The sequence below is a fragment of the Hyla sarda genome, chromosome 12, assembly GCF_029499605.1.
Source record: "Hyla sarda isolate aHylSar1 chromosome 12, aHylSar1.hap1, whole genome shotgun sequence".
NCBI lineage: Eukaryota > Metazoa > Chordata > Amphibia > Anura > Hylidae > Hyla > Hyla sarda.
In genome coordinates this window covers 14697674-14839188 of record NC_079200.1, presented here as the reverse complement: position 1 = coordinate 14839188, position 141515 = coordinate 14697674, and the positions used below count along the sequence as shown (strand labels likewise).

The window sequence follows — 141515 nt, the reverse complement described above, 5'->3', positions numbered from 1 at the left end:
GATCCATAAGTTCAAAGGATAGGGGATAAGATGTCTGATCGCGGGGGTCCCGCTGCTGGAAAACCCCCTGCGATCTCAGCTATGTCCCCCCAGACATCTGGTGCATGGAGCGAATGACTGGCGATGCGGGGGAGAGGCTCGTGACATCATGGCCATGTCCCTTAATGTAAGTCTATGGGAGGCGGGAGCATGGCTGTGACGTCACGAGCCTTGGGCACTGTAACCGGTGCTCTAAACGAATGCCAGGTGCAGCAGGGAGATCGCGGGGGTCCTCAGTGGCGGGACTCTCGCGATCAGACATCTTATCCCCTAAAGGGGTACTCTGCTGCCACAGCGTTTGAAACATTTTGTTCCGAATGCTTGGAGTGGGCGGCGAGGTTGTGACGACATGACCACGCCCCTCATGATGTCATGGCCACACACCCTCAATGAAAGTCTATGGGAGGGGCGTGGCAGCTGCCACGCCCCTCCCATAGACTTTCATTGAGGGGGTGTGGCCATGACATTACAAGGGGCGTGGCCGTGACGTCACAACCCTGCCACCCGCACCCAGCATTCTAAATGAACGCCCAGCTTTCTAAATGAACGGCGGGACCCCCGCCATCAGACATCTTATCCCCTATCCTTTGGATAGGGGATTAGATGTCTATGGGCGGAGTACCCTTTTAAATGTTCTATTTGACATATGGAATCGCATGTATGGTTGTGTATTACCTTTGTACGTGTGATATTATTTAGGTATTAACATGTGGGGTAACCCAGTACAGGATGTTGTCCTGTCAGGTAAACATTGTCACTGTTCTGGGCCCAGTGTTCTGGGCCCACTGTTCTGGGCCCACTACTCCAGGGTGAATTGCGTTATGCTATTTTGTGATTTTGTGTATAAGTGTTAAGTGTTATTGTGTCTTTAAGGGAATTCATGCAGAGTAAACCATGTGATCCTGATGCCCAAATGCTTAAGTAGTGTAGGGGGGGGGGGGGAGTTGTTCAGTTAGTTCTAGGAGTTTAGTGTGAGCTGAGGTACAGTGTGGAGAGGAGGTGGGAGAAGTCTGTAATAATCTGGGGAGAAGTCTAAAATCTACAGCCACGCAATTTCCAAGAACCCCATCAGGGGGTACAGTTCCAAGCCTGGTGATAACCTAGAAGCTTCAAGCAGTCTAAAGTCCGCGTGGGTTATCACAAGTCTAAAGCTAAATTGTAAAGTCTGCAGCAACCATAAAACAGTAAAGCAAAAGTAACTACAAGTCCCAGCAAAGCAACAGGCTCTTAAGGGTTACTCTGCATCTCCCCTGCTCTGATCTGTAGTGTAAAGGATAATACCATCATTCCTGTCTCGGTAAAAGATAAGATTCTGCAACCATGGTCATTATTGTCCCCAGTGCTTGGCCCAGGAGAACTGTCAAAACCTTGGAGTGTGGTGGTTAACAGTACCCCGGCATCACAAACGATACATCTCCCCAGTAGTACACCATACATGTAATGATATTGCCGTAACTACAACAGAGGCTCAGGGAGACCATTTTAGTCCAATACTATAGTTGACCATACTCCGTCTCTGCTGACAGCTATCCGTCCCGATCTTGCCATACACATTAATATTACTCACTGGTAAATGCCCATGTGTTCAACGAGGAGAACGTAGAGGTAAGGTCCTCCTAGACAGCTATGATGGTGTCTTTTTTTCTCTGAGATCAAAAGGCTTGGGTAGGAGAAATCCAACATAATCTTTCGGGAACAGTTGAAGGTCACCATTAGAAATGAGCGAACTTACAGTAAATTCGATTTGTCACGAACTTCTCGGCTCGGCAGTTGATGACTTATCCTGCACAAATTAGTTCAGCTTTCCGGTGCTCCGGTGGGCTGGAAAAGGTGGATACAGTCCTAGGAAAGAGTCTCCTAGGACTGTATCCACCTTTTCCAGCCCATGGGAGCACCTGAAAGCTGAACTAATTTATGCAGGAAAAGTCATCAACTGCCGAGCCGAGAAGTTCGTGACGAATCGAATTTACTGTAAGTTCGCTCATCTTTAGTCACCATACACTTTAGACCGGGGCTTCTCCAAAATTCTGACAACTCACCAGCCTATCCATGTTGATGCTGGGGCCTCACCAACAAACACATACTACCACACAGCTCCAAGTTGAAAATGGGGCGAGGCAATTTTTGGGATAAAGGGCACAAACTTTATCAGTCTAAGACTGTTCTGATACTTTATGTTTATTTCCTCCAACTTTCTTTCCAGACATTGTATTATTATAATAATTTTCAATTCCCCTACATAAAATGATTTGCCCGTAATGAGTGGCACACCCTTGGAAGGATTTTGGCCCCTTGGCCTCGTGCTCACCATCTGGACTATCTGCTTCTTTTAATCAGCATTTCAGCCAATTTATCAGCCTTAAAATTGAAAACACATCCCAAGCGATAACCACATGTCTCTTGTGATCATCTTTTACTGTACGTTCTCATGAGAAATCAGGGGCAACTACAGTGGTCTGGGCCCCTAGGCGAAAATAGACAGTGGTCCCTCAAGTTACCATAATAATTGGTTCCAGGACGACCAATGTAAGTTGAAACCGTTGTATCTTGAGACCATCGTTCTATGGAAAACTAATAATTGGTTCTGAAGCCTCAAAACATCGTCCCAAAAAGATAAGAAGAAAAAACAGAAGATTATAGAAAAATAACCAGAAAACTAATACAAAGAAATCAAGTAATTTAATTAAAGGGGTACTCCGCCCCTATACATCTTATCCCCTATCCAAAGGTTAGGGGATAAGATGTCTGATTGCGGGGGTCCCACCGCTGTACCTGGCATTCATTTAGAGCGTTGGCTGCACCGCCGGAGAGTCCTGACGTCACGGCCACGGCCCGCTCATGATGTCATGGCCACGCCCCTTAATGCAAGGCTATGGGAGGGGGCGTGACAACGTCACGCCCCCTCCCTTAGACTTGCATTGGGGGGGCATGGCCGTGAAGTCACGAGCAGGGTGCCATAACGTCACAGTCATCTGGCACGGAGCGAAGTTGGCCGCAGCCGAGATCGCGGGGGTTCCCAGCGGTGGGTCCCCCACAATCAGACATCTTATCTGATGTCTAGGGGCGGAGTACCCCTTTAAAGTCATAAATAGAAGCTAGAAGCTACAAGTGACTTTATAGATGGATGAGAGGAGCCTTTACAGTCCGCACAGTGTCCTGGAAAAATCCAGTAGATTGTATTGTAGAGAAAAGCTACCAGACCGCCAGCCTGAGCATGCACTTTAATAATACACAGGTTTAACCGGTAAAAGGCCAAGCCTCATTGGCCAGATCTTCCAGCCATTCAAATGAGCCACGGATCCAGTCCGCTTCTGACATTGTACATTGAACATGGTTTCAAGTTACGATGGTTCGGAGAAAGACCATTGTGTGCTGAAAATATGGCAGTCTGAGGGATCAGTGTACAAGGGCTCCTTAGCAACCACCATCTGAGTTCAGACAATGTCATTGATGATTTTTAGAAGACCCTTAATTGAATGCATCAGCAAACTTCTTTTCGCTATACGCTCTTAAAGGGATTATCCACCATAACGTGATTTTAGTACGTACCTAGCAGACAGTAATGGACATGCTTAGGAAGGATCTTGGGGTTAAATGGCGTGAGATTACCATAATGCTGAGGCTATCTTTTTGTGAACTGGCTACTTCCTGTTGGAGTTCGTTCCCCTAAACCACAAATCCCAACATTTCTTGTTTGTAAGTGTGAGGCCACTTTTCTCCCTCCCATACATCAGCCACCCCACCCAGTGAAACACACCTGTGGTCCCTTCAATGCAACAGACCAGTGTTTTCTAATCCAAGGTGCCACCAGCTGTCGCAGATAAAAGAATAATAATAAAAACGAAAATAAAACACAGGAGGTGCGCCCCTAGTGAGGACCGTTTTGCAATGATAAGAATTAACGTAAAGATGGGTTCTTACCCCTTGGTGTTGCGCTCAGAGCACAACACCTACAGTAGCGTCTGTGTATGGAAGATCAAGGGAAACCGCTGCCACGAGGAACAAGCCCGGTATGACGCTCGTCAGTCCGGTAAGTAGCAATAGAGATAATACGTGGATAGGTTCCTCTCAAGAAGGCGCTGGTACCCGGGGATAAAGATGAAGTTCTTTATTGGCAACGCGTTTCGATCCCGAACCGGGATCTTCGTCAGGCAGATAAAAGAATGATCTTCCTACCACCCAGCGATCGCTCCACCCATTGAAGCAAAGACAGGCTCCCTCTGATCACCTGACTAGTGGTGTAATGTCTCGGGCCACACTGCAACCTGGGAAAAGCTGAGATGACATTTTGTATGCTGTTAAAAATAAACATTGGGGCAAAAATCACAGAACTACGAGACCAACATGAAACACAGGTACAGACAATTTATTAAGAACTACACTAACTTTACTGCCCCTGTAGCAAAGCCAAAAATAAAAAAATCCCGGGAATACCCCCTTTAAGGTGGTCATATAAAGTGGGGCAAAAAAGTATTTAAAATGGAAAGAAAATAGTGCTCAGCTCACCACCCAATGCTCACCACCCAACGTTGTAGAAGGACTCCGGCTGGAGCACGGACTGTGCGGGCCGCTTCCCGTATGCAGCAGATGAATAGAGAAGGAGGTCCAGCTCTCAGATAATTCGCTGTTAAAACATAGATTTTACTAACATTTTAAAAACATGGAAAAACAAAATACCTATTAGTACGTTAAAAACAACACGCCGACGCGTTTCGAGCTTTTAGTCATGGCAAAGTAACATTATCCAGTGATGGTTTATATACACTCATAGGTAAGTAACAGACGGACACGTGTATACCCGCGAGGTGTCGGGCAGCAGGTTCCGCGTGTGACGACAAATCCGGTAACTCCTAGTTGCAACACATACAAAACCTTGTGTGGATATTAGTGTTGCAACTAGGTAGACAGGGCTGCAGTAGCCCATAGCAACATTTCATTAAAGGGGTACTCCGGTGGAAAACTTAAATTTTTTTTAAATCATCTGGTGCCAGAAAGTTAAACAGATTTGTAAATTAGACAACTTGCTCTATAAATTCACTAGCGCTGGATGGGTTTGGATCTGACCTGTGGCTGGATTGCTGAAATGCTAATAGATGTGCTCCCCTGTTGATACACACCAATATATAGTATATATAACAAAAGTATTATTAAATTGGCAAGCGCTGTATCAGACGAAGCAAGCCGACAGTCTTCCGAAACGCGTCGATAGGTTTGTGGACCACAGAGGATACCGTAGTGACGTCACTCAGATCCAAATCACTTCTACCTTAACCATCCAATAGCGGGCGTGCAGGTAGGTAGAGGCGCCACCGGCCGGGGCGCATTCCCACTGCCGCCAAACGCTCCTTCCAACAAACCGGATTACCAACAACAACTCCCGGAAAGGATTACTATCCAACACCTCCTAGCAAACCCCGGAGCACCCTCATCGATCATTGCGCAGCTGACGCCTGCCGGAGACATACCAGGTACACTACTCAGTGCTATAACAGTAAGCAGACATTCATGAGAGTATCTATATGCTATACGGACATCCATCAGCCTGCAAGATTATTTGCATCGGAACTAGGTAGTAACACCATTATATTGCCTATGTTACAGATCTGAACTGTAGAAAAGGATCTATATAATACGCACACTCAACCTCTGGAGCACCCTCAGGGAGAGCCCACGCAGATACACAGTACAAAGCACTCTCCACTAGTGTTGAGCGGCATAGGCCATATTCGAATTCGCGAATATTCGCGAATATATGGACGAATATTCGTCATATATTCGCGAATATTCGCATATTCGTTATATTCTCGTTTTATTTTTCGCATATGCGAAAATACGCATATGCGAAAATTAACATATGTGAAAATTAGCATACACAAAATTAGCATGTGCAAACATTCGCATATGCGAATTTTCGCACGCCAGTCTCACACAGTAGTATTAGAGCCTTCTTTACACCACACAAGCTGGAAGCAGAGAGGGATGATCACTGTGATGTGTACTGTGAAGAAAAAAAAAAAAAAAAAAAACACGAATATTCGTAATTACGAATATATAGCGCTATATTCGCGAAATTCGCGAATTCGCGAATATGCGATATTCGCGAATAATATTCGAATTGCGAATATTCGCGAGCAACACTACTCTCCACTACAACATCCATACGGAGCTGTGATACAGTAGTACAGCTCCCTACCAGGTACTAATAGGAGAAATATTACCAAAATCAATAATAGTTTCTTGTACTAGATACAGATTGATTAACCCATTCTACACCGCAGGAACATCACTCCTTCAGCCTACTATACCAGCCGTTCGGGCATCTGAATTTGCATATTTCTACTAAATACTGCATGTACCATCGCGATTGATCCTCAACAGGTACATCACGCAATATTGACACAGCCCAATCCTATTGATACACATACCAGTTCAAACATTTAAGCTATTTTGTCTCCATTTTAGCCATCTTGAGAACTTTCCCTCATACCGCCCACAGTTCCATCTGTATCACCAGGACCTCTCTCCCCTCCTACTGCGTATACAGGTCAGTTTCAACTATATAGCCATATTTGTAATGTGTCTGATACAGCGCTTGCCAATTTAATAACAGATTTGTAAATGAATTCTATTTAAAAAAATAAGGTTTTTTTTTCCTGGATAACCCCTTTAAACAGATTTGTAAATTACTTCTATTAAAAAATCTTAATCCTTCCAGTACTTATTAGCTGCTGAATACTACAGAGGAAATGATTTTCTTTTTGGAACACAGAGCTCTCTGCTGACATCATGACCACAGTGCTCTCTGCTGACATCTCTGTCCATTTTAGGAACTGTCCAGAGAAGGAGAAAATCCCCATAGCAAACATATGCTGCTCTGGACAGTTCCTAAAATGGACAGAGGTGTCAGCAGAGAGCACTGTGCTCGTGATGTCAGCAGAGAGCTCTGTGTTCCAAAAAGAAAAGAATTTCCTCTGTAGTATTCAGCAGCTAATAAGTATTGGAAGGGTTAAGATTTTTTTAATAGAAGTCATTTACAAATCTGTTTAACTTTCTGGCACCAGTTGATTTTAAAAAGAAAAAAGTTTTCCAACGGAGTACCCCTTTAACCCCTTAAGGACGCAGGACGTAAATGTACGTCCTGGTGAGGTGGTACTTAACGCACCAGGACGTACATTTACGTCCTGTGCATAACCGCGGGCATCGGAGCGATGCCCGTGTCATGCGCGGCTGATCCCGGCTGCTGATCGCAGCCAGGGACCCGCCGGCAATGGCCGACGCCCGCGATCTCGCGGGCGTCCGCCATTAACCCCTCAGGTGCCGGGATCAATACAGATTCCGGCATCTGCGGCAGTTCGCGATTTAAATGAACGATCGGATCGTCCGCAGCGCTGCTGCGGGGATCCGATCATTCAGAACGCCGGACGGAGGTCCCCTCTCCTTCCTCCGTGCGGCTCCCGGCGTCTCCTGCTCTGGTCTGTGATCGAGCAGACCAGAGCAGAAGATCACCGATAATACTGATCTGTTCTATGTCCTATACATAGAACAGATCAGTATTAGCAATCATGGTATTGCTATGAATAGTCCCCTATGGGGACTATTCAAGTGTAAAAAAAAATGTAAAAGTAAAAGTAAAAAAAAAGTGAAAAATCCCCTCCCCCAATAAAAAAGTTAAACATCCGTTTTTTCCTATTTTACCCCCAAAAAGCGTAAAAAACATTTTTTATAGACATATTTGGTATCGCCGTGTGCGTAAATGTCCGATCTATTAAAATAAAATGTTAATGATCCCGTACGGTGAACGGTGTGAACGAAAAAAAAAAAAGTCAAAAATTCCTACTTTTTTAATACATTTTATTAAAAAAAAATTATAAAAAAAGTATTAAAAGTTTTTTATATGCAAATGTGGTATCAAAAAAAATTACAGATCATGGCGCAAAAAATGAGCCCCCATACCGCCACTTATACGGAAAAATAAAAAAGTTAGAGGTCATCAAAATAAAGGGATTATAAACATACTAATTTGGTTAAAAAGTTTGTGATTTTTTTTAAGCGCAACAATAATATAAAAGTATATAATAATGGGTATCATTTTAATCGTATTGACCCTCAGAATAAAGAACACATGTCATTTTTACCATAAATTGTACGGCGTGAAAACAAAACCTTCCAAAATTAGCAAAATTGCGTTTTTCGTTTTAATTTCCCCACAAAAATAGTGTTTTTTGGTTGCGCCATATATTTTATGATATAATGAGTGATGTCATTACAAAGGACAACTGGTCTCGCAAAAAACAAGCCCTCATACTAGTCTGTGGATGAAAATATAAAAGAGTTATGATTTTTAGAAGGCGAGGAGGAAAAAATGAAAACGTAAAAATTAAATTGTCTGAGTCCTTAAGGCCAAAATGGGCTGAGTCCTTAAGGGGTTAAATCAAGGCAAGGCCAGTTAAGAAAGCAATGAGTCCAAACAACTCGTGCACACATCTACGCACTGGGGGTGGACATGCGTACGAACACAATATGAGCGAAGGTAGGTTAGCGAATGGATATAAATAATCAGCGTCCGCACTGTTTGGCAATGGCTGCGCATCATGCGCAGCCATTGCCAAACAGTGCGGACGCTGATTATCTGTATCGCATTGTACACACAGCACATAATATCATTTTTTCACACCTATTAACTTTGGTTGTCTCCTGCACGTCAGCATACAAACCAAATGCAGAAACACGTAAGGCGGCCAAACGGAAAAAAAAAGTGTTGAACGATATATTACATCAATAGATTATTAGCAAGAAAAATTCCAATAATTAAGCGCATGATACTGCCAGAATAACATGTGCGGAATACATCATAGAAAATATTTCTATAATATATAAATTAATGAAACCATATGCAAATAGTAAAGGTAAAGAACATGAAAAATAACTGGCGCAAGCCCACGGATCATCTCAGTGGCGCACATAGATTGTACCAAAGGGCTTGTTGGCTACAGGCCCAGAATAAACCAACTGTATGTGGAGAATTTACTATTACAGTAATTTTGGTAACAATGTAGACCAAACAAAATAGAAAAAAATAGTATTCAAAAAAGGGGGAAAAAAAGGAGGGGGGGGGGATACAAAAAGTAATGAATATGAATGGATGATTATTGACAAATAACAAATCACCGAGGATGGGTTTTAGAAGTAACCCAATCGAATAGATATACAATAGGTCAAGCGGTAGGTTTTCGCCCCAATATTTATTTTTATCATCATACAAAATGACTGTTGTCTCAGATTTTTCCCAGGTTGCAATATGGCCGAGACCTGACTCACTAGTCAGCTGATGACACGGAGCCTGTCTGCTTCAATGGGTGGAGGGATCAATCTGCAACTAATGCAACAGCTGTAGGCACCCTGATTGAAAACCACTGGTCTTTTGTGGCTGATGTATGAGAGGGAGGATAATGGCATTGTGGGATTTGTAGTAAAAAAAAACAAAAGTAAAACAGGAAATACCAGTTCACAAAAAGCTAGCCACAGTCTTATGGTAATCTCACAGCATAGCCATTTACCGCCAAGACAAGCGCAGATCCTTCCTAAGCATGTCTATTACTGTCTGCCAGGTACGTACTAAAATCACCTTATGGGGGAGAACCCCTTTAATCCCTGTAATTTGTGTATAGGATGCATCACCCGAGTGTACATCCCTGATGTGTTTGGTAAGTTCAGAAGTGGGTCTGGTACTAGAGATGAGCGAACTTACAGTAAATTCGATTCGTCACGAACTTCTCGGCTCGGCAGTTGATGGCTTTATCCTGCATAAATTAGTTCAGCCTTCAGGTGCTCCGGTGGGCTGGAAAAGGTGGATACAGTGCTAGGAAAGAGTCTCCTAGGACTGTATCCACCTTTTCCAGCCCACGGGAGCACCAGAAAGCTGAACTAATTTATGCAGGAAAAGTCATCAACTGCCGAGCCGAGAAATTCGTGAAGAATCGAATTTACTGTTAGTTCGCTCATCTCTATATGGTACCTATAGCAGCTGCAGATGGTGTAATGCCTCTCATATGTTCGGAGTTTCAGTATTCTTGTGGTGCACAATTATTGCAGGTGGCAGATATATAACATGGTTAGCGTTGCAATTAATGAGTCCTTTGATCGAATAGATATGTTTAGTGATAGTAGATTTAGCGTTTTTAGTATTTGTAATAAATTTGCAGGCGGACCATCGTGACTGGTTACATTTATACCATCTGACTGGTTACATTTATACCATCTGACTGGTTACATTTATACCATCGTGACTGGTTACATTTATACCATCGTGACTGGTTACATTTATACCATCGTGACTGGTTACATTTATACCATCGTGACTGGTTACATTTATACCATCGTGACTGGTTACATTTATACCATCGTGACTGGTTACATTTATACCATCGTGACTGGTTACATTTATACCATCGTGACTGGTTACATTTATACCATCGTGACTGGTTACATTTATACCATCGTGACTGGTTACATTTATACCATCGTGACTGGTTACATTTATACCATCGTGACTGGTTACATTTATACCATCGTGACTGGTTACATTTATACCATCGTGACTGGTTACATTTATACCATCGTGACTGGTTACATTTATACCATCTGACTGGTTACATTTATACCATCGTGACTGGTTACATTTATACCATCGTGACTGGTTACATTTATACCATCGTGACTGGTTACATTTATACCATCTGACTGCTTACATTTATACCATCGTGACTGCTTACATTTATAACATCCAGTAGTGGATAGCCAAGTGTTTTTATCTGTTGTCTCATGGTACTCGCTAGGTGATAATTGATCCCGAAGAGATCTACCTCGTCTGGCCACCTACCTATCTCCGGTTTGTAAAATCCAAGCAGTAGTCAAGTCCTGATGTAGAACAGGCAGATGTCTCTTTATGATCTTGCGTATATGGTGTTGAGAAGGTTATTTTTGCCTGAGACTGTTCGGAGAATTGTTCCTGGTTTTTGGAAGTGTTGCGTAAACGCTGGGCTCTGGTTTTACCATCAGCCATGGCTTCATCTCTCTGCAGTACCGTAGGTTGGTAACCACGGGCTTGTAGGCGTTTGCTGATATCACGCACAGTTTTCTCGTATGTTTCCATAGATGAGGATGCTCTTTTTCCCCTCACATATTCCTCTATAGGTAAATTCCTCACCGTGTGACATGGGTGGCAGCTTTTCTCACGGAGGATTGTGTTGCCTGAGGTTGGCTTAAAGGGGTTCTCCGCCCCTAGACATCTTATCCCCTATCCAAAGGATAGGTGATAAGATGTCAGATCGCGGGTGTCCTGCCGCTGGGGACCCCCGGGATCCCACCTGTTGCGACTTCCGGAAACGCTGGAGGCTTCAGCTCCCGACCACGGTGAGGTGAGATCGTGACGTCACGACTCCGCCCCCGTGTGACGTCACACCCCGCCCCTCAATGCAAGTCTATGGGAGGGGGCGTGACGTCTGCCACGCCCCCTCCCATAGACTTGCATTGAGGGGGCGGGGCGTGATGTCACACGGGGGGCGGAGTCGTGACGTCGCGATCTCCCGTCACCGTGGTCGTGAGGCGTTAGGATGAGAGCCTCCATCGCTGCCGGAAGCTGCAACAGGTGGGTGCTGCAGCCGAGATCCCGGGAGTCCCCAGCGGCGGGACCCCCGCGATCTGACATCTTATCACCTATCCTTTGGAGAGGGGATAAGATGTCTAGGAGCGGAGTACCCCTTTAAGGTGCATGCTAGTGTGCATGACATTGTTCTCGCAGTCTCCAGTTAAAGTAACATCTAGAAAATTGATGGTGTTATTTTCCAAATTGCAAATAAACTTCAAATTAAAATCATTGTGATTCAGGTATTCAAAAAACAAAACTGCTTGTTCTTGTGTCCCCGTCCATACCAGGAGGATGTCGTCAATATAACGGCCGTACCACCGTACCTCCTCCCAGTGCGATAAATAGAGGTTAGCCAGCGATGGGGAAAACTTGGCACCCATTGGGCATCCAACCTTCTGAAGAAAAAAATTTGCCATTAAAAGAAAATAAATTATGTGTTAAGACAAAAATCTGAATATCAGGTGTGTATTGTATGAAATCAGATGAGCAGTTGCTGCATTTTGTCATGTGGTATTTAATGGCTTCAATGGCTTTATTGTGGGGTATACATGTATAGAGAGCAGCCACGTCACAAGACATCCACGTATTTCCATTTTTCCAAGGCGTAGACTCTACAGCCTGTAATAGGGTCTTGGTACCCTGTATATAACCCATGGTCCTGGTGACAAGAGGCTGCGGGAGATGGTTCAACCAGGCACCTATTTTCTCCAGGACAGAATCAATGCCTGCCACTATAGGGTGGAGGGGTCGTGGAAAATAATTTTTGTAAGTTTTTGGAAAACCATTAAAAAATTGCACACGTAGGTGAATGGGGTAAAAGATACTCTTTTTATTTCTGGTTAATGATTCCAAGTGCAACACCTTCTTGTAAAAGGAGATCTTATTCATGAATGACCTGTTTCATGGGGTTGGCAGGGAGGGGTTGGTAAGTGTACATGTCATTAAAGGGGTACTCTGCCCCTAGACATCTTATACCCTATCCAAAGGATAGGGGATAAGATGTCAGATTGCCGCGGTCCCGCAGCTGGGGAGCCCCGGGATCGCCGCTGCGGCACACCGCTATCATTGCTGCACAGAGCGAGTTCGCTCTGCACGTAATGACGGGCGATACAGGTGCCGGAGCATCGTTACGACACAAGTCTATTGGAGGGGAGGTGGTGGTCATCACGCCCTCTGCCATAGACTTGCATTAAGGGGACGGGTCGTGATGTCACGAGGGGCAGAGCCATAACGTCATAACGCCATAACAGCGGCGATCCCGGGGGTCCCCAGCAGCGGGACCCCGGCGATCTGACCCCGGCGATCTGACATCTTATCCCCTATCCTTTGAATAGGGGATAAGATGTCTAGGGGCTGAGTACCCCTTTAAGTTGTTCCATAATCAGATTTTCATATAGTTTTGCTGTCAAGTACAGTGATCCCCGGACCTACGATGGCCCCGACATACGATAATTTCAACATACGATGGCCTCTCAGACGCCATCGCATGTTGAAGGCAGCATTAACATACAATGCTTTTGTATGTCGGGGCTATTGCATAAACGGCTATCCGGCAGTGTAGACTGCTTCAGATGCTGGTGGATAGCCGTTTAAGGTGCCCCGTGTTGTCCGGTGATGATCACCGTCAACCTGTCCCCAGCACTCCGGATCGTTCTCTACAGGATTCCCTGCATCGTGGTCGCTCTCCTTTGTCGTCATCACATCGCCGCACACGCCGTCCGGTCATCCAATAGGAGCGGCATGCGCAGCGAGGTGATGATGGCGATGAAGAGCGACGATCCCAGGCAGCAGAGACGGTCCAGAGTGGCGGGGACACCCCGGGGACGTGGCGACAGTGATGGAGAGCGACATCCAGGGCAACGGTCACGTTCCGAAGCTGCGGGGACAGGTGAGTATAACTTCCTATACTTATCATTGCACGGATCCGTCAACATATGATGGTTTCAACTAACGATGGTTCATTTGGAACGAATTACCATTGTATGTTGAGGGACCACTGTACAACCACTGTCCCCCCCTTTGTCCGCTTGTCTTATGGCTATATGTGTATTTTTGGATAGATCTTTGAATGCCTGCCGTTGGGCTCTGTTCAGATTGTGCATTATAGTTGCGTCATTGTCGGTTAGTTCTTTTAGGTCATGTTCCACCCTGAGTTGAAATACATCCATTGAATCACACCTGGAGCTAATGGGATAGAATGACGGATTGGTTGTGGAAAACGTATCCACAGTGTTATCACGTTCCTCATATCTTTCGTCTATCATCAGGTCTTTTCGTTTACCATTGGGTGAGTACAGTCGTCTGATCCTGAATGGATGAGTATAGTGGGAGACAATTTACGCCTCTTCTATATATTACATTGGGTTCCTTCTAAAATCCATCCTAGGTGATTTGTCACCATTCATATTCATTACTTTTTGTATCCCCCCCCCTCCTTTTTTTCCCCCTTTTTTGAATACTATTTTTTTCTATTTTGTTTGCTCTACATTGTTACCAAAATTACTGTAATAGTAAATTCTCCACATACAGTTGGTTTATTCTGGGCCGGTAGCCACCAAGCCCTTTGGTACAATCTATGTGCGCCAATGAGATGACCCGTGGGCTTGTGCCAGTTATTTTTGATGTTCTTTACCTTTACTATTTGCATATGGTTTAATTAATTTATATATTATAGAAATCATTTTTCTGATGTATTCCGCACATGTTATTCTGGCAGTATCATGCGCTTAAACGGGTACTCCGGCCCCAAGACCTCTTATCCCCTATCCAAAGGATAGGGGATAAGATGTCTGATCGCGGGGGGTCCCACCGCTGGGGACCCCCACAATCTAGTATGCAGCACCAACCTGTAAGTACTGCCGGAAGCGCTGGAGGTTCCGACCACGGGGACGGATTATCGTGACGTCACGACTCCATCCCCGTGTGACGTCACACCCCACCCCCTCAATGCAAGTTTTTTGGAGTTTTTCAATTCACCCTAGTGTGGCTCCTGAGCAACACCATAGCTCAGGTGTGCTGCGTGTCGTGTGCTCTGAGGAGAGGCCTAGCTCTAATCTAATCAACTGGTCATCCTGCAAGGATTACTCGCAAGGGGGAAGTTCATGCCCCTGCAGAAATGGCTTCAGTACCTTGACAGGACCCTAGCTACCAGGACTCAATCTTCTGTCTCACAAGTCAGTATTAATCTGTTTGGTGTAAGCACCACAAGTCCCAGCAAGGCAACAGGGCTCCCAAGGGGTTAGGCTACACTCTCTCACCTAAAGCCAGCCATATGTGCAATATCATCGGCACCCATCTCAGTATAGACAGTTATCTGTAACCTGACGTCAGTGTGTTCATTTACTCACCGTGTCTGGCCCAGGAGAAGCTGTCTCCATCCTCGGACCATGTGTAGGGTAACGGTGCCCTGGCGTCACGAAGTGATCAAGTATTTACACTAACACGCCGTGGACACCAGAAATTCATGTCCTTAGTCACTTTTCTTCAGCAAGGTGTTTGTGGACTTTCTTGTGCATCATCTTTAGAAGAGGCTTTCTTCTGCGGTGACAGCCATGTAAACCAATTTGCTGCAGTGTGCGGTGTATGGTCGTGAGTTGTAGTGTTGTAGGCGCGCTGGCTGGGGTAGTGCATTGGTCCAAGGGACAGTGCAAGGGTGTAGAAAAGGAACTAAACTCCAAGTCCCTTCTGTCCTTGGTAGAAAAACTAAAATGTGGGGCAAATCTTAATTTTACTTATGCCCCCTCCCCCCCCCTCCTTCCACCGACCTTTCAGGTTCTTGGTTGAAATAAGGATAAGTAAAAGTCTACTTCCATGCACTGTGTGGCGGTGGCTCTGAACGCGCCTTTTTTTTTTCATTAACAAACGTTACCGTATTTTTCGCCGTATAAGACGCACTTTTTCTTCCCCAAAACTGGGGGGGGGAAAGTTGGTGCGTCTTATACGGCGAATACACACCTATCGGGTCGGTCCCTGCGGCCATCAACGGCCGGGACCCGCGGCTAATACAGGACATCACCGATCACCGTGATGCCCTGTATTAACCCTTCAGACGCAGCGATCAAAGCTGGCCGCCGCGTCTGAAGCTAAAGTCGGGCTGTTCGGGACCGCCGCGGTGAAATCGCGGCGTCCCGAACAGCTGACAGGACACCGGGAGGGACCTTACCTGCCTCCTCGGTGTCTACTCTGTGCTGGGATCCCCTGCATGGCTGGCGCTCTCCTTCGACGTCAACACGTCGTCGCGCACGCCGTCCCGTCATCCAATAGGAGCGGCGTGGGTAGCGACGTGATGACGGCGACGGAGAGCGCGGATCCCGGGGAAGAAGTTGTCTGGAGCGACGGTGACACCCCGGGTACGCGGCCACAGCAATGGAGGGCGACATCCAGGGCTGCGGTGACGAGCGGTGACGGTCCAGAGCGGCGGGGACACGTGAGTATTACCTCCTATGCAGTGGTCTTCAACCTGCGGACCTCCAGATGTTGCAAAACTACAACTCCCAGCATGCCCGGACAGCCAACGGCTGTCCGGGCATGCTGGGAGTTGTAGTTTGGCAACATCTGGAGGTCCGCAGTTTGAAGATCACTGTTGGGTTCAGAATCTTTTTTTTGCACCTTTAAAATTGGGTGCGTCTTATATGCCGGTGCGTGCTATAGGGCGAAAAATACGGGTAAGTAAAAGTCTACTTCCATGCACTGTGTGGCGGTGGCTCTGAACGCGCCTTTTTTTCATTAACAAACGTTACTCCTCTGCACATTCGGGTTCTCGCTACCCGAAATAAATTGATCCAAAAAGTCATTAAAGGGGGATCAAGCGCTAGCATCGCAGGGTTAAAAGATTATTTGCAGAAAGCACTTCACTCTCAGATTTATTTAACCGCAGAGATTAGGCGACATATTATATTGCAAACATATTGCGTTTCTTTATCGCCCATTATCATGTGTGTACAGATATGACGGTGTTATTGCAGCGAAGGAGAAATCCCTTCTATCCTATAAAAACCATCAATCAGAGACACAAGTAACGTTACACCCGACCAGAATGGGACCCAGGGGGGGGGACACTATCTCTCCCGGCATCTGGTTTTGTCCTTAGCAGAAAATCCTCGGACTAGATAATAAAATAAAAAAGTTTTGAACTTTGAAGTGGGATTTATCAGAAGGACATCGTGCGGCAGGTGGATTGGGTTTCAAGAGATGCATTAGGACTAAACCCAGGACTGTCCAAACCTAACATTACTCTTCCAAGGTCAATGGCATATAGGGTGACTGAAACATCTATAGACATAAAGGGGTACTCCGGTGGAAAACTTTTAGTTTTAAATCAACTGGTGCCAGAAAGTTAAACAGATTTGTAAATGACTTCTATTAAAAAAATCTTAATCCTTTCAGTACTTATGAGCTTCTGAAGTTAAGGTTGTTCATTTCTGTCTAAGTGCTCTCTGATGACACCTGTCTCGGGAACCGCCCAGTTTAGAAGCAAATTCCCATAGCAAACCTCTTCTTAACTGGGCGGTTCCCGAGACACGTATCATCAGAGATTACTTAGACAGAAAAGAACAACCTAAACTTCAGAAGCTCATAAGTACTGAAAGGATTAAGATTTTTTAATAGAAGTAATTTACAAATCTGTTTAACTTTCTGGAGCCAGTTGATATATATAAAAAAAAAAAGTTTTTTCCTGGATAACCCCTTTAAACAGATTTGTAAATTACTTCTATTAAAAAATATTAATCCTTCCAGTACTTATTAGCTGCTGAATACTACAGAGGAAATTATTTTCTTTTTGGAACACAGAGCTCTCTGCTGACATCACGAGCACAGTGCTCTCTGCTGACATCGCTGTCCATTTTAGGAACTGTCCAGAGCAGAATATGTTTTGCTTTGGGGATTTTCTCCTACTCTGGACAGTTCTTAAAATGGACAGAGATGTCAGCAGAGAGCACTGTGTTCGTGATGTCAGCAGAGAGCTCTGTGTTTAAAAAAGAAAAATAATTTCCTCTGTAGTATTCAGCAGCTAATAAGTACTGGAAGGATTAAGATTTGCATTGAGGGGGCGTGGTGTGACATCACAAAGGGCATGGCCGTGATGTCACGACCCCCACAGACTGCACCCAGCGTTCGGAAAAAAAATGTTCCGAGCGCTGGGGCAGTGGAGTACCTCCACTGCCCCAGCGCTCTGAACATTTTTGTTCCGAACGCTGGGTGCAGGCTGTGGGGGTCGTGACATCACGGCCATGCCCCTTGTGATGTCACACCCCCTCAATGCAAGTCTATGTAAGGGGGCGTGGCAGCTGCAATAAATAGATAGATGGCAAAACGAATCTTCCCACAGCACAAAAAAATGGTAAAAAAATCCAAGGGTTTTTCCATGGCAAAAAAAACAGCGTCTCACAGCAAGCTACGTTTCGGCTCACCCAGTCGTTTTTCAAGCAAAGTGAACAGGAGGTTTTTAAATTGATAATGGATCCTGCATGTCACCCAGTCAGAAGCTATATACCCAGCAGAGGTGAGTGGAATGAGAGTGTTAGGGTCCTATGCAAGTGAGACCACCTCCACGTGGTGGCTGGGGGACATGTTTTACATCGGTTGTCCCGATCAGCTGCAATCACCTCTAATCGCAGCATCTAAGAGGTTAATGCTGGGCATCATCGTGATCGGCGATGTCCCGCATTAGACAAGGGTCCCAGCAGCTGAAGGCACCGGGACCACCCCCGCTATGATGTGGACACAGCTTCTGAGCCCACAAGGCAGTGTCAGTCATTGACAACCCCACCCACTGGACACCTAAGCATAGACAGATCATAGGTTTCAATCAATAAGCGACAAGTTATACTGAATTTATTTCCATAAAGATATATATATATATATATGTATATATATATATATATATATATATATATATATTTGCTTAGCTCCTCCTGCTCTATAACATGTTACCTGCAGATTGTACTGCATTGTATATATCATCTGCTCAGCTCCTCCTGCTCTATAACATGTTACCTGCAGATTGTACTGTATTGTATATATCATCTGCTCAGCTCCTCATGCTCTATAACATGATACCTGCAGATTATACTGTATTGTACATATCATCTGCTCAGCTCCTCATGCTCTATAACATGATACCTGCAGATTGTACTGTATTGTATATATTATCTGCTCAGCTCCTCCTGCTCTATAACATGATACCTCCAGATTGTACTGTATTGTATATATCATCTGCTCAGCTCCTCCTGCTCTATAACCTGATACCTGCAGATTATACTGTATTGTATATATCCTCTGCTCAGCTCCTCCTGCTCTATAACATGATACCTGCAGATTGCACTGTATTGTATATATTATCTGCTCAGCTCCTCCTGCTCTATAACATGATACCTCCAGATTGTGCTGTATTGTATATATCATCTGCTCAGCTCCTCCTGCTCTATAACATGATACCTGCAGATTGTACTGTATTGTATATATTATCTGCTCAGCTCCTCCTGCTCTATAACATGATACCTGCAGATTGTACTGTATTGTATATATCATCTGCTCAGCTCCTCCTGCTCTATAACATGATACCTGCAGATTGTACTGTATTGTATATATCATCTGCTCAGCTCCTCCTGCTCTATAACATGATACCTCCAGATTGTACTGTATTGTATATATCATCTGCTCAGCTCCTCCTGCTCTATAACCTGATACCTGCAGATTATACTGTATTGTATATATCCTCTGCTCAGCTCCTCCTGCTCTATAACATGATACCTGCAGATTGTACTGTATTGTATATATCATCTGCTCAGCTCCTTCTTCTGTAAAACCGGATGAATATTTTATGGTTACAGATTTAACATCTATACTCTTTTTTTTTTGTTTTGTTTTTTTAATGTTGATGACCTGTTCTTAGGAGGAGCCTTAAAATGAAACCTTGGCACCCTCTGCCAATCTGCTTTGGAAGAACTATATGCACTCTGGCCTCTTTTTTGTCTAAATGGGTCTGCACTTCTATTTGACTTACCTTTATCATGGACAGTGCATTGTAGTTCTGTGTATTGTACTGCATATTCATCCTGCCTGTATTATGTATCATCAGGGTTGTCCCCGGTGGCTGCCCCCTCACATTATTTGATAGATTTTAAAGTATAAATACAATGTTGCTGATGTGACACTTTTAAAACTCCCAACAACTCGGTAGCCCACTGCGAAAGTGAGCAAATACAGATTTGCTAAAAGTCCTATGCAAGTTTTAGATGTTTGATTAGCCACCACAGCAACATTGTAGTTACACCTTAAAGGGGTACTCCGCTGCTCAGCGTTTAGAACAAGCTGTTCCAGAAGCTGGAGCCGGCGCAGGGAGCTCGTGACGTCATAGCCCGCCCCCTCATGATGTTATGCCCCACCCCCTCAATGCAAGTTTATGGGAGGGGGCGTGGCGGCTGTCACGCCCCCTCCCGTAGATTTGCATTGAGGGGGTGGGGCATGACATCATGAGGGGCGGGGCTATGACGTCACAAGCTTCCGGCGCCGGCTCTAGCCACTACGCCCCCCTCCCATAGGCTTGCATTGCATTGCTGGGCGTGACTTCATGAGGGGGTGGCGCTATGACGTCATGAGTTCCCAGTGCCGGCTCCAGCGTTCTGAACTGTTTGTTCCAAACACTGAGCTGCGGAGTACCCCTTCAAGGTTGGCTTCACATGTAGTTGTAAACCCCTGGGATTATTGTTGTGTATTATCCTGCAATAACATGAAATGTCCAGTAGATGTCAGAGTGCACAAGTAAATAAACTGATCAGCGACTAAAAAAGGTGGAGTTTTGTGGACATGTGCTCATGGCCGTCATGGATTTTTCAGTTCAAGCGGAGCCAGCAGAGAGAGATGACACAGAGGCTAATGTTCCAAACACTGAGCTGCGGAGTACCCCTTCAAGGTTGGCTTCACATGTAGTTGTAAACCCCTGGGATTATTGTTGTGTATTATCCTGCAATAACATGAAATGTCCAGTAGATGTCAGAGTGCACAAGTAAATAAACTGATCAGCGACTAAAAAAGGTGGAGTTTTGTGGACATGTGCTCATGGCCGTCATGGATTTTTCAGTTCAAGCGGAGCCAGCAGAGAGAGATGACACAGAGGCTAATTTCAACCAGGGGCCCTGGTTCAAAGAGTGCTGCAGCAGCAGGAATCTGCTAGCAGGTTGAAAAATATCTAGTGTTGGTAGCAGGAAAGCCTCTGTGGGCAGTGAAGAGAACATAAAGCTGGTCTGACTGGTAAAGGGTAAGCCCGAAACCCTTCTTCCCTGTTCCAAAAAAGGGTACCCTATGTTTTAATCTACTCAAAGTAACACCGTGTAACAGGACTATCTATTCAATGTGCACCAACTGAAGGTAACCAACGACTGCTAGAGTCCAAAACGCTAAATTAATTTGTATATCTTTTCAATACAGTAGACAACAGGAGGCAGATTCTACATGGTTTTCATGTTTCGGGAATCTTCATAAATATAACTCTTTGTGAACACGATTGCAGGAGTACGATATGCTGCACTATCCCATGCTATCATTTTGTAAGTATGTTAATAAATAAATGTAAATAAATGATTACGACTATTTTGCAAACTGCATATTTTATTAATAAAAAAAAAACTAGTAATAAAAGAGAAGCTTTACACAGCTTTTCAAAAACATTTTAAAAAAAAAAACAACATAAAACAGTGAATTGTCTCGGGGTGAAACATAAAAAAGGATTATTTTGGCATTTTATTCAGCGGAACAGTTAAAAAAAAAATATGAGATGAATATTCGTTTGTACATAAAAAAATACAAAGAAATTTACAGAACGCCTGCAGGATAGGAGTTTATTTTTAATTCACCTTTATCTTCCTCAGGATATAGGAACCTTATGGAAAAGTAGTAAAAAAAAATATTATTACAAAACCAATTACAAAATACATTTTCCATATACAAAGATGTCTGAGCTTTATTATAATGGTAATGATTTTGGGATTGTCAATCCATTGAATAGTCTTCTGATAATCCACCATGACGTCATCGAATAGTCTGAGGATGCATTATCTCCGTTCCAGTATCCTTCCCATTGGCCCTTATTTATCAATGAATCGTGTTTTTTATTTATTTTTATTTATTTATTAATTAATTTATTTTTATTTATTTTTTGTTTCATTTTCAGATTTTCTCTCAAATTCTTGAACGTGTTTTTCAGAGGTCCAGAACTTTCGGCACAATGAACATGCAAGATGAAGAGATTTCTCTATTTTATAGGTGAAAGATCACAGGGGGAGAAAAAAAAATGCCCAAACAGGGCGGAAAAATTCTTCTAATAAACATCTCGGAATGTGGAAAAGTCAAGCCGCCCACATTTCCGATAAATCACTGAAAGTGACGACTTTCTAAAAAAAAAAAAAAAAAAAAAAAAAAAAGGAAAATCTGGCGCATGTTTGGCGCACAACGTTAATAAATAGAGTGAAATGTATTTCCCCATAATATTTTTTTTTTCCACTACAATTTATACAGAACTCCGATAGCAAACGAGGGCCGTGATGTCGACAGATGTGAAAAGACTGATAAATGTATCTGAAAGGGAGGAAAAAAGTCAATGGCAGAATAGTATAATCGAAGTTTGGAGATCAAAAACCAAAAAGAGCAGGAATGGAGTATTGAATCCTAATGTATCTTGTATTGTATCTCTTGTTGAAAGGATGAGATAAGAAAGTTCGCAGAGCGGGATGGAACCGGACTATTCCGAGCTTGGAGACGCTGTGGAGTCCAAGTCATCTGCGTCTTGATCGTTTGGAGACACCGGTTGGCCGCCTTTGACGCGTTTCCACTTCATTCTTCGGTTTTGGAACCAAACTTTAACCTGAAAAATGAAAATAAATATCTCAGCCCAAAAAAGTGTTATGCAACGTGGAAATTAACTCTGTAACCAACTCTTAGTTTGACAAGTGTAAAATATGTTTTCCCTTAAAGGGGTACTCCCGTTGAAAACGTATTATTGTTATTATGTTTTTTTAAATCAACTGGTGCCACAAAGTTAAACAAATTTGTAAATGACTTCTATTAAAAAATCTTAATCCTTCCAGTACTTTTTAGGGGCTGTATACTAAAGAGAAATCCAAAAAAGAAATGCATGTCCTCTGATGTCCTGACCACAGTGCTCTCTGCTGACCTCTGCTGTCCATTTTAGGAACTGTCCAGAGCAGCATATGTTTGCTATGGGGATTTTCTCCTGCTCTGGAAAGTTCCTAAAATGGACAGCAGAGGTCAGCAGAGAGCACTGTGGTCATGACATCAGAGGAAATGCATTTCTTTTTGGGATTTCTCTTTATTATACAGACCCTAAAAAGTACTGGAAGGATTAAGATTTTTTTTAATAGAAGGGATTTACAAATCTTTCTGGCACCAGTTGATTAAAAAAAAAAAAATGAAGTTTTCCACGGGAGTACCCCTTTAAAGGGGTACTCTGGTGGAAAACAAATGTTTTCAAATCAACTGGTCCCAGAAAGTTACACAGATTTGTAAACTACTTCTATTAAAAAATCTTAACCCTTCCAGTACTTATGACAAAGTGGAACGTCCAGCACTCGATGTCCGTTGCAATAATGTTTATTGGCATAAAAACAGATACATGAACAGGACAGAGCGTAAGCTCTGTCCTGTTCATGTATCTGTTTTTATGCCAATAAACATTATTGCAACGGACATCGAGTGCTGGACGTTCCACTTTGTCTGCTGTATTGGACGGTTGCGCTTCCGCCAGTCCGTGCACACCTGTGTCCAGTGGGAGGTGAGAGCTGTCTACTTACCGGCCTTCCAGTACTTATCAGCTGCTGTATGCTCCAGAGGAAGTTGTGTAGTTCTTTCCAGTCTCACTACAATGTTCTCAGTCTCACTATAGCGCTGACACCTCTGTCCATTTCAGGGACTGCTCTGCATAGTTCTGGACAACTCTCCTGCTCTGCACAGTTCCTGACGTGGACAGAGGTGTCAGCAGAGAGCACTGTGGTCCGACTGGAAATAACTACACAACTTCCTCTGGAGCACACAGCAGCTGATAAGTACTGGAAGGGTTAAGATTTTTAAAAAGAAGTCATTTACAATTCTGTATAGCTTTCTGTCATCAGTTGATTTGCAAAAAATGTTGGGTACCGGAGTACCCCTTTACATCAAGCGGAGCCCAGCATCTGGCCAGGTTGGTGCTAAGTGACACCAACTCTGGGTATTATTAAAGGAGTAGTCCAGTGGTGAACAACTTATCCCCTATCCTAAGGATAGGGGATAAGTTGCAGATCCCGGGTGGTCCGACCACTGGGGCCCCCCGCGATCTCCTGTATGGGGCACCGATAGCCCGCGGGAAGGGGGCGTGTCGACCACCGCACGAAGCGGCGGCTGACACGCCCTCTCAATACAACTCTATGGCAGAGCCGGAGCGCTGCCTTCGGCAATCTCCGGCTCTGCCATAGTGATGTATTGAGGGGGCGTGTCGGCCGCCGCTTCGCGTGGTGGTCAACACCCGCTATCTGGCCAGAGAGCCTGGCACCCATTCAGAGAGATTGCAGGGGGCCCCAGCGGTCTCAAACTTATCCCCTATCCTTAGGATAGGGGATAAGTTTTTCACCACTAGACTACTTCTTTAAAGGAGTTGCCCCATTGTGCCTTTTGTAAAATGCTTCTCCAATCTTGTTTTCCTCCCCCCCAAAAAAAATACATTCTGGAGGACCAGTGGGCTGTTCCTCTATTGGGGAAATGTGGAAGTTAACTAACAGTCCATAATGTTGCATGCCGCAAAATGTATTCCCCTGAGTTACATAGTTACAAGATTACCGTATAGCTACAAATCATTTACTAAGAAAGGGAATGGGTCTATGGTAACAATCCCGGGGTCTAAGGAAATTAGGATATGAATGTCTGAAAGACCTGGTGGTCTAGGACAGTGGAAGAGTTCATGTACGCAAATTTGATCATCTAGGGCAGCTTCTGGTTTATGGCAGCGAAAAAGTTAAAGGCGTCACGCCCCGCCCCCTCAATGCAAGTCTATGGGAGGGGGGCGTGACGGATGTCATGCCCCCTCCCATAGACTTGCATTGAGGGGGCGGGCGTGACATCATGAGGGGGCAGGGCTATGACGTCACGAGCTCCCAGTTTGTTCCAAACGCTGAGCGGCGGAGTACTTCTTTTAGAAGTTGGCGGCTAAAGGTTCCCTTTACCTAAATTCACAGTTATTTTCTTTATACTTTAACTCTTAAAACTCTGAAATAGCGGAAAATATACAAATGTGTTTCCAGGAATATATTATTACGTGGCCCAAGCTTATAATTTATATTAATATTTGCTTTATTTTTCCTAGTTGACATTTTTCGCAGATACCTTAATAAAAAACAATTCCCACTACGTTTCTAATGTGCTACCGCGATACCAGATATACTCCTACATCCGTCACGCCCCCTCCCGTAGACTTGCATTGAGGGGGCGGGGCGTGATGTCATGAGGGGGCAGGGCTATGAAGTCACGAGCTCCCATCTCTGTCAATGGTCCAAGGAATTAGGAAAGGCAATGGGAACTGTTCCTGTGGGAGCTGTGCAACAGCACAGCTCCCACAGGAACAGTTCCCATTGCCTTCCCTAATTCCTTGGACCATTGACGGATCGGGCCAAGTGGGAATTTAATGGTTTAGGCTGAAGAGCTCAGACCAGAACAGAGAGTGTCTGCCAAGTGTAGCTCTTACTCTGGCTGTCGCTGTAGAAATATATATATATATATATATATATATATATATATATATCATTTCAATGTTTACTACGTAACACTTCCTCTCCAGTGGCCACTGCTCTAGAGAATGGGTTGTCCATTTGGGACCCTATGATTTAAAGGAGTACTTCACTGCCCCAGCATTCGTTACATTTTGTTTCGAACGCTGGGGTGCGTGCTGCAGAGGTCGTGATGTCACAGCCACGCCCCTCATGATGTCACGCTACGCCCCCTCAGTGCAAGTCTATGGGAGGGGGCGTGGCAGCCTGCACCCAGCATTCGAACAAAATGTTCCAAACGCTGGGTCAGTGGAGTACCCCTTTAAGTCTTACCGTTTTAGTGTTTGATCAGCTCATATTCCACCAGAAATTGCAGCCCATTGCCCCAACTGGATGTTCACTCCACATACGGCCCCCACTGATCTCGATACTAAATTCGGGGACCAATCATATTCCATAAAACATGGACTATATGAAGGTTGAGTGTTGCACCATGTTCCCCAACTAATAATGCTCCAGACTGGACCTACTTGTCTTTCAGTGAGGTCGAGGTTCACAGCTATTTCGTATCTTCGAAGCCGGGTCAAGTAATTGTGATGCGCAAATTCTGCTTCCAGCTCCCTCAGCTGCTCTTTGGTGAAGGCTGTTCGTTCTTTTCTGGCTTTGCTGTTTGTTTCTGGTTTGGTGACCGGCTCTCCATTTTCTGTGCAAGAAAAAAAGAAAAGACGCGTGAGAAAGCTATGCGGTAGACTGGTTAAGTCCGCACTACGGTTTGGAGCGACCATATGAATTACATCGTAAACCATCAAAAAAATCAGTGAGTCACTGGCTTAAAGGGGTTCTCCGCCCCTTTCCTTTGGATAGGGGAAAATATGTTTGATTGCGGGGGTCCCTCCGCTGGGGACCCCCGCGATCTACCTGCTGCACTCGGCGTTCGTTTAGAGCGTTGGGTGCAGCACCGGAGACTCGTGATCACGCCCCCTCAATGCAAGTCTATGACTGTGATGTCACGAACCTCCGACCCGCATTGCCCGTCATCCGGCACGGAGCGAAGTTCGCTCCGTGCATTGGATGTCTGGGGTGCCGCAGCCGAGATCGCTGGGGACCCCCGCAATCAGACATCTTATCTAAAGGATAGGGGATAAGATGTCTAGGGGTGGAGTATCCCTTTATATCTGGAGCACGAGGGTCTTTGAAACAGTTAAGTCATTTTGGAAGCATGAAAAACCTATAAAACATCTATGGTGGTAACAGAGTACACAAAACTGACTGTAGACTGAGAATGAGGTTGGCCCAAAAACTTTCGTAAAGAGGTCAGATGGGGTAAAAATTAAAATAAAATTTCTGTGGGTTTCTGATGAACCCAATTCTTGGTCCCCCATCTCAACACACAGGAAACACTCATGACCCTCCTCACCCTGTGACTTTGTGGGCGCTTCCTTGAATCGAGATGGAACCAGGAAATGGAGATCAGCAAAACATCCTGTTGAAAAACCCCTCATAGAAGCTTCTAGGAAGGAAGTACAGCGGTCCCTCAAGTTACAATATTAATTGGTTCCAGGACGACCAATGTATGGTGAAATCATTGTATGTTGAAATCATTGTATGTTGAGACCACAACTCTATGGAAACCTGGTAATTGGTTCAGAAGCCCCAAAATGTCATCCAAAAATAGGAAAAAGTGAGGATTAAAGAATAAGTAGATAATTAATATAGATAAAGCAAATCCTTACATATAAAAGTTATAAAGATCTGCTGGAAGCTGTAATCACTGTCTATGTAGAGGACAGGAGCTTCTTCGGGGTCCTGTACAGTACACAGTGTCCTAAAAAAGTTACATGGAGCCGCCCTCACCTGGTGTCCAAAGGAGCAGCTAACCCTGGCACAGGTAAAGAGTACAGAACATGTAATACCTCCCTGTACTGTAGGAGGCGCTACCAGACATCAGTCAGTGCATACACTTCAGTAATATAGGTAAAGAGTACAGAACATGTAATACCTCCCTGTACTGTAGGGGGCACTACCAGACACCAGTCAGTGCATACACTTCAGTAATATAGGTAAAGAGTACAGAACATATAATACCTCCCTGTACTGTAGGGGGCGCTACCAGACACCAGTCAGTGCATACACTTCAGTAATGAAGGTAAAGAGTGCAGAACATGTAATACCTCCCTGTACTGTAGGGGGCGCTACCAGACACCAGTCAGTGCATACACTTATGTAATACAGGTAAAGCGCACAGAACATGTACTACCTGTCGTAGCCTCCGTAATCAGCTACTTATCCCGATCAGCTAATTTAAAGGGGCACTCGCTACTCAGTGCTTGGAACAAACTGTTCCGAATGCTGGAGGCGGGAGCTCGTGACATCATAGCCAGGCCCCCTCATGATGTCACGCCCTGCCCCCTCAATTCCAGTCTATGGGAGGGGGTGTGACGGCTGTCACCCCCCCCCCTCCCATAGACTCCCATAGAGGGTGCAGGGCGTGACATCATGAGGGGGCCGGGCTATGATGTCACAAGCTCCCGGCTCCAGCATTCGTAACAGTATGTTCCAAATGCTGAGCAGCGGAGTACCCCTTTAACTTTGGCTGGAGTTCTCCTTTAAAGGGGTACTCCGGGGAACTAAACCCATAGCCCATCCTTTCCCTCTCCCCAACCTATGTATTTGTCTAAATATCATTCATTAGCTATATAGGGCAGTTTCCCTCTTTCAGCTGTCACATGCAGGGAGTGAGAGAAAGACGTCACATTCAGATCCTGCTTGTCTTTGTGTAAACCCCTCAATGAGACCTAGCCACCACCCTCCTGGAAGACAAACACCACATGATTTCTGGCGTCATAGCCACACTTCCCCCTCCCTTTTCCTGTGGGAGGACCTTGAGGCAAAGAAGCCCAGTGAATATTCTCAGTCTCCTCAGCACATAACACCGCTCTTTGCCTGCTGTAGATCTTATCACTGACTGCTGCCATTCAGAGCATAGCATGATTTATTGCTGGGGGGGGAAGGATAGTTTAAAAGACATGTAGTGTGTGCTGCTGACTGAACACAGATAGTGAAAGCAATTGGCAGAGAGCACTGTGGTCAGACTGAAAATAACTACTCAACTTCCTCTGGAAGCTGATAAGTACTGGAAGGATTAAGATTTTTTATTAGAAGTCATTTACAAATTTGTATAACTTTCTGGCACCAGTTTATTTGAAAAACATTGTTTTCCACCAGAGTACCCCTTTAAGGCTTCTCCATCACATGCCATGAAGCCATAAGGGCGAGCTGAGACATAAAAGAGCGCTCTTAGCAGGTACGTCAGCTTCACTAGACCCAGAGCAGCCCCCACATAAAACAGATGACATTGAGGGTTCGCAGGTTTAAAGTAACTACTCAGACAGCCGCCCAGACGTTGGCCGCATGATATCATTACTGCATTACTATCCTCGGAGCTCCTTGACATACTGCAGCCATCCTAATGGAATATTCTGTCTCATCTGGTGGTTTTTTTCTTCTTCTTTAAGACATTGTTATAACTGCGGGACTCTTTCCACTGTGTTTTCCTCATGCTCCACATGAAAAGACTCACACATTGGATCACAAATGGCGCAGCGACTGTCTGGATCCTGCACACTAAGGCAGAGATCACACCTCCAGCTGCTTCTTGCTGCTCGTAAAAAACCCTGTGATAGTCGTGAACCAGTAACTGCACCTTCTGTAGAGGTGGAAAGAAAAATATCACTTTGAAGTGTGCAAAAAAAACAAAGATCAACACAACGTTGTGGCCAAAGTACAGTTCAAGCTAATGGACGTTATAAGCATCAACCTATACGGTTCTTTATGGTGCCATAAAGAACAGACTTTCCCATTTTCTCCTGCTCTGTTCATATATAATTTCAGGCATTAAAGACAGTTACTCTATCTATCTATCTATCTCATATCTATCTATCTATCTCATATCTATCTATCTATCTATCTATCTTATATCTATCTATCTATCTATCTATCTCATATCCATCTATCTATCTCACATCTATCTATCTATTTATCTATCTAATTTCTATCTATCTCATATCTATCTATCTATCTATCTCATATCTATCTATCTTATATCTATCTCATATCTATCTCTCTATCTCATATCTATCTATCTCATATCTACCTATCTATAAGCAGGAGAATACAGCAGCACACTGTTAGCACAAAAATACAAATAAAGCATGAAATGCTATATATGTATAATGCAAAGAATGAAAAAGTGAGGTACTTAGCTCACAATTTGGCGGCCAAATAGTTTGGACCATCCCACCACGGTAAGGAGACCTCATTGGGACGGACCCTACACTGTGAATATGCCTCTGTGCAATCAGTTAAACAGGCATTGCAAGGTCTGAGACATCCGCACCTTATACAGTACCTAATAGAGGTGGGTGGGGTGCAGGAGGCCACATGGAGGTAGCCACTCCCCCATATGTGTAACACAAACAAGAATAAGTTGGCCAGCACTACTGATACCGAAACTATTGCATGGACCTGGCATACAGGTGCGCGCTGCTAGGCTGAATATACATACCAAATTGTGAGCTAAATACCTCACTTTTTCATTTTTTGCATTATAACTATATAGCATTTCATGTTTTATCTGTATCTTTGTGCTAGCAGTGGGCTGCTGTATTCTCCTGTTTATGTATATTCAGCCTAGCAGCGCGCACCTGTATGCCCGATCCATGCAGTAGTTTCGGTATCAGTAGTGCTGGCCAACTTATCCTTGTTTATCTATCTATCTATCTCATATCTATCCATCTATGTATCTTATCTCTATCTGTTTGTCTGGCCAACAGGAGTCAATATACAGTCGATGTAGACTGATCATTGCAATATATAAGAATCTACAGGTATATTCCATAGTTATTATGGAATATAGGCACACGCACACAATATTCTTTTTTTCTTTCATTTTTATTGGCATTTTATACTATGAATGCAAATATGAAATTAAATAAAAACATGAAAGCAAAAAAGAATATTGAGTGTGTGTCTATATTCCCTAATAACTATGGAATATACCGGTAGATTCTTGTATATTGCAATGGTCAGTCCACATCTACTGTATACAGACGGTCTCACTAATTTTATGTGTGGTGTACATATAATGCTATGATACGGTCAGATCACAGACTGTACAGATCTAGAAGATCACGGAAGTATCAACGTCAGTTCTACTAAAACATAACATTTATTTGCTATGTCTTAAAATACACAATCCTCTGGCACAAACGTGTGTCTAAGAAACAAACGAAAAACAACACAAATCAACTCAGGTCAATAGATGCAGAAATAATAACGAAGTGCCGAGAAAATAAGGCAAAAAAAGGCCCAAACAAAACCTGTGAACAATATACAGTAATTCCTGCCATGAAACATCAGTTAATGTCCCAACGTGTTTCCCCTCTTCTATGCAGCTGCCAGAAAGAATGGTGACCGAGTATTATCTAGTACATATTTAGACCAGGCAATTTAGTTGTTTTTGGTATTTTGTTCATATTTTTCACAGCCCTACCATATCAATGCCTGTTTAATCCTGTTACTTCTGGTCCCCTGATGAACCCAAATATTGCGAGTTACCATAAAAGGGGGAAACATGTTGGGACATAAATTGATATTTCTCATTCATAGCAGGAATTTTGGTATATTGTTCTCAGGTGATGTCTGTTTGTTGGTTTGTATGTTTCTAAGATTGCACACATTTGTGCTGGAGGATATTGGATTTTAAAAGGGGTACTCCGGTGAAAAACTTTTTTTTATCTTTTTTAAACCAACTGGTGCCAAAATATATTTGTAAATTACTTCTATTAAAAAATATTAATCCTTCCAGTACTTATTCGCTGCTGAATACTACAGCTGAAATTATTTTCTTTTTGGATTTCTTTTCTGTCTGTCCACAGTGCTCTCTTCTGACTCCTCTGTCCGTGTCAGGAACTGTCCAGAGCAGGAGAAAATCCCCATAGCAAACATTTGCTGGTCTGGACAGTTCCTAAAATGGACAGATGTGTCAGCAGAGAGCACTTTGGACAGACAGAAAAGAAATCCAAAAAAGAAAATAATTTCCTCTGTAGTATACAGCCGCTAATAAGTACTGGAAGGATTAAGATTTTTTTTAAGAGAAGTAATTTACAAATCTGTTTAGAGTAGGAGCAAATCCCTATAGAAAACCTCTCCTGCTCTGGACAGTTCCTGACATGGACAAAGGTGTCAGCAGAGAGCACTGTGGTCAGACAGAAAGGAAATTCAAAAAATTCAAAAATTTTTAATAGAAGTAATTTACAAATCTGTTTAAAGGGGTACTCCGGCGGAAAACCTTTTTTTTTTAAATCAACTGGTGCCAGAAGGTTAAACAGATTTGTAAATCACTTCTATTAAAAAATCTTAATCCTTCCAGTACTTATTAGCTGCCTGTTACGTCGAGCGCTCCGGGTCCCCGCTCCTCCCCGGAGCGCTCCCTACACTCTCGCTACTGCAGCGCTCCGGTCAGATCCACTGACCCGGTGCGCTGCGATTCCGCCTCCAGCCGGGATGCGATTCGCGATGCGGGTGGCGCCCGCTCGCGATGCGCACCCCGGCTCCCGTACCTGACTCGCTCTCCGTCGGTCCTGTCCCGGCGCGCGCGGCCCCGCTCCCTAGGGCGCGCGCGCGCCGGGTCTCTGCGATTTAAAGGGCCACTGCGCCGCTGATTGGCGCAAGTGGTTCTAATTAGTGTGTTCACCTGTGCACTCCCTATGTATACCTCACTTCCCCTGCACTTCCTCGCCGGATCTTGTTGCCATTGTGCCAGTGAAAGCGTTTCCTTGTGTGTTCCTAGCCTGTGTTCCAGACCTCCTGCCGTTGCCCCTGACTACGATCCTTGCTGCCTGCCCCGACCTTCTGCTACGTCCGACCTTGCTTCTGTCTACTCCCTTGTACCGCGCCTATCTTCAGCAGTCAGAGAGGTTGAGCCGTTGCTAGTGGATACGACCTGGTCACTACCGCCGCAGCAAGACCATCCCGCTTTGCGGCGGGCTCTGGTGAATACCAGTAGTGACTTAGAACCGGTCCACTAGCACGGTCCACGCCAATCCCTCTCTGGCACAGAGGATCCACCTCCTGCCAGCCGGCATCGTGACAGTAGATCCGGCCATGGATCCCGCTGAAGTTCCTCTGCCAGTTGTCGCCGACCTCACCACGGTGGTCGCCCAGCAGTCACAACAGATAGCGCAACAAGGCCACCAGCTGTCTCAACTGACCGTGATGCTACAGCAGCTACTACCACAGCTTCAGCAATCATCTCCTCCGCCAGCTCCTGCACCTCCTCCGCAGCGAGTGGCCGCTTCAGGCCTACGACTATCCTTGCCGGATAAATTTGATGGGGACTCTAAATTTTGCCGTGGCTTTCTTTCTCAATGTTCCCTGCACTTGGAGATGATGTCGGACCAGTTTCCTACTGAAAGGTCTAAGGTGGCTTTCGTAGTCAGCCTTCTGTCTGGAAAAGCTGTCATGGGCCACACCGCTCTGGGACCGCAATGACCCCGTCACTGCCTCTGTACACTCCTTCTTCTCGGAAATTCGAAGTGTCTTTGAGGAACCTGCCCGAGCCTCTTCTGCTGAGACTGCCCTGTTGAACCTGGTCCAGGGTAATTCTTCCGTTGGCGAGTACGCCGTACAATTCCGTACTCTTGCTTCAGAACTATCCTGGAATAATGAGGCCCTCTGCGCGACCTTTAAAAAAGGCCTATCCAGCAACATTAAAGATGTTCTGGCCGCACGAGAAATCCCTGCTAACCTACATGAACTCATTCATCTAGCCACTCGCATTGACATGCGTTTTTCCGAAAGGCGTCAGGAGCTCCGCCAGGATATGGACTTTGTTCGCACGAGGCGTTTTTTCTCCCCGGCTCCTCTCTCCTCTGGTCCCCTGCAATCCGTTCCTGTGCCTTCCGCCGTGGAGGCTATGCAGGTCGACCGGTCTCGCCTGACACCTCAAGAGAGGACACGACGCCGCATGGAGAATCTCTGCCTGTACTGTGCCGGTACCGAACACTTCCTGAAGGATTGTCCTATCCGTCCTCCCCGCCTGGAAAGACGTACGCTGACTCCGCACAAAGGTGAGACAGTCCTTGATGTCAACTCTGCTTCTCCACGTCTTACTGTGCCTGTGCGGATATCTGCCTCTACCTTCTCCTTCTCTACTATGGCCTTCTTGGATTCCGGATCTGCAGGAAATTTAATTTTGGCCTCTCTCATCAACAGGTTCAACATCCCGGTGACCAGTCTCGCCAGACCCCTCTACATCAATTGTGTTAACAATGAAAGATTGGACTGTACCGTACGTTACCGCACGGAGCCCCTTCTAATGTGCATCGGACCTCATCACGAAATAATTGAGTTTTTGGTCCTCCCCAATTGTACTTCCGAAATTCTCCTTGGACTACCCTGGCTTCAACACCATTCCCCAACCCTGGATTGGTCCACTGGGGAGATCAAGAGTTGGGGTACCTCTTGTTTCAAGGACTGCCCAGTACTCCTTGCCGTGACCCTGTGGTTTCCCCTGTAACCGGTCTCCCTAAGGCCTATATGGACTTTGCGGATGTATTTTGCAAAAAACAAGCTGAGACTCTACCTCCTCACAGGCCTTATGACTGTCCTATTGACCTCCTCCCGGGCACTACTCCACCCCTGGGCAGAATTTATCCTCTCTCCGCCCCAGAAACTCTTGCTATGTCTGAGTACATCCAGGAAAATTTAAAAAAGGGCTTTATCCGCAAATCCTCCTCTCCTGCCGGAGCCGGATTTTTCTTTGTGTCCAAAAAAGATGGCTCCCTACGTCCTTGCATTGACTACCGCGGTCTTAATAAAATCACGGTAAAGAACCGCTACCCTCTACCTCTAATCTCTGAACTCTTTGATCGCCTCCAAGGTGCCCACATCTTTACCAAACTGGACTTAAGAGGTGCTTATAATCTCATCCGCATCAGAGAGGGGGATGAATGGAAAACGGCATTTAACACTAGAGATGGACACTTTGAGTATCTGGTCATGCCCTTTGGCCTGTGCAACGCCCCTGCCGTCTTCCAAGACTTTGTTAATGAAATTTTTCGTGATCTCTTATATTCCTGTGTTGTTGTGTATCTGGACGATATCCTGATTTTTTCTGCCAACCTAGAAGAACACCGCCAGCATGTCCGCATGGTTCTTCAGAGACTTCGTGACAATCAACTTTATGCCAAGATGGAGAAATGTCTATTTGAATGTCAATCTCTTCCTTTCCTAGGATACTTGGTCTCTGGTCAGGGACTACGAATGGATCCAGACAAACTCTCTGCCGTCTTAGATTGGCCACGCCCCTCCGGACTCCGTGCTATCCAACGTTTTTTGGGGTTCGCCAATTATTACAGACAATTTATTCCACATTTTTCCACCATTGTGGCTCCTATCGTGGCTTTAACCAAAAAGAATGCCAATCCTAAGTCATGGCCTCCTCAAGCGGAAGACGCCTTTAAACAGCTCAAGTCTGCCTTTTCTTCTGCTCCCGTGCTCTCCAGACCTGACCCATCTAAACCCTTCCTATTGGAGGTAGATGCCTCCTCAGTAGGAGCGGGAGCGGTCCTTCTACAAAAAAATTCTTCCGGGCATGCTGTTACTTGTGGTTTTTTTTCTAGGACCTTCTCTCCGGCGGAGAGGAACTACTCCATCGGGGATCGAGAGCTACTAGCCATTAAATTAGCACTTGAGGAATGGAGACATCTGCTGGAGGGATCAAAATTTCCAGTTATTATTTACACCGATCACAAGAATCTCTCCTATCTCCAGTCTGCCCAACGGCTGAATCCTCGCCAGGCCAGGTGGTCTCTGTTCTTTGCCCGATTTAATTTTGAAATTCACTTTCGGCCTGCCGATAAGAACATTAGGGCCGATGCTCTCTCTCGTTCCTCGGATGCCTCGGAAGTAGAGCTCTCTCCGCAACACATCATTCCTCCTGACTGCCTGATCTCCACTTCTCCAGCCTCCATCAGGCAAACTCCTCCAGGGAAGACCTTCGTCACTCCACGCCAACGCCTCGGAATCCTCAAATGGGGTCACTCCTCCCATCTCGCAGGCCATGCGGGCATTAAGAAATCCGTGCAACTCATCTCTCGTTTCTATTGGTGGCCGACTCTGGAGACGGATGTTGTTGATTTTGTGCGGGCCTGCACTGTCTGTGCCCGGGATAAGACTCCTCGCCAGAAGCCCGCTGGTCCTCTTCATCCTCTGCCTGTCCCCGAACAGCCTTGGTCTCTGATTGGTATGGACTTTATTACAGACTTACCCCCATCCCGTGGCAACACTGTTGTTTGGGTGGTCGTTGATCGATTCTCCAAGATGGCACATTTCATCCCTCTTCCTGGTCTTCCTTCTGCGCCTCAGTTGGCAAAACAATTTTTTGTACACATTTTTCGTCTTCACGGGTTGCCCACGCAGATCGTCTCGGATAGAGGCGTCCAATTCGTGTCAAAATTCTGGAGGGCTCTCTGTAAACAACTCAAGATTAAATTAAACTTTTCTTCTGCTTATCATCCTCAATCCAATGGGCAAGTAGAAAGAATTAACCAGGTCCTGGGTGATTATTTACGGCATTTTGTTTCCTCCCGCCAGGATGACTGGGCAGATCTTCTACCATGGGCCGAATTCTCGTATAACTTCAGAGTTTCTGAATCTTCTTCCAAATCCCCATTTTTCGTGGTGTACGGCCGTCACCCTCTTCCCCCCCTCCCTACTCCCTTGCCCTCTGGTTTGCCCGCTGTGGATGAAATAACTCGTGATCTTTCCACCATATGGAAAGAGACCCAAAATTCTCTCTTACAGGCTTCATCACGCATGAAGAAGTTTGCTGATAAGAAAAGAAGAGCTCCCCCCATTTTTTCTCCAGGAGACAAGGTATGGCTCTCCGCTAAATATGTCCGCTTCCGTGTTCCTAGCTACAAATTGGGACCACGCTATCTTGGTCCTTTCAAAATTTTGTGCCAGATTAATCCTGTCTCTTACAAACTTCTTCTTCCTCCTTCTCTTCGTATTCCTAATGCCTTTCACGTTTCTCTTCTTAAACCACTCATCATCAACCGTTTCTCTCCCAAACTTGTTTCTCCCACTCCTGTTTCCGGCTCTTCGGACATCTTCTCAGTAAAGGAGATACTGGCCTTCAAGAAGGTCAGAGGGAAAACTTTTTTTTTGGTCGATTGGGAGGGCTGTGGTCCTGAAGAGAGATCCTGGGAACCTGAGGACAATATCCTAGACAAAAGTCTGCTCCTCAGGTTCTCAGGCTCTAAGAAGAGGGGGAGACCCAAGGGGGGGGGTACTGTTACGCCGAGCTCTCCGGGTCCCCGCTCCTCCCCGGAGCGCTCGCTACACTCTCGCTACTGCAGCGCTCCGGTCAGATCCACTGACCCGGTGCGCTGCGATTCCGCCTCCAGCCGGGATGCGATTCGCGATGCGGGTGGCGCCCGCTCGCGATGCGCACCCCGGCTCCCGTACCTGACTCGCTCTCCGTCGGTCCTGTCCCGGCGCGCGCGGCCCCGCTCCCTAGGGCGCGCGCGCGCCGGGTCTCTGCGATTTAAAGGGCCACTGCGCCGCTGATTGGCGCAAGTGGTTCTAATTAGTGTGTTCACCTGTGCACTCCCTATGTATACCTCACTTCCCCTGCACTCCCTCGCCGGATCTTGTTGCCATTGTGCCAGTGAAAGCGTTTCCTTGTGTGTTCCTAGCCTGTGTTCCAGACCTCCTGCCGTTGCCCCTGACTACGATCCTTGCTGCCTGCCCCGACCTTCTGCTACGTCCGACCTTGCTTCTGTCTACTCCCTTGTACCGCGCCTATCTTCAGCAGTCAGGGAGGTTGAGCCGTTGCTAGTGGATACGACCTGGTCACTACCGCCGCAGCAAGACCATCCCGCTTTGCGGCGGGCTCTGGTGAATACCAGTAGTGACTTAGAACCGGTCCACTAGCACGGTCCACGCCAATCCCTCTCTGGCACAGAGGATCCACCTCCTGCCAGCCGGCATCGTGACACTGCCGAATACTACATAGGAAATTATTTTCTTTTTTGGAGCACAGTGCTCTCTGCTGACATCTATGTCCATTTTAGGAACTGTCCAGAGCAGCATATGTTTGCTATGGGGATTTTCTCCCACTCTGGACAGTTCTTAAAATGGACAGAGATGTCAGCAGAGAGCACTGTGCTCGTGATGTCAGCAGAGAGCTCTGTGTTCCAAAAAGAAAAGAATTTCCTCTGTAGTATTCAGCAGCTAATAAGTAATGGAAGGATTAAGATTTTTTTTAATAGAAGTAATTTACAAATCTGTTTAACTTTCTGGCACCAGTTGATTTAAAAAAAAAAAAAAAAAAAAAAAGTTTTCCACCGGAGTACCCCTTTAACTTTCTGGCACAAAAAAAAACAACAACAACATTTTTTTTTCCAGTAGTGGAGTACCCCTTTAAAGGCTTCCTAAAAGTCTATGAGGCCACTCTAACTAATAAAGTACATGAACCACACACCTCACGTAGTGCCTCCAATGCTTCGGTTTCTGAGACTGAGAAGTTCATTCTGAATTAATTTCACAAAATAGATTTTTTTATTTTTTTAAATATTTTTATTATTGTATTTTTTTTATTTTATTTTATTTTTTAACCACTCAGCTCAGTTAATATAAAACAGTATGTGGTATATTTGATACTTTAGCGTTGGCACACGCTGCCTAAAATGCGAGCAGATTTTGCCCCTCTTTTTTGGCACCTGTATCAAGTTAGTACCTTGGCTCGCAACGATTCTGACTCTTTACGCACAGCATCTTAATGTAGAACACATGTCCGTGCGACTCGAGATGTTGAGTATATCATTAGCGGCGGAGGAGATGCCAACAATCTGATATGTCATGCTAGACCCTTCAGGAGGATAAGCCGGGTGGTTCTCTCCGAAGGTGTCAGATTCTAGTAGGTAGCCGGCTTCTCCCTCCGCGGTGACCCGCCGCAGATCACAGGGCGAGGAGCAGACAGAACGAAAAAAAAAAAAACGACTTTAATATAATCATAAGTAAAACACCATGAAAAGTAATAACTCAATCCGTGTTATATAAGCTTAAATAATATTCATTTTGGATATTTCTAAAAAAAATAAAAAATTACAGCTGGAAAATCCCCCCAAAATTTTCAAGTTTTAAATTAAATTCCACTTTCTATTGAGTCGGGTGAAAACAATGGGGGGAGATTTATCAAAATCCGTCCAGAGGAAAAGTTGCCCAGTTGCCCATAGCAACCAATCAGATCGCTGCTTTCATTTTTCAGAGGCCTTTTCCAAAGTGAAAGTAGCGATCTGATTGGTTGCTATGGGCAACTAAGCAACTTTTCCTCTGCACAGGTTTTGATAAATATCCCCCTTTGGGGGAGATTTATCAAAACCTGTGCAGAGGAAAAGTTGCCCATAGCAACCAATCAGATTTCTTCTTTCATTTTCAACAAGGCCGCTGCAAAATGAAAGAAGCGATCTGATTGGTTGCTATGGGCAACTCAGCAATTTTTTCCTTTGCACAGGTTTTAATAAATCTCCCCCTATATCTGATAGGGGGTTAATATATCAAGGGGGGGGGAGGGCGGTGATGTGGTAAAATCGCATCATTTCCAGTGTCGCCGATCAGCTTTTTCGGCAAGTTTTGGCGCAAGCACACACGCCCATTCCCACTGTGCAATTGATGGCAGAGCCATTCTGCTCATCATGCTTTTCCGGAAAGTTCTTCTATTGCCCCCCAGGTGCTGAGTGCACTGGGGGCTGGGGCAAGTATATAGTATTAGGGGTTACTTTACCCTCAAGTGTTATCCCCAACCTTAAAGGGGTACTCCATGACTAGACATCTTATCCCCTATCCAAAGTTAGGGGATAAGATGTCTGATAGCAGGGGTCACACCACTGGGGACTACCACGATCTCGGCTGCGGCACCCCAGACATCGGGTGCACAGAGCAAACTTCGCTGCGTGCCGGATGACTGGTGATGCAGGCTGGAGACTCGTGATGTCACGGCCACACCCCCTCAATGCAATGCCCCCTTCCATAGACTTGCATTGAGGGGGTGTGGCTGTGACGTCCCTCCGGTGCTGCACCCGATGCTCTAAACGAATGTGGGGGGGGGGGGGGCAGCAGGGAGATCCCCTGGAGACTTGGGACTGGGGACCCCGCGATCAGACATCTTATCCCCCCCACCCAAGTGCGTTTTGAACTAAGGGACAAGAGCAGGGGGGCAGGAAAAGCATGATGAGAAGAATGGCTTTGCCTACGATTGCTTACGCCTGTATTTCAGGAGTATAATAATATTATGGCACACAGTTCCTGGATTCTGGAGAAGGGTCCTTGATCCAGGGATTTATTCTGATCGCCATATTTAGAGCCAGGAAGAAATGTTTCCGTTCGAAGAATTTCTGCAAGCAAAGTCCATTCAAATTACAGGAGTTGAGCAGAGAAAAAAATCCTGCATGTCCTAATTTGTTCTCAGTTCAACTCGAAAACCTATTGGAACCCTTCAAAGTCACTGGGACCCGGCAGTGTCCATTGTGCTCTGACCCATTCAGGGTCAGTTCGGCTCCAAACAGACCCTGAACGAGTTAGAGCAAAATCGACACCGCTTGGTCCCATTGACTTTGAATAAGGGTCCATTGGATTTCCGTCTGAAATAATACACACATACATAAACCACATGCACATACATACAGCACATACACATACATACAGTACATATATACATACAGTGCATACACACATACATACAGTATATACATATATACATACAGACATACATACACATATACACACATACAATACATACACACATACATAGAGTACATACACAAATACATACAGTGCATATATACACACATACAGTACATACACATACATACACACATGCATACATACAAATATACATACACACTTACTCACATACATACAGTACATACACACATATACATACAGTACATACATACACACACACATACATACAGTACATACACACATACATACAGTACATACATACATACACACATCCAGTACATACACACATACATACATACATACATACAGTACATACACACATACATACAGTACATACACACATCCAGTACATACACACATACATACAGTACATACACACATACATACAGTACATACACATACATACATACAAATATACATACACACTTACATACATACAGTACATACACACATATACATACATACACACATACATACAGTACATACATACACACATCCAGTACATACACACATACATACATACAGTACATACATACAGTACATACACACATACATACAGTACATACACACATACATACAGTACATACACATATACATACATACAGTACATAAATACATACACACATGCATACATACATACATACATATATACATGCATACATACATATATATACATGCATACTGTACATATATATATATATATAGACATACAGTACATACACATATACATACATACATACATATATACATACATACTGTACATACATACAATACATATACATAAACACGCATACATACAGTACATACACACACATACAATACATATACATAAACACGCATACATACAGTACATACACATATACATACATACAGTACATACATACACACATGCATGCATACATACATACATATATACATACATACATACATACACACATACATACATACATATATATACATACATATAATACATATACATAAACACACATACATACAGTACATACACACACATACAATACATATACATAAACATACATACAGTACATACACACACATACAATACATATACATAAACACGCATACATACAGTACATACACACGTACACACATAGTGAGTTCTGACTATATAGATGTACATATATGTTACATACATCAGATCTATTATGGTCAGTGACATCACAGGCTGCCTTTGTAGTTGTGGAATGGTGAGAAAGACCCTTCAGAATAAAGTGTCATTTCCTGCATATAGATGGAGCCCGGATTGTCTTTCCTAAACTATGTTCCTACTTGTGGTTATGTAACAAATGCAGGAAAGCTTAAATCATTTCCCGCATATAATGATATCAGGGATGTTTATTATGAACAAGAAAGAACGTTCAGGATTTACAAGCATTGTGTCCTATTTACTGCAGAGAAAGAGTATGAATAATACGGGGACAGGATTCACATACAGCGCCTTCTCCCGGCCCATTTGTAAAAGAGCATTAGATCCTTGTTCTTGCTTTATCACCGTCATACACGTATCATTGTGTTATACTAGCCCCAGCACAGGGAGGTGTAACCTTACCCTGTCCGCTCTGTATCACAGGCACCATAATGTTATACGAGGGCTCCAATCTGAGGAGTTAATGTGTCTTTAATGATCCGATTAGGGTTAAAAGGTGCAACCAAACCTAATAAAGTCGCCTTCTCCTGCAGTATATAGAACGCCAGTATGAGAGCGGAAGAGCAGTTCAGCTGGTGCCCCGGTATGTTTCTCGGTGAACTATGACTTTCTATAGCTCTTTTGTTAATTTTATATTCCCTTTTTAGATGCTAATCCTGTAAAGGTTTAAAGGGGTACTCCGCCCATAGAATCCAAAGAATAGGGGATAAGATGTCTGTTCGCGGGGGACCTCGGCTGCAGCACCCTAGACATCCAGTGCACGGAGCCAACTTCGCTCCATGCCACGTGACTGGCGATGCGGGGCAGAGGCTTGTGACGTCACGGTCATGCCCCCTCGATGCAAGTCTATGGGAGAGGGGCGTGATGGCCATCCCGCCCCATCCCATAGACTTACATTGAGGGGGGCGTGGCGTGACATCTTGAGCATGGCGTGGCCGTGACCTCACGAGCCTCTGGCGATGCTCTAAGTGAACGCGGGGTGCAGCAGGGAGATCCTTTGGATAGGGGATAAGATGTCTAAGGGTGGAGTACCCCTTTAAGAGTCTAAATTAGAGAATTAAAGTAGTTAATAAAAATGTATCCCCTATGCACGGGATACGGGTTAAGTGTCTGACCTCCAAAATGGGTAATTTTCCTATAAGCTGAGCACTCTGGCCCATATTTTCCGAGACTAGTCTTGGTCAGCCTACTCGGTCAATCACCGGCTGAGATGTGGCATCACTATAGCTAGTGATTGGCTGAGCGTGCCGTCACTGCCAAGACTATTACATCTCGGAATATGGGGGGCGATGCTTAGCAGAAAGAGCCCCCCGACTATTATTACCCAGATACTGACTGACAACAAGGGGTACCGAGAAGAGCCGGTACTGTCAGGCCCAAAGCATCAAAAATGACATTCTGGGTCTGGAACAGCTGCAGGCTGTTGTTATAAGTGTATATAGGACTCAAATTCATGGACTTTTCCATCCTGGTAACACTAGGCTGCAGCTGCTTGTATTATATCTGTGCGATTATTTTAAAATCACAGGTACTGAGAAGAGCCAGGTACTGTCATGGCCCAGAGCCTTGAAAAAAATGTTCTGTGTCTGGGACAGCTGCGGGCTGATGTTATTTCAGTGCAAAGGGCTAAAATGCATGGATCTGCCCACTCTGGTATTATTAGGCTGCAGCTGCTTGGGCTGTCTCTGGCTCATTTAAAAAAAATCAAATCCGTGAGATTGTCCAATTATTTTAAGAATAAATAAATAAATAATTTAGAAAAAAGAATGGGACCCCCTTACTTTTTCATAACCAAAAGCTTGCATATTTCTAAGTCTTTGTATGACATCAATCACATGATAACATTTGCCTTAAAGGGGTACTCCGCCCCTAGACATCTTATTCTCTATAAGTGGCCGCAAAAGTCACGAGCCTCCGGAGCTGCACACAATGATGTAAGCGAATGCCAGGTGCAGCAGGGAGATTGCGGGGGTCCACGGCGGCGGAACCCGCGCGATCTCCCTGCTGCACCCTGGTTTGTTTAGAGTGTCGGGTGCAGCGCTAGGGGCTCATGACTTTGTGGCCACGCCCATCTCGTGACTTCATGGCCACGCCCCCTCAATGCAAGTCTATGGGAGGGGGCGTGACATCCGTCACGCCCCCCTCCCATAGACTTGCATTGAGGGGACGTGGCCGTGACGTCACTTGTGGGCGTGAACGTGACGTCACAAACCTCCGCCCCACATCGCCAGTCATCCGGCATGGAGCGAAGTTTGCTCCGTGCACCGGATGTCTGGGGTGCCGCAGCCGAGATCGCCGGGGTCCCCAGCTGCAGGACCCCCCGCGATCAGACATCTTATTATATTATTAAGATGTCTAGGATAGGAGTACCCCTTTAACTACTGTATTGCTTTTTACAGTAAATCACTCATGTAGTGACATACTCAGGTCTGAAAGTTAAAAAAAATGCTCTTTATGAAAAGCAACAAATTATTCCAAATTATTTTGTGGCCTTGGCTCACTGCGGATCCAGAGCAGGGCTGATGGAAACAGATAAATGAAGCGTTACTTGCAATATGGGTCTTTCCTGCCAAAACTACTATGTAAAAAAAACATAAAAGCATGTGTAAATGGAAGATGTTTTCTAAGTAAGTGAGTTCCAGTTATTTATGTTTTGTTGACATTTTAAAAGATGAAACTGGCAATGAACCATTTAGGATCGGGGCCATAAAATGCAGACAATTCATCCACAATAAATTACATTCAATTTGTTTGCCTAACTCTGGTAGTGTGCAGCGCCGGTAGCTAAAAATGAGGAGACAGATGTGCTGGTTTTCTGCAGCACCGCATATTATTTCCATACGCTATACTAAGTCAAATTAGAATATGGACAAACTAATACTTTCTGTTTTTAATATATAAATATGGTTGGCAGTATAGTTCCCCCACATTAGGTTGTAGTTCCCCCACATTAGGTTGGCAGTATAGTTCCCCCACATTAGGTTGTAGTTCCCCCACATTAGGTTGGCAGTATAGTTCCCCCACATTAGGTTGTAGTTCCCCCACATTAGGTTGGCAGCATAGTTCCCCCACATTAGGTTGTAGTTCCCCCACATTAGGTTGGCAGTATAGTTCCTCCACATTAGGTTGGTAGTATAGTTCCCCCACATTAGATTGTCAGCATAGTTCCCCCACATTAGGTTGTCAGCATAGTTCCCCCACATTAGGTTGGCAGTATAGTTCCCCATATTAGGTTGGCAGTATAGTTCCCCCTCATTAGGTTGTAGTTCCCCACATTAGGAAGGCAATATAGTTCCCCCACATTAGGTTGGCAGTACAGTTCCTCCACATTAGGTTGGCAGTATAGTTCCCCCACATTAGGTTGGCAGTATAGTTCCCCCACATTAGATTGTCAGCATAGTTCCCCAACATTAGGTTGTCAGCATAGTTCCCCCACATTAGGTTGGCAGTATAGTTCCCCATATTAGGTTGGCAGTATAGTTCCCCCTCATTAGGTTGTAGTTCCCCACATTAGGAAGGCAATATAGTTCCCCCACATTAGGTTGTAGTTCCCCCACATTAGGTTGGCAGTATACGGTAGTTCCCCCACATTAGGTTGGCAGCATAGTTCCCCCACATTAGGTTGTAGTTCCCCCACATTGGGCAGGCAATATAGTTCCCCCACATTAGGTTGGCAGTATAGTTCCCCCACATTAGGTTGTAGTTCCCCCACATTGGGCAGGCAATATAGTTCCCCCACATTAAGTTGTAGTTCCCCCACATTAGGTAGGCAGTGGCCCCCCACAGACATACAGCCTTCAGTGTATGGCTGGAGGCTGTATGCCTGTGTACTGCCTCACCTCAGAGCTCCGACCACCGCTCCTCCGGTCAGGGGTCATGATCTACAGCTATGGCCTATAGGCCATAGCAGTGGGTCCCGGGCCTGGAGGAGCTCCATTCTGCCATTTCTATGGGCGTACACATGGGACGTCAGTGACGTCCCTGCGTGTGCTGTCTCCCGGCGGCCTTTGCGTTTTTAAAGTTAACGCGGGGCCGCAGAAAGGTAACTGGGACATCCTTGTGTCCCGAAAAGATCTTTCTGGACACAGGGATGTCCCGAATGTGACAGGGGAAATTAATCTCTCCTGGAACGCCCCGGGGTATGGATAATTCATGCCCCGGGCGTCCCGGCCGACTGCAGCACCCGGCTTATAAGATGACCCCCGACTTTTGAGAAAATTTTACTGGGTTTAAAAGTCGTCTTATATGCCGGAAAATACGGTATATATATATATAAATATATATATATATATATATATATATATATAGTGGGAGATTAGCTCTGTAGAAACCATTCAATTGCAGCAAAATAGCAGTCAGAGACAGGGACATGGAACGTAACGTTAAAAAAGGCTTCTCCTGTTTTTATGTAACAAAGCAAATACAACCTTTAAAGGGGTACTCCGTACTCCGTAGAATCTTAACCCTTCCAGTACTTAGCTGCTGCGTGCTCCAGAGGAGGTTGTGTAGCTCTTTTATGTCTGACCACAGTGCTCTCTACTGACACCTCTGTCCGTGTCAGGAACTGTCTAGAGCAGGAGAAAATCCCCATAGCAAACCTCTCCTGCTCTGGACAGTTCCTGACATGGACAGAGGTGTCAGCTGAGAGCACTGTGTTAAGACTGGAAATAACACAGACCTGTAGAACATACAGCAGCTGATAAGTACTGGAAGGATTAAGATTTTTTAATAGAAGTCATTTTCAAATCTGTATATCTTTCTACCAACAGTTGATTAGAATTTTTTTCCCCTCCGGAGTACCCCTTTTAACTTCAGGAACAAATAAATACAAAAATAAATCCCTTTCTATATCGGTGGCTTACTACCAGCCCCCCAACACAACCGTCACCAAAATGTATATATACACACTGTATATATCCCCGTTAAAGGCCCCATTACTGAGCCTGTCTTTCATTCCATAAAAATCCAAGCCCAATAACAGGGCATACCAAATTCCCTAGCAAACTAAGTCTCACCTACATTTCCCATATTTCACCAAGCTTTTCCCTTAGATGAGATATGTGCTTCCTGAAACCTGGTATCCACGAGCAACAGGTACCTTGGGGAAAGATAGTGGGGTATCTTAAAGGGGTACTCCAGTGGAAAACTATTTATTTCAAATTAACTGGTGCCAGAAAGTTAAACAGATTTGGAAATTACTTCTATTAAAAAAAATGTTAATCCTTCCAGTACTTATCAGCTGCTGTTTGCTCCACAGGAAGTTGTTTTCTTTTTGAATTTCTTTTCAGTCTGACCACAGTTCTCTCTGCTAACATCACTGTCCATGTCAGGAACTTTTTTTTTTTTTTTTTTAAACCAACTGGTGCCAGTATTTGTAAATTACTTCAATTAAAAAATATTAATCCTTCCGGTACTTATTCGCTGCTGAATACTACAGATGAAATTATTTTCTTTTGGGATTTATTTTCTGTCTGTCCACAGTGCTCTCTTCTGACCCCTCTGTCCGTGTCAGGAACTGTCCAGAGCAGGAGACAATCCCCATAGCAAACATTTGTGGACAGTTCCTAAAATGGATAGATGTGTCAGCAGAGAGCACTGTGGACAGACAGAAAATAAATCCAAAAAAGAAAAGAATTTCCTCTGTAGTATACTGCCGCTAATAAGTACTGGAAGGATTAAGATTTTTTAAGAGAAGTAATTAACAAATCTGTTTAGAGCAGGAGCAAATCCCCATAGCAAACCTCTCCTGCTCTGGACAGTTCCTGACATAGACAGAGGTGTCAGCAGAGAGCACTGTGGTCAGACAGAAAATACATTTTTTAATAGAAGTAATTTTAAAATCTGTTTAACTTTCTGGAACTAATTGATGTTCTTTAGATTTGTTAAAAAAAAAAAAGTTGATAAAAAACTGATTTAGAGAGATTTAAAGGGGTACTTTAAATCTCTCTAAATCTTTTTTTTTATCAACTTTTTTTGAACAAATCTAAAGAACATTAAGAAAGCACAAACATAGCCTTTCCAAGTAAAAAAAAAATAAAATAATTTGAAATGAATGGGCATTTAGAGACAATCAGAGGCAAGTTGGAGGAATCCCAGTGAAGCAATAAGGGCAAGGCCCAGGATAAATAGGCATTAATGGATACTATAATCAACTATACCATTCATGAGTAAGTAAATACGTAGATATACTGCAAAGAAGAACATTTGAAAACATGAAAAATAAACTAAAGGGACAACTTAGGGCACTCAACTACAGCAGAGTGGAGCCAGATGGGGATTGGCAAGAGGTAAGTTTGCAGAATGCAGCAAAAAGAAAATATGTATCCGGGACTACCGTACCACCGACCCCAGGAGTGGGATCAACAACGAGCTAAATGTGCTCAAATGAAATACATTGAGATGTATAGTGCTGCCCTACCCTTAAAGTCCAAGCGTAAAACTCCAGTAGCAGAAATGAATTGGCGGCACTCACCAGATGTTCATTTTTTCTTCTTTATTGAGTAAATACTTACATATCATCAAGGGGTGGGGGGGGGGGGGGGGGGGTGGTGACACAGCAAGAAGGCTAAAGCAGCCATTTCACACTGTCTAGTGCTTCATCGGCCTGGAGGCTACAGCAAACATTTTGCATTGTCTAGTGCTCCATTGGGCCTGAAGGCACTAGATACTAACAAAGAGGCTACAGAAGGCGTTTCACACTGTTTAGTGCTTCATCGGGCCTGGAGGCTACAGCAGCTGTTTCGCACTGTCTAGTGCCCAATGAAGCTCTAGACTGTGCAAACGGCTACTGTAACCTCCTACTGTAGCCTTGCTGTATACCCCTGTATGTCACCTAGAACCCCCCCCCCCCCCCCCCAAAGATATGTGAGCATTTACTCAATAAAGAAGAGAACATGAAGATCTGGAAAGTGCCGTCATTCATTTCTACCATTGGAGTGTTATGTTTGCAGAATGTAGACAAGATCCAGGGGGGGCCAGAATTTAACAAGTCAGCCATGTGTCCCAGACACTCTACAAGAGCGTTTTGTAAACCTGCAGATCTGAGAACCTTATTTAGCCAACCCTCAAAAGATGGAGGTGACAACTGAAGCTGCTTCAGATGGACAAGGGTCTTAGCTGTAGGTAGCAAGTGAGTGGCTAAGCTGGATTTGCTAGGTTCAAATGACGTAGATGGGGGAGCTAGGACTATCATGTCTTGTGTGAAGGAGACATCATCTCGAAATGCTTGCTCTATATGAGCACAGTAAGGGTGCATTTACACCACGTTTTTGCAATACAGTTCAGTTCAGGTTTTTGATTAAAAACTAATTCCTCAAAACCGGACTAAACTGTATCAAAACGTGTGTACAAATTTTAACCCATATATATGGTTAACAACCATATACGATTTGAAAAATGTCCAGTTGCATCCGTTTAAAAAAAATAAGTTTTTAACTTTTCACTCCATTATGAATAAAGTTTAATTTGTTTGATTGAAATTCGTAGAAAAAAAAAACTGTGCAGAGTAAACAACCGTATGGTGCAAACCGGATGGAACCGTACGCACATACGGTTTTGTACGGTTCCCATTGCCTCCCATGTTAATTAAAAAAACGTATACGGTTTAATACGGTTTTTCCCCCGGACCAAAAACCATGGTAGGCTATGGTTTTGAGTATGGGAAAAAAAACTGACAAAACTGTACAGGATGCAAAACGGACACAACCTGATGCATCGTTTATCATACGGTTTTCAATGGAGAGTCAATGCATATGGTGTTCAATGGAGAGTCAATGCATACGGTTTTCAATGGAGAGTCAATGCATACGGTTTTCAATATGGAGAGTCAATGCATATGGTTTTCAATATGGTTCCGTGCGGTTTTTACATTGAAAACCTATATGGGAACTGTATTGCAAAAATGTGGTGTGAATGCACCCTAAAATACAATTCTTGGGCAGGACCATCAGCTATGCAGGAGCAAGCTACCATGATCCCGACATCACCAGGAAAGCTTATGAGCGTGTAAAAACTCAAGGGTCTGGTACCACCTGGTTCATAATAGTAGTCTTGAAGACGCACAACCCAACATCTACAACCCAATGTCTACAACCCAAAATGTCTACAACCCAACGTCTACAACCCAACATCTACAACCCAACATCTACAACCCAATATCTACAACCCAACGTCTACAACCCAATGTCTACAACCCAACCTCTATAACCCAACGTCTACAATCCAACATCTACAACCCAACATCTACAACCCAATGTCTACAACCAAACGTCTACAACCCAACATCTACAACCCAACATCTACAACCCAATGTCTACAACCCAACGTCTACAACCCAACATCTACAACCCAACATCTACAACCCAACCTCTATAACCCAACGTCTACAATCCAACATCTACAACCCAACATCTACAACCCAATATCTACAACCCAACGTCTACAACCCAATGTCTACAACCCAACGTCTACAGATCTCTAGAGAAGGTCTGAGGATGGTTACAACTTCTTCATCAGAATTGGATATATATAGCTCTTTCTCCCAAGAACATACAAACAATGGCCTACTAGGATCTTGTTGTTTAGTAAATGATACCTATACCTTCCATAGATGTATGGCTATATTGTATAATATATAAGAAAAAGTTTATGTCTGATAATTAAAATAGGAAACTCTGACAATGACCCGTGCGTGTGATAAGTCCTCTTTGAGAAGGAATTGTTCCTTTAACTGCCTCTTTATAGCCCATATGGCAAGTGAGCACCTCATAAAATGGGGGGATGGGGTCAGAGGTTTTCAGCTCTATACAGTTCCCTCTCACATGTTTCGGTGGCAGGATTTGCACATAGTCTGCAATTAGTCGCTTGTGCTTTCATGGGCCGTGGAGAGATTACACATGGCCTGTACGGCAATAAAACCCTGTGGGAGAGACTTGATCTTCAAGTGAACCAGACTTTTACCTAATGCAAATGGAGCATAGGGAATGATTTCCTAAAAAAAAAAAAAAGGGGGGCTGACAACAGATAACCTTCAATGTAGTCACTGTATGGAGATAGATACTGTTTGGGGGTAGATACTGTATGTGGTGGATACTGTGTGGAGGTGGATACTGTATGTGGTGGATACTGTGTGGAGTTGGATACTGTATGTGTTGGATACTGTGTGGAGGTGGATACTGTATGTGGTGGATACTGTGTGGAGTTGGATACTGTATGTGTTGGATACTGTGTGGAGGTGGATACTGTATGTGGTGGATACTGTATGTGGTGGATACTGTGTGGAGGTGGATACTGTATGTGGTGGATACTGTGTGGAGTTGGATACTGTATGTGTTGGATACTGTGTGGAGGTGGATACTGTATGTGGTGGATACTGTATGTGGTGGATACTGTATGTGTTGGATACTGTGTGGAGGTGGATACTGTATGTGGTGGATACTGTGTGGAGTTGGATACTGTATGTGTTGGATACTGTGTGGAGGTGGATACTGTATGTGGTGGATACTGTATGTGGTGGATACTGTATGTGGTGGATACTGTATGTGGTGGATACTGTGTGGAGTTGGATACTGTATGTGTTGGATACTGTGTGGATGTGGATACTGTGTGGTGGTGGATACTGTATGTGTTGGATACTGTGTGGAGGTGGATACTGTATGTGGTGGATACTGTATGTGGTGGATACTGTATGTGGTGGATACTGTATGTGGTGGATACTGTATGTGGTGGATACTGTGTGGTGGTGGAACATTTCACAGGGTAAGACTACTTTCATGTTATCATATGGCAGTGTGACGGTTGTCAGGGGAGCCGGGGAGAATAGCGGGAGAACAATTACTGCAAGAGCCGTCCCGCTATTCCCGTAAAAAAAATTACTGGTCTGGCGGCCCCTGTGGTTGCCCGTTGCTCCCCGTCACGAGAATGGCTGTTAAAGTGACAAAAAAAAAAGACTTTGAAGGACACTCTCGACGGGGAGGAACGGCAGTGTGAAATGGGCCTAAATTATCTTCACAAGGCTGAAATGGAGGGAGGAAGGAAGGAAGGAAAATAGGGATGAAAGAAAGGAATGAAAGGAGGGATGGAGGAAGGAAGAAGGAGCAGGAAGTGGAAGGAAGAGAACAAAATAATGGGGAAAAGGGAATAGATGGAGGCAAGGAAGAAAAAGTGGGAAAAAACAAGGAAGAGTGGATGAAGGGAAAAGAAGAAAGAAAATGTGGGAGGAAATACAAAAGAAGGAAGAAAGGGAGAGAAGAAGGATGAGAAAGAAAATGAAGGGGGGGGGGGAGAAAGAAGAGTAGGAGGGGAAGTAAAAGAAGGAAGGGAGAAAAGGAGGAGGAAGTGGCGCCCTAACTTAAATTGCTCTTACTAGAGGAAATAGAAGAACAGGAAGAGATAGAAACACAGAGTAAAATTGAGTCTTTTAGATTTGGTGTTTAGACTTAGATCGAGAAATTTTTAAGAAGAATACAGATTCAATGTTTTTCTTTAGTCCGGATTTATGAAACACTCAGTGGTTCACAGTGTAAAGTGATAACACCTTTCCCTTAATAAGATCCTCATAAGTAATATTAAGTAAAGATTTAAGGTTCTATACACACTAATCGTAATACAGTATATTGTTAGTTTGTGATATCTATAGATGGCAGAGCGAGACACTAATGTGAATGTTTAATGTGTAGAAGGGGCACTTTCATGTCTTTGCTGTAACATATGGAATAATCAATGGAGACGATGGGGGTATGAGGCAACACCTTCCAACAATGCGCATGACTAAGAAATGGGGTGGAGCCCCAGAAACGTGACACAATAAATGTGTGAACAACACCGTGCCTCCAGCGCATGAACACGTCTCTAGCACCAGGCGCAGGCACAATTTTGTCTTGCAGTTACCGCACATCAGTTGTAACATCGAAGGACTTCAATAAACCATGGTTACACTAAAAGCAGATGGACTTGGTTAGTACTTTAATGTGTGTAACATAAATGATGCTGTTTTTTTAATGCATTAATGAAGATAAAAGAAATGCTTGCATAAAACCTGGCGCACTGGGTCATTACTCAAAAATTTAGATAAGAAGAAAGAACATGAATGGGAAAGGTAAAGAAGGGAAGAAGGAGAAAGAAGTAAGATCATGAGAAAAGGAGGGAAAGAAAGGAAAGAGGAGAAAAGACTGGAAAGATGGAAAAGAGGAGAAAAGAAGGAGGGAAATATAAGAAAGAGGAGAAAGGAATGAAGGGCACGAGAAAGGGAGGGAAATAAAGGAAAGTTGAGAAAAGAAGGGAAAGGTCTAAAAGAGGAGAAAAGAAGGAGGGAAAGATAAGAAAGAGGAGAAAAGAAGGAAGAGCATTACCAAGAAAGGGAAAGAGGAGAAAAAGGAGAAAAAAATGAAGGGCACAAGAAATGGAGGGGAAAAAAAGGAAAGAAATGAGGGAAAGATGGGAAAGAGGAAAAAAGAAGGAAAAACATGAGGAACAGAGGGAAAGACGGTAAAGAAGAGAAAATAATGAATGCCATGAGAAAGGGAGGGTAAGAAAGGAAAGAAGAGAAAAGGAGGGAAAGATGGGAAAGAGGAGAAAAGAAGGGCATGAGGAAGAAAGGGAATGAGGAGGAAGAGGAGAAAAGAAGGAAGATCCTGAGGAAGGGAGTAAAACATGAGAAAGAGGAGAAAAGAATGAAGAACATGAGGAAGGGAGGGAAATACATAAAAGAAGAGAAACGGAGGGAGAGATGGGAAAGAGGAAAAAGTAATGAAGAACATGAAGAAGGGAGGAAAAAAGGGAATGAGGAGAAAAGAAGGAAGATCCTGAGGAAGGGAGGAAAAGATGAGAAAGAGGAGAAAGGAACGAAGAGCCTCAGGAAGCGAGGGAAAGAAAGAAAAGAGCAGAAAAATGGGAGGGAAAGACGAGAAAGAGGAGAAAAGGAGGAAGAGCATTAGGAAGAAAAGGAAAGAAGAGAAAAGAAGGAAGAGCATGAGGAAGGGAGGAAAAGAAGGAAGGGAGCGAAAGAAAACAGAAGTGTTGGAGGAAAAAGGGAAAGAAGGAAGAAATTGAAAAATAGGAAATTACACACAAATGGTATGTAAATAAAAAACTTATAAATACAGTATCCGTATATCAGCACATCCATGTTTATGTTACATTTTTATCTAGAAATTATTTCTTTATTTTTGCAGGTTGGTAGATAAAACAGCACTTCATGGATTTGTCATAGAACAGGTTGAAGCAGGTGTCTTAGTTTATAGGTTGTACGGTCCCGCTCAAAAATGTCCAACGTTTGATATCTTTAGCTTTAATACTTTCACTCTGAGTTATTCCCTATAGGCTAAGAAAGAGAAAGGGAATATTTTGGCTGTTGACCTAGACTGGCAGACAGCCAATAGGAATGGAAACCTAAAACGCAGGTGTCATAGGTGATTCCTGGATTGTGGGCAAGCTTTTCAGAAAAACGAAAAAAGTTTAATGGACCATCATACAACGCGCTTCACAGCACAAACGCTGCTTCATCAGGCGATGCCTGATGAAGCAGCGTTTGTACTGTGAAACGCGTTGTATGATGGTCCATTAAACTTTTTTCGTTTAGCACTTGTAAACTCTGCCTCCTTTTCCTTGAATCTCACCCACTTCTCATCCATTCTGGGGCACTCTTTCCCTGTTTCTAGATGATTCCTGACCTCAGCTTCCCTGCCGCTACTCCACGATCCCTGGGGGGGGGGTGGAATGTCAGTGGCGCTGATATAGATAGCTAAACTGAGATTTTCTTTTTATGACTAAAGATCAAGTGAAGTTATGTTGGATTTAGTAATACATTAAATGACATTTGGCAGAGGACGGGCATTAGGAGACAACCGGCAACGCTATACAAAATGGAGGATGAAGAACCATAAATCCGGGTCTTATCCGCGCACAGTTTCCATTTCCTAGGCTTTCATTGACATCCCTCCGAGTCCATCTAAATGGAAGCTAAAAAGTTTCTTTATGCATTGAACACGTTTCCTAAAATTCCTCTGGAGCTTTGAGTGGAAAAAAATAAAAAAAAATTCAAGTTTTTGGAAAACAATCAGATCCGTAAAATTCAATCTTTCATTTTAATAACTGCTGTATAAATTCCTCTACACGCGGCATCAGATGTGCGGCAGGGATTAAATGGGCCGTGTCGAACAAGGGAATAACGTTAAAATCCTTTGTGGCTACGGGATCTTTCCACTAGACTTAAATACATGATCTCAATTCAATGTTAATAAAATACTTTTTGACTGGAAGGAGAACAATATAAAAAAAAAAAAAAAGGTATTTGAGTAAAAGTAATATTTGGTGAGAGTGAAATGGGAGCAAAAAATCTGCCCAGATTGTCCTAATGCCCAGATAATCTGATTTTTTTTGTCCAGATAATTTAAATCCTGCCCAGATAATCTTACTCCTTTTGCCCAAATAATTTAACTCCTTCTGCCCAGATATCTGACTTTTGGACCTTTTGGATTATCCCTGGATAATTTTTGGATTACTTTTGGATTATCCCTGGATAATTTAACACCATTTTCCCAGGTAATCTGATATTTGCCCAGATAATTTAACTTCTTCTGCCCAGATAATCTTACTCTCATTGTCCAGATACTTTAACTCCTTCTGCAGAGATTTCTGACTTTCGTCCAGAGAATCTGACATTTTGTGCCCAGATACCTTTTGTTCAGATAATCTGACTCCCCTTGCCTGGATAATTTAACTCCTTCTGCACAGATGATCTAACTCCTCTTGCCCAGGTAATTTAACCACTTTCCTATATCTACCCATACCCTTTCCCTTCACCTCCTCGGTTGAACTTGATGGACATGTCTTTTTTTAAGCACACTATTTAACTCCTTCTGCCCAGATATTCTGACTTTGCTTAGATCATTTGACTCCTGTAGCCCAGATAAGTTAACTCTTTTTGCCCACAATGGCCCTCATTTACTAAGAAAATTGGGTTGTAAGTCTATCTTGCTTTCTTACCCGACTGCTTTTTTCCCCTGGTATTTATTATTATGTCGCATCCTGTTTGTCGCACGTGGGTTTTGTAGGTTTTGGTTTCCAACTCCTCTGAGCTGTCGGGAAAAAATCCACAACAATTCAACAAATTCGGGTTGGAAACCTTAATAAATACGTGGGAAAGCTCAGAAATGTCGGGTAACGCCCCTTTTTCGGGTTTGGGAGAATCCACATCGGGTCCGTCGGGAAAAAATGTCGCATCGTGTCGCAGACTGGCGCACGATGCGACAAAAAAAAACGACAAAAGAGGTCGGGTTTAGAATAGTAAATGAGGGCCAAAATCTTCCTTTTGCCCAGGTAATCTGACTCTACTTGCCTAGATAATTTAACCCCTCCCCTTCATCCACCCATATCCTTTCCCTTTTCCTCCTTGGTTGATGGACATGGGTCTTCTTTTTTTTTTTTTACTGTCCTGACTAAGTAACTATGTAACTTCTGCCCAGATAATCGTACTCCTCTTGCCCAGATAATTTAACTCCTTCTGTTAATCAAATAATCCCTGATAATCTAATTTATTTTGCCCAGATAATTTAACACGGTCTACCCAGGTCCTCTGATTTTTGGCCAGAAAATCTGATTCATCTTGCCCAGGTAATTAACTCCTTCTGCCCAGGCAATCTGGCTCCTGATCTCATTTTTTTAAATTAAATTTGTTTTCATATTTCACACTAGTCTTGCACACTAGATAGAGGCATAGGTGACAATGGATAAAATACAATTTTTTTTTAGGTATTAGGCCAGTGTCTTACAGTGCACAATAACAACAGAGCACCTATGTCCCCTGCTATTCTACGCGAGTCATGTTTACATCACCAACTTTGCTGGAGGTGGCTGTGAGCTTTAAAGGAGTACTCCTCCCCTGGACATCTTATCCCCTATCAAAGGATAGGGGATAAAATGTCTGATAGCGGGGGTCCCGCGGCTGGGACCCCCGCAATCTCTGTGCAGCCCCCGGGGTTCGTTTAGAATGCTGGGTGCGGGTGGCAGGGTTGTGACATCACGGCCACGCCCCCTCCCATAAACTTTCATTGAGGGGGTGTGTCATGACATCACGAGGGGTGTGGTCGCGACCTCACAACCTCGCCGCCCGCTCCAAGCATTGTTCCGAACGCTGGGGCAGCAGAGTACCCCCTTAAAGGAGTACTCCGCCCCTAGACATCTTATCCCCTATCCAAAGTATAGGGCATAAGATGTCAGATCGCAGGGGTCCCGCCACTGGGGCCCCCCGGGATCTCGGTGGCAGCACCCACCTGTTGCGGCTTCCGGCAGCGCTGGAGGCTCTTATCCTAATGCCACCCGACCACGGTGACGTGAGATCGTGTTGTCACGACTCCGCCCCCATGTGACGTCACTTGCCCCTCAATGCAAGTCTATGGGAGGGGGCGTGACTTGCATTGAGGGGTGGGGCATGATGTCACACGGGGCGGAGTAATGACGTCACGACCTCACGTCACATGGTTGGGAGGCATTAGGATGAGAGCCTCCAGCACTGCCGGAAGCCGCAACAGGAGGGTGCTGCAGCCGAGATCCCGGGGGGCCCCAGCGGCGGGACCCCCACGATCTGACATCTTATCCCCTATACTTTGGATAGGGGATAAGATGTCTAGGGGCAGAGTACCCCTTTAAAGGGTTTATCCAGGATTGAAAAAACACAGATTGTATGTTCCAGAAACAGATTGAATTGTTACATAGAACGGGTAGATGAAGGGTGGGGTTAAATCACCTGGGCAAGAGACGTCAGATTATCTGGGCAGAGGGAGTTAAATTATCTGGGCAAATCCAGGTGTGTAAACCTTGTGACCTCATCCCCGAGAAGACCGGAGGCTGGAATCACTAAGGGAAGGCCTCAGTAAAGGGTATGAATACTTATGTAACTGCAAGATTTTAGTTTTTAGTTTTCAATAAATTAGCAAATATTTCTAACAACCGGTTTTCACTTTGTCATTTTGGGGACTGAGGGCAGAATGATGGGGCAACAAAACAAAATGTAAAAAAGTGAAAGGGTCTGAAAACTTTTTGAATGCATTATATTTGGACTTTTACGTAAATGTCCCTGATAATAATGAGGATATAATTTGTGACATACAGCTGCTTGTCACCCGAGATATATTTTTTAACCTCACTGGCCTCTGGTGCCTTAAAGTCAGGACTGTGACATCATCTGTCTAGAATGAGGACTCCATCTGCAGGGAGCAGCGTGACCACTTTGTTAACTTCAGGTTGCACACATTTGTAGAGGGATTTCCTCCGACTTAAAGTAAATATGTTTAGGATATAAATCAGCAGGATGGAAGAGGTGGCATTCAGTAATGTTTCTGGAAATATGGTAAAAGGCAAATCACAGGCAAACGAGTGGACTCCAAAGGAGCGTTTTTGCTTAAAGGGAACATGTCCCATTACAATGTAGTCTAATCTGCAGGTATCATGTTATAGAGCAAGAGGAGCTGAGCAGATGATATATACAATACAGTACAGTCTGCAGGTAACATGTTATAGAGCAGGAGGAGCTGATCAGATGATATATATAATACAGTACAATCTGCAGGTAACATGTTATAGAGCAGGAGGAGCTGAGCAGATGATATATACAATACAGTACAATCTGCAGGTATCATGTTATAGAGCAGGAGGAGCTGAGCAGATGATATATACAATACAGTACAATCTGCAGATAACATGTTATAGAGTAGGAGGAGCTGAGCAGATGATGTATACAATACAGTACAATCTGCAGGTATCATGTTATAGAGCAAGAGGAGCTGAGCAGATGATATATACAATACAGTATAATCTGCAGGTATCATGTTATAGAGCCGGAGGAGCTGAGCAGACGATATATGCAATACAGTACAATCTGCAGGTATCATATCATAGAGCAGGAGGAGCTGAGCAGATGATATATACAATATAGTACAATCTGCCGGTATTATGTTATAGAGCAGGGAAGAGCTGAGCAGACGATATATGCAATACAGTACAATCTGCAGGTATCATATCATAGAGCAGGAGGAGCTGAGCAGATGATATATACAATACAGTACAATCTGCAGGTATCATGTTATAGAGCAGGAGGAGCTGAGCAGATGATATATACAATACAGTACAGTCTGCAGGTAACATGTTATAGAGCAGGAGGAGCTGAGCCGATGATATATACAATACAGTACAGTCTGCAGGTAACATGTTATAGAGCAGGAGGAGCTGAGCCGATGATATATACAATACAGTACAATCTGCAGGTATCAGGTTATAGAGCAGGAGGAGCAGAACAGATGATATATACAATACAGTACAATCTGCAGGTATCATGTTATAGAGCAGGAGGAGCTGAGCAGATGATATATACAATACAGTACAATCTGCAGGTATCATGTTATAGAGCAGGAGGAGCTGAGCAGATGATATATACAATACAGTACAATCTGCAGGTATCATGTTATAGAGCAGGAGGAGCTGGGCAGATATATATATATATATATATATATATATATATATACAATACAGTACAATCTGCAGGTATCATGTTATAGAGCAGGAGGAGCTGAGCAGATGATATATACAATACAGTACAATCTGCAGGTATCATGTTATAGAGCAGGAGGAGCTGGGCATATATATATATATATATATATATTTATATATATATATATATATAACACAGTACAATCTGCAGGTATCATGTTATAGAGCAGGAGGAGCTGAGCAAATGATATATACAATACAGTACAATCTGCAGGTAACATGTTATAGAGCAGGAGGAGCTGAGCAGATGATATATACAATACAGTACAATCTGCAGGTAACATGTTATAGAGCAGGAGGAGCTGAGCAGATGATATATACAATACAGTACAATCTGCAGGTATCATGTTATGGAGCAGAAGGAGCTGAGCAGATGATATATACAATACAGTACAATCTGCTGGTAACATAGTATAGAGCAGGAGGAGCTGAGCAGATGATATATACAATACAGTACAATCTGCTGGTAACATATTATAGAGCAGGAGGAGCTGAGCAGATGATATATAGGATTGTAGCAAAAAGTATATATGATTATTATTATTATTATTTAGGTAAGTCACTGCTTATTCTGGACTTAGAAGTTTAGTGGGCGGTACTACTCAGTGATTGACAGCTATATGTACACTCAAACAGGAAAGGCTGTTAGGCACTATATGGGACCTCCCACTTGACTCCTTAATCTTATAACATAATAGCTATAGATTATACTGTAGTGTATATATAATCTGCTTGTCTAACACCGCCTCATGAATACTGAGGTGCCGCTCTGCAGTGATGTCCCTCCAGGCCTCCAGAGGACCATATTACAGGGACCTTAATCTTCTATATAAAAACATACCATGGGGGAGATTTATCAAACGCTGTCCAGAGGAAAAGTTGCTGACTTGCCCATAGCAACCAATCAGATTCCTGCTTTCATTTTTCAGAGGACTTTTCAAAAATGAAAGAAAGAATCTGATTGGTTGCTATGGGCAACTGTTTGATAAATCTCCCCTACTGACTGTATATTTTAAACAAACCAAACTTGCAGTACTCCAGCTATAGGGGGTGCGCCAAACTAGACACAGACAAACCTCTATTATACTGTAGGGGGCGCTCCAGACTACACAGCCAGACAACTGCTATAGGGGATGCGCCAAACTAGACACAGACAAACCTCTATTATACTGTAGGGGGCGCTCCAGACTACACAGCCAGACAACTGCTATAGGGGGTGCGCCAAACTAGACACAGACAAACCACTATTATACTGTAGGGGGCGCTCCAGACTACACAGCCAGACAACTGCTATAGGGGGTGCGCCAGACTAGACACAGACAAACCTCTATTATACTGTAGGGGGCGCTCCAGACTACACAGCCAGACAACTGCTATAGGGGGTGCGCCAGACTAGACACAGACAAACCACAATAATACTGTAGGGGGCGCTCCAGACTACACAGCCAGACAACTGCTATAGGGGGTGCGCCAGACTAGACGCAGACAAACCTCTATTATACTGTAGGGGGCGCTCCAGACTACACAGCCAGACAACTGCTATAGGGGGTGCGCCAGACTAGACGCAGACAAACCTCTATTATACTGTAGGGGGCGCTCCAGACTACACAGACAGACAACTGCTATAGGGGGTGCGCCACACTAGAAACAAACAAACCACTATTATACTGTAGGGGGCGCTCCAGACTACACAGCCAGACAACTGCTATAGGGGGTGCGCCAGACTAGACACAGACAAACCACTATTATACTGTAGGGGGCGCTCCAGACTACACAGCCAGACAACTGCTATAGGGGGTGCGCCAGACTAGACGCAGACAAACCTCTATTATACTGTAGGGGGCGCTCCAGACTACACAGACAGACAACTGCTATAGGGGGTGCGCCACACTAGAAACAAACAAACCACTATTATACTGTAGGGGGCGCTCCAGACTACACAGCCAGACAACTGCTATAGGGGGTGCGCCACACTAGAAACAAACAAACCACTATTATACTGTAGGGGGCGCTCCAGACTACACAGCCAGACAACTGCTATAGGGGGTGCGCCAAACTAGACACAGACAAACCTCTATTATACTGTAGGGGGCGCTCCAGACTACACAGCCAGACAACTGCTATAGGGGGTGCGCCAGACTAGACACAGACAAACCTCTATTATACTGTAGGGGGCGCTCCAGACTACACAGCCAGACAACTGCTATAGGGGGTGCGCCAGACTAGACACAGACAAACCACAATAATACTGTAGGGGGCGCTCCAGACTACACAGCCAGACAACTGTTATAGGGGGTGCGCCAGACTAGACGCAGACAAACCTCTATTATACTGTAGGGGGCGCTCCAGACTACACAGCCAGACAACTGCTATAGGGGGTGCGCCAGACTAGACGCAGACAAACCTCTATTATACTGTAGGGGGCGCTCCAGACTACACAGACAGACAACTGCTATAGGGGGTGCGCCACACTAGAAACAAACAAACCACTATTATACTGTAGGGGGCGCTCCAGACTACACAGCCAGACAACTGCTATAGGGGGTGCGCCAAACTAGACACAGACAAACCACTATTATACTGTAGGGGGCGCTCCAGACTACACAGCCAGACAACTGCTATAGGGGATGCGCCAAACTAGACACAGACAAACCTCTATTATACTGTAGGGGGCGCTCCAGACTACACAGCCAGACAACTGCTATAGGGGGTGCGCCAGACTAGACACAGACAAACCACAATAATACTGTAGGGGGCGCTCCAGACTACACAGCCAGACAACTGCTATAGGGGGTGCGCCAGACTAGACGCAGACAAACCTCTATTATACTGTAGGGGGCGCTCCAGACTACACAGCCAGACAACTGCTATAGGGGGTGCGCCAGACTAGACGCAGACAAACCTCTATTATACTGTAGGGGGCGCTCCAGACTACACAGACAGACAACTGCTATAGGGGGTGCGCCACACTAGAAACAAACAAACCACTATTATACTGTAGGGGGCGCTCCAGACTACACAGCCAGACAACTGCTATAGGGGGTGCGCCACACTAGAAACAAACAAACCACTATTATACTGTAGGGGGCGCTCCAGACTACACAGCCAGACAACTGCTATAGGGGGTGCGCCAAACTAGACACAGACAAACCTCTATTATACTGTAGGGGGCGCTCCAGACTACACAGCCAGACAACTGCTATAGGGGATGCGCCAAACTAGACACAGACAAACCACTATTATACTGTAGGGGGCGCTCCAGACTACACAGCCAGACAACTGCTATAGGGGGTGCGCCAGACTAGACACAGACAAACCTCTATTATACTGTAGGGGGCGCTCCATACTACACAGCCAGACAACTGCTATAGGGGGTGCGCCAGACTAGACACAGACAAACCACAATAATATTGTAGGGGGCGCTCCAGACTACACAGCCAGACAACTGTTATAGGGGGTGCGCCAGACTAGACGCAGACAAACCTCTATTATACTGTAGGGGGCGCTCCAGACTACACAGCCAGACAACTGCTATAGGGGGTGCGCCAGACTAGACGCAGACAAACCTCTATTATACTGTAGGGGGCGCTCCAGACTACACAGCCAGACAACTGCTATAGGGGGTGCGCCAAACTAGACACAGACAAACCACTATTATACTGTAGGGGGCGCTCCAGACTACACAGCCAGACAACTGCTATAGGGGATGCGCCAAACTAGACACAGACAAACCTCTATTATACTGTAGGGGGCGCTCCAGACTACACAGCCAGACAACTGCTATAGGGGGTGCGCCAAACTAGACACAGACAAACCTCTATTATACTGTAGGGGGCGCTCCAGACTACACAGCCAGACAACTGCTATAGGGGGTGCGCCAGACTAGACACAGACAAACCTCTATTATACTGTAGGGGGCGCTCCAGACTACACAGCCAGACAACTGCTATAGGGGGTGCGCCAAACTAGACACAGACAAACCTCTATTATACTGTAGGGGGCGCTCCAGACTACACAGCCAGACAACTGCTATAGGGGGTGCGCCAAACTAGACACAGACAAACCACTATTATACTGTAGGGGGCGCTCCAAATTACATATGCAGACTGTTGTTATAGGATTTTCTCCAGACTACATTGCCATTTTAGTTCCGCAGGTGGGAAGGGTCGGTCCGCACTTTATTTTACTAGACTTTTGTGGCCTGAGTTTGGGTAAAATCTAAGAGTTCTACTAGGAAAACGTCTCCAACAAGTCACAAATGTGCATTCTGGGCTTCAGACGGATGAAAATTTCATGAGCCAAGATAATATTTACTATCCAGCGTTTGTCATAATTTACACTATGACTATTGCATTACAGAGATGATGGGCGGAAGACCCCGTCCTGGTCGGAGCTCACATACATCTGATATCACTATTAGCCGTGGGTTACAGCCGTAATGCAGAACATGTGCGGTGACTGTGGTCGGGGACTCGTCCAGCCGTATTTGTGTGGTGCCGCGGTTTAGGACGTAAGGCGGTTTATTCTATTAGGAAATTATATCTCTCCACAGTGCAAGGAAATTGTTGGAATTAATAAAATCTTGTATGGTTAATAGACCAATAAAACAGAGGGAAATAATAACAATATGTGTCGGGAGTAGATCTGCCAGGAGCCTGATGTCACCGCTTGGGCCATTTTCAAGAGGTTAAATTGCCACAGATGGCCACGATCTATACCTTAACCTGCCAACTGACTACTTTGGATATGGGTGCTTGCCCATTGGCCATGATTAGAATAAGGGGCATATAGTTCTACTGGAACAATATGTGAAGGGCGGGTGTAGTGGGTTATTAAACTTTTTGGTTGAAACTATCCATACTTAGATCTTATTTGTGCACTCAATTTTTGGTTTGGAGGAGGTTCCTAAACAGATGACAGGGCAAAACTGTGGGGGTTGCTGGCAGGGCAATTAGATACAGAACTAGGGTAGAATCTATTCAATGGGTGAAGGAAGACTCTGCATAGGAAATATATGTATACAGGAAAAACTTTTTGAAGTCAATCATGACTTAAAGGGGTATTCCGCCCCTAGACATCTTATCCCCTATCCAAAGGATAGGTGATAAGATGTCTGATTGCGGGGGTCCCGCTGCTGGGGGCCCCCGCAATCTCCCATCTTCACTTGGTGTTAGTTTAGAGCGTCGGGTGCAGCGCCGGAGGCTCATGACATCACGGCCACGCCCCGCTCTTGACATCACGTCCACGCCCCTCAATGCAAGTCTATGGGAGGGGGCGTGACTTGCATTGAGGGGGCGAGGCCATGACATCACAAGCCGCCTCCCCGCATCGCCGTTCATCCGGCATGGAGCGAAGTTTGCTCCGTGCACCGGATATCTGAGGTGCCGCAGCTGAGATTGCGGGGGTCCCGAGCTGCAGGACCCCCTTTGGATAGGGGATAAGATGTCTAGGGGCGGAGTACCCCTTTAAGCTTAAAACAAATACATGAAAAAAAAGGTACATAGGACTCTCAAAGATGGGAAACTTCCTGTCATGTGATTAGGTAGTGACTCTCTAACTGTCTTGTGATTGGACAGGGTCTAAGCATAGGAGGACTTACTGCATTCATTGTTATATTTGGTGTGAATATATCCAACCCGATGCATCTGGTCAAAAGTGTGTATAAGTATTCACCCCCTTGGATTTTTCTATTTTGTCATGGTATAACCACAGATTCAAATATATTTAAGTGCGGTTTTATGAAATGGTCCAACACAAAATAGTTTATCGTTTGAGGGATATTTCATGATTTTTTTAAAATTATTTATAAAGACAAAGTTTTTAAGAAACTGCACGGTAAATTACGTAAATGAAACAAAATACCAAAGTCCAGAATTGCTGTTTTATGGTGATTTTATATAACAGAAAAAAATGAATAGAAAGTAACTAAAAAGTCCCATCAAATGAGAGATGACAGCAGCAAAAAAAAAATGACCCTGTATATACAGTGTATACGGGAAAAAAAGTGTTATAGGGGTTAAAACATTTTTATCAGTTTAACTAGCTGAGTACCCAGCGCTGCCCATTTTTCCTACCTTATCCTTGTGGGGGAGGTAAAGCATCAAAGGCAGAAGCTTTTGCCCTCATATCCGTCCCTAAATCCTGACCCCATATCCCCTCCTCATATCTCGACCCCATATCCCATCCGTTGTTGTTGACATATAAGTAACACGTGACCAAGTTTCATGTTAATATCTTTAGCGGTTTGGAAGTGATGCTGGAACATACACACATACATATAAACACATACACACACATACATATATACATACATACACACACATATACATATAAACACATACACACACACGTTGAATTTTATATATATATATATATATATATAGATATATATAAATAAATAGATTAGTTTAATATTTAGCATTTTTTTTAAAGAAGAAATCCCATCTAGCAATTTTTTTTTCTATAATGCCCGGACTGCCTGCAAATAAAACAATAAAGAGGACTCACCTGCCGTTGCTCCCTCTGTGTTCCGGTATCTCGCTCCTCTCCTCCGGCTCCGTCAGCTCGTCACAATGCCTGTCAGCAAATCGCCGGCAGCAGCAATGTCCCACCTTGGCCGACGATAGGCTGAGGGGCAGTGGAATGCAATGAATCGGGATCTAAGGCATCACACTGCTGCTCAGGTGGGATGTGGCTGCTGCTGGCGATTTGCTGACAGGCATTGTGATGCGCTGACGGCGGGGGAGAAGCGGAGGGAGATATCGGGACAGCGGTGGAGCGGCGGCAGGTGAGTCCTCTTTATTGTTTTATTTGCAGGCAGCCCGGGAATTATGAGAAAAAAAATTGCTACATGAGATTTCTTCTTTAACATTTCAATGAATATCTTAAAGGGGTATTCCAGGAATTTTTTTTTTATGTGACTATGCTACAGGGGCTGTAAAGTTAGTGTAGTTCATAATATAGTGTCTGTACCTTATGTGAGGTAGCAGGAGGGCTGACCTTTCCTTCCATGCCAGCTCCTGCGCTGAGAATGATAAAGCCTGGCAGGATGAAGCTTTATCAATTGAGCGCAGAGTGCACAGATCAATGTGATTCTATGGAACCACACTGATCTGTATGAGGAATCAAATGATTCCTCCTAAAAGTCCCCTAAGGAAAGTAAAAGTGTAAAAAAAAAAAAAGTTTACAACACACACAACCCCTTCCTTATATATAAACATAATAAAAATAAACATATGTGGTATCGCCGCGTGCATAAATGTCCAAACTATAAAAATATATCATTAATTAAACCGTATGGTCAATGGCGTACGTGTAAAAAAATAAAAAAATCCAAAATAGCGTATTTTTGGTCCCTTTTTTATACCATAAAAAAATGAATAAAAAGCAATCAAAAAGTCTGATCAAAACAAAAATGGTACCGATAGAAAACTTCAACTCACGGTGCAAAATATGAGCCCCCATAGCGCCCCATACGCAAAAAAATAAAAAAGTTATAGGGGTCAGAAGATGACAATTTTAAACATATATATTTTCCTGCATGTAGTTGTGATTTTTTCCAAAAGTGCGACAAAATCAAACCTATATAAGTAGGGTATAATTCTAACCGTATGGACCTACAGAATAACGAGGTGTCATATAGTCTTATACAGCGAGTATATCCCAAACTCTATATTATAACTGTAAAAGTTGGGGGTCGTCTTATACGCCGGAAAATACGGTAAATCATTTAAGTTTCCAATACTTAACATACTTTTTTTTTTTTTTATCCATTCTTTAATTTTCTAGATAACGCTTTACAGTACTAAAAGCTATATATATATATATATGTATATATATATATATATATATATATATATATATATGTATATATATATATATATATTATTTTATTTTTTTTATTATTTTTTTTTTTTTTCATTTTTATTAATTTTTTTTAAATAAAGTAGCTTCACATAAAATATCCATTCCCCATATGGCATAGTGAGGGCGCACACAAGGCTCTAGTGTCCCCAGACCAGGCCATCTATAGGATACGTCAGCCAATAAGATGGTAGATAATGATGGTAATATTAAGGCCTCAGACACTTGGCTTGTATTAGTTTTTTTTTATGACTTTACGCCGTCTGTTATGAAGATTTTTCAGACAGTTTTTGTCGCACAGTTTTAGTGTCGTTGGCTGGCGGGTTCCCCGGTTGGGAAATGAGCAGAGTGCAAACAGTTGGAACTGCGTCAGGAGCGTCTGCCAACTTTATAATGTGCTCGATGTCCTCCGCCAGGTTAAACCAGGGAGTTTAAATAAGGGTAATATTAATATAGCATCAGTATGTCATTCTTCCTTAAATAAAACACGGAATTGCCTTGAATAAAAATATTCAAAATCCATAAGGAAATTCACCATCAAAAATAGTTATACGGCGGTTTTCCACTTTTGGGAGAAGGTTGAGGTCAACTTTGACCCATATTTATTGTGAAGGTAGGAGGCAGTCAGGAGTATTCCCATTATATAGAAGTTTATAAGTTATCCCCTATCTGGTAGATCCGTGGGGGTCTGACCATTGGACCCCCACAATTGTCAGAATGAAGTAAAAATACAGCCCTCAACCTCACGCATGTGCGGCCCTGTTGCACAAATGTACTCCTCGCCATGGCACACATTCGCTTCAAGGGGTGGGAAGGGGTTAATAACCATGTATAGGAAACGGGGTCTGCAGCACTATATAGAGAACATCCTTAAAGGGGTACTTCGGTGGAAAACATTAATTTTATTTTTTTCTTGTTATCAACTGGTGCCAGAAAGTTAAACAGATTTGTAAATTACTTCTATTAAAAAATATTAATCCTTTCAGTACTTTTTAGGGGCTGTATACTACAGAGGAAATGCTTTTCTTTTTGGATTTCTCTTCTGCCACAACCACAGTGCTCTCTGCTGACCTCTGCTGTCCATTTTAGGAACTGTCCAGAGTAGAAGATGTTTGCTATGGGGATTTTCTCCTGCTGTGGACAGTTCCAAAAATGGACAGCAGAGGTCAGCAGAGAGCACTGTTCTCGTGACAGAAGAGAAATCTGAAAAGAAAAGCATTTCCTGTGTAGTATACAGCCTACAAGCCTAATAGGTACTGGAAGGATTAAGATTTTTTTAATAGAAGCAATTTACAAATTGATTTAAAAAAAAAAAAAAAGAAGTTTTCACCGGAGTACTCCTTTAAAGGGGTACTCCACTGCCCTAGCATTCAGAACATTTTGAGGGCTGCGTGGGTCGTGACGTCACGACCATGCCGCCCGTGACATCAAGCCATGCCCGTCAATGCAAGTCTATGGGAGGGGGCGTGGCGACAGCCGCGCCCCCTCCCATAGACTTGCATTGAGGGGGCATGGCATGATGTCACGAGGGGTGTGGCCGTGACATCACGACCCCCACACTTACCCCTTTAACCCTTCCCAGGCAGAGCTCTCCCGCAGGTTAGATAGGGGATATTTCTAAACACTTTGTACAATGGAGCAGTTGCCCCTAGCAACCAATCAGGTTCCAGCTTTTAGGCTTAAAAAGGCCTCTGAAAAGAGAAAGCTGAAATCTGATTGGTTGCTGCGGGCAACTGCCCGATTGCTCCTCTGCACAAAGTTTGATAAATCTCCCTTCTAACCTGCGGGAGAGCTCCGCCTGGGAAGGGTTAAAGCTGTAGGTGTGGGGGTCGTGATGTCACGGCCACGTCCCTCGTGTATGATCATAGTCTTCCCCTCCCTCTTGTAGGTAAGAAGGGGTACGTGGCCTAGGAAAGAGAGTATATACAACAACCTGCAGAGGTATATGAAGAGCTGGACCAGAAGCAACGATAAGATACAACAGCCATCGACTAGGACTGTTCACAACAAAGTCAGAAAGAAGATGGGGGCCTCAGTGTAAAATCTGTAACAGGGCCCCCCCACCATGAAGCTTCATTTATACCTAATGGACACCTTGGACTCTGCTCCCAGTACACCCTCTATAGTAACGCTCCTACTGGCAGCTATTGATGAGCAGCATTGGCCATATTCGAATTCGCGATATTTCGCGAACATATGAACGAACATTTCTCCTATATTCGCAAATTTCGCGTATTCGTCATATTTGCATATTTGTTGCATATTCGCATAATATATGTGAAATTTGTGATATTCGCGATAAAAATTCCAAATGCGAATTAAACTACTGGCAGCTATAAAGGCAAATGGATTCCCCTTCGGGTCACGATACACTTCCCCTAGTGTGTATGGGCTCGTTCACACGGCCGTCTGTCCCCGTTAATTCATTCCCGTTATCCAATCCGATTGATAGTTTTGCGAACGGCTGTAAAAAGATCCCATTGATGTCAATGTTTTTTTTTTTTTTTTTCACATTCCTTTGTCACCTGTTTGCACCCGTTTGCACCCGCTTTCTATTCCGTTTTTGCCGGAGAAAGGACGGTGCATGCAGTATTTTTTTCTCCGTCATAAAAAATTAAAAAAACTGATACAATAAACTTAAAGGGGTATTCCAGGCAAAAACTTTTTTATATATATCAACTGGCTCCGGAAACTTAAACAGATTTGTAAATTACTTCTATTAAAAAATCTTAATCCTTCCAATAGTTATTAGCTTCTGAAGTTTTCTGTCTAACTGCTCAATGATGATGTCACGTCCCGGGAGCTGTGCATGATGGGAGAATATCCCCATAGGAGCTGGACAGCTCCCGGGACGTGAGTCATCAGAAAGCAGTTAGACAGAAAACAACAACTCAACTTAAGAAGCTAATAACTATTGGAAGGATTAAGATTTTTTAATAGAAGTAATTTACAAATCTCTTTAACTTTCCGGAGCCAGTTGATATATAAAAAAAAGTTTTTGCCTGGAATACCCCTTTAAGGGTGCATTCACACCACATTTTTGCAATACAGTTCCCGTATCAGGTTTTTTGATGAAAAACTGATTCCTCAAAACCGGACTAAACTGTATATCAAAACGTGTGTACAAATTTTAATCCATATACGGTTAAAAAATGTTTACAGTTTAAAAAATGATGTCCGGTTGCATCAGTTTTTTATGAAAAAAACATACATTCTTAACTTTTCACTCCATTATGAATAAAGTTTCATTTTTTGATTGAAATTCCAAGAAAAAAAACTGCAAAGTCAAAAACCGTATGGTGAAAACTGAAGGGAACCGTAGGCACATACAGTTCTGTACGGTTCCCATTGACTCCCATGTTTAAAAAAAAAAAACTTATACAGTTTAATACAGTTTTTCACCCGGACCAAAAACTGTGGTAGGCTACGGATTTGGGTACGGGAAAAACCCTGACAAAACCGTTCAGGATGCAAAACGGACACAACTGGATGCATGTTTTGGCATACGGCTTTCAATGGAGAGTCAATGCATACGGTTTTATATACGGTTCCATACGGTTTTCACATTGAAAACATATACGGGAAATGTATTGCAAAAACGTGGTGTGAATGCAGCCTAACATTAAATTCTATGGAAAACAGATTGAGCCTTTAATGTCATGCGTTTGCATCAGTTTTTTCCAATCCGTTTTTGATCAGTTATTACTTCTGAGCATCCTCAGAAGAGATGTGAGCAAAAAAGAAAAAAGAAACTGACACAAACGGACAATAAAGGATATAAACGGATGCATCAGGTTGTCACATGTCCTTTTATTTTTGTTTTAAATAGTCTGTTATAAAATAACAGACAAATTGCATCCTGTTGCATCAGTTTGCATCCTTTTTCATCCATTTGTTAATATGGTCCGTTTAGCAGCAATAACGGAAGAATATCAGGACGGGAGAGAACGGCCATGTGAATCTAGCCTAAAATGGTGTGGTAATACTTCTTAAAGGGGTACTCCAGTGGAAAACTTTTTTTTTTTTTTTTTAAATCAGCTGGTGCCAGAAAGTTAAACAGATTTGTAAATCACTTCTATTAAAAAAAAAATCTTAATCCTTCCAGTACTTTTTAGGGGCTGTATACTAAAGAGAAATCCAAAAAAAGAAATGCATTTCCTGTGATGTCCTGACCACAGTGCTCTCTGCTGTCCATTTAACCTCTTAAGGACGCAGGGCTTATGGATACGCCCTGCATCCCGAGTCCTTAAGGACGCAGGGCGTATCCATACGCCCGTGGGAATTCCGGCCCCCACCGCTAGCCGGTTGGGGACCGGAGCCGGATGCCTGCTGAAATCGTTCAGCAGGCATCGGGGCATATCGCCCAGGGGGGTCATTATGCCCCCCCATGTCGGCGATCGCCGCAGATCGCTGGACAATTCAGTCCAGCGATCTGCGGCGATTCCGGGTCAAACGGGTCTCCAGTGACCCGGTGACCCGGAATAACTGGCTGTTCGGGGCCGTCTCTGACGGCCCCGAACAGCCAGAGCCTGCAGGGGTGAGGTGGCACTGATGCCACCTCACCATCGCCCTGATTCGTCGGCCGGATTACCGGCCGACCAATCAGGGCGCCTGCTGCGGGCGTCACTCCCGCACCCGCTCCGCCCTTCTTCCGGAGGGCGTGAGCGGGTGCGGGAAGACGACCCCGGGTGCTGGGGACCCCGATCCCCGGCGTCCATGTTGGGATCTGGGCCCCAGGAGCGACGGCGGCGGCGAGGGACAGTCCAGCGATGAAGCAACAGCAGGAGGTGAGTTACAGCCTCCTGCTGTTGCTTAGCAACAGCTCCCAGCGTGCAAAAAGGGCATGCTGGGAGCTGTAGTTATGCAACAGCAGGAGGCAGACCACCAGAACTCCCAGCATTCCCTTATGGGCATGCTTGGACTTATGGTTTTGCAACAGCTGGAGGCACATTATTTCTATGGAAAAGTGTACCTTCAGCTGTTGTATAACTACAACTCCCAGCTTGCACAAACAGCTAAAGTGCATGCTGGGAGTTGTAGTGGTGCTTCTGCTGGTTGCATAACTACAACTCCCAGCATGCCCGTTTGCTGTCGGTGACTGCTGAGAGTTGTAGTTTTGCAACAGCTCAAGGCACACTGGTTGTGAAACTTAGAGTTTTTTTTTTTTACCTAACTCAGTGTTTCACGACCGGTGTGCCTCCAGCAGTTGCAAACTACAACTCCCAGCAGTCACCTTACACCATGCATCGTACATGCTGGGAGTTGTAGTTTTGCAACAGCTGGAGGCACACTGGTTTTGAAACACTGAGTAAGGTCACAAACTCCGTGATACATAACCAGTGTGCCTACAGCTGTTGCAAAACTAAAACTCTCAGCATGTACAGTCTGTCAGCGCATGCTGGGAGTTTTAGTTTTGCAACAGCTGGAGGTCCCCCCCAATGTGAATGTACAGGGTACACTCACATGGGCGGAGGCTTACAGTAGGTATCGGGCTGCAAGTTTGAGCTGCAGCAAATTTTCTGCAACAGCTCAAACTGCCAGCGAGAAACTACTGTGAACCCCCGCCCGTGCGACTGTACCCTAAAAACACTACACTACACTAACACAAAAAATAAAATAAAAAGTAAAAAACACTACGTATACACATACCCCTACACAGCCCCCCTCCCCTCACCAATAAAAATGAAAAACATCTGGTACGCCATGGTTTCCAAAACGGAGCCTCCAGCTGTTGCAAAACAACAACTCCCAGTATTGTCGGACAGCCGTTGACTGTCCAGGCATGCTGGGAGTTTTGCAACAGCTGGAGGCCCCCTGTTTGGGAATCACTGGCGCAGAATACCCCTATGTCCACCCCTATGCAATCCCTAATTTAGGCCTCAAATGCGCATGGCGCTCTCACTTTGGAGCCCTGTCGTATTTCAAGGCAACAGTTAAGGGTCACATATGGGGTATCGCCGTACTCGGGAGAAATTGGGCTTCAAATTTTGGGGGGTATTTTCTGCTTTTACCCTTTTTAAAAATGTAAAGTTTTTGGGAAAAGAAGCATTTTAGGTAAAAATTTTTTTATTTTTTTTACATATGCAATAGTCGTGAAACGCCTGTGGGGTATTAAGGTTCACTTAACCCCTTGTTACGTTCCCTGAGGGGTCTAGTTTCCAAAATGGTATGCCATGTGGGGTTTTTTGCAGTTCTGGCACCATAGGGGCTTCCTAAAGGTGACATGCCCCCCAAAAACCATTTGACGCTCCTTCCCTTCTGAGCCCTCTACTGCGCCCGCTGAACAATTAACATAGAAATATGAGGTATGTGCTTACTCGAGAGAAATTGGGTTTCAAATACAAGTAAAAATTTTCTCCTTTTTACCCCTTGCAAAAATTCAAAAATTGGGTCTACAAGAACGTGCGAGTGTAAAAAATTAAGATTGTGTATTTTCTCCTTCACTTTGCTGCTATTCCTGTGAAACACCTAAAGGGTTAAAACGCTTACTGAATGTCATTTTGAATACTTTTGGGGGGTGTAGTTTTTATAATGGGGTCATTTATGGGGTATTTCTAATATGAAGACCCTTCAAATCCACTTCAAACCTGAACTGGTCCCTGAAAAAAAGCGAGTTTCAAAATTTTGTGAAAAATTGGAAAATTGCTGCGGAACTTTGAAGCCCTCTGGTGTCTTCCAAAAGTAAAAACTCATCAATTTTATGATGCAAATATAAAGTAGACATATTGTATATGTGAATAAAAAAAAATTATTTTGAATATCCATTTTCCTTACAAGCAGAGAGCTTCAAAGTTAGAAAAATGCAAAATTTTCAAATTTTTCATCAAATTTTGGGATTTTTCACCAAGAAAGGATGCAAGTTACCACAAAATTTTACCACTAAGTTAAAGTAGAATATGTCACGAAAAAACAATCTCGGAATCAGAATGATAACTAAAAGCATTCCAGAGTTATTAATGTTTAAAGTGACAGTGGTCAGAATTGCAAAAAATGAGGTGAAAAAGGGCTCAGTCCTTAAGGGGTTAAGGAACTGGAGAAAATCCCCATAGCAAACATATGCTTTTCTGGACAGTTCCTAAAATGGACAGCAGAGGTCAGCAGAGAGAACTGTGGTCATGACATCACAGGAAATGCATTTCTTTTTTGGATTTCTCTTTAGTATACAGCCCCTAAAAAGTACTGGAAGGATTACAATTTTTTAATAGAAGTGATTTACAAATCTGTTTAACTTTCTGGCCACAGTTGATTTGAAAAAAAAAAAAAGTTTTCCATGGTAGTACCCCTTTAAGGATAGGGAATAAGATGTCTGATCGCAAGGATTCCACCGCAATCACCCTGCATTTGTTTAGAGCATCGGGAGTAGCGCCGCAGGCTCGTGACATCACGGCCATGCCACGCCCGTGAAGTCACGGCCACACCACCTCAATGCAAGTCTATGGGAGGGGGCGTGACGGCCGTCACGCCCCCTCCCATAGACTTGCATTGAGGTGCTGTGGCCGTGACATCACGAGTGGGGCGTGGCCGTGACATCATAAGCCTTCGCTCCGTGCACCGGATGTCTGGGGTGCCGCAGCCGAGATCGCGGGGGTCCCCAGCGGCAGGACCCCCCCCCCCCCCCGCGATCAGACATCTTATCCCTTATCCTTTGGATAGGGGATAAGATGTCTAGGGGTGGAGTACCCCTTAAAGGTGCAGCTCTAATAAAAATAACAAATCCAGCTCTGCTACATCTGTGAGTATGGACCAAGGGGACCATTTCACAATTACAGGCAAAAGAAAATACAAATAATAATTCCTCAAAGACGACGCCACCATTTGGTGTGAAATTGGTTGCAAATCATGAATCTCGGATGCGGCTTCAAACACCTTGGTGGGAGCAGAGAATTCTTTCTCCTTCTTTTATCCGACCTCCTGTTTTCCCAGCAACTTTGTAAGCTGTAAAAACAACAGTTTATCACCTCGGCCCCCATATCACCACCTATCAGATCAGTCCTGGCCCCCCTGGGGTCCCGCACTCACTATCCAAACAATCACTGGCCCTTTTGGCTGCTCAGGATCACAAGCTGTGACTCCCCATGTATTTGCAGCCACACTGATGCCTTTGTTTTTAACAAAAAAATGTAATAATAATAGTAAAAAAAAATAAATATATATATATATATATATATATATATATATATATATATATATATATATATATATATTTATTTATTTATATGTATATATATATATATATATTTTTTTTTTTTTTTTATTATTATTATTATTATTATTAATATATACATACTTGGTATACAATAAAGTTGTAAAAAATAAAAAAATAAAAAAAAATACAATTACAAATAATAAAGAAATATGCTTTGTTGACTCAAGAACACGCACTCTAATTTTCCAAAAAATCTGCCATCATATTATTTCCAGGTTTGGCAAAAGAAACTTCATGATCATTATATATGATGGAGTACGAGCCCATGAAGCATTTGAGGTGCATACAATAAATGAAGGTATTATGTTATGGGATATGTGAAATAGGTCGAACAAAAAAAAATAAAAAAAATAAATAAATAAAATTTAAAAAAAACAATCAATAAATAAAAATAATAATAAATTACAAGCATAAAGTAACAATAGAAAAAGTAAACACAAAATAACAAATAAAAGAGAAAATAAAATTATCATTTTAATTACAATTAAAATTATACATATTGTAGAAATGCTGCGTAACATTATCAATGATGTCATCGGAAACATCAATAAATAACTGTTATTATAAAGATTTCCAGAAAGAAGAGGCTATAGATAAATGAAGGCTCTCAGAGACTGTAATACAGGTGCAGGTGACTTCATTCACAGTATTTCAGAGGTTAAGGAAACAGAAAATAGACGAGTGAAAGGCTCTTATTTTTTTTTCCTTATTTTCTTTATTTATGAATATCTTTGTTTTTCTCATGTTTAACAAGTTGGTTAATGTTTAATATATTTGATGTACTTGATAAAATATGTCCCATTGTTATGGGTTTTGTAGTGATCATATTGTTAGTTACATTTTATTGTGATGTAAGATGGATAGATAGATAGATAGATAGATAGATATGAGATAGACAGATAGATAGATATGAAATAGATAGATAGATATGAGATAGATAGATAGATAGATATGAGATAGATAGATATGAGATAGATAGATAGATAGATACATAGATAGATAGATAGATATGAGATAGATAGATATGAGATAGATAGATAGATAGATACATAGATAGATAGATAGTGTTCAACAAAAAGGACCGCACTCCCGGGGTGTCCACGGGTGCAAGCTGGTCGGGCCCAGGTCAAGAGCCCCCACAAACAGGCAGCAAAGCAAAACAGCAGCACTCCGATTTAGATGAAAGCGTGTCAGGCTTTATTCATCAGATGCCACGACGTTTCAACCGTCTCTCACGGTCTTTGTCAAGGCTTGACAAAGACCGTGAGAGACGGTTGAAACGTCGTGGCATCTGATGAATAAAGCCTGACACGCTTTCATCTAAATCGGAGTGCTGCTGTTTTGCTTTGCTGCCTAGATAGATAGATATGAGATAGATAGATATGAAATAGATAGATATGAGATAGATAGATAGATAGATAGATAGATATGAGATAGATAGATAGCTAGATATGAGATAGATAGATAGATAGATAGATATGAGATAGATAAATAGATAGATAGATATATAGATAGATGGATATGAGATAGACAGATAGATATGAGATAGATAGAAAGATATGAGATAGACTGATATGAGATAAATATGAGGTAGATATGAGATATATAGATAGATATGAGATAGATAGATATGAGATAGATATGAGAGAGATATATAGATAGATAGATATGAGATAGATAGTTATGAGATAGATAGATAGATAGATAGATAGATAGATAGATATGAGATAGTTATCAGATATATAGATATGAGATAGATAGATAGATAGATAGCTAAATCGACAGAAGAGCTATAGAAAGAAGGAAGGAAGGAAGAAAGAAAGACTATAGATAAAAAGATAGATAGATATGATATAGATAGAGAGATAGATAGATATGAGATAGATAGATATAGGATAGATAGATATTAAATAGATAGATAGATAGATAGATAAGAGTTAAATATTAGATAGAAACATAGATAGATAAATAGACTTGTAAATAAATAAATAGAAAGATGATAGATAAATATGACATGGATAGATAGATAGATATGATATAGATAGATAGATAGATATGAGATAGATAGATAGATAGATAGATAGATGTGAGATAGATAGATATGAGATAGATAGATAGATATGAGATAGATAGATAGAAAGATATGAGATAGATATGAGATAGATAGATAGATAGATAGATATGAGATAGATAGATAGATAGATAGATAGATATGAGATAGATAGATAGATAGATATGATACAGATAGATAGATAGATATGAGATAGATAGATATTGATAACTTGGCTTCTAAGATGGAGACAGAGAAGAGGAACATTTACCGCGGCTCCTAATAAGATCTTATAGTTTCTGGTTTTACTAAGGAAGCAGAACCTGTATATATTAGGTCGCTCACTATTATTCCTCCTTATTCCGTAACACAGAAGATATTTCTATGCTGACGTTCACGTCTTTACAAGGGAATAAACCCTCCTTCCTTTGTATATATGGTGGGTCTAGTATGTGCCCATACATTATATGTCCATATGACGTGCTGAGCACTATGTGCGGTATAACACCTCCCCACTAATGGAGCTTTACTCACTAAGTCCCATTAAGAACCATATGTGACTGGGAGCTGCGGCCGCCTGTTAATGGTAATCTGTGATTTACCAAGTGTAATAAAGAAAATCCAGAGAACATTATGTCGGCTCCCAGTTAAACCAATGTCACTTTCTCTACTGCAAGACGATTATTGGGCCAAACCCAAAGGGGGCCAGGGGAGGGGGTCCCCCAAAAGCAGTTCACGCTTTCTGAATGGGAATATATCTAATGAATAAGGACAATGGCAGAAATTGCTGCAACTTATCTGCCACATGTGAATACATCCTAAATATTCAGAAAATCTCCAACAAACCTGCAGCAAATGAAAGCAGATGATATTGCAGATATTACACATTTATTGTAGATGGAGGTGCAACAATATATTGTAAAAATACAGCAAAGGGGAGGTAAATAAATGGACATGTTTACACAGGATATATATGCTGCAGATTTTATGTTAGTAAGTCTATGATACATTCTGAAACATATTTACTACATATGAACATTCCCTTATACAGTAAAAAAAGTGCAAAAAATCTTCACAATGTCACAATGTAGCAACAACATCCAATATATATATATTCCTGTTTCAAATGGCTCATAGGCCAGTACTGATTAATGTGCCATTATGAATACACAATCTATCTATCTATCTAGCTCCTATTTATCTATCTCCTATCTATCTATCTATCTATCTATCTCATATCTATCTATCTATCTCCTATCTATCTCATATCTATCTATCTACATATCTATTTATCTATCTATCCATCCATCTATCTATCTCATATCTATCTATCTATCTCATATCTATCTATCTATCTATCTATCCATCTATCTATCTATCTATCTATCTATCTATCTATCTATCTATCTATCCATCTATCTATCTATCTATCTATCTCATATCTATCTATCTATCTATCTCCTATTTATCTATCTCCTATCTATCTATCTATCTATCTATCTCCTATCTATCTATCTACATATCTATTTATCTATCTATCCATCCATCTATCTATCTCATATCTATCTATCTATCTATCTATCTATCTATCCATCTATCTATCCATCTATCTATCTATCTACATATCTATTTATCTATCTATCCACCCTGTGCTATCTATCTATCTATCTATCTACATATCTATTTATCTATCTATCTCATATCTATCTATCTCATATCTATCTATCTACATATCTATTTATCTATCTATCCATCCTGTGCTATCTATCTATCTATCTATCTATCTATCTATCTATCTATCTATCTATCTCATATCTATCTATCTATCTATCTATCTATCTATCTCCTATTTATCTATCTCCTATCTATCTATCTCCTATCTATCTCATATCTATCTATCTACATATCTATTTATCTATCTATCCATCCATCTATCTATCTCATATCTATCTATCTATCTATCTATCTCATATCTATCTATCTATCCATCTATCTATCTATCTATCTATCTATCTATCTACATATCTATTTATCTATCTATCCATCCTGTGCTATCTATCTATCTATCTATCTATCTATCTATCTATCTATCTATCTATCTACATATCTATTTATCTATCTATCCATCCATCTATCTATCTCATATCTATCTATCTCATATCTATCTATCTATCTATCTATCTATCTCATATCTATCTATCTATCTATCTATCTCATATCTATCTCATATCTATCTATCTCATATCTATCTCATATCTATCTATCTCATATCTATCTATCTATCTCGTATCTATCTATCTACATATCTATTTATCTATCTATCCATCCTGTGCTTAGGGAGTTTGCATTATTGCCATGAAGAATATAATGGAGGGCAGAACATAGCACTGGACTATGAATTCCCTTTTGTATTTATGGTCTATTCACAAGAACAGTATCCTTTGTATATTTGATGCGCAGGATTTGAAGCTGCAGATGTGTGTTCAGTCATTTAGTTTACATTGAAATCTGCTGCTTTAAAGGGGTACTCTGGTGAAAAACATTTTTTTCTTAAATCAACTGGTGCCAGAACGTTTAGCAGATTTTTTAATTACTTATATTTAATCCTTCCAGTACTTATCAGCTGCTGTATGCTACTATGCTACAGAGGAAGTTCTTTTCTTTTTAAATTTCCTTTCTGTCTGACCACAGTGCTCTCTGCTGGCACCTCTGTCCATTTTAGGAATTGGAATTGGACAGTTCCTGATATAGGGGGCAGCAGAGAGCACTTTGGTCTGACAGAAAAGAAATTCAAAAAGAAAAGAATTTCCTCTGTAGTATTCAGCAGCTGATAAGTACTGGAAGGATTAAGATTTTGTAAATAAAAGTAATTTACAAATCTGTTTAATGTTCTGGCACCAGTTGATTAAAAAAAGAAAAAAAAAGTTTTTCACCGGAGTATCCCTTTTAATGCTCTCTGTTATCAGCTTCTTTAAAAGGGTACTCCCCTGGAAAATCAACTGATGCCAGAAAGTTGAACAGATTTGTAAATGACATCTATTAAAAATTTTTTAATCCTGCCTGTACTTATCAGCTGCTGTATGCTCCACAGGAAGTTCTTTTCTTTTTAAATTTCCTTTATGTCTGACCACAATGCTCTCTGCTGACACCTCTGTCCATTTTAGGAACTGGCCAGAGCAGGAGAGGCATGATATGGGGATGTGCTTCTTCTCTGGGCAGTTCCTGACTTGGACAGAGGTGTCAGCAGAGAGCCCTGTGGTCAGACATAAAGGAAATTCAAAAAGAAAAGAACTTCATGTGGATCATACAGCAGCTGATAAGTACTGGAAGGGTTAAGATTTTTAAACAGAAGTAATTTACAAATTTGTTTAACCTTCTGTCACCAGTTGATTTAAAACAAAATGTTTTTCAGTGGAGTACCCCTTTAAGCTTTGTTCAGGCTTTTGTGGTGCAAATACATCTTCCTCTACTATAAAGGCATCTGGGAACCTCTAAAAACATTTTTTATACATAGAGAAGATGATTTTTGGGTTTGGTTCATAAATAAACTCAGACTACAGGCTACAGACAGATTTACAGCAACCTGGGGTCTGCAGCTGAAATGTGACTGTGGGTGGTTCAGTAAGTCACAGTATTGGACCTGAGCCTGTAGGGAGGATAATGTGTTATCAATGATGGCGTCACGGACAGGTGAACCCTTGTGCAGCAATGAGTCTGAATTCTCGTCTTCATATAATGTAATATAATGTGTTTCCCAACCAGGGTGCCTCCAGCTGTTGCACAACTACAATTTTCAGCATGCCCGGACAGCCTTTGGTTAGAAAGGTTTAGAGAGGTTTTGTTTCTTTATTTGCATTAATATGCACATAGTATATATATATATATATATATATATATATATATATATATATATACACAGTCTACATAATCATGTATAGAAACATAGAATGTGTGATAAAAAACATTCAGCCCATCTGGTCTGCCCAATATTCTGAATACTATCAATAAACCCTGACCATATCTTATATGAAAGCTAGCCTTATGCCTATCCCTATCTTATATGGAGGATAGCCTTATGCCTATCCCTATCTTATATGAAGGATAGCCTTATGCCTATCTCTATCTTATATGAGGGATAGCCTTATGTCTATCCCTATCTTATATGAAGGATAGCCTTATGCCTATCCCTATCTTATATGAAGGATAGCCTTATGTCTATCCCTATCTTATATGAAGGATAGCCTTATACCTATCCCTATCTTATATGAAGGATAGCCTTATGCATATCCCTATCTTATATGAAGGATAGCCTTATGCCTATCCCTATCTTATATGAAGGATAGCCTTATGCCTATCCCTATCTTATATGAAGGATAGCCTTATGTCTATATCTATCTTATATGAAGGATAGCCTTATGTCTATCCCTATCTTATATGAAGGAAAGTCTTATACCTATCTCTATCTTATATGAGGGATATTCGTATGCCTATCTCTATCTTATATGAAGGATAGCCTTATGCCTATCCCTATCTTATATGAAAGCTAGCCTTATGCCTATCCCTATCTTATATGAAGGATATCCTTATGCCTATCCCTATCTTATATGAAGGAAAGTCTTATACCTATCCCTATCTTATATGAAGAACAGCCTTATGCCTATCTCCATCTTATATGAAGGATAGCCTTATGCCTATCCCTATCTTATATGAAGGATAGCCTTATGTCTATCTCTATCTTATATGAAGGATAGCCTTATGCCTATCCCTATCTTATATGAAGGATAGCCTTATCCCTATCCCTATGTTATATGAAGGAAAGTCTTATGCCTATCCCTATCTTATATGGAGGATAGCCTTATACCTATCCCTATCTTATATGAAGAATAGCCTTATGCCTATCCCTGTCTTATATGAAGGATAGCCTTATACCTATCCCTATCTTATATGAAGAATAGCCTTATGCCTATCCCTGTCTTATATGAAGGATAGCCTTGTGCCTATCTCTATCTTATATGAAGCGAGAGAGGGAGAAAAAATGCAGAAGTGGCGCTGGTAGTGCAGTTATTCCCAGATAATATGGGATACAGGTTAGGATATAGGGATATTTTGCTCACCTTTTTGTGGTATGCGGGCAGGCACAACACTGATTAGCGTTTGCAGAAGTATTGAACTGTCAGGAGGTATTCCACCTGAAGAAGAAGGTGTAACCTTTGAAATGTGTTGTCCATGCTGTAAACTGCCATTCTTAACCCATTAAAGAAGGCATTGATATACAGATCTGAAGTCTCCGGGAATGCGCCTTTTGAGCCAAATAGTCAGATTTTTCCCCTGGTCCAGAGGTCAGCCCTGCCAGGCTGCCCTCTTTCCAGCTGTTCCCTTCTGTATCTTATATGAAGAATAGCCTTATGCCTATCCCTATCTTATATGAAGGATAGCCTTATGCCTATCCCTATCTTATATGAAAGATATCCTTATGCCTATCCCTATCTTATATGAAGGGTAGCCTTATGCCTATCCCTATCTTATATGAAGGATAGCCTTATATCTATCCCTATCTTATATGAAGGATAACCTTATGCCTATCCCTATCTTATATGAAGGGTAGCCTTATGCCTATCCCTATCTTATATGAAGGATAGCCTTATGCCTATCCCTATCTTATATGAAGGATAGCCTTATGCCTATCCCTATCTTATATGAAGGATAGCCTTATGCCTATCCCTATCTTATATGAAGGATAGCCTTATATCTATCCCTATCTTATATGAAGGATAGCCTTATGCCTATCCCTATCTTATATGAAGGATAGTCTTATGCCTATCCCTATCTTATATGAAGTATAACCTTATGCCTATCTCTATCTTATATGAAGTATAACCTTATGCCTATCCCTATCTTATATGAAAGATATCCTTATGCCTATCCCTATCTTATATGAAGGATAGCCTTATGCCTATCCCTATCTTATATGAAGGATAGCCTTATGCCTATCCCTATCTTATATGAAGTATAACCTTATGCCTATCCCTATCTTATATGAAGGGTAGCCTTGTGCCTATCTCTATCTTATATGAAGGATAGCCTTATACCTATCCCTATCTTATATGAAGGATAGCCTTATGTCTAACCACTTCTGCAGGAAGGCTATTCCATATATCCACTACTCTTGATATTACTGCAGAAACCTCCCCCCTCTATATATAACACTATGTCCTCTATATAACACTATATCCTCTATATATAACACCTTGTCCTCTATATATAACACTTTATCCTCTATATATAATACTATGTCCTCTATATATAACACTATGTCCTCTATATATATAGCACCTTGTCCTCTATATATAACACTTTATCCTCTATATATAATACTATGTCCTCTATATATAATACTATGTCCTCTATATATAACACCTTGTCCTCTATATAACACTATGTCCTCTATATATAACACTATGTCCTCTATATATAACACCATGTCCTCTATATATAACACTATGTCCTCTATATATAACACTATGTCCTCTATATATATAACACCTTGTCCTCTATATATAACACTATATCCTCTATATATAATACTATGTCCTCTATATATAACACCTTGTCCTCTATATAACACTATGTCCTCTATATATAACACTATGTCCTCTATATATAACACCATGTCCTCTATATATAACACCATGTCCTCTTGTGGTAGTTTTTCTCCTATATAAACCTCCTCTCCTCCTTTATCATGTTGATTCCCTTTATGTCTATAAAAGTTTCTACCATATCCCTTCTGTCTTCTCTTTCCTCCAAGCTATAGAGGCCGATGGCTGTCCGGGCATGCTGGGAGTTGTAGTTTTGCAACATCTGGAGGTCCGCAGGTTGAAGACCACTGCTATAGAGTCTAAAGAATTATTATAGGTATATATATATTAATAGAATCCCAGGGAGATATATTTGGGGATATATACAGTATATACATACACGTCCCATGTGCTCTTACGTGCACACTTTGCATACACTGCATGTCATACATCATAAGTTTACTCCATATATACGTAAAGTGATAGAATCCATAGTAATGCCAAAAGTTCCCTACGATAAGAACGCTGAGTGACTCAAGACCCACCGGAGAAAATGGTGCAATACTGGCGCAACAGTAACCGATACATAAAATAATAAGACTAATAAACTATTAAACAGATTTCGGAAGGGAGACCCTTTTCTTCCTCAGGGGATCTTCCTTTTGAAACGCGTTGCCCGTGTGGTTTTATCAAGAAAATAATTGATTATGTTTATCTGATTCAGAATGAGTTACCAGTAAAGTTTAAGCCGGGGGGGTTGAACCATTTTTCTCCGGTAGTTCTGGGGTCGCTCTTCTGAGGATTTGATTGGATGCCGGCAGCACCGTTTTATACCTGTAAAGTACATATAGGTGTTGTGCTCATGCCAGCATGTTAGGGGTTAACACGTTTAGCGCCTCTCTTGTTCTTCTAATTCTTTTTTTTTGGGTGGAGATTACCACTACCAGCCATGATGATGGGAGGAAATGGTATATTGTTACATAATTCATATTCTTGTTACATTGTTACAGAGTTCATCCTATTGAAGACCAGCGTCCATCAGGTTCAACCTATATTGTATCTCTACTGTGTTGATCCAGAAGAAGGCAAAAATAAATATTAAAAATAAAAAGCCGTATGAGGCTGATGCCAATTGCCCCATACCAGGGTGGAAAAAAAATGTCTTCCTGACTTCAAATATAGAATAAATAAATAAATACATAAGTAAATAAATAAATAAAATAAATAAATAAATAAATACATAAGTAAATAAAAAAATAAAAAAAATAAATAAATAAATACATAAGTAAATAAATAAAAAAATAAAATAAAAAAATAAAATAAATAAAATAAATAAATAAAAACATAAGTAAATAAAAAAATAAAATAAAGAAATAAATAAATATATAAGTAAATAAATAAAATAAATAAAAATAATAATAATAAAAATAATAATAAAATAAATAATATAGTTAAATCAGAATAAACCCCTGGATCAATGTTCTATACCCATAAATCTAGTATCCATAACGGGTAATATTATTACTCTCCAGAAATGTACCATGTATTTCTATTGAACTTCAATATAGTATATACTACTAAGGTGTTCTGGAATGAACTGTGATGGTGGCTTCATAATATATCGTAACATTTTGCATTAGCGATATTTTGTAGCGGTATATTGAACAGAGTTTCCCGACCCATGTGCCTCCAGCTGTTGAATAACGACAACTCCCAGCATGCCCGGACATGCTGGGAGTTGTAGTTTTGCAACAGCTGGAGGTGCACTTGTTTTGATATATATATATATATATATATATATATATATATATATATATATATATGGTGACCCCTCGACCTACGATGGCCCCAACATACGATCATTTCAACATACGATGGCCTCTCAGGGGCAGCATCAACATACGAAGCTTTTGTATGTCGGGGCCATCGCATAAACGGCTATCCGGCAGTGCAGACTGCTTCAGCTACCACCGGATAGCCATTTACGGTGCCCCGTGTGATCCGCTGACGATCACTTACCTGTCCTCGGGGCTCCGGCGCGTCCTCTTCAGGATCCCCTGCATCGTCGGCGCTCTCCATCGTCGTCATCGTCGCTGCGCGCGCCGTCCTGTCATCCAATAGGAGCGGCGTGCGTAACAACGTGATGGCGGCAGCGGAGAGCGCGGATGCCGGGGAAGCAGAGGCCTTGCCAGAGCGTCAGGGACACCCCGGGGACGCGGCGACAGTGATGGAAGGCGACATCCAGGGCAGCGGTGACGGTCCGGAGCGGCGGGGACACGTGAGTATAACTTCCTCTAACAGTGGTCTAAAACCTGCGGACCTCCAGATTTTGCAAAACTACAACACCCAGCATGCCCGGACAGCCAACGGCTGTCCGGGCATGCTGGGTGTTGTAGTTTTGCAACATCTGGAGGTCCGCAGGTTGTAGACCACTGTCCTATACTTTAGATTGCACAGATCCCTCAACATATATACACACACATAATGTAGAAATAATATAATAATTATTATAAAAATAATAAAAAAATTATAATAAATAATAATATAAATAACAATATAAATAATAGTAATAAATAAATAATACATAAAATATATATATATATATATTTTAATGTATTATTTATTTATTATTATTATTTATATTGTTATTTATATTATTATTTATTATAATTATTATTATTATTATTATATTATTTCTACATTATGTGTGTATATATATATATATATATATATATATATATATATATATATATATATACACAGTGGTTCCTCAACATACGAAGGTAATCCGTTCCAAATGGACCATCGTTTGTTGAAACCATCGTATGTTGAGGGATCCGTGCAATGTAAAGTCTAGGACAGTGGTCTACAACCTGCGGACCTCCAGATGTTGCAAAACTAAAACATATATATATATAGAAAAAATAAGCACAGGGCCCCTGTGTATGGACGCTATTCTAGGTTCATCGCAGGTTGCCCACCTTACGTAACAAACCATCAGCGATTTTTAGCGGTGGAACTCATTACCTTATAATAGACAGTATCTGTTTTTAAGGATGACACTAGGCCCCCCCTTACCTCCTAATAACATCCTTAGTAGCATTACACACTCAATAGACAATAAAGATGTCTATTAAAACTCAGGTATTAGTATAATACAGTCATACAGTGGTCATAGATACTGCTACAGACTTGTCCTATAGTAATACGGGACTGTTATACGCTCAGTGGTCCTATGTACTGATACGGTAATACGGTACTGCATGCATAGTAATACAGTAGAATTTCATCCTGTGATGATGTCACACATAGTCCATCGCAGCATTATGATTAATAGTGGTTTAAAAATGTTATTATAATTTGACCAATCTGACCTTCATTTTGACTAATTAAAGGGGTATTCCAGGCCAAAACTTTTTTTTATATATATCAACTAGCTCCGGAAAGTTAAACAGATTTGTAAATTACTTCGATTAAAAAATCTTAATCCTTCCAATAGTTATTAGCTTCTGAAGTTGAGTTGCTGTTTTCTGTCTAACTGCTCTCTGATGACTCACGTCCCAGGAGCTGTGCAGTTCCTATGGGGATATTCTCCCATCATGCACAGCTCCCAGGATGTGACATCATCATTGAGCAGTTAGACAGAAAACTTCAGAAGCTAATAACTATTGGAAGGATTAAGATTTTTTAATAGAAGTAATTTACAAATCTGTTTAACTTTCCGGAGCCAGTTGATATATATAAAAAAGTTTTTGCCTGGAATACCCCTTTAACTAACTAACTAAATAAAATAATAATAATAATTATATATATATATATATATATATATATATATATATATAATAAAATAAAACAAATACTATCTATATATTTATTACATTATATTATGTATATTATATATATATATATATATATATATATATATATATACACACACACACACACACACACACACATATACATATATATATATATATATATATATATATACACACACACACATATACATATATATATATACACACACACATATATATATATATACATGTACACACACACACACACATATATATATATATATTAATTTTTTATTATTATTTTTATTATTATTTTATTTTTATTTATAGTTCTTTTTTTTTCTTTTTTTTTTTACAGAATAATTTTCTAGTAAAACTTCACTCAACAAACAAGAATTGAGCAATGGGAACATTGCGATTTTTGGAATCCTTTTTTCAAAACTTTAACCCTATTGACAGTTCAACGAAGGGTCCGATCCTCGTATAACATTCCAGTATAGAAAATACAATGTGACAGATTTTACAAGGTTAGAAAATCTCCGTAGGGTTGTAGATGGAAACAATATCTTTCTTGCAACGGATGTAACGTGTCTGCGTCAACATAAAAGGTTATGATAAGTTATAAGCGGATGAAGCAATGCGCAGGTGAGATGTGCTGCAACCGGGAAACACGTCGGATTCAGCATTCTGTTTTTCATCAAATTTCCTTAATTGGTCCGAAACGCGTTAGTTTATACTTATTATTATTAATTTGAATTTTATTTTTAATGAATTGTTTATGTTGATTGGACGAGTCACCTGTGTTAATGGATGTTTACTGTAAATTCTTTTTGATTAAATCTGATGTTTTTCAACACGTTACCTGTTTTTTTTTTTTACGGACCGAACATCAAACGAAGAAGAGTTTAATTCGCTGTGTGCCAGTTATTGGAAGTATTTTTTATAGGTGACTGGGGGATTGGCGCAAACTTTGGCTAATGTAGTACGGTCTGCAGTCTATATTAGTATATAGAAGTGTATGTTTTCCTTATATGATGTATGTAACCATCAACATTCTTGGATACACATGTATCACCGAAACGTTCCTTTACGAGGTGAACTATTGGTCTGATAGATGAGTGGTCTCCAAATGGCAGCCCTGCAGGTGTTGCAAAACTACAACTCCCAGCATTCCCGGACAGCCAACGGCTGTCCGGGCATGCTGGGAGTTGTAGTTTTGCAACTCCTGGAGGGCTGCAGTTTGCGGCCCACCGTGTTAAATGGACAATTGCTTATCAATATGTATCAATCGGTCGAGTACCTAAATGGCATCGGTATATATCATAGCCAACAGCTGTCCAGGCATGCTGGGAGTTGTAGTTTTGCAACATTTGGAGGGCTGCAGTTTGAGGCCCACTGTTTTAAATGAATAATTCCTTATCAATATGTATCAGTCGATACCTAAATGGCATCGCTATATCATAGCCAACAGCTGTCCGGGCATGCTGGGAGTTGTAGTTTTGCAACATCTGTCTGGGCATGCTGGAAGTTGTAGTTTTGCAACATCTGTCTGGGCATTGTGGGAGTTGTAGTTTTGCAACATCTGAAGGGCCGCAGTTTGCGGTCCACTGTGTTAAATGGACAATTGCTTATCAATATGTATCAATAGGTCAAGTACCTTAATGGCATCGCTATATCACAGCCAACAGCTGTCCGGGCATGCTGGAAGTTGTAGTTTTGCAACATCTGTCTGGGAATGCTGGGAGTTGTAGTTTTTCAACATCTGGAGGGCCACAGTTTGCGGCCCACCATGTTAAATGACAATTGCTTATCAATACATATCAATAGGTCCTGTAACCAAATGGCATCACTATATCATAGCCAACAGCTGTCCAGGCATGCTGGGAGTTGTAGTTTTGCAACATCTGGAGGGCTGCAGTTTGAGGCCCACCGTGTTAAATGGATAATTGCTTATCAATATGTATCAATCGATACCTAAATGGGATCGCTATATCATAGCCAATGGCTGTCCGGGCATGCTGGAAGTTGTAGTTTTGCAACATCTGTCTGGGCATGCTGGGAGTTGTAGTTTTGCAACATCTGGAGGGCCACAGTTTGCGGCCCACCATGTTAAATGGACAATTGCTTATCAATATATGTATCGAGAGGGGATGTACCTAAACGGCAACGTTATAGCATAGCCAATGGCTGTCCAGGCATGCTGGGAGTTGTAGTTTTGCAACATCTGTCTGGGCATGTTGGGAGTTGTAGTTTTGCAACATCTGGAGGGCCGCAGTTTGCGGCCCACTGTGTTAAATGGACAATTGCTGATCAATACTTATCAATACGTCACATATCTAAATGGCATCGTTATATAAAACAATCGCTTCCAATACAAGAAACAAAGGTCGAAACCCAAGGACCGTAACTGTCCCCTCTTACCTGCCGCGTCTTTTTTCCGCTTTAGACTCTTCTTCTCCGCTTCTTGAGACGTATTGCCGGACACCCCGTATTCTTCATTGATGCACCCTGAGCCGTCCACCAAATTGGGGCTGCTGCTCTCCATTTCCCCCGAACTCAAGCCCAATTCAGGGTTGAGCCGTCGCCGGACTTCGGCGGCCGGAAAGTGCCAGTCCGAGTGGTGAAAGGTGTGATGCTGCTCGGCGTACAGCCTCTCCTCCCGGGGGAAGCTGTGGGGCGCCGTCGCCAAGCACGACGCCGAGAAATCGGGGTACCCCGCATAGTCCGGCTTCTGATGGAAGAAAGAGACTTGCTGGTAAGGGTGCAAGGGCGACGCGGCGTTCAGGTCTCCCTGCGGGTTTCGCATGCACCCCCAGAGCGGGGCACCCGAGTGGCCGCTTCTCATACAGCTACTTGCTGACGGATCCATGGGTAAAGTCGTCGGGTCGGTCGCTGCAAACGTCCGGCTCGATAGCGTCCCCCTCCGATTAAAATAAAAATAAAAAATTCTGAAGTTTCTTCTTCTTCTGTAACTTCTGAGAAAACCGTCGGAGACCTAGTTCACTTCATTGAGAAAACACAAGCATCCTCACCGTACACGTGTGCCGGCCAGACTGACAGGCTGGGGATACTATTGTGCCTAAAAGCTGTGTTGTACTGTATTACCCGGAGGGGGGCAGATCCACTGTTTAAATACTATGCGGAGGGAGAGAGAGAGAGAGGGAGAGAGAGTGACAAGTTTGTGAAGTGAAATATGAGAGAGGGGAGGGAGGGGTTAACACCACACATTGCATCCCTCCAACCAAAGCAAACCAGGGCTACTATTAATCATCAGTAACCTTATAGCCGCATCTAATGGGATTTGCAGATGCAGAGTTTTTATTTTTTTTAAAGATACATTGTCTGTACTGGGACAGAGGAGAGGGCTCATCTCCCCCCCGTAATTCTGCCCCGGCAGGGTTTTATTGCCCTGCTGAACCAAATTCTTCAAATTTAAGGGAAAGTAGAGGCTTGACATAGAGACACATGGCAAATTAACCCCTGCGTGCCCGGCAGTAAACACAACACTGGGACAGCATTAGGGTTTATAAAAAATGTCCAATTCCTGGATGGAGCAAAGAGAATTATCTACCAAAGTGAATTAGGATGATGGAAAAATCTAAGGGGGGGGGGGGGGGGATCTTTCTATCTCATATCTATCTATCTATCTATCTATCTATCTCATATCTATATATCACATATCTATCTGTCTCATATCTTTCTATCTATCTATATCATATCTATCTATCTCATATCTATCTATCTCATATCTATCTATCTCATATCTATCTATCTATATCATATCTATCTATCTCATATCTATCTATCTATCTATCTATCTATCTATCTCATATCTATCTATCTATCTCATATCTATCTAACTATCTCATATCTATCTATCTATCTCATATCTATCTATCTATCTATCTCATATCTATCTATCTCATATCTAACTATCTATCACATATATATCTATGTCATATCTATCTAACTATCTCATATCTATCTATCTATCTATCTATCTCATATCTATCTATCTATCTATCTCATATCTATCTATCTCATATCTATCTATCTATCTATCTATCTATCTATCTATCACATATCTATCTCATATTTATCTATCCATCTATCTATCTCATATCTATCCATCTATCTATCTCATATCTATCTAACTATCTCATATCTATCTATCTATCTCATATCTTTATATCTATCTATATCATATCTATCTATCTCATATCTATCTATCTATCTCATATCTATCTATCTATCTCATATCTATATATCTATCTCATATCTTTCATATCTTTCTATCTATCTATCTATCTATCTATCTCATATCTATCTCATATCTATCTATCTATCTATCTATCTAACTCATATCTATCTATCTCTATCTATCTATCTCATATCTATCTATCTCTATCTATCTCATATTTATCTATCTATCTATCTATCTATCTATTTCATATCTATCTCATATCTATCTATCTATCTCATATCTATCTATCTCATATCTTTCTATCTCATATCCATCTATCTCATATCTATCTATCTCATATGTATCTATCTATCTCATATCTATCTATCTATCTATCTATCTATCTATCTATCTATCTATCTATCTATCTATCTATCTCATATTTATCTATCTATCTATCTCATATCTATCTATCTATCTATCTATCTATCTCATATTTATCTATCTATCTCATATCTATCTATCTATCTGTCTCATATTTATCTATCTATCTCATATCTATCTATCAATCTATCTATCTATCTATCTACCTATCTCCTATCTATCTATCTATCTATCTATCTATCTATCTATCTATCTCTCTCTCTCTCTATCTATCTATCTATCTATCTATCTCCTATCTATCTATCTCATATCTATCTATCTATCTATCTCATATCTATTTATCTCATATCTATCTATCTATCTCATATCTATCTATCTCATATCTATCTATCTCATATCTATATATGTTTCAGATATGTTACATTAATCCTACAACCTTGTGTTTACCTAGTGTTTACCTGTTTTAGCTGATGTGGCAGGTGTTGGTTTTCAGCCATGTTCATTGCCCACAGAATCACAGAAATGATTTCCTACTGCTGCCTTCATGTCCCATGAATCTTCTGGCTTGTTGTAGCCTTGTAATCATCCGGTCTGATCACATGTCTAGACTCCAGCAGCTAAAACTTATAAGTGGGTTGGAGCAAATCCCCATAGCTAAACTCACCTGCTCTGGACAGTTCCTGATATGGACAGAGGTGTCAGCAGAGAGCACTGTGGTCAGACTGGAAAGAACTACACAACTTCCTTTGGAGCATACAGCAGCTGATAAGTACTGGAAGGATTAAGATTTTTAAATAGAAGTCATTTACAAATCTGTTTAACTTTCTGGCACCAGTTGATTTAAAAAAATATCTTGTCCACTGGAGTACCCCTTTAGGAAAGGTCAATACATTGATCTATAGTCAGATATAGCAATGATAGAAATACAGTCATTACGGCAAGCTGTATTTCAATGTCTGCAGAATATTACAGCATTTTATAGCAGTGTTTTCCAAACAGTATGCCTCCAGCTGTTGCAAAACTACAACTCCCAGCATGCCCAGACAGCCGAAGGCTGTCTGGGCATGCTGGGAGTTGTAGTTTTGAAACAGCTGGAGGCACACTGTTTGTAGAACACTGGTTTATAGAGATAGTATATATATCTAGTATTAATGTATTGTGACTTACATTGTATTGTAATCTTACATAAGCGGTAACGTCCATTTATGATTGGTGACATCACCGCTCCCATTACAGCAATATAAGTTTAGGAAGCCAGAAGGAGACCGAAGAACCCCCATAAAAACAAGCTGGAGTTTCCAAGAGGAACCTTTATGGTCTATTCACACGTACAGTATTCTGCGCAGATTATCTGCGCAGGATTTTCTGCTGCAGATTTCAATGTAAACTGAATGACTGAACACAGCTTGAAATCCTGCGCATCAAATCTGTGCAGAATACTGTACGTGTGATTAGACCCTTAACCCCTTAAGGACAATTTAATTTTAACATTTTCGTTTTTTCCTCCTCCCCTTCAAAAAATCATAACTCTTTTATATTTTCATCCACAGACTAGTATGAGGGCTTGTTTTTTGCGCGACCAGTTGTCCGTTGTAATGCCATCACTCACTTTACCAAAAAATGTATGGCGCAACCAAAAAAATACTATTTGTGTGGGGAAATTAAAAAGAAAACCGCAATTTTGCAAATTTTGGAAGGTTTTGTTTTCACGCCGTACAATTTATGGTAAAAATGACAGGTGTTTTTTAATCTCTGGGTCAATACCATTAAAATGATAACCATGATTATACACTTTTCTATTACTGTTGCGCTTTAAAAAAATCGCAAACTTTTTAACCAAATTAGTACATTTAAAATCCCCCTATTTTGAAGACCTATAACTTTTTCATTTTTCCGTATAAGCGGAGGTATGAGGGCTCATTTTTTGCACCATGATCTGTACTTTTTATTAATACCATATTTGCTTATACAAAACTTTATTACATTTTTTATAAATGTTTTGGGGGGAATAAAATGTTATAAAAAAAAGCAGCTATTTTGGACTTTTTTTTTTAAGTTCATGCCGTTCACCGTACGGGATCATTTACATTTTATTTTAATAGTTCGGATATTTACGCACGCGGCGATACCAAATATGTATATAAAATAATTTTTTTTACACTTTTTGGGGGTAAAATAGGGAAAATGGGACAATTTACGTTTTTATTGGGAAGGGGGTTTTCACATTTTTTTACTTTATGTTTTTACTTTTTTTACTTTTATTTTTACACTCTTATAGTCCCCATAGGGGACTATTTATAGCAGCCATTCGATTGCTAATCCTGTTCAGTGATATGTATAGGACACAGCACTGATCAGGGTTATCTGTGATCTTCTGCTCTGGTCTGTGGGAAGGCAGATCAGAGCAGAAGACTCCCGGAAGGCAGCGGAGCCAGGTGAGGGGACCTCCGTCTGCCGTGCAGGATGATCGGATCGCCGCGGCAGCGCTGCGGGCGATCCGATCATCCTGTTAAGTGACCGCAATGCGGCAGATGCCGTGATCTGTATTGATCACCGCATCTGAGAGGTTAATGGCGGACATCCGCGGGATCGCGGGTGTCCGCCATTACCGGCGGGTCCCTGGCTGCTATCCACAGCCGGGACCTGCCACGCATGATGCCGGCATCGCTCCGATGCCCGCTGTTATGCTCAGGACGTAAATGTACGTCCTGGTGCGTTAAGTACCACATCACCAGGACGTACATTTACGTCCTGCGTCGTTAAGGGGTTAAAGGGGTACTCCGGTGGAATTTTTTTTTTTTTTAATCAACTGGTGCCAGAAAGTTAAACAGATTTGTAAATTACTTCTACTAAAAAATCTTTATCCTTCCAGTACTTATTAGCTGCTATATACTACAGAGAAAGTTTATTTATTTTTGTATTTCTTTTGACCACAGTGCTCTCTGCTGACACCTCTGTCCATGTCAGGAACTTTCCAGAACAGGAGCAAACCCCCATAGCAAACCTCTCCTGCTCTGGACAGTTCCTGATACAGACAGAGGTGTCAGCAGAGAGCACTGTGGACAGAAAAAAAAAGAAACCCAAAACTAAAGAACTTTCTCTGTCATATACAGCACTATATAACAAGTACTGGAAGGATAAAGATTTTTTTTTTATCAAAGTAATTTACAAATCTGTTTAACTTTCTGGCACCAGTTGATGAAAAAAAAAGTTTTCCACCGGAGTACCCCTTGAAAGCTCACACACAACCTGATGGATCCGTGTTTGGATCTTTATGCTCATTCCCTAAAAGTTAATTCTAAGAAATTGAACAATAAATAAATAATAATAATAATAATACTAGCAGCATATAACAATGTTCAAAACTTTAACAAATTTTAGGCATATTACGAAATTTAGAATTTGGAGTTTGGTCACATGAGGATATTTGGAAAAGTCAGATACAGCTACAGCTGGATAATTCCTCAATTATTTTGAAAAGGTAAAAATGCCTTTAAAGGGGTTCTCCGGTGGAAAGCATTATATTTTTTTCCCCAAATCATATAGTTCCAGAAAGTTATACAGATTTGTAAATTAAATACATAAAAAAATCTTAAAGGGGTATTCCGGGCAAAAATATTTCATCCCCTATCCAAAGGATAGGGGATAAGGTGTCTGATCGTGGGGGGCCCGTTACTGAGACTCCCCGTGATCTCCCTGCAGCACTTGCATTCTATGCGGGTGGTGAATCTGCAGTTTCGGAAACCTCCAGGTTTCTGGGAATGGGGATGTGACGTCACGCCACGCCCCCTCCATTCATGTCTATGGGAGGGGGCGTGACGGCCATCGCGCCCCCTCCCATAGACATGAATGGAGGGGGCATGGCGTGAGGCCACGTCCCCAGTCCCGGAAACCCGGAGGTTTCCGAAACTAGAGACGCAGCCCCGCATAGAATGCAAGTGCTGCAGGGAGATCACGGGGAGTCTCAGTAACGGGCCCCCCACGATCAGACACCTTATCCCCTATCCTTTCGATAGGGGATGAAATATTTTTGCCCGGAATGCCCCTTTAATCCTTCCAGTACTTATCAGCTGCTGTATGTTTCAGAAGAAGTTGGGTAGTTCTTTCCAGTCTGATCACAGTTGTCGTGTCCAGAACAGAACGTGGTTCTGTACAGTTCCTAAAGTCCCCTCAGGTAGAGTCCCTCAAGTCCACAGGGCTCTCCTGCAGGGTGCCCCTAGGTCATTATTATGATTTCTATTTTATATTACTCATGTACATTTATGATAAGTATTGTACAGTGAATATAAACTATGTACAAAGGTTATTAGGATGTTTAAACTGTATAGGACCTTCCTAAGGTCATGTGATATGGTCATGTGAGATGTGATCACATGATATACCCAGAGGCACAGGTAACCACAGGCAACCAGCTACCAATGGGCTTTAGTCCAGCCCTGATATATCTGTCTCCACACTGGGTCTCTTCTGTTCCTGGACAGTAAAGCACAAGTCCTGTACAAGTCCAGTCCAGTCCAGCTAGGCCAAAGCCTACAAGTCTGCAGCCACATCTAATCTGTAAGTCTTCTATGTCTATGTGGTGTCCCGGTACCGTATTGCATACTGTACCTTGGTTGGGGGTCCCCAAAGGCAGAGTCCCTAGGAACTGTGGGGGTCGGCTTCCCTAGTCATCCCTTAGTCACCTCTCAGATAGTTAATATTCTGTTAAATTACATGTAAATGCTGTATATTATATGTATGCTTACCTTCATAGCGTCGCAGGGCCTTAGGTCATGTGACTCGGGTTAGTACTCTATGGTAGGTAAAAGGACCTCTGGAGGTTCATGGGTCATGGGATTACCCATTACACTTTGTAAAGCTGACAGATGGTATGGACCAATCCTAAAACGGCCAGCCCCTGCCCATATAAGGGAGCTGCAGCCAATAGTCTCTCTCTTGGGTTCCGGATCGTTGAAGAGGCAAGATCTGCGCAACTTACAACGACATCTACTGGGCCAAGGCCTGCCGGCCTCGGCCTGAAACTAAACAGTGAGTTCTTACAACTTCCCGCTAATGCTAGCAGGATCACTGGACCTAAACAAACCCCTAAATCCAGCGGATCTATGCTTACCAATCCTCCTAAGCTAAAAGAACTTACAAAGTCCCAACCACATGTCAGTCTTCACTTTCTTAAGCTGTACATAGACTCTGTTATATGGACTGTTCCTGTTATCCCTGTTACAGAAAATACTCAGTAAAGTTTCCAACAGTTTTCAGCAAAGCTCCTGGTTGGGGACATTGCATTTATTCTTCAACTCCCTATCGCTCTTGGGAAGGGTGGCAATACGCCAAGCATCACACTGGCGTCACGACTGACAAGAGTTAATTACACCCTTGATATACCACATAGCAACACCCCAACTGCCATACACCCCCCCAAGGCACCACATCTACAAGTCTCTACTGTCCCTGCAAAAGTCATAACAGTAGTACAGTGGCCTCCATCATCATTATTACCACTACAAGTCCAAGCCTGAGAGGTTCTCTGTGTCCCGGTCACCTCTGTGGAAGTTGTCTATCTGTAAAGACTGTTTTCTGCCTTCTTCAGTAAAGTTCCAGTTGCATCAAAACCCTGCTTTGGACCCTCATTTAATGAATGCCGTTTCTGGGTTGGTTGTCGGCAGTAACTTACATCAAACAACCACATCCAGGCGTCACGAACACTAGGGGTTAGCAACATCTTGCCCCAGGGGTTAATACCATCTGGCCCCACCACCTTGACTAATACACCCAGTGGTCCCGCCATACACCGTGGGTCACCACACAGTGCTCTCTGCTGACACCTCTGTCAGTGTCAGGATCTGTCCAGAGCAGCAGTAAATCCCCATAACAAACCTCTCCTGCTCTGGCCAGTTCTTGACATGGACAGAGGTGTCAGCAGAGAGCACTGTGGTTAGACTGGGAAGAACTACACAACTTCCTCTGGAGCATTCAGCAGCTGATAAGTACTGGAAGGATTAAGATTTTTTAAAAGAAGTAATTTACAAATCTGTTCAACCCCTTAAGGACTCAGGGTTTTTCCGTTTTTGCACTTTAGTTTTTTCCTCCTTACCTTTAACCCCTTAAAGGGGTTGTGCGCTGCCCTCATTTTCGGAGCTCCGCTCACAGCGTCCGGAATTTCATTACTCCGAACGCTGTGTGCGGGCTTCTGTGTTCGCGGCCGTCGTGACGTCTCGCCGGCCCCTCGTGACGTCTCGCCCGCCCCCTCGTGACGTCACGCCCGCCCCCTCTACCAAAGTTTATGGGAAGGGGGCGTGACAGCGGTCGCGCCCCCTTCCCATAGACTTTTGTTGAGGGAGTTATAGAATTAGTAGTTATAGAATTTCATGAAAAATTTTATTCTGAACTAATCTGAATTTCCTCGCTACATTTTGTGCGGGCCGGGGGGCTAAAATGGCGGCTACACGTGTGAGGACATGGGGCAAGGAAGTTTGGGAAGGTGGGATCACCCTGAATCACATGGCGGCATGCAGCCTATCAGCAGCCCTATATATTCGGCAGCCATTGCCGAAGACGGGCATTTCCCAGACATTATCCTGAGAGAGCATACGCACTCCGCAGTTGTACATGTTTTCTGTTTCAAGCATATAGTGGCCTGTTAGTGTAAAATCAGGGATAAATATTCACACATCAAAAACTGTCCAGAGGAAAAGTTGCCCAGTTGCCCATAGCAACCTATCAGATCGCTTCTTTCATTTTGCAGAGGCCTTGTTAAAAGTGAAAGAAGCGATCTGATTGGTTGCTATGGGCAACTCAGCAACTTTTCCTCTGGGCAGGTTTTTATAAATCTCCCCCATTGAGTGTTCCGCAAGTTTCTGTTGCAGCCAAATAGGGGTGTATTGCTCTATAAAAAAGTAAAATATATACGCACACCACTGTTCTACAAGTATGTAAGGCTGAGTAGTGCCAGGCCATGCACAGAGGAGTGGCAGAGACCTAAATTTATCAGGCAGAGGTCACAGCAGAGTCGGAGCGCGTGGCAGCAGGAGTCCCAGCGAGAGGTCTGAGCTTCTGGTGTCAGCTAGGGGTCGTGTCTCGACCAGCAACCCATCTGCCATCATCAATTGGTTATCATGGTCATCCACTTCATCCCAAGTGACATCTGACATCCCCAGTCAACAGTCGGTGGGTTCCTCAGACACAACCCTCAGTTGGCATGGCCCAGGAGCAGTCCCTGTCCTCCAACTGCCTCTGTCCTATTTTGTTCCCTCACACAGAGAAGTATTGTATGCTGTGGGTTCAGCTCCACTACACAGCGAGGACAATCACCTAGAGGACAGTCAGCAGCTACTGCCCAGCCAAGAAGTGGTGGAGACATCCGCTGCTTCCTCCGCTAGGCGGGCAAGTAGTAATGAGGAGAGTGACGTGGGAGGTTGTGTTGCGAGCGTTCAGGCTCCTGAAGCAGACACTTGTTAAGGAACTTGAGGAGGACATCAGTGACGTGCAGACACAACTTGATGATGATGAAGCCGATCGCACTTGGGAGCCGGGTACAGAAAGGGCTTCATCATCATCAGGAGAAGAGAGTTGCAGGTTGCCTGGGAGGAAGGACAAACTGATACACTACTCTGTCATTGTGCTGCTCTTTGGCCTACATGGGCTGCCGCCACCTCCAGACTGTGTCATTGTGCCGCCATATGATCTCCTGCTGCTGGTGGCACATTAAACTTGTTAATCTCTTTAAACTCTTCAATTGACATCTCAAAAATCTCTTTAATCTCTTCAATTGTGACGCCATATGGTCTCCCGACCCTGCTGCCACATCCAGGCTCTGTCATTGTGCCGCTCTGCGGCAGTGATTCTAATAGCGACGACGCCTCTGATCTGCATGTCATACTGAATAACAGTATTATTTCACTAACCCAGCACACTCCCTATATGTGTTACAGCAATGCAAGGTGTTCTACACCCCTATGGAGGCTCTCTGTAGCTAGGAAATAGCCGTTTTTAATAGCAATACATCGCAAATATATTCGGATCAAACCAAATTTTTTTGGAATAATTCAGCGAATCGAATTTTTGAAAAATTTCCCCATCTCTAGGGTAGATTTATCAAAAGCTCTCCAAAGTTGCCCAGTTGCCCATATCAACCAATCAGATTTCTTCTTTCATTTTTCAGAGGTCTTTTCAAAAATGAAAGAATCAATCTGGATAGGTTGGAGGTTTGGGCTGGGAAGTGGCAGATGAGGTTCAACACTGATAAATGTAAGGTAATGCACATGGGGAGGAAGAATCCGGGCTGGGATTATGTATTAAATGACAGAACACTTGGGACGACTGACATGGAAAAGGACTTGGGAGTCTTAGTTAACAGTAAATTTAGCTGTAGTGACCAGTGTCGGGCAGCTGCTGCCAAGGGAAATAAAATCATGGGGTGCATCAATAGGGGCATAGATGCCCACGACAAGGAAATAATTCTACCGCTGTACAAATCACTAGTCAGACCACACAGAATACTGTGTACAGTACTGGTCAGACCACACTTGGAATACTGTGTACAGTACTGGTCAGACCACACATAGAATACTGTGTACAGTACTGGTCAGACCACACATGGAATACTGTGTACAGTACTGGTCAGACCACACATAGAATACTGTGTACAGTACTGGTCAGACCACATATAGAATACTGTGTACAGTATTGGTCAGACCACACATGGCATACTGTGTACAGTACTGGTCAGACCACACATGGAATACTGTGTACAGTACTGGTCAGAACACACATAGAATACTGTGTACAGTACTGGTCAGACCACACATAGAATACTGTGTACAGTACTGGTCAGACCACACATAGAATACTGTGTACAGTACTGGTACTGTTCAGACCACACATAGAATACTGTGTACAGTACTGGTCAGACCACACATAGAATACTGTGTACAGTACTGGTCAGACCACACATGGAATACTGTGTACAGTACTGGTCAGACCACAAATAGAATACTGTGTACAGTACTGGTCAGAGCACACATGGAATACTGTGTACAGTACTGGACACCAGTGTACAAGAAAGATATAGTGGAGTTGGAGAGGGTTCAAAGACGGGCAACCAGAGTAATACGGGGAATGGGAGGACTACAGTACCCAGAAAGATTATCAGAATTAGGGTTATTTCGCTTAGAAAAAAGAAGGGGCGACCTAATAACTTTGTATAAATATATCAGGGGACAGTACAGAGATCTCTCCCTGATCTATTTATACCCAGGACTGTATATAACAAGGGGGCATCCTCTACGTCTAGAGGAAAGAAGGTTTCTACACCAGCACAGACGGGGGTTCTTTACTGTAAGAGCAGTGAGACTGTGGAATTCTCTGCCTGAGGAGGTGGTCATGGTGAACTCTGTAAAAGAATTTAAAAGGGGTCTGGATGCATTTTTGGAGAATAATAACATTACAGGTTATGGATTCTAGATTTATAGGGACAGAACGTTGATCCAGGGATTTATTCTGATGCCATATTTGGAGTCGGGAAGGAATTTTTACCTCTAGTATGAGGGTTTTTTGCCTTCCTCTGGATCAACTCAGTAGGGACTCACTAGGGTTATAGGTTGAACTTGATGGACTCTGGTCTTTTTTCAACTTTATGAACTATGTTACTATGATCTGATTGGTTGCTATGGGCAGCTCAGCAACTTTTCCTCTGGACAGATTTTGATAAATCTCCCCCTATCTGTATACTGCTGCTGCTGTCTCTATGAGATCAGGATATATAGTAGCTACACACCTTCTCTCCCAGCTCTATCTGTATATTACTGCTGCAGTTATCTCTATGGGATCAGATGTATAGGAGTTATACACCTCCCTGAGGTTGTGTTCACACATTGCCTTTCTTGCTGCTTTTTTCATTTTTTTTTTTTTTTTGCTGTTATTTTTCTCAAATTATGCCAAAATGATTTTAATTCTTCTTGGATGTGATGTGACAGAAAATCCGCAATTTTAGACTCTAGTTTTGTTTTGCATTTATGCTGTTGACCAGGAATGCAAAAATGTAATAGTTCAGACAATTCAACACATGGGAATTCCACGTTTTTATTTTATTTATTAATTTTATTATTTTTTGGTCTCCAGCCTGTTTTTTTAATTTTTTATTTCTAGGTCTCCAGCCTTTGTTTTTTTTATTTCTAGGTCTCCAGTCTTTGTTTTTTTTATTTCTAGGTCTCCAGCCTTTGCGGCTTTGCTGCTGGTTTTCATTGACTTGCTGTTTTACTTTGCACCCTTGTCTGTGTCTGTGCACATGTACTTTGTATAGCCATGGCTTATTAGTTTAGTCTTGTTTTGGCTTTTACCAGTGTTCTGTTCTCAGTTATTCTGTGTGTACTTGGTCGGATTTAGCCTGTCCTGCTTGTAAGTTATGTGAATCATAGTCTTGTCCTGTGGTCAGTCCTGTATCTTGGTTTGTGTATAGACCTGATTTGTATTTTGTGACCCTCCATATTTGCTCCATGTTAGTCTGGTTTATCCAATTGGTTAAGTTCGTTCTTGAGCTTCGCTATTTCTATAACATAGGAGTAAGTTTGGTTTTTTGTGTCTAGTGTGAACTCGTTCTGTGTATCCTGATCTTGGTCCATGTTCAGACCTGTGAGTCTTTGTGCATTTTTTTATTTTGTCTAGTGTAAATTGGTTCTTATGCTTCCTTGTTCCATACAGTGTCTTGACTAGGGGATATTATAGCTGCTATGACCCCCACCAATCCATCTATTATTTACCACCTTTACCTTTAACTTAACTTATTCCCTCCGATAAATGACATAAGACATGTGTTGGTTAAACAAAGGCCACAGCAGCCCATTTATTAAATACCATAAATATTCAATGACAACCTTGTAAACCGATGTATGTACGTCATACATAACAATAATAACCTGTCCTAACATTAGGATGTCTATTAGCGCAGGAGAAGAACCTGAGGGGCACTGTTACCACACCAAAAGGTGATGGGATCTTCACTTGCTCCTAGCCGTAGCTCACCTGCACAGGAGCACCATTTTGTGAAGCCTACCAACCTGAATTCCACCTTCGGGCTGGGAACCGCTCCCAGCCCACCTCCACACCATCCAACATACCATGCCCATCCACTAGTGCCTCCCCAGATTCCTCTCCTGACCCCGCCACAACGGAGACAAGTGACCCCTTACTTGCCCCCGTTCCTCCACAGCCTCAATGCCCTCTCCACCGTCTCCTTCAACTCAAGAAGCCAGAGATCCATGCCCATCACATTAAGATTAACACCATCGGAGGCAACAAAATCTGATCCCCCCTCCTCCAAATCCCGCTGCCGCGCCACCAGGCCCCCATTTCTGGCCACAAACTTACTCACCGCCTTATTAACCTTAATCCTCGCCTTGTTGATTGCCACCACTGACCGAGCCTGCCTCCATTTCTGCCTGGCAAACATCTCGGACCACACCAGGACCAAATCCGGGAAAGAGGACCACAAGCGCAACAGGTCTAGTTTAATGTCCCTGATTAAATCCCGTGACCTGCACACCCCCAAGTCATTCCCATCCAAATGGACAACCAGGACATCCGGGGACCGGTCTAACTGAACAAAGAACTGGACCCGGGACAACAGTTCCGACCACCTCATGTCTCCCTTCCCCAACCAGCGTACCTTTGCCACCGAACCGTCCAATCCCAACTGTCTTCCCGCCGGCCGAACCCCCGCCCGTACTGCCCCACGCGTCACATAGGAATGGCCGACAATCCAGACAAGCCCAGCCTCATCACCTGAAACGACAAAAGAAAAGAAATACAGTACAACCCACAAGCGCAAACACACATACATCACAACAAATGAGGACGAACGTACAGCCTATACCTCTCAGATTCCCACCTCCCAATCCGCTTAACCATCTCTTGTCCCAGGCCCCACCAGAGCTGCCTCGGTTGCCGCACCTATCCGGAAGGAATGAGAACTGTATTCCTCCGCCACATATCCTGCCACACGCAAACACTTACGGAAAACCCCCACAAACTGAAAACAAGACAAAAAACCCCCGTCAGCATGGACCAGCAACGGACCCACAATCCCCACCCGCAAAGCCAAAAAAGCAGAGTAACAAGCCACCGGGCACATCTCCGAACCCCACAGCCGCGCCAAATGCACCACTGCCCCCGACCCAGCTGATCCATCTTTGACCGCCATACGTGGCACTGCAAAACCCCCTCCACCAAAATCACATCCGAAAAAAGAAGCCCCCCGGCCAGACAACGAATAAGAGACACCAACTCGAATATACGAAAAAGCCCCAAAAAACGCCAACGCAAAAGCCAAACGGAACAAACATTGCTCATATACCGAAAAACACACCCCCTCCAATAAAGAACCCAAGTACAACAACAAAGAAAAAGTCACCGGTTTTCGCATATCCCGAGAACTAACCCCTTTACGAAACCCCCGCACCGCCTGCCGCACCAGAAAATACTTTGTCCCATCCGGCACCCCCCTGACCTTGAACCAAAAGGCCAGAGCCACTATCCGGCAACTCAGACCCGACGGGGACACCCGCTCACAAAAAGCCCTGCCCACATAAAATAAAAGAGCCACCTCCCATTCCGAAGGGGAGCCAGCAACGGACAGCTGCTGAAGCAATAGCTCCCAATCTGCCCACCACCGACTATAGGACTCCCACGTTGACCGGGTCACAGACCGCCCAACAAGGCCCATCGCCACAGCTAAACCAGCCTCCACAGCCACTCCGGACAAGGGATCCTCCGCTCCTCGGCCTCCGGTGCCAACTCTCGAAAACGGTCCCACTGCAAACGAGAGAGAGCATCAGCGACTGAGTTAATCACCCCCGGCACATGGAAAGCGACAACATGCGAATTAAGCTCCAAACCCCGCAGCACCAGGTGACGCAGCAGCGTAACCACTGGCGGAGAATTCGCCGTCTGGTTATTGATGGCCTGTACCACCCCCATGTTATCGCAGTGGAAGCAAACCTTCCTATTGCGAAACAAGTCACCCCACACCTCCAGTGCCACCACAATCGGAAACAATTCTAGCAAAGCTAAGTTCCGTGTCAAACCCGCCACCCGCCAGACCTCCGGCCATTGTCCCACACACCATTGACCCTGCAAATAGGCCCCAAAACCGCAACCGCCCGCCACGTCGGTAAACAACTCCAAATCCCAATTAGAAACCGGGCACCCCATCACCATCGACCGACCGTTGTACCTGCCCAAAAACTCCTGCCAAACCCGCAAATCCGCCCTCAAGTCTGCCGACAACCGAACATAGTGAGTAGGCCGCGAAACCCCCGCAGTAGCCGCCGTCAGCCGCCGGCAAAAAACCCTCCCCATGGGCATGATCCTGCAGGCAAAACTGAGACGACCCAGTAGTGACTGGACCTCCCGCAACTGAAATTTCTTAACCCTGCATGCCCTATCAACTTCCCCCTTCAGCTCACTCAGCTTCTCATCAGGCAGCCGACACTCCATCGCTACGGTATCAATAATGATACCCAGAAACTTAACAGCCGTAGACGGGCCCTCCGTCTTGTCTGGCGCCAAAGGGACGCCAAACCACGTTGCGACCCGCTCCATCTCCTGCAACAGCACCGCACAGACCCTTGACCCAGCCGGGCCCAAAAAAAGAAAATCATCCAAGTAGTGCAACACCGAGTCCAACTGGGACTCGCGCCGCACCACCCACTCTAAAAACGAACTAAACTTTTCAAAAAATGCACATGAGATAGAACATCCCATGGGCAAACAAAGGTCAACAAAAAAACGATCGCCTAAACAACAACCCAACAAGTAAAAACTGTCAGGATGAACAGGCAGCAGGCGAAAACCTGCCTCTATGTCCGTTTTCGCCAATAAAGCCCCCTGCCCAAATCGCCGCACCCACACCAACGCAGCGTCAAAGGAAGTGTACGACACCGCACACAAGGCCGGGTCAATGCCGTCATTCACCGACCCCCTTCAGGGTGAGAGAGATGGTGAATGAGGCGAAATTTGCTAGGCTCCTCTTTGGGCACCAGGCCCAAAGGCGAAACACGCAGGCCCTCAATAGGAGGGCCAGCAAAGGGACCAGCCATCCTCCCCAGCTCCACCTCACTCAAAAGCTTTTCTTCCAAAAGCTCCGGGCGGGTCCGTGCCGAAACCAATTTCCGCACCAGACCCCCCGAACCTGCCGACCCGGAAAAAGGGATCCGAAAACCCTCCGCAAAACCCAGGCGCAACAGCTCCGCCGCCTCCCTATTTGGGTAAAGCGCGAGGAGAGGCAACATCCTTTCCACCCGCACCGGCGTCGCCCCTCTTCTGGTCAGCCTCTCCCTGCTTACCCTTTCCCCGCCAAAAACAGCGCGACAGACCGTGGCCCCCACCCCCGCCTCTGACCTTGAGATGAGCGCCCAACGGGCCCTCAAAACAAACATAGATCTCCCCCCTAGCCGCATCCGCAAGCCGCACCCCTCCCCCAGAGCCCGACGCCGCCACCACTGGGGCCGCCGTCGACGTGCCCGACCCGGCCCCCCCAACCGGGCCTAACGCCCCAGCACCCCCCCCAGCCTGCTGCACCCCCCCAGCCCCCTAAACAGGTACTGGAGACCCCTGGGAACCCCCCGCCCCCAGACCACTCCCCCCCCTGCAGCAAAGCATGCAAGCCATCAAGAAAAAATTGTAAATCGGCAGGAAGCGGCCGGAGCAGGACTCACCCGTCGGCACCTGGGAATCGGGGATGAGGCTGGAGACAAGCACTCCGGCGGGCGAGAGCGCCGGCCGCTGGAACAGGGCCCGGACACCCGCGCCGGAAGCACCGGAGAGGCGGTGAGGGATGGGAGCACGTCCTGAAGCCACTGGGAGCCGCACCGGAGGACCTCATCCCGCACACGCCGCAAGATCGCCTCCATGTCTGCCATGGCACAGGTAGGGACACTTCTTCAGCCACGCAGATTGTGGCCCCCACACGAGATCCCCTATCCTATATACCTTCCCTAACTCCTCCCTATTCCCTCACTAAAAGCCCGCGCTCCCTAGCTCCCTCCTCTATCCTACCTCTCATTTAACCCCTACCTGCCCGCATAATACCCCTGTCATGGGGCCCCTCCGGTCCCATTCTGTCCCCTCCAGGGCTTTCTGACCTCAGTTTAACCTGTCCATCCCCTGCATTTCTGGTCTAGTTTTGCTGTTTATATATTTCCTAGTATCCTGTTCAGTTCATATGATCACACCTGACATTTATCTGGTTTTGGTTCTTAGGCTGTTGTTTGTACACTATGGGGGACATGTATCAAAGATTTTACCCCTGTTTTGTGTGCATTTTTTTGCGCATTTTGTGCCCTTTTTTTGCACATTTTTTGTGCACGTTTTGGTAGAGCATGTCCTCCAGATGTTGCCGATTCGGGGTACCTTGGAGTGACCTCTATAGTACCCATGGATTTATTAACTGCGTACTTTTCCTTTACACCAAAAATTTGGCCGCAAGAGCTGTTTTTTTGCGCAAATATAAGCCATCTTGGACTGTACGTAGCGAGATTCTCTCATCGATTCTATTTTCCAAAGAGTGGATTGAGGAGATGACTACATTTACCCGCAATTTATGAAGCTCATTGCGCTTGATTGATACATTTAGCGCTTTTGCGCATAATTTAGAATTCGGGAAAAGGGGTAAACTGCTTCTACCATACACAAATAATGATACATGTCCCCCTATATACCTGCTGCTATAATTCCCTGATATTGGTTTACTTTGCATTCCTGATGTTATTTAGTATTCTGGTTTCCTGACTTGTGTTTCCAGACCTTGTACAGTTCTTGTTTATTGTTTTGACCATGATGCTCCTACACCTTAGTTTGCTTATAGACTGTTGCCCAGTTGTAGAGTCACTGTTTTAGGGTTATTGATTGCGGCATCTAAACAGTCTAAAGACCAACATTGGTGTGATCTCCTATGTCAGTCATAACAGATTGGTGCCAGCATAGTCTGGGAAGGGGTAAAAAGCTTCTGTCTCTGATTTATGAATTGGAGTCAGTTGCAGATTTCTGCTCTGCAGGCTGCATCTATAATTGCCAGTTCTCCCAGAGCTGGTAGGCAGAGCTCCCTCATTTCCTTTCAACAGACTGGTAAAGCTGAGATGATTTTCAGAGTGGAATCCAGTCTCACAGAAGAGGGGAAAGATGGAAGAAGCTAGATAACAGTATAAAGAAGCAATTTTGTCTAATAAGATATATTACAAAGTTTCTTATCTTACCTTGTACTATTGATCTATGCAAAGTTTGTTAAAAAGACAAGTGCCTATTTAAAGGGGTGCTCCAGTGGAAAACTTTTTTTTTAAATAAACTGGTGCCAGAAAGTTAAACAGATTTGTAAATTACTTCTATTGAAAAAAAATCCTAATCCTTCCAGTACTTATTAGCTGCTGAATACTACAGAGGAAATTATTTTCTTTTTGGAACACAGTGCTCTCTGCTGACATCACAAGCACAGTGCTCTCTGCTGACATCTCTGTCCATTTTAGGAACTGTCCAGAGCAGCATATGTTTGCTCTGGACAGTTTTTAAAATGGACAGAGATGTCAGCAGAGAGCACTGTGGTCATGATGTCAGCAGAGAGCTCTGTGTTTCAAAAAGAAAATAATTTCCTCTGTAGTATTCAGCAGCTAATAAGTACTGGAAGGATTAAGATTTTTTAATAGAAGCAATTTACAAATCTGTTTAACTTTCTGGCACCAGTTGATTAAAAAAAAAAGTTTTCCACCGGAGTACCCCTTTAACCTGTTCAGGACGCCGGGCATATGCATACGCCCTGCATCCCGAGTCCTTAAGGATGTGGGGCGTATGCATACGCCTGTGGGAATTCCAGTCCCTGCCGCTAGCCGGTTGGGGACCAGACCAGAATGCCTGCTGAAATCATTCAGCAGGCACCCTGGCACATCGCCCAGGGGGGTCCTGAGACCCCCCCATGTCGGCGATCGAAGAAAATCGCATGTCAATTTAGACATGCGATTTTCTGCTATTCCGGGCTGATCGAAGCGATGATCGGAGCTATCAGTGACAGCCCTGATCATCCTGAGGGATAGGAGCGAGGTTGCAGAGCTGCGATCTCCTCCTATCCCCTGCCATTGGTCAGAACTGATTCTGACCAATAGCAGAGCAGGACAGTGGGTTGCCATGGCAACCCCCCATTCTGCCCACCTCTGGATGTCGAGGGGATCGTGGGAAGAAGATGGAGGCCGGTACCTGCAGGAGAAGATGCCTGGAGATCCCCGATCGTCGCTGGAGACTGCTGGATCCTGGGTCAGGTAGGGAAACTACAGGGGGGGGAATGAAAGTGAAAGTAAAGTGATCTTTACTGTGGCAACCACTAGGAAGGCCAAACTGCAACTCCCAGCATGCCCAGACAGCCAAAGGATGTCTGGGCATGCTGGGAGTTGTAGTTTTGCAACATCTGGAGGGTCACAGTTTGGAGAACACTGTTACAGTGGTGCCCAAACGGTAGCCCTCCAGATGTTGCCAAACTACAACTCTCAGCATGCCTGGACTGCCCAGGCATGCTGGGAGTTGTTGTTCTGTAACATCTGTCCCTTCAGATTTAGCAATTTCATGATTTTTTTTTTAAAATTGCTGCTCTACTTTGAAGCCCTCTAATTTTTTCAAAAAGCAAAAGTATGTCCATTTTATGATGCCAACATATAGTAGACATATTGTATTTGTGAATAAAAATAAAATTTATAGTGAATATCCATTTTCCTTACAAGTAGAGAGCTTCAAAGTTAGAAAAATGCTAAATTTTCATGAAATTTGGGGATTTTTCACCAAAAAAGGAGTCAAGTAACGCCGAAAATTTACCACCAAAATAAAGTAGAATATGTCACGAAAAACAGTCTCAGAATCAGAATATTCGGTAAAAGCGTTTTCGCGTTATTAAGTAGTAAAGCGACGATGGTCATAATTGCGAAAAAGGGCTCAGTCCTTAAGGGGTTAAGTCACAGTGGCAAAATATCTAAGATTATATCAAATATTATATATATATATATATATACTGTTTATATAAATTTTTTAACTATTTATGTAGCAGGAAATTAGAACACAACTGTTCACTATCGATACCTTGCATTAGAAAACATTTCACACAATATCTACGCCTGTTTTTTGCCGGCAGCTATCCCAGCATCGCACACGTTTTTTTCTAGCATTGTTCTCTGTAACAGATCAAAGGAGAGAGGGAAATCCTCTGCCATGTAGTACTAGACGGCTGAATGTTAAGGATTTGGGTGTTTTCGCCTTCTGGGAACTGAACCTGACACAAGATTCCGAATGTGGGAAAAGATATTGTAAAAGAAGAACCAGAGCGATCGAATAATCGTCACTATACGCTACCAAGGACTCTTTAAATGAGGATTCTCAGTCCCAGTAAAGAGCGTGCACAGATACGGTATAACCTCTGGTCTCGTGTGTATGGGACCTTGTCACCTCCTCAGGGGGATACCAGTCCTGAGACTCATTGTTTAGCCCTGTGTTGAGCATTATTGATACCATTGGGGCATCGCTCACCCCATTTCCTGCCATAGAAATAATATGCACGGTCTACGTAATACATGTCACGCATACAAGACAAACAACAATGTATCTTTATTTTCCTGAGCACCAGGTTAAAGGGGTACTCCCATGGAAAACTTTTTTTTTTTTTTTTTAAATCAACTGGTGCCAGAAAGTTAAACAGATTTGTAAATTACTTCTATTAAAAAATCTTAATCCTTCCAGTACTTATTAGCTGCTGAATACTACAGAAGAAATGGTTTTCTTTTTGGAACACAGAGCTCTCTGCTGACATCATGACCACAGTGCTCTCTGCTGACATCTCTGTCCATTTTAAGAACTGTCCAGAGTAGGAGAAAATCCCCATAGCAAACATATGCTGCTCTGGACAGTTCCTAAAATGGACAGAGATGTCAGCAGAGAGCACTGTGGTCATGATGTCAGCAGAGAACTCTGTGTTCCAAAAAGAAAATAATTTCCTCTGTAGTATTCAGCAGCTAATAAGTACTGGAAGGATTATGATTTTATAATAGAAGTAATTTACAAATCTGTTTTACTTTCTGGCACCAGTTGATTTAAAAAAAAAAAAAAGTTTTCCACAGGAGTACCCCTTTAAGGATCACATGCTTTAATACATACATTACACTGTATTCCAATTCTATTAGATTTTATTTAACCCTTAAAGGGGTACTCCGCCGCTAGACATTGTATTCACTATCCCACGGCAGGCCCCCGAACACTGGGTTCCCACGGCAGTGGTCGTGACGTCACGCAACGCCCCCTCCATGCATGTCTATCGGAGGGGGCGTGACGGCCGTCACGACCCCACCCATAGACATGCATTGAGGGGGCGTGGCGTGATATCCTTTGAATAGAGGATAAGATGTCTAGCAGCAAAGTACCACCTTAAGGACACAGTCAGCTTTAATTTTGGGGTTTTCGTTTTTTTAAAAGCCAGAACTTTTATTTATTTTTCATTTTTTTGCGCGACCAATTGTGACCAACTTTGCAATGAAACCTTTAATTGTACCATAAAATGTATGAAAAAAATTATATTTTTGGGAGGGAAATGGAAAGGAAAGAAATTTTGCAACTTTTGGGAGGTTTCGGTTTTTACGCAATGCACTTTACTGTTAAACCGACATGTTCTCTTTATTCTGTCCATCAATACGATTAAAATGACGCCCCTGTTTACATGTTTTTATATTACTGAACTATTTAAAATAAAATAAAAAAGTTAAATTTTCTGTAAAAATATGACTATGCTTAAAGAGTACCTGTCACCAAACTAAACTGTTAATGTTTTGTTCCTTATGTTATTATAAGACACTTTGCTATTTACTTGCTATTAAAATTCTCAACCTTTATATGTTTTTAATGTGACTGAAAAAAATGGCCACTAGGTGGCTCTGTTCTGTTCCCAAACAGTTAATTTGGTCACCACCCGGACTTGCAGAAGTCCAAACTCAGGAAGTGCATGGTGAGGAACAGCTCTCGCAGGCTTCAGTGATGTCGCGCCTACTGGGGAACTCCCACTTTCTCCTGCCGGGAGCTCACACAATGTGAGCAAGGGGAAAGGTATGATACACAGCTTTTTAAAGCTCAGAATTTTTTTTTTTTTTAGGGCAGGAGGGGTGTTAGGAGTAGTTAGTGAATATAATCTGAGTTAGTTTAGAAAATATGGTTTGATGACAGGTACTCTTTAAAATAGTCCTTTTCTGACCCCCTATAACTTTTTAATTTTTCTGTATATGGGGGTGTATGAGGCAAATTTTTGGTGATCTGTAGATTTTCTTGGTACCACTCTTGCGTATTTATGACTTTTTGATCACATCAGCATGCTTCCATTGTTTTTAATAAGATTCGGCTGCACTGCGCACCTGGCGGAATATCTGCGGCGGAAAACTCTGCTGTGGAAATTCAAATTTTAGACTCTGCAAAAAGAATGAACTTGCTCAGCTCAGAAATCCGCTCAGAAATGCATTGCCGTCTATGGAGATGGCGCATTTCCAAGCAGTCTTAGCACCGACTAATTAAGTCGGCGCCTGCCACACACGGAATGTACATCTGAAACTTTTATAGGTGGACATTTCAACCTGTGAATGGGCCCTAAAGGGGCATTCAGGTTATGGAATTTTTGCAGATTTTTTATGTCACTTTATATACCATAAAAAAATTAATAAAACATTATCACAAAGTCCCATTGAAACTAAGATGATACCAATTAAAACTTAAAATCCTGGAGCAAAAAAATAATTCCTCATATAGAAAAATAAAAGTGTTATTGGGGTCAGAGGAGGATCATTTCAAAGGGTACTCGGCTGCTATGACCAAAAGGTCATAAGTAAATTGGAATTTAGATTGTGATTCCCAATAGGGTCAGGGGCTGGTCTGAGTGTTGACAAGAAGAATTGATTAATTAGACACGCCCACTGGACTCCTAAGCCTAGAATAGGCAGAGATTTCAACCGATTAATTATACTGACAAAACTACCTGTCAATCTGCTTCAGTTGTCTTGCACTGTAACATGGTGCTGGTAGATTGAGAAGTACTGTATTTTTACTGACAGGTCCTCTTGACCTAAATACAGGTTGAACAGACATAACTGGTTTTATAAGGATCGTCCCGGTTTTGGGACTGCTGTACTTTTGGGACACTAAGGATGTCCTGGTTTTTCTGCCGTGGGCCTACAACTACTTTAAGCAGGCAGAGGCTTCTGGGAAGAAGTGTGGTGGCCCAGACCAAAGGCTGTTTGTAAAGCCACAGCAGTTACAATGCAAAAACACCCCACATATTCAGGTATCTAATTATGACACTGCTTTGTATATCCAGGCAAGCGTTTGGTTACCCATAAGGCACCAACCACCTCAAAGAAGGAACTTTGAACACATCTCTACCTCCAGTTGAACTGCCTTCGTCACTCCTCAGCCACCAGGACTGGGCACCGAGGACAGCTGCGTTTTAGAGGGGGAGTTTGTGGTGTCCCAGCACCAAAGGCTGTCCTGTGGCTTTAGACTGCCTCAGACAGACCTGCAGCACAGGTGTTGGGCCCACTGAGGAACTAATTGCTGTGTTTATTATGTCCCGGCACTTTGCTAAGAGTTATTATATTTTATAATTATTCTGTTGTGTTATTTTTACAAGTATTATTTTATTGTACCTTTAAGCAGAGGAGCAGTGCACTCCATGTGACCCTGCCTGCCAATGGGAAACCCTAAATTCCTAGCTATGTAGTGTAGTGGGGGGAAGGAGTTGCCCCAGTCCCGTGCTAGTCACTGTTGAGAACAGTTTAGTCTGAGCACAAGTGTGGTAAAGGTGTGAGATGTGTGGAGAAGCCTCAAGGGAAGGCCCAGATCAAATCTATCTTATTCTGTCATTCTGGAAGGATCACCCGCATGGTGGAAGCTCATGCCCTGGCGGAGGAAGCTACAAGACCTTGACAGAATCCTAGCTACCAGGCTCAATCTTCATTTCTCTCAAGTCAGTATCAATTTATTGGGTGAAAGCACCACAAGTCCCAGCGATGCAACAGGGCTGCATTCTCTCACTCTGCACCAGCCTGTCTGTGTAATATCATCTGCACCCTGCTCAGTAAAGACAGTTATCCGTAACCTGACATCGGTCTGTTCATTTACTTCCTGTGTCCCATGTATAGGATAACGGTGCCCTGGCATCACAAAGTGATACGGCATTTCTCTACACTACTGGTGTAGCAGAAGCATGTGCAGGCACTACATTAGTGATGTGGCATGCACCCAGGCTGGAGGAGGGGAGCAGTGATTAACCAGTATACCACCTCGTCAGCTTTGGTGCTCTTACCACTGCTGCTCTGGTCCGGAAACATACAGCTATGGCCCATAGGAGGAGCTGGGGAGCACTGAAGCAGGGAAGTACGCAGACGTACTGCCACCAGCCATATAATGCTGGATAAAGCTGGAGGCAGTATGTATGTGGAGGCACAGCCACAGACAAAGGTGGCCTACAGCTATATAAAGGCACAGAGGGGTACAACTATATATGGGGCACGGAGGGGCTCTACAGCTTTATGTAGGGGCTTACAACTATATATGGGTGCAAAAAATGGGCCTACATCTATGAAGATATGGAGCACAGAGGTGGTCTATAGTTGTAAATGGGGGTCTACAATTATATATGGGGGCACAGAATGGGCCTACAACTATATATGGGGGCACAAAAGGGGCCTAAAAATATATATGTGGCCTACAACTATACATGGGGACACAAAATGGGTCTACATCTATATATGGGGCACAGAGGAGGCCTGGAGCTATATATATATATATATATATATATATACATTGGGGCCTTCAACTATGGATGGGGGTCTACAACTATGGATGAGGATAAAGAGGGGGCCTACAGCTATATATGAGGGCACAGAACGAATACAACTGTTACGCCGACCGCTCCGGGTCCCCGCTCCTCCCCGGAACGCTCGCAGCATCCTCTCATTCGCAGCGCCCCGGTCAGACCTGCTGACTGGGTGCGCTGCAATATCACTCTCAGCCGGGATGCGATTCGCGATGCGGTAGGCGCCCGCTCGCGATGCGCATCCCGGCTCCCGTACCTGACCTGTTCCCCGTCTGTCTTGTCCCGGTGCGCGCGGCCCCGCTCCTTAGGGCTGTCCCGGTGCGCGCGGCCTCGCTCCTTAGGGCGCGCGCGGCCCCGCTCCCGTACCTGACCTGTTCCCCGTCTCCTTAGGGCGCGCGCGCCCCGCTCCCGTACCTGACCTGTTCCCCGTCTGTCTTGTCCCGGTGCGCGCGGCCCCGCTCCTTAGGGCTGTCCCCGTGCGCGCGGCTCCGCTCCTTAGGGCGCGCGCGCGCCGGGTCTCTGCAATTTAAAGGGCCGCTGCGCCACTGATTGGCGCAGCAGGCTTAATCAGTATGTTCACCTGTGCACTCCCTACTTATACCTCACTTCCCCTGCACTCCCTCGCCGGATCTTGTTGCCATTGTGCCAGTGAAAGCGTTTCCTTGTGTGTTCCTAGCCTGTGTTCCAGACCTCCTGCCGTTGCCCCTGACTACGATCCTTGCTGCCTGCCCTGACCTTCTGCTACGTCCGACCTTGCTCTTGTCTACTCCCTTGTACCGCGCCTATCTTCAGCAGTCAGAGAGGTTGAGCCGTTGCTGGTGGATACGACCTGGTTGCTACCACCGCTGCAAGACCATCCCGCTTTGCGGCGGGCTCTGGTGAATACCAGTAGCAACTTAGAACCGGTCCACCAACACGGTCCACGCCAATCCCTCTCTGGCACAGAGGATCCACCTCCAGCCAGCCGAATCGTGACAGTAGATCTGGCTATGGATCCCGCTGAAGTCCCACTGCCAGTTGTCGCCGACCTCATCACGGTGGTCGCCCAGCAGTCGCAACAGATAGCGCAACAAGGCCACCAGCTGTCTCAACTGACCGTGATGCTACAGCAGCTATTACCACAGCTCCAGCAACAATATCCTCCGCAGCGAGTGGCCGCTTCCGGCCTACGATTATCCTTGCCGGATAAATTTGATGGGGACTCTAAGTTTTGCCGTGGCTTTCTTTCGCAATGTTCCCTGCACTTGGAGATGATGTCGGACCAGTTTCCTACTGAAAGGTCTAAGGTGGCTTTCGTAGTCAGCCTTCTGTCTGGGAAAGCTCTGTCATGGGCCACACCGCTCTGGGACCGCAATGATCCTGTCACTGCCTCTGTACACTCCTTCTTCACGGAGATTCAAAGTGTCTTTGAGGAACCTGCCCGAGCCTCTTCTGCTGAGACTGCCCTGCTGAACCTGGTCCAGGGTAATTCTTCTGTTGGCGAGTACGCCATCCAATTCCGTACTCTTGCCTCCGAATTATCCTGGAATAATGAGGCCCTCTGCGCGACCTTTAAAAAAGGCCTATCCAGCAACATTAAAGATGTGCTGGCCGCACGAGAAATTCCTGCTAACCTGCATGAACTTATTCATCTTGCCACCCGCATTGACATGCGTTTTTCCGAAAGGCGTCAAGAGCTCCGCCAGGATATGGACTTTGTTCGCACGAGGCGGTTTCTCTCCCCGGCTCCTCTCTCCTCTGGTCATCTGCAATCCGTTCCTGTGACTTCCGCCGTGGAGGCTATGCAAGTTGACCGGTCTCGCTTGACACCTCAAGAGAGGACACGACGCCGCATGGAGAACCTTTGCCTGTACTGTGCCGGTACCGAACACTTCTTGAAGGACTGTCCTATCCGTCCTCCTCGCCTGGAAAGACGTACGCTGACTCCGCACAAAGGTGAGACAGTTCTTTATGTGAACTCTGCTTCTCCGCGCCTTACTGTGCCTGTGCGGATATCTTCTTCTACCTTCTCCTTCTCTGCTATGGCCTTCTTGGATTCCGGATCTGCAGGAAATTTTATTTCGGCCTCTCTCATCAACAGGTTCAACATCCCGGTGACCAGTCTCGCCAGACCCCTTTTCATCAATTCTGTTAACAATGAAAGATTGGACTGTACCGTGCGTTACCGCACGGAACCTCTCCTAATGTGCATCGGACCTCATCACGAAAAAATTGAATTTTTGGTCCTCTCCAACTGCACTTCTGAGATTCTTCTTGGATTACCGTGGCTTCAACGCCATTCCCCAACCCTTGATTGGTCCACAGGAGAAATCAAGAACTGGGGTACCTCTTGTCACAAGGACTGTCTTAAACCGGTTCCCAGTACTCCCTGTCGTGACCCTGTGGTTTCCCCTGTATCCGGTCTTCCTAAGGCTTATATGGACTATGCTGATGTTTTTTGCAAAAAGCAAGCAGAGACTTTACCTCCTCACAGGCCTTATGACTGTCCTATTGACCTCCTCCCGGGTACTACTCCACCCCGGGGCAGAATCTATCCTCTGTCCGCTCTAGAGACTCTAGCCATGTCGGAGTACATCCAGGAGAATTTAAAAAAGGGGTTTATCCGCAAGTCCTCCTCTCCTGCCGGAGCTGGATTTTTTTTTGTGTCCAAAAAAGATGGCTCCCTACGCCCTTGCATTGATTACCGCGGACTTAATAAAATCACGATAAAAAACCGCTACCCCTTACCTCTTATCTCGGAACTCTTTGATCGCCTACAAGGCGCCCACATCTTTACCAAACTGGACTTAAGAGGTGCTTATAATGTCATCCGCATCAGGGAGGGGGACGAATGGAAGACTGCATTTAACACCAGAGATGGACACTTTGAGTATCTGATCATGCCCTTTGGCCTGTGCAATGCCCCTGCCGTCTTCCAAGACTTTGTTAATGAAATTTTTAGTGATCTCCTATATTCCTGTGTTGTGGTTTATCTGGACGATATTCTGATTTTTTCTGCCAACTTAGAAGAACACCACTGGCATGTCCGCATGGTTCTTCAGAGACTTCGGGACAATCAACTTTATGCCAAAATGGAGAAATGTCTCTTTGAATGTCAATCTCTTCCTTTCCTAGGATACTTGGTCTCTGGCCAGGGACTACAAATTGACCCAGATAAACTTTCTGCCGTCTTAGATTGGCCACGCCCCTCCGGACTCCGTGCTATCCAACGGTTTTTGGGGTTCGCCAATTATTACAGACAATTTATTCCACACTTTTCCACTATTGTGGCCCCTATCGTGGCTTTAACCAAGAAAAATGCCAATCCTAAGTCCTGGTCTCCCCAAGCGGAAGACGCATTCAAACATCTCAAGTCTGCCTTTTCTTCTGCCCCCGTGCTCTCCAGACCTGACCCATCTAAACCCTTTCTATTGGAGGTAGATGCCTCCTCTGTGGGAGCTGGAGCTGTCCTTCTACAAAAAAATTCTTCCGGGCATGCTGTTACTTGTGTTTTTTTTTCTAGGACCTTCTCTCCGGCGGAGAGAAACTACTCTATTGGTGATCGAGAACTACTGGCCATTAAATTGGCGCTTGAAGAATGGAGGCACCTGCTGGAGGGATCAGATTTCCAGTTATCATATACACTGATCACAAGAATCTCTCCTATCTCCAGTCTGCCCAACGGCTGAACCCTCTCCAGGCTAGGTGGTCGTTGTTCTTTGCCCGTTTTAACTTTGAAATCTATTTTCGCCCTGCTGACAAGAACATTAGGGCCGATGCCCTCTCTCGTTCTTCTGATGCCTCTGAAGTAGAGGTCTCTCCGCAACACATCATTCCTCCTGACTGTCTGATCTCCACTTCTCCAGCCTCCATCAGGCAAACTCCTCCAGGGAAGACCTTCGTTTCTCCACGCCAGCGTCTCGGGATTCTCAAATGGGGACACTCCTCCCACCTCGCAGGCCATGAGGGCATCAAAAAATTCTTGCAACTCATCTCTCGTTTTTATTGGTGGCCGACTCTGGAGACTGATGTTGTTGATTTCGTGCGGGCCTGTACTGTCTGTGCCCGGGATAAGACTCCTCGCCAGAAGCCTGCTGGTCTCCTTCATCCTCTGCCTGTTCCTGAACAGCCTTGGTCACAGATTGGTATGGACTTTATTACGGACTTGCCCTCATCCCGTGGCAACACAGTTGTTTGGGTGGTCGTTGATCGATTTTCCAAGATGGCACATTTTATTCCTCTCCCCGGTCTTCCTTCAGCGCCTCAGTTGGCAAAACAATTTTTTGTACACATTTTTCGCCTTCACGGTTTGCCCACGCATATTGTCTCCGATAGAGGCGTCCAATTCGTGTCTAAATTCTGGAGGGCCCTCTGTAAACAGCTCAAGATCAAATTAAACTTCTCTTCTTCTTATCATCCCCAATCCAATGGGCAAGTAGAAAGAATTAATCAGGTCCTGGGTGACTATTTACGGCATTTTGTTTCCTCCCGCCAGGATGACTGGGCTGATCTTCTACCATGGGCTGAATTCTCATACAACTTCAGAGTCTCAGAATCTTCTGCTAAATCCCCATTTTTCGTGGTGTACGGCCGTCACCCTCTTCCCCCCCTCCCTACTCCCTTGCCCTCTGGTTTGCCCGCTGTGGATGAAGTGACTCGTGATCTTTCCACCATATGGAAAGAGACCCAAAATTCTCTTTTACAGGCTTCATCCCGGATGAAAAGATTTGCCGATAAGAAAAGAAGAACTCCCCCCATTTTTGCCCCCGGAGACAAGGTATGGCTCTCCGCTTAATATGTCCGCTTTCGTGTCCCCAGTTACAAACTGGGACCACGCTATCTTGGCCCTTTCAAAGTCTTGTGCCAGATTAACCCTGTCTCTTACAAACTCCTTCTTCCTCCTCTTCGTATTCCCAATGCCTTCCATGTCTCTCTCCTTAAACCTCTCATCATTAACCGCTTCTCTCCCAAACTTGTTTCTCCCACTCCTGTTTCCGGTTCTTCTGACGTCTTCTCCGTGAAGGAGATTCTGGCCCCCAAGACTGTCAGAGGGAAAAAAAAATTTTGGGTGGATTAGGAAGGCTGTGGCCCAGAGGAGAGATCCTGGGAACCTGAGGACAACATCCTAGACAAAAGTCTTATCCTCAGGTTCTCAGGCTCCAAGAAGAGGGGGAGACCCAAGGGGGGGGTACTGTTACGCCGAGCGCTCCGGGTCCCCGCTCCTCCCCGGAGCGCTCGCAGCATCCTCTCATTCGCAGCGCCCCGGTCAGACCTGCTGACCGGGTGCGCTGCAATATCACTCTCAGCCGGGATGTGATTCGCGATGCGGTAGGCGCCCGCTCGCGATGCGCATCCCGGCTCCCGTACCTGACCCGTTCCCCGTCTGTCTTGTCCCGGCACGCGCGGCCCCGCTCCTTAGGGCACGCGCGCGCCGGGTCTCTGCAATTTAAAGGGCCGCTGCGCCACTGATTGGCGCAGCAGGCTTAATCAGTATGTTCACCTGTGCACTCCCTACTTATACCTCACTTCCCCTGCACTCCCTCGCCAGATCTTGTTGCCATTGTGCCAGTGAAAGCGTTTCCTTGTGTGTTCCTAGCCTGTGTTCCAGACCTCCTGCCGTTGCCCCTGACTACGATCCTTGCTGCCTGCCCTGACCTTCTGCTACGTCCGACCTTGCTCTTGTCTACTCCCTTGTACCGCGCCTATCTTCAGCAGTCAGAGAGGTTGAGCCGTTGCTGGTGGATACGACCTGGTTGCTACCGCCGCTGCAAGACGGGCTCTGGTGAATACCAGTAGCAACTTAGAACCGGTCCACCAACACGGTCCACGCCAATCCCTCTCTGGCACAGAGGATCCACCTCCAGCCAGCCGAATCGTGACAACAACTATATATGGGGGCACAGAGGGGGCCTATAACTATTTATGGGGGAACAGAAGGAGCCTACAACTATATATGGCAGCACAGAGGGACTCTGCAGCTATATATGGGGGCACAAAAGGGGCCTACAACAATATATGGGGGCACAAAGGGGGAATATAGCTCTATATGGGGACACAAAAGGGTCCTACAACTCTATATGGGGGCACAGAGGGGTAATATTAGCATGTGGGGCAATATATATGGGGAGTGTGCAAAGAGGTGGGCATTGTGCAGGAGAAATTAGCCTAAAATGTTTGCCTGGCAAACAATCTATCATGGTGGTCTAGGCCAGATAGTGATAAAAAGGGAAAATGTACGACTCTGATCAGAGAAGACGTCATCTGTGAATCACTGGATGCAATTGTAACCTCTTATTTGTTCTGCAGAGCGTTACCGTACTGCTGGTATCTACCACTGTATGATCGCTGTATGTGGGGATATTAACACAATTTTAGAGCCATTTTGTATCGCCAATGGATGTCCTGTTTTTTTTTTTTTTTCATGCAAAATCAGGTCACCCTGCCTATGTATGACACTTAAATATTATTACAGTGGAAAATTCTCAATAACAATGAATGGCAACTTTGAACACATGCCAAATATCACACGGGCACCGATAGAGTCCATCATAGAGAATTCATTAGAAAGCTCCCGGCCTCTACCATTGAAGTGTATCAGTCGTCACCGGCGCTACCCAACAGCAACAAAAGCAGCCGAAATGAAACACATGCTCCGTCCAACAGAGCAGAAATTGCTGAGCGCCCTCCCCGGAACGTCTCATGGGCCGTGGAAGTTTTGTTAAGTCGGCTCTCGGCATAAATTCGGACTATTTCATTTTCCAATATTTTCCTTCTGATTGAATCTCTGCCATGTGAAACAATAACTCATTCAAAACAAGCATATAACTCATGTGCCGCGCTCGCCCTCTCCCCGAGAAGCGAATTGTGAATGAATTCCCCCTTTTTTCTTGTGGCCCTGAAATTTCTATTTACAGAAAATTAATTGGTTTGCTCGGTGACATCAGCAGCCGCCGAAACGTTACAAAAAAGGCTCAGATCAGTACAAAATAATAAAATAAAAAGAAAATCTAGTAAGTAAAGTAGTTTATTACCGAAAAGTAACAAGCAGTGAGGAATTTTAAACTTTTATTGCATTTTCCTATTCTGCTCGGAGAGGCGCGGGCTCCGGGCCCTGCGATGTGAAATTGAAGGGGAGATCGTAACGTTATGAGCTTTTCGTGCTGACGCTCATTTTGGAGACGGAGACAAATATTCTGCCCCGTTGGCTTGCCGCGTTGGTTTCACAGCTCATGTGTCTCATTTATTTATTGCCCGGAGGCACGACAGGCCGCAGCCGCAAGTCGAGGAAGGGATTGCCTAAAGCGGCAACAGCTAGAAACCATTCCTTAGGAGCATACAATGTGGTTGTGATTTTATCATCAGGAGATTTCATTTACTTTTACAAGCTCTAAAAAAAATAAAATGTAAAATATACCGTTATTATATATAAGTACCAAAATTTATAGAAAAAGGACAAGTTACGTAGGCTGTCAATTCAAAATTACTTGTTATTATTTAAATAAATATATATATTACGTGAAAATGGTGGCGTGAGGTTACTGAAATGTATCTGTTTTATGCACCGTGCAATAAACTCCACTGAATTGGACTTTTCTGCTGTTCTGTGTGCTGCATTTATCCACAAGTATATGTATAGTAAATTTGGGTACCCGTATTAGTCCAGTGATGCAGATGCTTTGGACTTGATAAAGGTAGGAATCCTGAAAGCTTCTCTACAAAATTCTGTTAGTCCAATAAAAAAGGTATTACAAGATACTGCAACACTTTTTGATATATATATATATATATATATATATATATATATATATATATATATATAGTTTTTATTTATTTATACCCCAAAAATTACATAGAAATGATACATACCGTATTTTTCGCTGTATAAGACGCACTTTTTCTTCCCCAAAAAGTCGTCTGTGTCTTATACGGCGAATACACACCTATCGCAGCGGTCCCTGCGGCCATCAACGGCCGGGACCCGTGGCTAATACAGGACATCTCCGATTGCGGTGATGCCCTGTATTAACGCTTCAGACGCGGCGATCAAAGCTGACCGCCGCGTCTGAAGGGAAAGTGACACTAACCCGGCTGTTCAGCGATTTCACCGCGGCGGTCCCGAACAGCCCGACTGAATAGCCGGGTTAGTGCTTACAGGACACCGGCAGGGACCTTACCTGCCTCCTCTGCGTCTTCTCCGTTCAGGGATCCCCTGTATGGCCGGCACTCTCCTTCCTCGTCATCACGTCGTCGCATACGTGCGTCGGCTTGCGTAACAACGTGATGGCGGCGACGGAGAGCGAGGATACCCGGCCGGCAGCAGAGACGTTCCGGAGCGACGGAGACACGGCGGTATATACGGAGATACGACGGTATATATTTTCTGGGTGTATGGCCTGGTACTATGATACAGCAGTGACTAGCTCTTTTTCCCTCTTGGGGGCACTCCGGAGGACGTTTCTGTGGCTGCCTTTTTTGCAAGTCTGCTTCATGCACCCTGCATGTGCCCTGTTTTGTCCTATCTCGGTATCTGGCAACTGACAATAATTGCTGAACCCAGGGCTTAAAGGGGTACCCCGCCCCTAAACATCTCATCCCCTATCCAAAGGATAGGGGATAAGACATCTGATAGCATTGGTCTGACCACTGGGACACCTGGCAATCTCCGGAGCAGCACCCCAGTCATCTGGTGCACGGAACGACGGGCAACCACAGCTCCCTCCATTCATGTCTATGGGAGGAGGTGTGATGCCTATGTACTTGCCGTCATGTCCCCTCCCATAGACATGAATGGAGGGGGTGTGATGTCACAAACACGGAAGCTCCAATCACAGAACACTGCGGTGCCGAAGTAGTGGCATATTTTGTGTTTTGCGTATTTGTAAAATCTTCCCCCTCCCGCAAGCGCTGGTGCCCATAGCGGGGAATGAATGTAATGTCAGCCGCAGCGCTGAGATCCCCTGCGGGCGCACGGTCCCCATGGCGGGGAATCGATTACAGCTGCAGCGCGAATAACATTGCAGCCGCAGTGCCTCGGCTATCACAGCAGAAGACATACTCCTGCTGTGGTAGCCGAACTCACACTGAAGGGAACGGTGTTTGAGACGGCATATTTGTGGTCACATGACACGTTCACACCCCCCCCTCCCCAGCCCTGCCGGGAACCAATGGTAGCGGGCGGTTGTGCACGTGTCAGCCAATGGAACTGTCTTAGTCCAGCACTGGAAAGTGCTGAGTTGTGTAACACATTCCACGGCAAAACACAAAATACGGCAAAACACCGGCCTGGAGATTTTATTAGCAACGTCTGAAATAGTCACCCAGGGTTGTTTGTATCCACATACCCGGGTTTGCTATTTTCTGCTACCTTTCAATGAAATTTCAGAGCAGCTAATCCCCCTCTTTTACTTTTCATCAAGTCTTTTTGACATGCCACATTGTGGATTGGTTGTAATTTTGTTTTTACTGTTTTTCATAGATGGTGTTTGGTCGCCACGGCATATCATTTCACCCTATACGATCCGGTTTCCTTACTGTGTTCGACGCTCCGCTGTAAGCCGCGCCCCGTGGACTGTGATTGGTTGCTTTCCATTTAGAGACGCCGACTTAGCAACACGTCCGTGGAGACTCCTGTCACTGAAGTGCCGGCGCGCGCTACAAGTGGAGCGCCCTGCAACAGACCGGCACCAATGTTTATATTCTGCCACATGGCTATGATGTTTACTGTGTCAGGGCTCTCGCAATAGAGCCTCGTTTTGGACAATTAATACCGGGATGGGCTTGTCACATCGCCGATCCTGCCTATGATAAACCACTTAGGACTGCCTATATTTATGTTGCACGAACATTGCATTTAACTCTATAGTTGTATGTCATAATAGCAACTATATCCTGCTGTTTTTGTATGTAAATCAAGGTTGACATCACATCCAGTCCACCCCTTTTGACCTGTACCTCCTCCATTTTGGCATTATATAAAGGGTGCTTGTTTTAGTAGTACCTTAGATCATCTGAGGAAGGGGAACTTACCCTGAAACGCGTCATGATCCTTTTATTGTTTTGTTGTAAATAAAGTCAATTGGTTAAAAATACCTACCTGCATCTTGTGTATACCTGGATGGAGCAGCGCCTGGATACATTGGTCCTTTTCCTTTCTGCAATTGTTCCAGTTTCTACAGGATGGTATATCCGCCCCTGTGACCGCTCATCCGACTCCTTTTGGTACCCCGGACAAGGGGTGATATGCGCATTACATACACTTTAAGGTGAGTGACCACCCTGACTTAAGTTCTGGGTGTTTATCCAGCACACTGTTTGGTTCCCTCACCTGTCAAGGGTAACACACGAGGCGCTGCCTCCCGGTTGTCTTTTTTTGTCTCTACTTATGTACTGGCTTAAACAGTGGGACACGTCCAATACTGCATGATTTGAGTCCCTGGCAGCATAGTGTGTTACTGATGGTAGCCTTTGTTACTTTGGTCCCAGCTCTCTGCGGGTCATTCACTAAGTCCCCCCGTGTGGTTCTGGGATTTTTGCTCACCGTTCTTGTGATCATTATTATGACACCACGGGGTGAGAACTTACGTGGGGCCCCAGATTGAGGGAGGTTATCAGTGGTCTTGTATGTATTCCATTTTCTAATAATTGCTCCCACTGTTCATTTCTTCACACCAAGATGCTTGCCTATTGCAGATTCAGTCTTTCCAGCCTGGTGTAGGTATACAATTTTGTTTCTGGTGTCGTTCGACAGCTCTTTGGTTTTTTCCATAGTGGAGTTTGGAGTGTGACTGTTTGAGGTTGTGGACAGGTGTTTTTTTATACTGATAACAAGTTCAAACAGGAGCCATTAATACAGGTAACAAGTGGAGGATAGAGAAGACTCTTAAAGAAGAAGTTACAGGTCTGTGGGAGCCAGAAATCTTGCTTTTTTTGTAGGTGACCAAATACTTATTTTCCACCATAATTTGCAAATAAATCCTTGAATGCTGAATTCATGATAAAAGAGGGGATTTCGCAGCCCTACTCCCTTTTTTTTTTTTTTTTTTATATGTGTGCAGGTTCCTAATAGAAGTCATCATTCATTACTCTTTGCTCATTATACAGAGGAAACGTGGCCTAATGATTGAGATACGTTCAGCCTTTTTATAATTTTTTTTATTTTAAAATGATTTAGTTTATTCATAACTTTAAGCAGAGAGGAGAGTGGAGACTTATTTTAGTTGAAAGTTCTTCCAAGATTCAATTAGAGGCTATGAATTTATGTTGTCCACTTTCAAAGTCAGATTTAGGGTTAATATTTTGGCAAAAATTCACAAATTTAAAAAAAGAAAAGAAAAAATACTCGCCAGATTTATGCTGCCCTCTCCAAGGTCAAACAATAAGCTGCCAATCACTGGCAGGTGGAAGGGCCAGAGAAGCCGCTCATGCCTATTATAGATCACTTATCTTAATTATGATATACCCTCTATGGCCTTACTGCAGTCATGGTCACATGATCGCACAGTTTGTGTTCATCCCATGATGGATGATGCTGCATGCATCCATCACAAGTCGCTTAGTTTTTTGGTTTTACTGTTCTATCCATGATATGGACACCGAGGGCAGCTCCAACTTCCTTCACTTTTAAGAACATAATAGGAAGACCATTTGCTGTCAGAATGACCAGGAAAGTCAAAGAGATCACAATGAGCTATGGACAACCAGTGATATCAATGGGCACCATGTCAATCTTAAAGGGTTACTCTGCCCCTAGACATCTTATATATATAAGATGTCTGATCATGGGGGTCCCGCTGCTTGGGACCCAAGCTATCTCCATGCTGCATCCGGCATTTGTTTAGAGTGTCGGGTTCAGTGCTGGAGGCTCATGATATTACGGCCGCGTCCCGCTCGTGACGTCACGGCCACACACCCTCAATGCAAGTCTATGGGAGGGGGCGTGACGGCCGCCACGCCCCCTCCCATAGGCTTGCATTGAGGGTGTGTGGCCGTGACGTCACGAGCGAGTTGTGACCGTGACGTCACGAGCCTCCGACCCGCATCACCAGTCAACCGGCACGGAGCGAAGTTCGCTCCGTGCACCCGATGTCTAGGGTGCCGCAGCCGACATCACGTGGGTCCCCAGCGGCGGGACCTCCATGATCTGTCATCTTATTCCCTATCCTTTGGATAGGGGATAAGATGTCCAGGGGCGCAGTACCCCTTTAATGTTCACTTAATGTTGAACTTGATGGACACTAGGTTCAATGTGATTGACTCTAAGTTAAACTTGATGGACTATAGGTTGAACGTGATAGTGTTTTTTAAACCTTATAAACTATGTAACTGTGTTGTTGCAAGGAAAACACACAAAAAAATTATTAAGGGTTTGATTGGCTCTCCTAAAGTAACAGATGATCCTCCAATGGTCCTAATCTTGGACCAGCTCCTCTAGACTAGTAATGACCTTGCAATGTTTCTAGGCTTGGACTGCTCCCCTAGAGTAACAGATGATCCTACAGTGCTCTTAGGGTTGGACTGGCTTCCCTAGAGTAACAGATGATCTTACAGTGGTCCTAGGCTTGGACTGGCTCCCCTAGAGTAACCGATGATCCTACAGTGGTCCTAGTCTTGGACTAGCTTCCCTAGAGTAACAGATGATCCTTTAATGGTCCTTGGCTTGGTCTGGCTTCCCTAGAGTAACAGATGATCCTTTAATAGTCCTAGGCTTGGACTGGCTCCCGTAGAGTAAAAGAGGATCCTACAGTGGTCCTAGGCTTGGACTGGCATCCCTAGAGTAACAGATGATCCTTTAATTGTCCTAGGCTTGGACTGGCTCAACTAGAGTAACAGATGATCCTACAGTGGTCCTAGGCTTGGACTAGCTTCCCTAGAGTAACAGATGATCCTTTAATGGTCCTAGGCTTGGACTGGCTTCCCTAGAGTAACAGATGATCCTACAGTGGTCCTAGGCTTGGACTGGCTTCCCTAGAGTAACAGATGATCCTACAGTGGTCCTAGGCTTGGACTAGCTTCCCTAGAGTAACAGATGACCCTTTAATGGTCCTAGGCTTGGACTGGCTTCCCTAGAGTAACAGATGATTCTACAGGGGTCCTAGGCTTGGACTGGCTTCCCTAGAGTTTCAGATAATTCTCCAGTGGTCCTAGGCTTGGACACAGCAATGAAATTCAACTGTTTAGCAGAAGACAACCATAGTTGGAGTTGCCTCTGGAGACAATCTTTTGCCACTAAGATCTATATTAATTGATATTAATTGCCTACATTGAGTGGCTTCCCTAGAGTAGCAGAGGATCCTCCATTTGTCCTAGCCTTGAACTGGCTCCACTAGAGTGACAAATAATTTTCCTATGGTCCTACGTGTAGAGATGTGCGAATTGAAGTTGGCGAAGTCGAATTCGTTCCGAACTTCATGAAAAATTTGATTCTGAACAAATCCAAATTTCCTTGCGCTTCGTGGTAACAAATCGCTTCATTCATTACAATTTATGTGAGCCGGGGGGCTAAAATGGCGGTTACACGTTTGAGGACATGGGGCAAGGAAGTCTTGGAAAGGGGAGGTGGGATCACCCTGAATCACATGGCGGCATGCAGCCTATCAGCAGCCAGCCCTGTGATGTCACAGCCTTATATATTCGTCTGCCATTGCCGCAAACGGGCATTTCTCGGACTGTGTGTGCGCTCTAATCACCGTTACTGACAATACAGATCTTTACAGCAGGGAATCCATTCACCTCAAGCCCGCATTCGTTCTGGCTAGAAAGAGAGCAGACACTGTGTGGTCACTAATCAGCGTTACTGACAATACAGATCAGCAGAGGGAAAATCCATTGACCTCAAGCCCGCATCACTGCAGGCAGGGAGAGTTTAGAAGTCATTTCATAGTCTGCCAATTGAGATCATCACAGGAAGACTGCAAGCAACCATAGTGCAGGCATGGACAGTTCAGTTCTGTTCAGTTGTGATGCCATATGGTTTCCCGACCCTGATGCCGTTGGAACGAATAGCATTGCATTTCCTCAAATTGAGGGACATCACAATGGAACACATCAGACACCTTTATAAGTCAATGGGCACCATTGGTGTGGCACTGCTGTCATGATTGAACACTGATGTCGGTGTAAACTAAGTTTTACTCTGTTTCTATGTGTCAGGAACTGTCCAGAGCAGGAGAGGTTCACTTTGGGCATTTGCTCCTGCTCTGGACAGTTCCTGATACAGACAGAGGTGGCAGACTGGAAAGATCTACACAACTTCCTGTGGAGCATACAGCAGCTGATTACTACCGGAAGGATTAACTTTTTTAAATAGAAGTGATTTACAAATCTGCATAACTTTCTGGTACTGGTTGATTTGGAACCATTGATTTTCTACCGGAGTAACCCTTTCCCAAATAAAATAAAGAACATTTGTGACTTGAAATTTAAAGCCTGGTTCTCCTCCTCCTCGTGAACGAGATTTAGAGCCCGGTTCTCCTCCTCCTCCCTGAATAGAAGCATCTGCAGCTTTAAACCCCGGCTTTGAAATTCTAGGTGCGGCTGATTTTGCTAAAAATTTATGATGGCAGCGGGAGCTCAAACAGAAGACAATACAAATGAAATTCTCATGGCTTCCTATGGCAGATTGTTCCAATATATAGATCCCCCCCCCCCCCCCTCGTCTTTATAACAAACAACCTTAAATAAAAAACAGATGCATAAACAGATGAACAAATGGAAGGCGAGCCGGTAACTGGAAGCTGTGCCGTAGAGCAGCACCCTGCCCGAAATTGTTGGAACTCTTGGATAATCTGAAAGTAGCAATTGCATTAACTTATACAACTGGCAGCTGGTCGCCCTCTATTTTAAAAGCATTGGCAGTAAGACGCGGATCATATATTTAGGGGAATGAAATGTTCCTGACCACTTTTGGTTATGGACCGGGCCCAAATAGCCTATTTTAGTACATCAGTCATGCAGGATTTTCCTTTATGTTGGATTTAAGAAATGAAAACGGATGGAGGAGAAGTAGTCCGAATTCTTTAATAAAATAAAAAACGTATTAACTTTTGCCCTAAACAAGCACCACATGTGCTGACGTAATATTGGGAACAACATAATATTCTACTCCTGTTGCCAATTTTTTTTTCTATGTGTTTACTTAAAGGGATATTCCGCCCCTAGACATCTTCTCCCCTATCCACGTCATACCACACTCCCTCCATTCATGTCTATGGGAGGGGGCGTGACGGCCGTCACGCCCCCTTCCATAGACATGAATGGAGGGGGCATGGTATGATGTGATGAGGGGGCGTGGTGTGATGTCACGACCCCCTCTGGGGGAACCTGGCATTCTAAACATACTGTTTAGAATGCCAGGGGCTGCGCGGAGATCGCCCAACAGTGGGACCCCCGCAATCAGACATCTTATCCCCATTCCTTTGGATAGAGGATAAGATGTCTAGGGGCAGAGTTCCCCTTCAATGTTCAAGAACCAAGATACTTAGAAAACATACACTACTATATTAGCTACACGTGTTTAATTGCATTTCTGGGCACATTTTGGGCCCCCTTTTACAAACTGAGCCTGGTATAAACACCACAGCCTACCTGAGTATTGTTACTGACCATGTCCATATGGAGAACTGTGTGATGTCATCATGTCCATATGGAAAACTGTGTGATGTCATCATGTCCATATGGAGAACTGTGTGATGTCATCATGTCCATATGGAGGAACTGTGTGATGTCATCATGTCTATATGGAGGAACTGTGTGATGTCATCATGTCCATATGGAGGAACTGTGTGATGTCATCATGTCCATATGGAGGAACTGTGTGATGTCATCATGTCCATATGGAGGAACTGTGTGATGTCATCATGTCTATATGGAGGAACTGTGTGATGTCATCATGTCCATATGGAGGAACTGTGTGATGTCATCATGTCTATATGGAGGAACTGTGTGATGTCATCATGTCCATATGGAGGAACTGTGTGATGTCATCATGTCCATATGGAGGAACTGTGTGATGTCATCATGTCCATATGGAGGAACTGTGTGATGTCATCATGTCTATATGGAGGAACTGTGTGATGTCATCATGTCCATATGGAGGAACTGTGTGATGTCATCATGTCCATATGGAGGAACTGTGTGATGTCATCATGTCTATATGGAGGAACTGTGTGATGTCATCATGTCCATATGGAGGAACTGTGTGATGTCATCATGTCCATATGGAGGAACTGTGTGATGTCATGTCTATATACAGTCATGGCCGTAAATGTTGGCACCCCTGAAATTTTTCAAGAAGATGAAGTATTTCTCACAGGAAAGGATTGCAGTAACACATGTTTTGCTATATACACATGTTTATTCCCTTTGTGTGTATTGGAACTAAACCAAAAAAAGGAGGAAAAAAAGCAAATTGGATATAATGTCACCAAACTCCAAAAATGGTCTGGACAAAATTATTGGCACCTTTCAAAATTGTGGGAAAATAAGATTTTTTCAAGCATGTGATGTTCCTTTATACTCACCTGGGGCAGTAACAGGTGTGGGCAATATAAAAATCACACCTGAAAGTAGATAAAAAGGAGAGAAGTTCACTTAGTCTTTGCATTGTGTGTCTGTGTGGGCCACACTAAGCATGGACAACAGAAAGAGGAGAAGAGAACTGTCTGAGGACTTGAGAACCAAAATTGTGGAAAAATATCAACAATCTCAAGGTTACAAGTCCATCTCCAGAGATCTAGATTTCAACCCATGGCACTGTAGCTAATCTCCCTGGGCGTGGACGGAAGAGAAAGATTGATGAAAGGATAGTCCAGATGGTGGATAAGCAGCCCCAAACATGTTCCAAAGTTATTCAAGCTGTTCTACAGGCTCAGGGAGCATCAGTGTCAGCGCAAACTATCCGTCGACATTTAAATGAAATGAAACGCTATGGAGGAGACCCAGGAGGACCCCCCCCCCCTATGGAGGAGACCCTGGAGGACCCCACTATGGAGGAGACCCAGGAGGACCCCACTATGGAGGAGACCCAGGAGGACCCCACTATGGAGGAGACCCAGGAGAACCCCACTGCTGACACAGAGACATAAATAAGCAAGTAAACCAAAATCCTTCTGGGAAAACGTCTTGTGGACAGATGAGACCAAGATGGAGCTTTTTGGTAAAGCTCATCATTCTACTGTTTACTGAAAACGGAATGAGGCCTACAAAGAAAAGAACACAGGATCTACAGTGAAATATGGTGGAGGGTCAATGATGTATTGGGATTGTTTTGCTGCCTCTGCCACTGGGGGCCTTGAATGTGTACAAGACATCATGAAATCTGAGGATTACCAACGGATTTTGGGTCGCTCTGTACAGCCCAGTGTCAGAAAGCTGGGTTTGTGTACAAGATCTTGGGGCTTCCAGCAGCACGATGACCCCAAACATATGTCAAAAAGCACCAGAAATGTATGGCAATGAGTGCAGATCTAAATCCCATTGAACACCTGTGGAGAGACCTTAAAGGGGTAGTCCAGTGGTGAAAAACTTATCCCCTATCCTAAGGATAGGGGATAAGTTTGAGATTGCGGGGGGTCCGACCGCTGGGGCCCCCTGCCATCTCTCTGTACGGGGCCCCGGCTCTCCGCCGAGATAGCGGGTGTCGACCCCCGCACGAGGCGGTGGCTGACACGCCCCCTCAATACATCTCTATGGCAGAGCCGGAGATTGCCGAAGGCAGCGCTTCGGCTCTGCCATAGAGTTGTATTGAGGGGGCGTGTAGGCCGCCGCCTCGTGCGGAGGTCGAGACGCCCCCTTCCCGCCGGCTGTCGGGGCTCCGTACAGGAGATCGCAGGGGGCCCCAGCGGTCGGACCCCCCGCGATCTGCAACTTATCCCCTATCCTTAGGATAGGGGATGAGTTGCTCACCACTGAGTCACCACTGGACTACTCCTTTAAAATTGCTGTTGGGAATAAGAGAGACCTGGAGCAGTTTGCAAAGGAAGAGTGGTCCAACATTCCGGCTGAGAGGTGTAAGAAGCTTATTGATGGTTATAGGAAGACACTGATTTCAGTTATTTTATCCAAAGGGTGTGCAACCAAATATTAAGTTAATGGATGTGCTGCCCTCTGCATTTGTATATAGATAGTAGTGTTGCTCGCGAATATTCGCAATTCGAATATTATTCGCGAATATCGCATATTCGCGAATTCGCGAATTTCGCGAATATAGCGCTATATATTCGTAATTGCGAATTTTCATTAGAATTTTCATTTTCAAAATTAGTGTATATAGTGTATGCTAATGTTCGCATATGCGAATTTTCGAGTAAGCGAATTTCCTGTATGCTAATTTTCACATATGTTAATTTGCGCATACGCGAAATTTCACATATGCGAAAATAAAACGAGAATATAACGAATATGCGAATATTCGCGAATATATGCCGAATATTCGTCCATATATTCGCGAATATTCGCGAATTCGAATATGGCCTATGCCGCTCAACACTAATAGATAGATAGATATGAGAAAGATAGATATGAAATAGATAGATAGATAGATAGATATGAGATGGATAGATAGATATGAGATAGATAGATATGAGATAGATAGATAGATAGATATGAGATACATAACTATAAGATGGATAGATAGATAGCAGAATACAAAGAATATCCGCACTCACCGCACATAAAGCGACTTGATGCTCCTAGTTGGAGACGCCAATAGACCCGTGTGTCAGACTACGCATAGCGCTCAGATAGCGAGGCGATTACCGGCAATTTTGCGCCGTGTGCGCTTCTTCCGTGTGCTCTTCTTTAGTCCGGAAGAAGCACACTCGGCGCAAAATTGCCGGTAATCGCCTCGCTATCTGAGCGCTATGCGTAGTCTGACACCTGGGTCCATTGGCGTCTCCAACTAGGAGCATCGGATATTCTTTGTATGCTGCTATTACCACTTATTGATGCATATCTATTTCAATGCTTGTTTCCAGCACCATCGCTGACTCTCTGAGCAGTGTTCTATTGCTGCACTGACATCTGTTAACCCGTGAGCTACCTTGATAACTGATAGTGCCATCCTGCATATCTACCTACACTTGTAGATAGATAGATATAAGATAGATAGATATAATATAGATAGATAGATTTCTTCGTGATGATAGGATAATGTCAGGAATAATATCTCGCTTCCTAAGTATTTCCGTTGTTCTGCACCGTTGTTCCCTGAAATGTTCCTGTTAAATGAAATGTCACCTGAGGCCTCCAGACCTTTTGTCCTGTATCATAGTAAAGACCTGTAGACGAGCAGGAGAAAAGAAAATAACAAACGGGGGCCTGGTGGGCCATTCCTGAGCTGCAGACATCAAACCCCCTGACCCGGGGCCAGGCCCGGCCTGTGATGATGTGTGAAGTTGTAAAGGACACAGCTTGATGCCATCAGCCCGAGGTGTCAGGACTCTGTGCAGTAAATAGTGAAGATGTGAGTCTCACCTAGAGCCTACACATGTACAGAGAGTCAATGGCTCCCCATGGCCATGCTGTAATGGAACATGGAGAGTATAATCGGAGCGTTCCCAATATCCAACAGGTTGTAAACCCCTTGGAGCAAGGTCTCCCTCCAGACCGGATCAGTGCATAGGCCTTTATTATATTAACCCCTTTGTTTTTACTCGGTTGCATATATATCTGCATATTAAAATTCATCAGCCAAACAATCCCATCATCATGTATTTCGAGATAGGAAGGAGAGCTACGTGCCCAGCTGTAAGGGGAACAAAATGGTGCTACAGAGTCCAAGGACTGCCCTGTTATTACACAACAAGGGAAGATTCTGGAGGATGGAACTGTCGTTGGCTGTCCAGGCATGCTGGGAGTTGAAGTTTTTGCAACTTGTTTAGGGCCACAGTTTGAGACCACTGGTAGGGGATGAGATGAGAGCGAAGCCTTGATTTACCTTTCAGGGACAGTGTGGATGCTCTGGAGAAGGCAGACAGGCTTTTGGCTGTCCAGGAATGCTGGAAGTTGAAGTTTTGCAAATCTAGGGGGAGGGGCACAGTTTGAGACCACTGCTCTAGACTAGTGGTCCCCAACCCAGTCCTTAAGGCCCATGAACATTTCAGGTTTTTCAGTTACCACATTAGAAAAGAACAGGGAAAAAAATAAAGTCCTGGGCTGGTAATAGGCCTTGAGGATTGGGTTGTGAACCTTGTATCTAGATGGTCAATAATGAGCATGGAAACTTGATATCTTCATCTATTACCCCTTTTGTCCTCCTTTTAAAGCTATCATGGAGTGCCTATGGTTGCCATGGTAGCTGTGAGATTAATATTAGTCCTCCTCCCAGATTTCAATGAAAGGTCCCGCAAAGGGAATTTAAAAATAGGTTAAAGATACCTGTGACATTTAAAATGCAGTCCAATCTGCAGGTATAATGTTATAGAGCAGGAGGAGCAGATGATATATACAATACAGTACAATCTGCAGGTAACATGTTGTAGAGCAGGAGGAGCTGAGCAGATGATATATACAATACAGTAAAATCTGCAGGTATCACTTTATAGAGCAGGAGGAGCTGAGCAGATGATATACAATACAGTACAATCTGCAGGTATCATGTTATAGAGCAGGAGGAGCTAAGCAGATTATATATACAATACAGTACAATCTGCAGGTATCACGTTATAGAGCAGGAGGAGCTGAGCAGATGATATACAATACAGTACAATCTGCAGGTATCATGTTATAGAGCAGGAGGAGCTGAGCAGATTATATATATATACAATACAGTAAAATCTGCAGGTAACATGTTATAGAGCAGGAGGAGTTGAGCAGATGATATTTACAAACAGTACAATCTGCAGGTATCATGTTATAGAGCAGGAGAAGCTGAGCAGATGATATATACAATACAGTACAATCTGCAGGTAACATGTTATAGAGCAGGAGGAGCTGAGAAGATGATATATACAATACAGTACAATCTGCAGGTATCCTGTTATAGAGCAGGAGGAGCTGAGCAGATGATATATACAATACAGTACAATCTGCAGGTAACATGTTATAGAGCAGGAGGAGCTGAGCAGATGATATATACAATACAGTACAATCTGCAGGTATCATGTTATAGAGCAGGAGGAGCTGAGCAGATGATATATACAATACAGTACAATCTGCAGGTATCATGTTATAGAGCAGGAGGAGCTGAGCAGACGATATATACAATACAGTACAATCTCCAGGTATCATGTTATAGAGCAGGAGGAGCTGAACAGATTATATATACAATACAGTACAATCTGCAGGTATCATGTTATAAAGCAGGAGGAGCTGAGCAGATTACATACACAATACAGTACAATCTGCAGGTAACATGTTATAGAGTAGCAGGAGCTGAGCAGATGATATATATACAATACAGTCCAATCTGCAGGTATCATGTTATAGAGCAGGAGGAGCTGAGCAGATGATATATACAATACAGTACAATCTGCAGGTATCATGTTATAGAGCAGGAGGAGCTGAGCAGATGATATATACAATACAGTACAATCTGCAGGTATCATGTTATAGAGCAGGAGGAGCTGAGCAGATGATAAATACAATACAGTACAATCTGCAGGTATCATGTTATAGAGCAGGAGGAGCTGAGCAGATAATATATACAATACAGTACAATCTGCAGGTATCATGTTATAGAGCAGGAGGAGCTGAGCAGATAATATATAATCTAGTATAATCTGCAGGTATCATGTTATAGAGCAGGAGGAGCTGAGCAGATGATATATACAATACAGTATAATCTGCAGGTATCATGTTATAGAGCAGGAGGAGCTGAGCAGATGATATATACAATACAGTATAATCTGCAGGTATCATGTTATAGAGCAGCAGGAGCTGAGCAGATGATATATACAATACAGTACAATCTGCAGGTAACATGTTAAAGAGAAGGAGGAGCTGAGCAGATGATATATATACAATACAGTGCAATCTGCAAGTATCATGTTGTCAGGGTCCGGGCTGGCAGCTGGTGAGGATACTAGAGGTGGATCCTCTGTGTCAGAGAGGTGATGACGTGGGCCGTACCGGGGGACCGGTTCTAAGGAGTTACTGGTTTTCACCAGAGTCCGCCGCAAAGTGGGATGGACTTGCTGCGGCGGTAACTCCCAGGTCGTATCCCCTGATAGCGACTCGACCTCTCTGGCAGCTGAGACTGGCACGGTACACAAGGACAAGGCTAAGGCAAGGTCAGACGTAGCAAAAGGTCAAGGCAGGCGGCAAAGGTTCATAGTCAGGGGCAACAGCAAAGGGTCTGGATACACAGGCTAGGGATTCACACAAAACGCTTTCTCAGGGCGCTAGGGCAACAAGATCCGGCAAGAACAGGAAGGGGGAGTGGGTTTTTATACGTTTTACACAGATTGGACCAGGCACCAATTAGTGGTGCACTGGCCCTTTAAATCTTAGTAAGCCGGCATGCGCGCGCTCTAGGGAGCGGGGCCGCACGCGCCGGGAAGAAGCAGCCGCAGGCGTGCGGTAAGTGACATGGGACGCGATCAGTGAGCGGGCACGTCCCGTCATGCGGATCGTGTCCCCTCCGGTGACAGAGGAGCAGCAGGACCCGGGGCGCTCGGCGTTACAGTACCCCACCTTGGGTCTCCCCCTCTTTTTGGAACCCAGAAATTTACGAATGAGTTCCTTGTCAAGGATATTGGCCTCGGGTTCCCAAGACCTCTCTTCGGGGCCACAACTCTCCCAATCAATAAGAAAAAATCTTTTACCTCGGATAAACTTGGAGGCGAGGATCTCTTTCACAGAGAAGATATCAGAGGATCCAGAGACAGGAACAGGAACAGTGAGCTTGAGAGAATAGCTGTTAAGTATGAGAGGTTTGAGAAGAGAAACATGGAAAGAGTTGGGAATACGAAGAGAAGGAGGAAGATGGAGCTTGTAGGAGACAGAATTGATTTGATTTTTGATTTTAAATGGCCCGAGGTACCGAGGACCAAGCTTGTAGCTAGGGACATGGAAACGGATGTATTTGGCAGAGAGCCAGACTTTGTCACCGGGTGCAAAGACAGGTGGAATTCTTCTCTTTTTATCAGCATGTCTCTTCATGCGAGATGAGGCCAGTAGGAGCGACTTTTGAGTTTCCTTCCAGATAGAGGAGAAGTCTTGTGTCAATACATTTACGGCGGGAACTCCAGATGAAATGGGAATGGGGAGGGGGGGAAGCGGATGACGGCCGTACACCACAAAAAATGGAGATTTGGAGGAAGACTCAGAATTTTTGAAATTGTTCGAGAATTCAGCCCATGGCAGAAGGGCGACCCAATCATCTTGACGGGAGGAGACAAAATGTCGCAGGTAGTCACCAAGAATCTGGTTCACTCTTTCCACTTGTCCATTGGATTGAGGATAATAAGCAGAAGAAAAATTTAATTTGATTTTGAATTGACTGCAGACTGCTCTCCAAATTTTTTGACAAATTGAACGCCTCTATCAGGGACGATATGCGTGGGAAGCCCGTGGAGACCAAAAATTTGCAGAAAAAATTGTTTCGCCAATTGTGGCGCAGAAGGAAGACCTGGAAGCGGGACAAAATCAGCCATTTTGGAAAAACGATCAACGACCACCCAAATGACAGTGTTGCCATGAGATGAAGGTAGGTCAGTGATGAAGTCCATAGCTATATGGGACCATGGCTGTGCAGGCACAGGCAGAGGAAGGAGAAGACCAGCAGGCTTCTGGCGGGGAGTTTTATCACGTGCACACACTGTACAGGCCCGTATGAAATCGGTCACATCTTTCTCCAGGGAAGACCACCAATAGTGTCTGGCAATTAACTGTATGGACTTTTTGATTCCGGCACGACCAGCCAGATGGGAGGAATGACCCAATTTGAGAGTCTGGAGGCGAAGACGTGGAAGAACATAAGTTTTTCCAGGAGGAATTGGCACCAGAGAAACAGGAGCAGAGGAGATCAGACACTCTGGAGGTATGATGTGCTGAGGAAGAGCTTCGGATTCTGAGGCATCAGTGGAACGTGATAGAGCATCAGCCCTGACATTCTTGTCCGCAGGACGAAAATGAATTTGAAAATTGAAACGGGCAAAAATCAACGACCATCTAGCCTGGCGAGGATATAACCGCTCGGCGGATTGAAGATAAGACACATTTTTATGGTCTATGTAGATGGTGATGGGATGAAGGGATCCTTCCAGGAGATGTCTCCACTCCTCAAGTGCCAACTTAAAGGCCAACAGTTCACGGTCTCCTATAGAATAGTTTTTTTCAGGAGGAGAAAAAGTTTTGGAGAAAAATCCTCAAGTGACGTTTTTTTCCCTTAGCATTTTTTTGAAGAAAGACAGCTCCGGCTCCAACTGAGGAGGCGTCAACCTCAAGGAAAAAAGGCTTCAGAGGATCTGGCCTGGACAAGACTGGTGCACAGGCGAAGGCGGCCTTAAGGCTATTAAAAGCTTCATCCGCTTGGGGAGGCCAGGACCTCAGATTCGCGTTTTTCTTAGTCAGTGCCACAATAGGAGCAACGATGGTGGAGAAGTGGGGAATGAACTGACGATAGTAGTTGGCGAATCCGAGAAAGCGCTGGATAGCACGAAGTCCAGAGGGGCGAGGCCAATCCAAGACCGCAGAGAGTTTGTCAGGATCCATTTGAAGACCTTGACCGGAGACTAGGTATCCCAGGAAAGGAAGACTGCTGCGTTCAAAAAGACATTTTTCAAATTTGGCGTATAGATGATTTTCACGAAGGCTCTGGAGCACTTGACGGACATGGAGCCGGTGTTCCTCTAGGTTGGAGGAAAAAATTAGGATGTCATCTAAATAGACAACAACGCAGGTATACAGTAAGTCCCAAAAAATTTCATTAACAAAATCTTGAAAGACTGCAGGGGCATTGCAAAGTCCAAACGGCATGAAGAGATATTCGAAGTGGCCATCTCTGGTGTTAAAAGCAGTTTTCCACTCATCACCTTCACGAATTCTGATGAGGTTATAAGCGCCCCTAAGGTCAAGTTTAGTAAAAAATTTTGCTCCGCGCAGACGGTCAAAGAGTTCCGAGATGAGAGGCAGAGGGTAGCGTTTTTTTACAGTGATTTTATTAAGGCCACGATAGTCTATGCAAGGGCTTAGAGATCCGTCTTTTTTGGCAACGAAGAAGAATCCAGCTCCGGCTGGAGAAGAAGACTTCCTGATGAAACCTCTCTTTAGATTCTCCTGAATGTATTCAGCCATGGCCTGAGTCTCTGGAGCGGAGAGAGGATAGATTCTGCCACGGGGCGGTGTGGTACCAGGGAGCAAGTCAATAGGACAGTCTTAGGGTCTGTGTGGTGGTAAGATCTCCGCCTGCTTCTTACAAAAGATGTCAGAATAGTCCTGATAGACCTCTGGAAGGCCAGGCAAAGGTGTAGCGATGGGGACTTGGCTGGTAGGTTCAAACTTAAGGCAGAATTTGTGGCAGGAAGAGCCCCAAGTTTTAATGTCCCCAGTGGTCCAGTCGAGGGTAGGAGTGTGACGCTGGAGCCAGGGCAAGCCAAGAAGAATTTCAGAGGTACAGTTAGATTTTCTCCGTTTACAGACGAAATGAAGAAAGGTTTGATGAGACGGGTAACAGGAATATTGAATCTGTTGATGAGTGAGGCTTCAATAAAGTTTCCTGCTGAACCTGAGTCCAGGAAGGTCACTACAGAGAAGGAAGAATTAGCGGATAGAGAAATCCGCACTGAAATAGTACGACGTGGAGAGGATGAATTCACACCTAGTAACGCCTCTCCCACGTTAACTAGGTGCGTGCGTTTCCCTGACGCGGAGGACGAATAGGGCAGTCCTTTAGGAAATGTTCGGTACTAGCGCAGTACAGGCACAAATTTTCATTTCTGCGGCGAATCCTCTCTTCTTGGGTCAGGCGAGACCGATCCACTTGCATAGCCTCCTCAGCGCGAGACACAGGAATAGGTTGCAGAGGACTCTGGAAGAGAGGTGCCAAGCGATGAAACCGCCTTATGCGAACAAGATACTTTTCCTGGCGGAGCTCCTGGCATCTTTCAAAGAAACACATATCAATGCTGGTGGCCAACTGGATAAGTTCAGACAAGGTAGCAGGAATTTCTCGTGCAGCCAGAACATCTTTGATGTGGCTGGATAAACCTTTCTTGAAGGTTGCGCAGAGGGCCTCATTGTTCCAGGCGAGCTCAGAGGAGAGGGTGCGGAACTGTATGGCATATTCGCCCACTGAAGAGCTCCCTTGAACGAGAGTCAGAAGAGCCGTCTCGGCTGAGGAAGCCCAGGCTGGCTCCTCAAAGACACTGCGCACTTCAGAGAAGAAGGACTGGATGGAAGCACTGGAAGGATCGTTGCGGTCCCAAAGCGGTGTGACCCAGGACAAGGCCTTTCAAGATAACAAACTGACCACAAAAGCCACCTTAGACCGTTCTGTGGGGAACTGGTCCGACATCATCTCGAGGTGCAGGGAACATTGGGACAGGAACCCATGGCACAGCTTAGAGTCCCCATCAAATTTCTCAGGAAGAGACAGGCGGAGTCTAGAGGTAGAAGCGGCTGGAGCTGGCGGAGGAGATGGTTGACGCTGTGGAGGCAGAAGCTGCTGGAGCATGGGCAGATGACATATACAATACAGCACAATCTGCAGGTATCATGTTATA

General features: G+C 43.8%; 1 protein-coding gene across 1 annotated transcript; it reads right to left on the bottom strand.

The window, feature by feature from the left end:
• Window positions 1-21387: 21387 nt before the first annotated feature.
• MEOX1 (mesenchyme homeobox 1) lies at window positions 21388-90525 on the bottom strand. Its single transcript, XM_056548223.1, has 3 exons — window positions 89867-90525; window positions 25965-26137; window positions 21388-22547 (listed from the first exon to the last, which is right to left on the bottom strand). The coding sequence occupies exons 1-3, from the start codon at window positions 90312-90314 to the stop codon at window positions 22425-22427; spliced, it is 744 nt and encodes a 247-aa protein (XP_056404198.1). The 5' UTR covers window positions 90315-90525; the 3' UTR covers window positions 21388-22424.
• Between the last annotated feature and the right edge of the window lie 50990 nt (window positions 90526-141515).

Coding starts and splice junctions, on each gene's coding strand:
- MEOX1 (XM_056548223.1), bottom strand. CDS start 90,314: ATGGATCCGTCAGCAAGTAGCTGTATGAGAAGCGGCCACTCGGGTGCC. Junction 26,138..89,866: donor GCGGAAAAAAGACGCGGCAG/GTAAGAGGGGAC, acceptor TTTCTTGCACAG/AAAATGGAGAGCCGGTCACC. Junction 22,548..25,964: donor TCGACCTCACTGAAAGACAA/GTAGGTCCAGTC, acceptor TTCATTTTTCAG/GTTAAAGTTTGGTTCCAAAA.